The 107,093-nt window shown below is 39.9% G+C and overlaps 14 protein-coding genes, 1 non-coding gene and 1 pseudogene across 19 annotated transcripts; 9 read left to right on the top strand and 7 right to left on the bottom strand.

Annotated features, from left to right (window-relative positions):
- The first annotated feature begins 293 nt into the window (after positions 1–293).
- LOC116259962 (DNA-directed RNA polymerase II subunit RPB1) lies at positions 294–8,969 on the top strand. The gene is made up of 13 exons (XM_031638000.2): positions 294–929; positions 1,780–2,088; positions 2,218–2,376; positions 2,607–2,768; positions 2,845–3,065; positions 3,155–3,296; positions 3,384–3,719; positions 3,831–4,117; positions 4,208–4,466; positions 4,549–7,589; positions 7,680–7,751; positions 8,380–8,433; positions 8,539–8,969. Exons 1-13 carry the CDS (start codon positions 582–584, stop codon positions 8,639–8,641), a joined length of 5,493 nt encoding a protein of 1,830 aa, XP_031493860.1. The 5' UTR covers positions 294–581; the 3' UTR covers positions 8,642–8,969.
- Positions 8,970–16,836: 7,867 nt separating this feature from the next.
- On the top strand, positions 16,837–25,395 carry LOC116259964 (DNA-directed RNA polymerase II subunit RPB1-like). The gene is given in 14 exon segments (XM_031638001.2): positions 16,837–17,494; positions 18,304–18,612; positions 18,747–18,905; positions 19,104–19,265; positions 19,342–19,562; positions 19,643–19,784; positions 19,875–20,210; positions 20,307–20,593; positions 20,693–20,951; positions 21,044–21,317; positions 21,320–24,083; positions 24,166–24,237; positions 24,813–24,866; positions 24,952–25,395. Coding segments are annotated over 14 exon segments (5,490 nt in total). The 5' UTR covers positions 16,837–17,146; the 3' UTR covers positions 25,055–25,395.
- A 535-nt stretch (positions 25,396–25,930) lies between these two features.
- Positions 25,931–27,069, bottom strand: LOC116260237 (uncharacterized protein At4g08330, chloroplastic). The gene is made up of 2 exons (XM_031638407.2): positions 26,877–27,069; positions 25,931–26,725 (listed from the first exon to the last, which is right to left on the bottom strand). The coding sequence occupies exons 1-2, from the start codon at positions 26,891–26,893 to the stop codon at positions 26,350–26,352; spliced, it is 393 nt and encodes a 130-aa protein (XP_031494267.1). The 5' UTR covers positions 26,894–27,069; the 3' UTR covers positions 25,931–26,349.
- Positions 27,070–27,492: 423 nt separating this feature from the next.
- Positions 27,493–30,400, bottom strand: LOC116260233 (pentatricopeptide repeat-containing protein At4g35130, chloroplastic). The gene has a single exon (XM_031638403.2). It carries the CDS (start codon positions 30,257–30,259, stop codon positions 27,908–27,910), a length of 2,352 nt encoding a protein of 783 aa, XP_031494263.1. The 5' UTR covers positions 30,260–30,400; the 3' UTR covers positions 27,493–27,907.
- Positions 30,401–31,679: 1,279 nt separating this feature from the next.
- Positions 31,680–33,545, bottom strand: LOC116260236 (uncharacterized). Its single transcript, XM_031638406.2, has 3 exons — positions 33,256–33,545; positions 32,723–32,841; positions 31,680–32,030 (listed from the first exon to the last, which is right to left on the bottom strand). The coding sequence occupies exons 1-3, from the start codon at positions 33,469–33,471 to the stop codon at positions 31,883–31,885; spliced, it is 483 nt and encodes a 160-aa protein (XP_031494266.1). The 5' UTR covers positions 33,472–33,545; the 3' UTR covers positions 31,680–31,882.
- A 2,178-nt stretch (positions 33,546–35,723) lies between these two features.
- On the top strand, positions 35,724–40,894 carry LOC116260234 (5'-adenylylsulfate reductase-like 5). The gene is made up of 4 exons (XM_031638404.2): positions 35,724–36,214; positions 39,752–39,930; positions 40,036–40,160; positions 40,246–40,894. The coding sequence occupies exons 1-4, from the start codon at positions 36,002–36,004 to the stop codon at positions 40,662–40,664; spliced, it is 936 nt and encodes a 311-aa protein (XP_031494264.1). The 5' UTR covers positions 35,724–36,001; the 3' UTR covers positions 40,665–40,894.
- Positions 40,895–41,983: 1,089 nt separating this feature from the next.
- On the top strand, positions 41,984–45,646 carry LOC116260235 (U11/U12 small nuclear ribonucleoprotein 25 kDa protein). Of its 2 annotated transcripts, XM_050079558.1 has the most exons (5): positions 41,984–42,000; positions 42,234–42,503; positions 42,841–42,946; positions 44,213–44,312; positions 45,301–45,646. In XM_050079558.1, the coding sequence occupies exons 2-5, from the start codon at positions 42,284–42,286 to the stop codon at positions 45,394–45,396; spliced, it is 522 nt and encodes a 173-aa protein (XP_049935515.1). In that variant the 5' UTR covers positions 41,984–42,000; positions 42,234–42,283; the 3' UTR covers positions 45,397–45,646. The 2 variants fall into 2 exon arrangements, with proteins under 2 accessions (XP_049935515.1, XP_031494265.1); XM_031638405.2 differs by lacking the exon at positions 41,984–42,000 and having other exon boundaries at positions 42,191–42,503.
- Positions 45,647–46,084: 438 nt separating this feature from the next.
- Positions 46,085–50,627, bottom strand: LOC116260587 (probable beta-1,3-galactosyltransferase 2; annotated as a pseudogene).
- Positions 50,628–58,446: 7,819 nt separating this feature from the next.
- LOC116260585 (pentatricopeptide repeat-containing protein At2g02980, chloroplastic-like) lies at positions 58,447–61,071 on the bottom strand. Its single transcript, XM_050079557.1, has 2 exons — positions 60,523–61,071; positions 58,447–60,429 (listed from the first exon to the last, which is right to left on the bottom strand). Exons 1-2 carry the CDS (start codon positions 60,995–60,997, stop codon positions 59,372–59,374), a joined length of 1,533 nt encoding a protein of 510 aa, XP_049935514.1. The 5' UTR covers positions 60,998–61,071; the 3' UTR covers positions 58,447–59,371.
- Positions 61,072–63,269: 2,198 nt separating this feature from the next.
- LOC116259910 (thioredoxin-like protein CDSP32, chloroplastic) lies at positions 63,270–64,695 on the bottom strand. The gene has a single exon (XM_031637908.2). It carries the CDS (start codon positions 64,456–64,458, stop codon positions 63,538–63,540), a length of 921 nt encoding a protein of 306 aa, XP_031493768.1. The 5' UTR covers positions 64,459–64,695; the 3' UTR covers positions 63,270–63,537.
- Positions 64,696–67,869: 3,174 nt separating this feature from the next.
- LOC116259802 (24-methylenesterol C-methyltransferase 2-like) lies at positions 67,870–69,389 on the top strand. Its single transcript, XM_031637725.2, has one exon. It carries the CDS (start codon positions 67,943–67,945, stop codon positions 69,011–69,013), a length of 1,071 nt encoding a protein of 356 aa, XP_031493585.1. The 5' UTR covers positions 67,870–67,942; the 3' UTR covers positions 69,014–69,389.
- A 2,999-nt stretch (positions 69,390–72,388) lies between these two features.
- On the top strand, positions 72,389–72,461 carry TRNAK-UUU (transfer RNA lysine (anticodon UUU)). Its single transcript has one exon. It is a non-coding gene; the product is annotated as a tRNA-Lys (tRNA).
- A 2,730-nt stretch (positions 72,462–75,191) lies between these two features.
- Positions 75,192–76,841, top strand: LOC116260897 (uncharacterized). Its single transcript, XM_031639422.2, has one exon. It carries the CDS (start codon positions 75,676–75,678, stop codon positions 76,582–76,584), a length of 909 nt encoding a protein of 302 aa, XP_031495282.1. The 5' UTR covers positions 75,192–75,675; the 3' UTR covers positions 76,585–76,841.
- A 3,278-nt stretch (positions 76,842–80,119) lies between these two features.
- Positions 80,120–85,839, top strand: LOC116260885 (ankyrin repeat domain-containing protein, chloroplastic). Its single transcript, XM_031639409.2, has 8 exons — positions 80,120–80,997; positions 81,379–81,455; positions 82,416–82,514; positions 82,619–82,717; positions 83,454–83,552; positions 83,661–83,759; positions 84,473–84,649; positions 85,469–85,839. Exons 1-7 carry the CDS (start codon positions 80,238–80,240, stop codon positions 84,575–84,577), a joined length of 1,338 nt encoding a protein of 445 aa, XP_031495269.1. The 5' UTR covers positions 80,120–80,237; the 3' UTR covers positions 84,578–84,649; positions 85,469–85,839.
- Positions 85,840–86,624: 785 nt separating this feature from the next.
- Positions 86,625–90,373, top strand: LOC116260882 (pentatricopeptide repeat-containing protein At3g05340). 4 transcript variants are annotated; one of them, XM_050079742.1, is made up of 3 exons: positions 86,625–88,982; positions 89,081–89,211; positions 89,476–90,373. In XM_050079742.1, exon 1 carries the CDS (start codon positions 86,844–86,846, stop codon positions 88,671–88,673), a length of 1,830 nt encoding a protein of 609 aa, XP_049935699.1. In that variant the 5' UTR covers positions 86,625–86,843; the 3' UTR covers positions 88,674–88,982; positions 89,081–89,211; positions 89,476–90,373. The 4 variants fall into 4 exon arrangements, with proteins under 4 accessions (XP_049935699.1, XP_049935698.1, XP_049935700.1 ...); XM_050079741.1 differs by having other exon boundaries at positions 89,443–90,373; XM_050079743.1 differs by having other exon boundaries at positions 89,081–89,665; positions 89,848–90,373.
- A 143-nt stretch (positions 90,374–90,516) lies between these two features.
- Positions 90,517–106,786, bottom strand: LOC116260883 (serine/threonine-protein kinase STY46-like). The gene is made up of 17 exons (XM_031639406.2): positions 106,560–106,786; positions 106,253–106,467; positions 105,650–105,764; positions 104,505–104,602; positions 104,092–104,211; positions 102,032–102,086; positions 99,208–99,318; positions 97,708–97,752; positions 97,340–97,512; positions 97,155–97,262; positions 95,481–95,554; positions 95,206–95,381; positions 92,655–92,750; positions 91,753–91,833; positions 91,609–91,662; positions 90,824–90,958; positions 90,517–90,746 (listed from the first exon to the last, which is right to left on the bottom strand). The coding sequence occupies exons 2-17, from the start codon at positions 106,453–106,455 to the stop codon at positions 90,654–90,656; spliced, it is 1,737 nt and encodes a 578-aa protein (XP_031495266.1). The 5' UTR covers positions 106,456–106,467; positions 106,560–106,786; the 3' UTR covers positions 90,517–90,653.
- Positions 106,787–107,093: the final 307 nt, after the last annotated feature.

Below are 107,093 nucleotides of genomic sequence, written 5' to 3'. Positions count from 1 at the left end.
GATTAACCCAAACTTGGACCATAATAAGGGCAGAAAACAATGACGGAAACGTTCCTTGAGCGCATCTTTTGGGTAGATTCCGGATCCGGTTCCTTTACTTTATTCCAGTCCCGAAACTTATCGAACTAAATACGGGTCAATTTGTGGTCATACCCGAACTGTTTGACCCGTTGACAGCCCGACCGTCGGATCGGGGCGAAGGTCGGCTCCGGATGACGCGACGACGCCTAGAGGACTCCTCGTTCTATAAATAGGTGACCGACGGCATCGTTTTGTCTGCTGTTCCCATTTCATCCGATTTAGCCGTGGTTCCTTCCATCCATCGCCGAGTGGGGGGGTGGCGGCGGCGGGCAGGTGGGGTAAGCGTCAACAAAGAAAGATGGTTTTGGAGGGAAATTAGAAGCAACGATCGTCTCTTCCTTTTGCTCAAGTACAATTGATCGATTGCAGGGTGGTGGGATACTTTGATTCGATGAACTGCGGAATTTGATATTGTAAAAAGGGGCAAGGCGAAAAGAAGTGGAGGGAAAGGGAGAAGAAGACATTGAATTGAGTGGAGGGAAGGAGAAGGACTAGTAGCCATGGATACGCGGTTTCCTTACTCTCCGGCGGAAGTCGCCAAGGTGCGGACGGTTCAGTTCGGCATCCTCAGTCCCGACGAGATCCGGCAGATGTCCGTCGTGCAGATTGAGCACGGCGAGACGATGGACCGCGGAAAGCCCAAGCCCGCGGGGCTTAGTGATCCCCGGCTTGGTACCATCGACCGGAAGTTGAAGTGCGAGACGTGCTCGGCGAACATGGCGGAGTGCCCCGGTCACTTTGGTCACCTGGAGCTCGCCAAGCCGATGTTCCATATCGGGTTCATGAAGACGGTCCTTGCTATACTGCGGTGCGTCTGCTTCAATTGCTCGCACATTCTCGCCGATGAGGTGACTAGCTCATCCATGCTTTTGTAACAGCCCGTTGTCCTTTCTCTCTTGAAACAATTCCCTCAATTTTTCCCGCTATTCGAGACGTTATGCCTTAATTCGGCAGCGTGGAAATCTCTTTTTGGTGCTCCTCCACGAAGGAGACAATAGTCTGGCTTCTGTCTTTTTGGTGCAGACATATGAATACGGGGAGATTGTACTTGTTTTTATAGGGTTGTGATTTTTTAGGCTTAGCACATTTTGGACCGAGCGGAAGTGCAAATTCTTGCAACTTAAAGGTTAAAGTAGCTATTAGTTTTCCTTTTCATAAGGGAATGAATTTGCACGTTTGCGAATACCGTTGTTGTTTGTTGCTTGAGTATGTGGGTTTAACCTTCTTTGCAATCATTATGTCTGGTTGGTGCTTGGTTCCACATGGTTTTTTTTACTAGAGTATTCTGGATAGTTCATTCTTCAATCTTGAGGCGAACAAAATTGCGCTGTGTGACTTCTTAATGTGACAATTTGTATTCTTCTGGTCCGTGCATTACTGGAATACTTCATCCCTCTACGACCTTCTTCTGTCCAATATGTTGTCGTGTTGCGGCTGTATTTATGTCACTGGGGATCGGTGCTTCAACTTTTTGTGTAGCTTGTTTCTTGTTACAGGTGATCATGCTTCTTGATATTTATTACGTTTAGCATTGTTTGGGCTTTAGTTGTGACAAGACCTTAAGAACAATGTTGTAATTTTTTTTTTCGGTTGTAGGAAGTAAAACACCGTTTGATATGGTTTCATATTGTGCATACTTTCTACTGTTATTTTCTTTATATTGACGAAGTATATATCCTTATCAATCTGTTCTTTTAGGAGGATCATCGGTTCAAGCAAGCCTTGAAAATCAGAAATCCAAAAGCTCGACTGAAGAAAGTTTTGGATTGCTGTAAAAGCAAACAAAAATGTGAAGGTGGCGATGACATCGATGAGGATCAAGGACAGGATTTAGAAGATGCCCCAAAGAAGAAAAAACGTGGGGGCTGTGGTGCTATGCAACCAAAAATAACAATTGAAGGTATGAAGATAATTGCCGAATACAAGGTTCCTAGAAAGAAATCTGATGAACAGGAGCAAATGCTGCCTGAACCAGTTGAAAGAAAACAACAGCTATCTGCTGAAAGGGTACTTTTCACAGGCCTTGTTCTATTAACGTGTTATTTTCTGTTCCTTCGTTAAACATAATGATAAAACCTTTTTCTAGCAAGATTTTTCCGATTTTGGGACACTTTCTTCTAATATATTGTGTTGCAGGTTTTGAATGTCCTGAAACGAATTAGCGATGAAGATTGCTTACTTCTGGGGTTGAATCCGCAGTATGCTCGCCCTGATTGGATGATTTTACAGGTCCTTCCCATTCCGCCTCCTCCTGTGAGGCCGTCTGTGATGATGGATACTTCTTCACGCAGTGAGGCAAGTGGTTTTAGACCCAGTATTGTTTGATTTGTCCCTGTTACTGGCACTTCTAATCTGCATAGACTTACGCATTTAGTTGTTGATTTGAGTATCTATTTAGGAACTATAGAGGTATTATATTTGTTTCTATTTTCTGTGTTTCATTTTTTAATATTTCATTTCCATTGCATTTCATGCATGCATCTGTGACTGCTAATGAGAACTTCTTTGATGTATGCTTGCTATAGGATGATTTAACTCATCAGCTGGCAATGATCATAAGGCATAATGAGAATCTCAGGAGGCAGGAAAGAAATGGAGCTCCTGCACATATAATTTCAGAGTTTGCTGAGTTATTGCAGTTTCACGTTGCAACATATTTTGACAATGAGCTACCTGGTCAGCCTAGGGTATGCACAAGGTCCACTAACATTTATAATTTGTGGACAAATTATGAAATCTCTAATTGCTATTCCTGTCATTCAGGCTACACAAAGATCCGGAAGGCCTATTAAATCTATTTGCAGTAGACTTAAGGCTAAGGAGGGCCGGATTAGAGGGAACTTGATGGGGAAGCGTGTAGATTTTTCTGCTCGTACTGTCATCACTCCTGATCCAACTATTAACATTGATGAACTTGGGGTGCCGTGGAGTATTGCTCTTAATATGACATATCCTGAAACTGTTACTCCTTACAACATTGAACGGTATATAACTAAGATCTACATATGCTTGGTTGATATCTTTATATCTATTTGTATCTGAATTGTTAACCCCTATTTGCCTTGAATATTAGGTTGAAAGAACTTGTTGAGAATGGACCTCATCCACCACCTGGAAAAACTGGGGCAAAATACATCATTAGGGAAGATGGACAGCGAGTTGATCTGCGATATTTGAGAAAGAGTAGTGATCACCATCTTGAATTGGGGTATAAGGTTTGTTAGCTCGGTGAATTTGTTACTTTAAAGGTGGAAGGTTTTACTTTTATATTTTTTGATAATATGCCTTGTTATATTTCTTAGGTGGAGCGGCATTTGATAGATGGAGACTTTGTCCTTTTCAATCGGCAACCCAGTCTACACAAAATGTCTATCATGGGACATAGGATAAAAATTATGCCTTACTCTACCTTCCGTCTAAATTTATCAGTGACATCACCATATAATGCTGATTTTGATGGGGATGAAATGAACATGCATGTACCTCAGTCTTTTGAAACTAGAGCAGAAGTCTTGGAGTTGATGATGGTACCAAAGTGTATTGTTTCACCACAATCCAATCGGCCAGTCATGGGTATTGTGCAGGATACACTTCTTGGGTGTAGGAAGATTACAAAGCGTGATACCTTCATAGAAAAGGTAAGTAGTTGATTTGATTTTTTAAACTTTAAGATAATGATTGTGTTAGTTTAGTTAGTGTCCTTAAGAGTCCTTCATGCTATTACATAAGCTCTTTTAATACTTTGGCAGGATGTGTTCATGAACATTTTGATGTGGTGGGAGGATTTTGCTGGAAAGATACCTGCTCCTGCCATTTTGAAGCCTAGACCTTTGTGGACAGGCAAACAAGTATTTAACCTTATAATTCCAAAGCAGATAAATTTGATTAGGTACTCAGCATGGCATTCAGAATCAGAAACGGGATTTATTACCCCTGGAGACACTTGTGTCCGAATAGAGAAGGGAGAACTTCTCTCGGGGACCCTCTGTAAGAAAACCATGGGCACATCATCTGGAAGTCTTATTCATGTTATCTGGTAAGAAAATTGAATCAATCTACTAAATGTTGTTACTTCTTGGTGATTTTTGTTGTACACTATACAATCAATAAATGAAATTGAATATAGGGAAGAGGTGGGTCCAGATGCAGCACGCAAGTTTTTGGGGCATACTCAGTGGCTTGTTAATTATTGGCTTCTGCAAAATGCTTTTAGCATTGGTATTGGGGATACCATTGCCGATGCTTCCACTATGGAAAAGATTAATGAGACGATCTCTAAAGCAAAGAATGAGGTGAAAGAGCTTATCAAGGCAGCACAGGAGAAACAGTTGGAAGCTGAACCTGGGCGAACCATGATGGAGTCATTTGAGAATAGAGTCAATCAGGTTCTTGACTGTTTCTATAGCTTTTTATTTCCTAGTGATCATGTTCCTTCTCACTTGTGCTTTCCTTTCATTTACTTCACAGGTGTTGAACAAAGCTCGTGATGATGCTGGCAGTAGTGCTCAGAGGAGCTTATCTGAAAGTAATAACCTGAAAGCAATGGTCACTGCAGGGTCTAAAGGAAGTTTTATTAATATTTCACAGATGACTGCTTGTGTTGGTCAACAGAATGTGGAGGGAAAGCGAATTCCTTTTGGTTTCATTGATCGCACACTGCCACATTTTACTAAAGATGATTATGGGCCTGAAAGTCGTGGTTTTGTGGAGAACTCCTATCTTCGTGGGCTGACTCCTCAGGAATTCTTTTTCCATGCTATGGGTGGTAGGGAAGGTTTGATTGATACTGCAGTCAAAACTTCAGAGACTGGTTACATACAGAGGCGTCTTGTAAAAGCTATGGAGGACATCATGGTCAAATATGACGGTACAGTCAGGAACTCGTTAGGAGATGTGATTCAGTTTCTTTATGGGGAAGATGGTATGGATGCTGTTTGGATTGAATCACAGAAGCTTGATTCATTAAAAATGAAAAAGGCAGAGTTTGATAAGGTCTTCAGGTTTGAGTTTGATGATGAAAATTGGGATCCAAGTTATTTGCAACCTGATTTTGTGGAAGACTTGAAAACCATTAAAGAGCTTCAGGATGTTTTCCATGCAGAAGTTCAGAAGCTTGAAGCAGATAGGCGGCAGCTCGCCACAGAGATTGCTACCACTGGGGACAACTCATGGCCAATGCCGGTGAATCTCAAAAGACTTATTTGGAATGCACAAAAGACGTTTAAGGTTGACCTAAGAAGACCATCTGATATGCACCCTATGGAGATTGTTGAAGCTGTTGACAAGCTTCAGGAGAGGCTGAAGGTTGTACCTGGTGAGGATGCAATGAGTATGGAGGCTCAAAAGAATGCTACTCTTTTTTTCAATATACTCCTTAGAAGCACATTTGCAAGCAAGCGTGTGTCGAAAGAGTATAGGCTTACACGTGAAGCATTTGACTGGGTGATTGGTGAGATTGAGTCTCGCTTTCTGCAGTCACTTGTTGCACCGGGTGAGATGATTGGCTGCGTAGCAGCACAATCAATAGGTGAACCAGCAACTCAGATGACGTTAAATACATTCCATTATGCTGGTGTGAGTGCAAAAAATGTTACACTTGGTGTGCCTCGCCTCCGAGAAATCATAAATGTTGCCAAGAAAATCAAAACTCCATCCCTGTCTGTGTATCTCAAACCTGAGGTCAGCAAGACCAAGGAGAAGGCCAAAAATGTGCAGTGTGCCTTAGAGTACACTACTCTTCGAAGTGTGACTCAGGCAACAGAAGTATGGTATGATCCGGATCCAATGACCACAATTATTGAAGAGGATATTGATTTTGTGAGGTCATACTATGAAATGCCAGATGAAGAGGTTGCACCAGAAAAGATTTCTCCTTGGTTGCTTAGGATAGAACTGAATAGGGAAATGATGGTGGATAAGAAACTGAGTATGGCAGATATCGCAGAAAAAATAAACCTCGAGTTTGATGACGATTTGACATGCATCTTCAATGATGATAATGCGGAAAAGCTTATCCTCCGTATACGAATTATGAATGACGATGCCCCCAAAGGTGAACTGCAAGATGAGTCTGCAGAAGATGATGTCTTCCTCAAGAAAATTGAAAGCAACATGTTAACAGAAATGGCCCTTCGTGGTATCCCAGACATCAATAAAGTGTTTATCAAGTCTGGCAAGGTAAGTAAGTTCGATGAAAATGAAGGATTTAAACCTGAAGTTGAATGGATGCTGGATACGGAGGGTGTCAATTTATTGGCAGTTATGTGTCATGAGGATGTGGATGCAACAAGAACAACAAGTAACCACTTGATAGAGGTGATTGAAGTCCTTGGAATAGAAGCTGTGAGACGTGCGCTGCTGGATGAGTTGAGAGTTGTTATATCATTTGATGGGTCTTATGTGAATTATAGACATCTTGCTATTCTATGCGATACTATGACTTACCGCGGGCATCTAATGGCCATCACTCGTCATGGTATTAACCGTAATGACACAGGACCTCTGATGAGGTGTTCATTTGAGGAAACTGTGGACATTCTTTTGGATGCAGCAGTGTATGCCGAGTCAGACCATCTAAGAGGTGTTACAGAGAATATCATGCTTGGACAGTTGGCCCCCATTGGAACGGGGGGCTGTGCTTTGTATCTGAATGATCAAATGCTACAGCAAGCTATTGAACTTCAGCTCCCTAGTTACATGGAAGGCATGGACTTTGGCATGACTCCATCCAGATCACCCATCACTGGAACCCCATTCCATGAAGGCATGATGTCCCCAAGCTACTTGTTTAGCCCAAATATCCGCGCATCACCAATTACAGATGCACAGTTCTCTCCATATGTTGGTGGCATGGCTTTCTCACCATCTTCGTCACCAGGATACAGTCCATCATCTCCTGGATACAGTCCATCCTCTCCTGGATATAGTCCTACATCCCCTGGTTATAGTCCAACTTCTCCTGGGTACAGTCCTACTTCCCCTGGCTATAGTCCCACTTCTCCAACATACAGTCCCAGCTCTCCTGGTTATAGTCCAACAAGTCCTGCATATTCACCCACCAGTCCATCATACTCTCCCACCTCACCCAGTTATAGCCCTACATCTCCAAGTTACAGCCCCACTTCGCCAAGCTATAGCCCCACATCCCCAAGTTATAGCCCCACTTCACCAAGTTATAGTCCTACTTCCCCAGCTTATAGTCCTACTTCTCCTGCATATAGTCCAACTTCGCCTTCATATAGTCCAACATCACCTTCTTACAGTCCTACCTCACCTACTTACAGTCCAACATCACCTTCTTATAGCCCTACTTCTCCTGCCTACAGTCCAACCTCACCTGGTTATAGCCCCACTTCACCAAGCTACAGTCCAACATCGCCAAGCTACAGCCCAACTTCTCCAAGCTACAATCCACCTTCAGCTCGTTACAGTCCATCCCTGGCATATTCACCAAGCAGTCCAAGGATATCTCCCTCCAGCCCCTACAGTGCATCATCTCCAAATTACAGGTGCAGAACTTTGGCATTGAGCGTTTATAATATACGATGCTTCAGTATTTGAACTGACCTGTTTGTTTTTTTGCTATTTTGTCGTCACAGCCCTACATCACCATCATATTCACCTACATCTCCATCATACACACCACCAAGTCCTACGTATAGCCCCAGCAGGTAAATGCATTTTGTTTGTCTTTACAGATTGCTTTTGTTTTGCTTTGTTTGTTTGTTTTGTTTTGTTTTTTGTTTTTTTTGTTTTTCTTTCAAGTGTACAAACTGCATTATTTTATGTAGCTATGGATGTATTTGGATGCCATGGTTGAACCATGCAGGGGTCGTAATCTGGTTATGATGACATTGGTTTCAATAGTCAGATGTGCAAAATGAGAATTTGAGATGATTTAAACGATTAGGAGATTTTAGAGGGACTTGATTAGAATTTTGATGGGCTAAATCCTTATCTGGGGGACTGTGAATGGTCTCACCTGAATAGACCTGAGTTTCGGCAGTTTGCTGTTATGCATGCCTTAAATGTCTTTAAATGAGGTGGTCAATGCCACGTGGTTCAAGTTTGACGTCACAAAATGTTTTATTGTCAGTGCTATGTTTAGAGGCCATCAGGTGAAGTTGATGAAGAGCATGTTTTTGCATCTGTTTGTGTGTCGGTCTTAACAATGAATTATCAGTTGCACAATGCTTGCCGGGTAGATTTTCACTAAAAGAGAAAGGGAAGGTGAACGTCGGAAAGCGTGGGTTCTTTTTGTCTTTGCTGATATTTTCTATTTCTTTTCCTTGTTTTCAGCCCTCCTTATTCTGTTGCCAGTCCAGACTACACTCCAAGTTCTCCACCTTACAGGTACAAAGCGCCATTACACGGTTTCCATCTTCTTTGCATGTTTACCAGATTCACAACTTTGCTTCTCTTTTCACTTAAATGAGTCTTCCGTTCTGCTCATTGCAGTCCGAGTGCTGGTTACTCCCCAAGTGCACCTGGATATTCTCCGTCATCGACCAGCCAGTACACACCACAGTTCAGTAATAAGGACAAGGGAAGCACTCGTTGAACCCGTGCTCAATGCATTTCTTGATTGTCCCCATTCATCTCGAGCAATGGCTGCGGTGCATGGTGCAAGTCAAGTTCATATCTTTTTGATGGTTGAGAGGGGAGGCTTTGAAGCTGCGACAGTCAGCAATAGTTGTCGTGTTCTTTTCATCATATAATTCTTGGAGGTATCACTGTAGTATTTGATACCTCGTAGTGTTCTGTTTGTTATGACAGATCAAGACCGAGATATGAGCTGAGAGCATCAAACTTGTTCGTGTTGTAAAATATTGTTAATACTTTAGCGCTTTGGTTGAAGCAATATCTAAAAGCAGCGAAAATCCCCCCTCCCAGATATCTTTAAAATGTTACAAATGAAAAGGGAAAATCGTTAATTTATGAGCGTTACGTTCATGGAGTCGGTCTGGTGGAGTAAAAATCGTCTTCGCCCCAATCTGTTTGGATGGCGTTTCCAACACCGGATTCTCGGTTGCAATGACCTGCAGCCGGTACACACCACTTCCACAGTCCAGTAATAAGGACGGGAAGCAGTCGGCATTTCTTGACGATCCCCATTCATCTGAAGCCAAGGCTGCAGTGCGTGGAGTAAGCCAAGTTGATAGATAGCTCTTGATGGTTGGAGAGGAGACGCTTGGAAGCTGGGATAGCCTGCAACAACTGCTGTTGATCAAGACAGAAGTTATCATATGAGAGGAACACGCTTCTTCATTCTATAAAAAATAGTTTAGTGGTGTATCAATTATCATATGAGAGGAACACGCTTCTTCATTCTAAAAAATATAGTAATAGTAGTGTATCAATCTGGTTGAAGCAGTCTGACCTTTCGTTGACGACTAAGTGTGTCTTTTGCCTCCTTTAAATCGGGTCGTGTGTACTATGTATATATTTCATGTTCGTATTCATAATTTTATCGAATAAATGAAAATTTTGAAGAACAACAGTCAGGTCTGTATTGTTAGGTTCGTGATTCGGATCTACGCCCTTTTTAATGATAAAATTTGATTATTTGACAAATAAATGTTCAAAAATAATATTATGATCCTTTTAGAAAAACTCAAGAATGTTTTTAGCAATATGCAAAAGCTTAAGTGTGCTTTCGATTATTGTCGATTCTAAGTTAGGTTGTGTTTTGGATATTTTCCTTCCAATTATTTACATTTTTTTCCCATTTTTATCAATATTTGGTGACATTTCAATGCTGCAAACATATTCGTGATAAGGGGCTCAACTTTCAGTTTTATTGACCAGGTATTTAAGTGGGTCTTGAATTTTGATTCTATAAATTTCAACCCATCTCCCTCACCTATGATTCGGATCATTTGTCAATTGGCAAAAAATTATAAAGTTATCTTTAAACCGAAATGAAATAGATAATAATAGTAATAATAATAATAAAATTTTAAAATATTTAAAAATAATTAAAAGCTGGCACATGGCATTAACGCGCACTCCATTTGAATCAGCCGACTGAGACCGATTCTAACAACATTGATTTCATGTGCGGCGCATTGCCCGTGTGAAACAAGTTCATCATCAGCAACTTCATCATCGCTGAGTTCATCGTTCCTGAGATCGCGCTCGTCATCACTGTCAACCTCACCATCAATGTTTCAAACAATTATTTATGGCATCTGTGAGAAGCACGGAACGAACATGTGCTTGAAGTCGTAGAACGGTCTTAAGAGGTTCCAATATTTAGAGATTTTCTCTGTGCTTCAAACTTCAAATTTCCCCTTGTATGAACATTGGCAACATTAAATTACGGCGGTGAAATTTACTTTTGTGATATGAAAATTTAATTGTTAAACTTTACCATTTTACTCTGAAAACATGTGTGACTTTATTAATGCGATTAAGATTTTCCCGAAGAACTCTCTAACGTTAATAAAAAAATATCAAACAGTTATTTTAAGTGTTAAAAAAAAAAAGCAACGTTATTTGGAGACAACTAAATAGTGTATTATTATTACTGGGTATAGTTTAAAAAATTAAACACAACACACGAACTTATAATTTGCATTTACTAATATAATACTTGATTTTCAACCTCTATATATATATATATATATATAGAATCGTAAATTTCATAAGATATATTTGGTTGGTATTTAAGGAGATATGCATATATTTGCATCCGCCCATCGTCACTGTATTTTATAATACTTGATTTTCTTTTTTTCTGATAAAGATAAACATCAGATATTTGCAATATAAAATGCCCCTTTGATAATTGACCACAGTATGCACCAAGGTGTGAATACTGGAACGGAAATTGTCCCTACGTTGGGAATAAATCCAAAAAGTTTTAGGCTTGTACTTGACATATATACGGCTTCATTGACTGGTAGTTGCAGACTTTGTACTATTCTCAGGTCTTCTTCTTGTCAATATATATATATATATATATATATATATATATATATATATATATAAACAAGCTTGTTAGCTTATCGATAACTAATCACATTCCGTAATGGCGTCTATTCAAGATCATATTAACTGAGAGTGCCATCCTAAGCCATATCATTAGTTCTATCCAGTGCCGTAAAAACTCTGACCTCCACCAGACGTCTGATTTAGCAAATCGGCGCTGTAATTCAATGAATGAATCAGTTTTGTGATTCATATCTAATCCTGCATCCTATTTATTTGTTGGTAATTGTGTTGTGGAGTATGCATGCATGTTGACCGGATCAAGTTCATCACCTACCAGTCAAAGGAACACAAATCAGTATGAAAAGGTTTCAATAAAAATCCATAAACTTGATCATATGCATAGTTACTTATCGTCGGGAACAAGTAATCAATAACATATTAACAACGGTAAAGTGTGAATTAAACTGCATGATCTTCCCATAATGGATCTACCAATGTTCAATTCCCTAGTTTCCTGCAGCAAATCAAGTAAAAATTTACCATGCATTGTCAATATTTGATTTGCAGATGATATGTTTCCGTTAATAATAACATTAATGGAACCTGAAAAAATAAGGGCCACCAAACCATATAAGATGGAGAATGGAGGCAAGTCAAAAATGCTCTCTCTTAAATGGCAGTCGAGGAAATCTTTTAAGGTGAGTAGGAGCTGAACAAGTCACAACATGGAAAAGCAGCCCAAAAGTCCCTCTATTTTTCATGCTCTTTGAAGTCCTGTGCTGCATCAGGACATGTGTGGTCACGATCTCACCGTTTACAGTCTGGGGGTCTTTGGCTGCATCGGGACTTGTGTGGGGTACAATATGTTCGTCAACTATATAGAGTGTCACGATGTCACCTTTTACAGTTCGGGAAACACCTTCAAGAATCGAATCAGCGACGCACCTTCTAAGCTGCCGACTACTGACCGAGTACGCTATGCCACTTGATGCGAAGACGTCATCATTTAAATGTAAATGGTGATGCCATTTATGTTATGCTGGTCATGAACAACCTCCCAAGCATGGTCACCATGACGGCTTCCTTTGTAAGGAAGCAACCCTTCTTCTGTAGATAACTTGTAACAAATTTTAAAGGTTGTCTCGCCCTACATGAGGCAATCAAACACATGGCCGGTACAAATTAAGTTAATCCCTAAAAGTAAGAAAAGCAAGCCAAAGGAGAGGACAATCTTCGATCAATATCAAACATGGGATACAAGAACTTCAAGAGAAAAACAATTGTATTTTTTGGACTTCTAACTTTTCCAGTCCCTTTTTATCCTAGTAAAAGGCCTTTTTTAAAAAGAAAAACTTTAGTCAAGGGTAATTTGATCATTATACAACTCTCTACATAATTTTTTTGCACCTCTCCATTCATGAACTGATAGCCACCTTTGGGTTGAATCTGTTCATAGTTTTAATGCTTAAGGGAAATTCCTTTCATAAAATCCGATTAAGTTTTTATCCTTTTATTGGTAATTTATAATAATATATACATATATATATATCTATTATATGTTGTTGATTGCCATATATACCTCCCTTAATGCCAAGAACAGCATTAAAGCTAACGAAAAAGTATAGACATCGACAACACACTAAAAAGCAGTTTCGCTATCTAAATGAAAATGAATTAAGCTGCTGAAGCAAACACGAAAGAAAGAAGGCACATAGACCATGTCAACCAGCTGCGTATCTCCTTCTTAGAAGCCCCCACATGAAGCCACAGGTAGATTTTTCAACCTGGAAAATTCTTTAAACTCAAAGCTGGCATGCATGGCTGTGATGCATCAGGTTTGTCGATTTGGATGAATTTTAGAGGTTTCTTGTAGATGTGCGCAATGAAACGTACGTCCAAGTCAATAAACAAAAGAAAAACACATACACACTTAAATGAACGTTTAATCCACACTTTATGAAACTCAAAATCAACGGGCCAAGGCTTTTTAGGTCATGAACCGATGTGCAGATCTAAAGTCAATGATTTACTTGTTCATGTATATGTTTTTGGGCATTTACCACGTTTGCATGATTACATATTCAGATGACATGAAATCACATGTATAATCATCAAGTGTATAAACTAAGTAGATCATATCCATTAAGTTATATATTTAGGATATTGATTATTTGACTAAACAACTTTGAAGTAGGGACACTAATGGCGGCACCAATATGTTTTTGGCTGAAGGATACTCAAGTCGCCGGTCCAGGTCTCGTGTGGACGCCACATCATCTTCATATAATTTGAAGTCCTTTTAAAGAAATATTATATATATATATATATGATAAAATGATAATGAATAACAAAATTTAGGTACAAAAAGTCTCTTAGATATAAGAACAAACTGCAAAAGCAAAACAAAAAAAATGAAATATGAGAGAGAAAGAGAGAGAGAGTTGTCCACATATTCTGCCATTCTTTTGTGGCATACATAGCATTTCATAATAATATTCTGTTCACACGTCTAACCATAGAAATTGCTTTCCAAAACCCAAAGTGTGAGAGCATAAAAATCATGAACTTTCAATAGGCGCGTTTCAGAATTCAACAGACGTATTCCCGATTGGCAAAATCTGTCTCCGATAGTTACAAAGTCATCTGTTCGGTGCTAATTTTTTAAGCAACCGCACAGTTAGCTTTATATTTAGAAAGCAAGACTTGAGAAAATAGATAGCGCGTGGATTCACAACCATTCAAACACTCTTATATATATGTGCCAACAGTTCACATGATTTACCACATACGTATAAATACATTAGCAAAGTGACGAACATAAAATAAACAAGTAAAAACAACTCTAATGTTATACAACAGATTTTTGAAGGTCGAAATATTTTGAAATGGGAAAGCAATAATGGGCCGGACAGAGATCCTGATATGCCCCGGCGCCGGTGCCGGCGCCGGAGATCCGGTCTTCAAGGGGAGAAGAGCCCACACTTTAACGTTAAAGTAATAGACCAAGAAACGTTGGCGATAAGGTGGGTCGTGGGGTTGCCCCCTTTGACCCAAACTCATCCCTTTGATCTTTCTCACCTCCTTCCTCCATTCCCCCGCAGCGGCCGCTATATATGCACTGCATGTGCGCGTATCTCTTCCCCACTTCCCACAACAGCAACAACAGCATCCGAATCCCTAGTTACAGTCCTCTCTTCTTCTGATCATAACTATATCCACAAGCTTTCTCTTTCGTTTTGTACTTCTTGTTGCAGTAGTTAAATCGGTGGTGTTTAATAAGATCCGGCTTCATCCATGCCGAGCATCAGCCTGTCTGGTTTCCTCCGCAAGGCTCGCCGGTTTTGGTTTCCTGGCGAGAAGAGTCTTGACTTGGACGCATCGCCGGCCACCAGCGTAACTTCGGCGAAATCCGGCGAGCTTGCCCAGGATGGGCCGGCTGCCCCAGGCGTTGCTTGCATGGGGATGGTCAGGTGCAAGAGCATGGATAAGAAAAAGCTGGCGCGTGCAAGCAGCTTGGGGAAGCAGGTGAAAAGGCAGCCTTCGCAGAGAAATTCGGCTTATCGAATGCCGCGCGTGATGGGCGGACGGAACAGACTTCTGGCTTTCCCTGCAGCTGAAGCCATGCCGCGGAGCTCTACGGGCACCGAGGCGGCGGTTGGTGCAATAAGGATGAGCGCGGTGGCTGCGCCGCCCCGCCGGAAAACGAATGAGGTGAGCCTGTGGAAGAGGCGGACGCAGGCCGAACTTCCCCGGTTGCTGATCGACTGACGTTCAACAGACGGCATCAACAATTCATTCATTCATTACTTTACTACGTTCCATCGTAATTCTAATTGTTCATTGCTTTGTTACTGTTGGTGTGTGGCACCTTCCGTAAGGCGAAGGCCCATCAAACTTGGCAGGAAGTCCGGCATTTTTTAGATTTGTACCAGTGTTATATGAACAAAGGAACAAAAAACCTACAGATCTCGACAGTTTAATGGTCTATTCAAGAATCTCTTCATCAAAAGGCTGGACCTTACTGTTATGGCTATCATCCATTTCGCTAAATCGCAGAAGAACCACTCTCCGATTCGTGAAACTTACGACTGCGAGACCTGCGTAGATCTTCTTCTTGAGTGCAACTGCAGCAAGAAGGAGGTTAACAATTACTTACACACGAAAAGATCAAACTTAATTTTGAGTTTCTGCAGAATTTTATCCGCATGCATGATCGGTGGTTATATATTTAAACCTAAAATTTCACCATTGCATGGGTTTGTTTGAACGCACAAGATTTTACCGGGGATCAGATTTGTTGGACGTTATAGTTTTTTAAAAATATTAGGCAAATTAATCCTGGTTGTGAAACCAAGGACATTACTTAATATTCCACTTTTATTGACTAAGATTGGCTCATTTTATTATATATGATTGATCATGATTAATTAGCAACGAACAAAATGAACAGATAATTGACAAGGATCATTAGTTTGGGCTCCATTACTTGAGTGGTACGACTAGTAGTTGAGAGTGGGATCTGAGAAGATAGCTGACCAGCTTTTCCAAATATATATATATATATATATATATATATATATATATATATATATATATATATATATATAGTGCCTGATAGATGAACTTTAAAAATTTATGGAAAAAATGATCACTAAATGCAAAAATGTCAAGACAACATGTAATTGCCAACAGTCCGATTTTTCATCTTTCATGCCCATCAAACATGCAAACTTATTTTTCCGCAACCAGATCAACAAAATGCAAACACGACCGGGTTTGGAAAATGACATCTTCATTCTTATTTCATCAATTCTAGAGTCAACATTTTAGAATTGACTATTCGGAATTTTGGTTGTGGGGAAGCAAATGTTACCTTTCTGTAACCCAAATTTCAGTATAAATATAACTCATCTGACCTTACACATGTGATGATTAAAGTACTATCTTTTTCCAATCTAACCTTACACATGTGATTTTAAGAATATGTTGATAAGAAACATACTTAATTATTTTTTATTTTAATAGTCTTTGCACGATAAGCAAAAGTTAACAACTCTTAATCCACATTTTTCATAACAAACAATTTAAATTTAAGACTCTTTTATATCAAATTAGTTTTTATCAACGTACTAGGATGTTGACATTTTCTTTTAGAGTATTTTTTAGCAAAGATATAAAGGCTCTAATTTTTTTGACCTAGCGGCCTCCAATCTACCAAGTCCTGAACACATATGTCGTTACACATACAGACAAAATGAAATGTGTAGTAAATGTGTCAAAAATTTACATATGTCGTGAACGTGCCAAAAAAAAACATTTAAAAAGTTATCTTGGAAGAAAAAACTTTAAAAAATGTATACAGACTAACTGAAATGTAAAAAATACTAAAACACTAATTTGAACTTTAGAACCTTTTAATATGAACCGTCTTGTTACTTTGGTTGAGCTAAGTTAAGTTAAGGAATTAGCTATTATGCTTGTTATTTCTTAAAAGGCAAAAAAAAAAATATTGAGTTTAATGAAAACTTACTTAGGTCATCTTAAGGTAAAGCTTTTAAAAGAATGCCCGATTGCATTGGCTGTATCTTTTCAAATAAGTTCCGAGTTTGATTCCTTTCTTTTATACCAGACCCGAAACTTCTCGGATACAATACGGGTCATATTGTGGATAGTCCGAACTGTTTGACCCGATGAAAACCATGTAACGAGGACCGTCCGATGGTGGGGAAGGTCGGCCCCGGATGATGCGGCGACGCTCGGAGGCCTCCCCGCTCTATAAATAAGTGATCGATGGGAGGATCTTACGTTCGTTCTCTTCTCACCCTGCCCTTGCTAGGGTTTGGTTCCTTCCCTCCATCTCCGAGTGAGGTGGTGGTGGTGGTCCAGCGGGTAAGAATCGAAAAAAGAAACGGGGGGTTTTGGAGGGAAATGAGAAGCAACCATTCGATAATCTTTTTCTTCCCCCAACTGCAATTGATCTAATTCACAGAATTCTTAAGGGGACATCTTTCGTCAGTTAACTGCAGAATTTGACATTGTAAAAAAGGGAAAATCGAAAGGAAGTGGAGGAGGGAAAAGGGGAAGAAGCCGTTGAATTGAGAGGAGGGTAGGAGAAGGAGGAGGAGTAGCCATGGATACGCGGTTTCCTTACTCCCCGGCGGAAGTCGCCAAGGTGCAGACCGTTCAGTTTGGCATCCTCAGTCCTGACGAGATCCGCCAGATGTCCGTCGTGCAGATCGAGCACGGCGAGACGATGGACCGAGGCAAGCCCAAGCCCGCGGGGCTTAGCGATCCCCGACTTGGTACCATCGACCGGAAGGTGAAGTGCGAGACGTGCTCCGCAAACATGGCGGAGTGCCCCGGTCACTTCGGTCACCTGGAGCTTGCCAAGCCGATGTTCCATATCGGGTTCATAAAGACGGTGCTCGCTATACTGCGCTGCGTCTGCTTCAATTGCTCGCACATTCTTGCTGATGAGGTGACTATCTCATTTATGCTTCTGTAACAGTCCGTTGTCCTTTCTCTCTTGAAGCCACTCCCTCCTCCATTTCCCCCCTTCTGTTCGAGGCATTATGCTCTAATTCGGCAGTGGGGAAATTCTCTTCTGGTGCTCCTCCAAGAAGAAGCAAAATTTTGTCTCCTGTATTTTAGCTCCGATATATGAATATGGGAGGGAGCACATGTTATTCCAAGGTCGTGATTTTAGCACATTTAGGATCCAGGGACTGCAACTTCTTGCAAATGAAATTGCTATTAGTTTCCTTTGCACTTTGTGAATGTTGATGTTGTTTGTTGCTTGAGTATGTATGTGGCTTTAACACTCGTCGTAATCATTGTGGCTGGTTGGTGCTTGGTTCACCTGGTTTCCTGCATTATTATTTCCGATAGCTCTTTCTTCCATCTTGAGGCCAAGAAAACTAACCTATTTGCTTCCCGATGTGGCAGTTTCTATATCCGCGCATTACCGGAATATTTCATGCGTCTGTGTTTTGGTCTAATATGTTAGTGTGTTGCATCTGGGATTGTATCGCTGGTAAATTAGTGCTTGATTATTTTTCATAGTTTGGTTCTTGTTACAGGTGATCAATTTATCACGTTTAGCTTTTGTTGGCTTAATTGGCTTTGACAAATTCTTAAATGAAAAATATCATTTCTTGCTTTCTGGACCATTTTTTTGGTCATAGGAAGCAAAACACCCTCTGGATATGGTTTCATATTGTGCACACTTTGCAGTTTTGATTGTTTTATTTTGGCGAAATAAATATCCGTATCTGTTCCTCATTTTAGGACGATCATCGGTTCAAGCAAGCCTTGAAAGTCAGAAATCCAAAATCTCGACTGAAGAAAGTTCTGGATTGTTGTAAAAACAAACAAAAATGTGAAGGCGGCAACGACATAGATGAGGATCAAGGACAGGATCTAGAAGATGCTCCAAAGAAGAAAAAGCGTGGAGGCTGTGGTGCTATGCAACCAAAGATAACAATTGAAGGTATGAAGATGATTGCAGAATATAAGATTACCAGAAAGAAATCTGATGAACAGGAGCAAATGCTTCCTGAACCAGTTGAAAGAAAGCAGCAGCTGTCTGCTGAAAGGGTACTTTTCATAGGCCCTGTTCTGTTAACATGTTATTTTCTGTTCCTTCTGTAACGTAATGACTAATGGTCAACCTTCGCTAACAAGGTTTTTCTGGTTGCATAACAATTACCTTCCAATATGTTGTCTTCCAGGTTTTGAATGTCCTGAAACGGATTAGCGATGAGGATTGCTTACTTCTGGGATTGGACCCGAAGTATGCTCGTCCTGATTGGATGATTTTGCAGGTCCTTCCCATTCCCCCTCCTCCTGTGAGGCCATCTGTGATGATGGATACTTCTTCACGCAGTGAGGCAAGTAGTTTGGATCCCAGAATTGCTTAATATGTTAGAAGCACCTGTAATCTGCATACATATTCCAGCTTACGTGTTGGTATAAGTATCTAGTTAGTATCCCAGCCTTCTTCACTTGTAAATGTTTCATTCCATGGCATTCCTTGCATGCATCTTTGACTGCTGATGACAATTTCTTTGTATGCGTACTTCCTTTAGGATGATTTAACTCATCAGCTGGCAATGATCATTAGACATAATGAGAATCTCAGGAGGCAGGAAAGAAATGGAGCTCCTGCACATATAATTTCGGAGTTTGCTCAGTTATTGCAGTTTCACATTGCAACATATTTTGACAATGAGCTACCTGGTCAACCAAGGGTATGCATAAAGTGCATTGTCATTTATGAGTGATCTACAAAGTGTGAAATCTCTAATTGCCTTTTTTATCATTCAGGCAACACAAAGATCCGGAAGGCCTATTAAATCTATTTGCAGTAGACTTAAGGCAAAAGAGGGCCGGATTAGAGGGAACTTGATGGGGAAGCGTGTAGATTTTTCTGCACGTACTGTTATTACTCCCGATCCAACTATTAATATTGATGAACTTGGGGTGCCGTGGAGTATTGCTCTTAATCTGACATATCCTGAAACTGTTACTCCATACAACATTGAAAGGTATACACTATATAATAAGATCGGCACATGCTTGAGTGTTTGTATTTTAATCATTTGCCCTTTTTTGCTTTGAATAATAGGTTGAAGGAACTTGTTGAGAATGGACCTCATCCACCACCTGGAAAAACTGGGGCAAAGTACATCATTAGGGAAGATGGACAGCGGGTTGATCTGCGATATTTGAGAAAGAGTAGTGATCACCATCTTGAATTGGGGTATAAGGTTGGTTAGCTCATTGAATATGTTACTTCGATGGTTTAAGGTTTTAACTTTTTGTACTTTCTGATAATTGTGTATTATTATATTTCTTAGGTGGAGCGGCATTTGATAGATGGAGACTTTGTCCTTTTCAATCGGCAACCTAGTCTGCACAAAATGTCTATCATGGGTCATAGGATCAAAATTATGCCTTACTCTACCTTCCGTCTAAATTTATCAGTGACATCACCATATAATGCTGATTTTGATGGGGATGAAATGAACATGCATGTACCTCAGTCGTTTGAAACAAGAGCAGAAGTCTTGGAGTTGATGATGGTACCAAAATGTATTGTTTCACCGCAGTCCAATCGCCCAGTCATGGGTATTGTGCAGGATACACTTCTTGGATGTAGAAAGATAACAAAGCGTGACACTTTGATAGAAAAGGTAAGTAGTTATTTAAACTTTAAGATAACGTTTCAGTTAGTTTATTTATTGTCCTTAAGTGTCTTCCATGCATGAAGCATTTTAAATCTTTGGCAGGATGTTTTCATGAATATTTTGATGTGGTGGGAGGATTTCGATGGAAAGATACCTGCTCCTGCCATTTTGAAGCCTAGACCTTTGTGGACAGGCAAGCAAGTATTTAACCTTATAATTCCAAAGCAGATAAATCTAATTAGGTACTCAGCATGGCACTCAGAATCAGAAACAGGATTTATTACCCCTGGAGATACTTGTGTCCGAATAGAGAAGGGAGAACTTCTCTCAGGAACTCTCTGTAAGAAAACCATGGGTACATCATCTGGAAGTCTTATTCATGTGATCTGGTATGAAAATTTAATCCATGTAATAAGCATTTCTGTTCCATCGTGTTTTTGTTGTATGCTATATAAACTGATGCAATTGATAAATGAACTTGAATACAGGGAAGAGGTTGGCCCAGATGCTGCACGCAAGTTTTTGGGGCATACTCAGTGGCTTGTCAATTATTGGCTTCTGCAGAATGCTTTTAGCATTGGTATTGGAGATACCATCGCAGACGCTTCCACTATGGAAAAGATTAATGAGACGATCTCTAAAGCAAAAAATGAGGTGAAAGAGCTTATCAAGGCAGCACAGGAGAAGCAGTTGGAAGCTGAACCTGGGCGAACCATGATGGAGTCATTTGAGAACAGAGTCAATCAGGTCCTTTGACTCTTTCTTGTGATCTTCCTTTTTCCCAGTGGTCCATCTCACTTTCTGACTCGTACTTTTTTTACATTTGATTTGCTTCATAGGTGTTGAACAAAGCTCGTGATGATGCCGGCAGTAGTGCTCAGAGGAGCTTATCTGAAAGTAATAACCTGAAAGCTATGGTCACTGCAGGATCTAAAGGAAGTTTTATTAATATTTCACAGATGACCGCTTGTGTGGGTCAACAGAATGTGGAGGGAAAGCGAATTCCTTTTGGTTTCATTGACCGCACACTGCCACATTTTACTAAAGATGATTATGGGCCTGAAAGTCGTGGTTTTGTGGAGAACTCCTATCTTCGTGGGCTGACTCCTCAGGAATTTTTTTCCATGCTATGGGTGGTAGGGAAGGTTTGATTGATACTGCAGTCAAAACTTCAGAGACTGGTTACATACAGAGGCGTCTTGTAAAAGCTATGGAAGACATCATGGTCAAATATGATGGTACAGTCAGGAACTCGTTAGGAGATGTGATTCAGTTTCTTTATGGGGAAGATGGTATGGATGCTGTATGGATTGAATCCCAGAAGCTAGATTCATTAAAAATGAAAAAGGGAGAGTTTGATAAGGTTTTCAGATACGAGTTTGATGATGAAAATTGGGTTCCAAATTATATGCAACCTGATTTTGTGGAAGACTTGAAAACCATTCGAGAGTTTCAGAATGTGTTCCATGCAGAAGTTCAGAAGCTTGAAGTAGATAGGCGGCAGCTTGCCACAGAGATTGCTACCACTGGGGACAATTCATGGCCGATGCCAGTGAATCTCAAAAGGCTCATCTGGAATGCACAAAAGACGTTTAAGGTTGACCTCAGAAGACCATCTGATATGCACCCTATGGAGATAGTGGAAGCTGTTGACAAGCTTCAGGAGAGGTTGAAGGTCGTACCTGGTGAGGATGCAATGAGTATGGAGGCTCAAAAGAATGCTACTCTTTTTTTCAATATACTCCTTAGAAGCACATTTGCGAGCAAGCGTGTGTTGAAGGAGTATAGGCTTACACGTGAAGCATTTGACTGGGTCATTGGTGAGATTGAGTCTCGCTTTCTGCAGTCACTTGTTGCACCAGGTGAGATGATTGGCTGCGTAGCAGCACAATCTATTGGTGAACCCGCAACTCAGATGACATTAAATACATTCCATTATGCTGGTGTGAGTGCAAAAAATGTTACACTTGGTGTGCCTCGCCTCCGAGAAATCATAAATGTTGCCAAGAAAATCAAAACTCCATCCCTGTCTGTGTATCTCAAACCTGAGGTCAGCAAGACCAAGGAGAAGGCCAAAAATGTGCAGTGTGCCTTAGAGTACACTACTCTTCGAAGTGTGACTCAGGCAACAGAAGTATGGTATGATCCGGATCCAATGACCACAATTATTGAAGAGGATATTGATTTTGTGAGGTCATACTATGAAATGCCAGATGAAGAGGTTGCACCAGAAAAGATTTCTCCTTGGTTGCTTAGGATAGAACTGAATAGGGAAATGATGGTGGATAAGAAACTGAGTATGGCAGATATCGCAGAAAAAATAAACCTTGAGTTTGATGACGATTTGACATGCATCTTCAATGACGATAATGCGGAAAAGCTTATCCTCCGTATACGAATTATGAATGACGATGCCCCCAAAGGTGAACTGCAAGATGAGTCTGCAGAAGATGATGTCTTCCTCAAGAAAATTGAAAGCAACATGTTAACAGAAATGGCCCTTCGTGGTATCCCAGACATCAATAAAGTGTTTATCAAGTCTGGCAAGGTAAATAAGTTCGATGAAAATGAAGGATTTAAACCTGAAGTTGAATGGATGCTGGATACAGAGGGTGTCAATTTATTGGCAGTTATGTGTCATGAGGATGTGGATGCAACAAGAACAACAAGTAACCACTTGATAGAGGTGATTGAAGTCCTTGGAATAGAAGCTGTGAGACGAGCACTGCTGGATGAGTTGAGAGTTGTTATATCATTTGATGGGTCTTATGTGAATTATAGACATCTTGCTATTCTCTGCGATACTATGACTTACCGCGGGCATCTAATGGCCATCACTCGTCATGGTATTAACCGTAATGACACAGGACCTCTGATGAGGTGTTCATTTGAGGAAACTGTGGACATTCTTTTGGATGCAGCAGTGTATGCCGAGTCAGACCATCTAAGAGGTGTTACAGAAAATATCATGCTTGGACAGTTGGCCCCCATCGGCACGGGGGGCTGTGCTTTGTATCTGAATGATCAAATGCTACAGCAAGCTATTGAACTTCAGCTCCCCAGTTACATGGAAGGCATGGACTTTGGCATGACTCCATCCAGATCACCCATCACTGGAACCCCATTCCATGAAGGCATGATGTCCCCAAGCTACTTGTTTAGCCCAAATATCCGTGCATCACCAATTACAGATGCACAGTTCTCTCCATATGTTGGTGGCATGGCTTTCTCACCATCTTCGTCACCAGGATACAGTCCATCATCTCCTGGATACAGTCCATCCTCTCCTGGATATAGTCCTACATCCCCTGGTTATAGTCCAACTTCTCCTGGATACAGTCCTACTTCCCCTGGCTATAGTCCCACTTCTCCAACATACAGTCCCAGTTCTCCTGGATATAGTCCAACAAGTCCTGCATATTCACCCACCAGCCCGTCTTACTCTCCCACTTCACCCAGTTATAGTCCTACATCTCCAAGTTACAGCCCCACTTCGCCAAGCTATAGCCCTACATCCCCAAGTTATAGCCCTACTTCACCAAGTTATAGTCCTACTTCTCCCGCTTATAGTCCTACTTCTCCTGCATATAGTCCAACTTCGCCTTCATATAGTCCAACATCACCTTCTTACAGTCCTACCTCACCTACTTACAGTCCAACATCACCTTCTTATAGCCCTACTTCTCCTGCCTACAGTCCAACCTCGCCTGGTTATAGCCCCACTTCACCAAGCTACAGCCCAACATCACCAAGCTACAGCCCAACTTCTCCAAGCTACAATCCACCTTCAGCTCGTTACAGTCCATCCCTGGCATATTCACCAAGCAGTCCAAGGATATCTCCTTCTAGCCCCTACAGTGCTTCATCTCCAAATTACAGGTTTGATAAATTGTACTGACGTCTAGTGTTTATGCAATACCTTCATGTTTTTGAACTGACATCTTATGTTTTTTCTTATCAGCCCTACATCACCATCATATTCGCCTACATCTCCATCACACACGCCACCAAGTCCTACATATAGTCCAAGCAGGTAAATGCATCTTTTGTGTCTACTTGCATTGCTGTTTTTTCTTTTGTGTAGAGATAGCATTTACTTTTGTAGCTGTGAATGTATTTTGAGACCGCGATTGATCCTTGCCATGTTTGTAGTCAGGATATGGTAACGCTGATCTCAAATATACTCAGATGCCCAAAATGGGAATTTTGATTTGAATTAACGATTAGAAGATTTGGTAGGGACTTGATTTATCATGGCCTAAAACCTTATCTGGCGGAATGTGAATGATCTGACTTGTACTAGCCCGAGTTTCAGGAGTTTGTTTAGGTGCATGCTATAAATGCCTTCAACTAAGGTGGCTGATGCCAGATGATTCAAGTTGAAGTTGCGAAATATTTTTTTGTTGTGAGCGCTATGTTTATGGAGTTGGTCTGGTGAAGTTGATGAAGAGTGTCTTTGTCCCTATCTGTTTGGATGTTTATTCTTAGCACTGAAATCTCGGTTCCAAAGTAACACGCGGTGTAGTTTTTCATTGAAAGAGAGGGAATAGAGGAAGAGATGATTTGTGTCTTTGCTGATGCTTTCCTTTTTCTGTTCCTTGTTTACAGCCCGACCTATTCTGTTGCCAGTCCAGACTACACTCCAAGTTCTCCACCATACAGGTACTCTGCTTCTTCTGTGCATGCTTTCCAGATTCACAACTTTTCTTCTCATTTCGCTTAAACAAGTTCGTTCTGTTCATTGCAGTCCGAGTGCTGGTTACTCCCCCAGTGCGCCTGGATATTCTCCCTCATCGACCAGCCAGTATACACCACAGTTCAGTAATAAGGACGAGGGTAGCACTCGGTGACACAAAGCTAAAGGCGTTTCTTGATTCGTTCATCTGAAGCGAAGGCTGCGGTGCATGGCGCAAGTTGATAGCTTTTGATGGTTGAGAGGAGCCTTCCAATCTCGGATATCCTGCAAAGTAGCCCAGTTCTTTTCATCTCGCGTCCTGGATCATGGATGTGCAAGTGTAGTATTTGAAATTTCCATAGCATTTCGTTTGCTATGACCCAGTTCAAGGCAGGTTATGATTCGACAGGAAGCATCTACTTCCTGTTATAAAATGATATTATAGTGTATCCCTCTGGTTGAAGCAATCTGATAATTCATTGACAACCCATCTACCGTGCGGTTGTTTGATCTTCCTATTTATTCTTCTACTAAATCAGTTTCTGAGCATTTCATAAGTTTGATTCAGTCGAAATCTCGATTGTAAAGAAAATTTGCCCAATCTAACCAATTAGACTGATAAATTATGGGATTTAATGCATCTATAGGTGCTTTCTAGAAAAACCTAAGACAAAGTTGATTGATCTGCGCTCCGTCAAGATGTTCTCGAAAAGCACAAAATTTAGCACCAGGAAATTAAGGTGACTGTCCTCCAACTTCTCTAACCTTTATTTAATTTAACCTTTATATAATTTAGCTTGAACTCCTTCGATCTTCTCTAAACTGTATTGTTTAAAATTGAGAGTTTGGAATGTCCTTGAGGGTGTTGGTGCAATGATTTGGGCGAGAGCTGGTAGGTGCTTAATTTGGTTGTGGGTGCTAACTTTTTTGTGTGTCGTGTATCGTTTGGACTTTCTTCTTAGCAGTAGGATCAGAATATTCCTCTTACTGACGCAATTACTGATGCAAGAATATAATGCAAGGTAACAAATACGTTGTATTAACGCTCAGGTGACGTGCTAAGAAGACAGTGAATTTTATAAGCCTACTACTGCTCATTTCCTTTCCTTTAGAAGACAACGTAACTGGGTCAACCATCAACTCAAGTTTCTCCTCCAATGGTGCAAGATTGCTAGTTTGAAAGAAATAAACCGAGAAAGTCTCAACAATATACAAGCACAATAATTCATGTTCACATGACATGGTAGTCGGTAGAGATAAACACGTACAGGCGCATAGAAAGTAGTAAAAGAGGAAAAAAAAACATTTTGGTAATTTGTTAAAAAAAAATTTCTAGAGTCTTATTTTTTTTTTAATGTTAATTTTTGTCTTAACAAAAAAAAAAATTCAGTGTAAACTAAGCGTATTTTAATCATTAATGATAAAGAGTGGCCCATATAACCAGGTCCGGGCAGCAGACAGCCTGATCTTCTAGGAGGAAAAAGGTCTGGACGGCTGTATGGAAAGGGCCTTGAGTTTGAGCCTGAACCGAGGGAACCTGGGTATGGCCTGGCTTGGGCCCATATGGAACTGGCCCGGGGTCGCCGTCTGGGGAGGACCATCGTCGTAGACGTATCCCAGAAGGCTGCCGCAGCTGACGCACTTCATCTTGATCCTCTTCCTCTGGATCCCCCAGTAGTTGATCGTCTCAAAGAAGGGCATGATCTTGTCCTCCTTTTCGAAATTGAACCTGGAACCATCGACGCATGAGAAGGAGAGGGTGCCCTTGTTCCCGGCGTCGAAGTAAAAGTCGGGAGGGTATTCGTGGCTCTTGCTCAGGTTGAGAGACGCGCCGCACTTGCCGCAACTTTATTTTATCACAGGTCATCAACACAATCAGATGGAGTACATATTACTATTCAATCGATCCAGAGCTTAATATCAAACAACGACATAGATGACTCTGTCTAAAATAAGAAGACAGATGAAAAATGAGAGGAGGGATCAGAGGAGGGAACCTGTAGGTTGGATCCATAGTTGTGTGGATGTTGGTGGTGGCGTTATTGCAGACGAGATGGCAGATGATGGTCCGGCTGCAGATCGGCAATTGAGGAGTGGGGAACCCCTTTGCAGCGGCGTAAGGAACATCTGATCGGCAATATTCTCCTTCTAGTGGTTTTGTCTATTTCATTGCACTCTCCCTTCCGCCAAAGGCCCATATTCTACACGCTTTGACAAACCGCCTCTTTAGAAAATGAGAATCAGATTATTAAGTCTTTGAGAAGCTTGACATTTTCTGATACACGCAAAAGTTGAAAAGCCCTTTTCTAGAATCTCCTTTGATTTTTTCTTTCACCGAGACATGGACCGGGACTCGAAGACATCTATAACAAAGTTCTTCTGATAAACTCCATGACCCGATTTCATAAAATAGAGGTTATGTACATTTTCGCAGTCCAATTTGTTGAACATAAGCAAATACGTATACAAGAAGCATGGCCAACAAATTCTTAACAGCCAACATATGCAGTTGCCAGCAGTAGCATACAAAAAAATCCAGTTGGATTGTCTAAAAAAGGCTGGGAAGACCCAAAGTTGGACAAATAGGAAACTTTATAAAATAAGCAGTTCATTCAGAATGTCTTAACTGTACACGGAAATCAGTATAATATGAGAAGATAATAAGAAGAACGAAAGAATGCTTTAATTACATAATGCGTTCCAAGTCTTCACATTGGACTCTGCTTATTCTATAAACCGCCTTTATATCAAGTTGTTTTCTTCCCTTTGATGACTTCTTTATAGAGGTTTTGATTACATTTTCATAGCAAGAGCACTGCATACTCTGAGCAAACGTCTCTGAGTTCTGATACGTGTCTGCAGCAGAAAGCACCAAACAGCTCTCAACAGAACCATATGTCAAAGATTGATCCGTAGCCAAAAGAGATCGGACCTGAGGTATCTTGTGACCTCGTCGCCTGCTGGTGCATTCTGCATTGCATATTATACGGTATGATATTTCAGCATACCAGATAAGGACATGTACCCGTCACCAGTAATCTCCACAGCAACATCTACCATCTTTGAAGTGGTGAAAGAGCGTCGTGTCTCCCACTACGATTTCTCGTCGGCATGTCTTTGAGATTAATTTAACAGCACTGTGACAACCACCACATAGTCTGACATTCTTTCTGACTAGAATGGGAGTACCAACCGGAGTTGAAATGAGACCAAACGAAATTGCCAGTCTCACACTGTGACCGCTTGGCAAATGTTCCTTCTTCTCCGAGGCTTCTTTGGAGCTAAATTTTCTACGCGTAACAAAAGTGGCTTCACCTATCATTCCTGAAAGAATTTCTGACACAGCGCGAATTCTTCTATAGTCGGGATGGGATCTATCTGCATAAGAGAAGCTGCAGGTGTGATTGATGCAATCAAACACCGAGACCCCTATTGTCTTCTGCAAGCCTTGTTGCCTCATCATTGCTCTCAGTCTTTTGACATCTTCCCATCTACCAACTTCTGCATACATGTTGGACAATAGGATATAGCAGCCAGTGTTATCATGCTCCAGGGCTAATATTTTTTCAGCTGTACTCTCAGCCAAAGTGATGTCACCATTATGTCTGCATGCACACAGAAGCGATCCCCATATTCTTGCTGTTGGTATAAGCGGCATGCTTTCTATAAAACTTTGAGCCAGATCTGTACATCCCATCCGACCAAGTAGGTCAATGATACACCCATAGTGTTCAATCTGAGGACTAATGCCGTACTCTTCCGACATAGACTCAAAAAGTTTCCACCCATCATAAACTAGACCAGACATGCTGCAAGATGACAGTAGAGAAACAAAAGTACTGGCATTTGGTCTCATGCCCGCTTCATTCATCTCACGAAAAAGCTCAAGTGCTTCATGCCCTTGGCCATGAACTCCGTATCCTGAAATAATGGAGTTCCATGAGATGACATCCTTCGTTGGGATACTATCGAATGCTTTCCGTGCTAATTGCAGGTCACCACACTTCGAATACATACAAATTACAGAGTTCATGATGAAAATATTCGTGTCTAATCCTTGTTTTATGATGTACCCGTGTATCTGTTTCCCCTGTTTCAGAGATGCAATCTCTGAGTATGATGGTAGGATGCTTGCGATTGTTGTGGCATCTGGTCTGGAGGGACCATTCGTTACCAGTTCATGGAAAAGTAGCATCGCATCGACATGGCAATCATTCTGCGAGTAACCAGCAAGCATGGCATTCCATGATACCAAGTTTTTCTCATCAATTGCATTGAATGCGACTTTTGCGGACTTCAGGTCCTTGCACTTTGTATACATGTCGACAAGAGCAGTCTCCAGAACAAGGTAGGGGATGAACTTGCATCTGATTGCAATGGCGTGAATTGCCTTGCCCACTAATAGAGCTCTTAATTGAGCCGAAGCAGGGAGTAAGCTAACGCAAGTGACGGGATCAGGCTTGATCAAATCAACTAGCTGCATCCTGATGCAAGAAGCGAATGCATCATGGGGCATGCGATTACGAGTATATCCGGCTATCATTGAGTTCCAAGCAACAACACCTCTTCTTCTTGTCCTGCTGAATAGCTTCTCTGCAACATCCATATTTCCACTTTTGCAGTACATGTCTATAAGGGATGCTTCAACCATGTCATTAGACTCGAAGCCACGCCTAATAACCTGACAATGGATCTCTTTCCTATGTCGCACAGAACTACCGAGCGCACACGCCTGCAGCACCGCAATGAAGCTAAAATCGTCCACCTCCACCTGTGAAAACTGCATTTGTCGAAAGCGCAACAGTGCATTGTGGCGATCTCCATTAGAAACGTACCCGCTCAGCATTGAATTCCAGGAGACGGCGTCCCGCTGCGGCATTTCTTCAAACCATTGGCAGGCGCACTCCACAAACCCACATTTGGCGTACATCGCCAAAAGGGCGTTGCCAACGAATAGGTCAGCATCCAATCCCAACTTAACGACTCGGCAGTGGATCTTCCACCCCTCACGCAACGACGACGAACAGGCGCAAGCCTTCAGAACAAGGGGAAAGGTAAAACGGTCAGGGGCAGAATTACTGCGAAGCATCAGAGCAAAGATCTCGATGGCCTCATCATAGCATCCGTCCTGCACGCGACGGCGTATCATCGCGTTCCACATAAAAGTTTCTCTCTGCCTCTGAGGCATTTCCTCCAATGGGTAGCGGGTTCGTCTCGACTTCTCAACGTCAACCGGCCGGCGCGCGCTCCAGGCGAGAGGAGAACCGCTGCTTGCGACAGCCTCGACGCCAAGCCCATGACGGGTAGCGCTTCGAGGAGGGCGACGGCCAGGAGAAGAGTCGTGGACGAAGAAGCTGCGTGGTGCAGCAGCTGCTGCCATTGAACAACTCGCAGCTCAACTGGCGGGCGGCCGCTTCGTAATCAAATGGAACTGCTACCATTTCGGAAGGCAGTGAACGGATGGGTCCTCACCAGTTTATCCATCGGACCCTCCTTAGCATATCAATCCCTATTTAATAACTGCGCCATTACCTTATTCTGGAAGTCATTATCTCATCATTTCAAAAAGAAGAATGTGAGATCTAAAAAGAGCGTTTGGTAATAGAAACATTATGGTTTTGATGCATGTGTCTCAGAATACACACATATGATTTTAAAATATATAAAAATGCCACGTTTTTATAAAAAAATATATAATGTGATTATAAATATTGTTTCTAAATTCAACAATCAAAAGCTAAACACAATTATATTTTATTCTTTAAAACATGAACATGGAGTTTTAAAACATATGTCATAAGAACATTGTGTTCTTTCTTTTAAGCATCACCAAAAGATAGTTTTTTTAATATTCACATGGTGTTTAAAAAAAAGGTAATAGTGTTTTTAAAACATATGTACTCAAAGCACATGTTTCAAGAACACTAAGTTTTTCGCTTAAGAAATATTGCATCATTTTAAATGTCGTTCTTATATTTAATAATCAAATAGCAGATACTTGTTGTAAACAGAAGGTCAACGACGTGCAAGTTAAAGTGTAATTAGGGTAATATCTTGAGACACTTAGAGCAGACCTTGTACACTAAGAAACAAGGGGTTAGTACGTTTCTCCTCTCACCCGAACAACATATGGTAGTATTAAAACATGTATGGTAGTATCAAAACATGTATTTTAAAAATATATTATTGTTCTTATCAAACATCCTCTTAATTATATAATCATATGAAAAAAAGTTGCTTTTGTTTTTCTGTCTTATACAATGATAAAAGCACATTATATTATGAGGGCCTTAACATAACTGGTTGGACTGGTGTATGTGAAACCCTGCATTGTTGTCTTGATTTTCATGAGTGCTAAGCACATGGACCCATGTGGTAGAGCACAGTACCAAGTTGACTGTATATCCACTCTAGATAGACCCTCGGAGTAGAGAGAGGTTCATCTCTCCTCTAGGGGGTAGGTTACCTTCTCCTTATCCATATCGAAATACATTTTGAGAAAAAACTCAACATGGAAAGAGCCTTTAGTGTCTATGCAGTTTCATTTAGACATATATGAGAAATCTTCAAAATATTATATTTTAAGAGTTCCACTGAACTCTAGCACCTCGAGTGAACTTCTTGGTGCAGTTCGGCCCGTTCCAACCCACCTTCAATCTTTAAACTTCTCTTCTCGGATCTTGGCGCATCGAATAATGATTAATTTGTGGGGAGTAATCAAAGCTATCAACCAATCCGAAATATACAAGATTAACGAGATATGTTGAGCCATATGCATCTTAAGAAATAGATAATAAACATACATAGAAAAATTGGCATGTTATAAATAATTTAAACAAGTACTACACATTCAAATTGCAAGGTTTCTAATCCAATTTGCAGCATCAAATTGAACATAAGAAAAACTTAGGCAGCTGAAGAAGAGGAACCAAGAGACAGAGAGTGTCGGTCGGGTACATTCATTAAATCTCAAAAGCCATTCTCGTATAAATTGTAGAAGCTTCTAGAAGACACCTAAAGCGGTGCTAGGAGAAGGGAGGGGGGTGAAACAGCGTAAGTTGTGGACGATGTAGCTTGACTTGGTGAACCTTGCTCCATCTGCAGACTGCACCGCCGGTTGGTTCAAATAAGCATACCAGCTCCTGGTCCACCTGCACACACCATTAATATTAATCACACTACTTGCTTCACACAAATATATATATATATATTCTTGTTTGCCAGCCTGAAAAGGTTGAAAGAACATAATGCAACTACTTATTGTAAGCAGATGAACGCTTAAGGCACCCACTTGTGTTAATTAAGCAAAAAACTGTTGCAACGGTAGTTTCCTCGGTCAAATATTTAGTATTTCAGGTATGTTTAGGACACCAGCCTAACTTATGGAATTTAATCTTTTCTAAATAACTTTGTGATAGCACAATAGTGAAGGTATCGATAATAAAAAAGTAATTATTTTACGAAGGAAACTATCTTCACCTGGCTAAGAGTCCAACTTAAGCACCTCCAAGTTGAAGATTGGTCAATAGCTCAACAACCAACGCACAAATTCTTGGTATGGTGCGGCCCAGAATTATTAGTTTTGCAATAAAAAGAGACACAGAAACAATGTTGTTAAAATAGGGCCGAATTAATCGATTTCAATCGAACCGGCAGATTCCAAGATGCCATCTCCTCATAAAATCTTTCAATTTTTCTAACTTTGAAAGTCTCTAATTTTTCTATTTCTGTGCGCATAAATAGATGATCGAGCCATAATTAAGGCCAAGAAATAAGCAATTACAGTATCATCACTGGCAGAATGAAGCAAGATTGGAGATCAAAGGAAGGGAGGAGAACGAACCAGTCCTTGATACCCAGTCGGATCTCCTTTGATGAGCATTCACTCCCTCCGTTGGCCTCTCCTCCTTTCTCACCCAGCTTTGATTCCAACGACTCCTCGAACCTCTGGTACTCTTCTTCCTGCTCCATTAATCATTCACCCACCAACCATTTTCAGCCTTCACTTTCAGTGCTTATTGCAATACATATTTGAAGGGAAACTAGCAATAGCGCGCCGCAATAAAGCAGCGACAGCGAGAGGAAGTGTGACGGAGAATTCCATTAGCACAAGATTCAGCCACAGAAGTTTTTGCAAAATAAAGGTCATAAAAAAATTTGCTTCCTCAACATTCGATCTGCCTTGAAGGTATGACGGAGAATCACGACATTCTAAAAAGAATCAGCAGCAATCCGCAGAATGGTGAAGAACTACCAACTACTGCTACCGCTCTTCTTTGCAGAGTCTTCTCGTCTAGTCCCCAAGTACATTGCGCAAAGAAGGATTGAACTTAGAAGAACTCAATCCCTATGATTGTTACTGCAAATTAAACTTACAGTGAGGGTGCGGGATTTGATCCTGGCGGCGGCCTTGACGGCGGAGAAGAGGTGTTCTTCTTCTTCCATCTTCTTCCTCCTCCAGTACTTGGCGATCTCCTCCTTCGTCACGCAGACGCCGCTGCTCCGGCCCTTAATGGCGGCGGTGCCTGCTCCACCGCCGCTACCCTTGTTGGAGTAGTAGCAGCGGTACTCCCCCTTCCCTTTCGTCATCATGGGTGTTGTTGTCTCTTCTCCCTTTCTGCTTTCTTGCTCTCTTAGAGCATTCACTGGTCTGGCTACTTGATATCTGCTAGTTTGTTTTGTTGATATTATGTGAGAGGGGTGGAAGGAGGCACGGGCCATTCAGCGCTACTGATCAAACCTAACGGTCAGCAGTTGGTGAAGCGGCCGTCGGATAAAGGAGAGGGAAGAAGGCCGAGGCACGAGACACATTGTCTCGGGACCGGCGGTCCCGGGTGACCTAAAAAGGTTGGTCACCAGACTTGTTAGTTTGTGTTGAAGCTTCAAGGGAGACACTGGTCCTACCGGATGGACCTATTTAGATTATATTCCTTTATGGGCTGATATTTGAATAAAATAAAATTCATAATTATGTTTAAATTTTTAACTTTAACATCACTAACTGATTTTTAGAATTCTGTTTTTTTTTAGATGAAATTCCTGTTTTATATTTTGGTTGAAAGACTTTGCTGCTTGCCTAATAAAACTTTGGGATTGTTTGGTAGCATAGATACTTGATAAAAGATTAGTATTAATTTGTATTTATAGATTAAAACAGATTCATGAAACACTCAAATAAACTTTTTTATGTAGCCAAACAAGCCCTCAAAAACATTCGTTTGATCTTTGTCTAGGCACTAATATGCTTTAGGCAAAGGGTGAGCAACCCAACCAGGTGTGCCAAATCCCTTAGAAGCTAATATTTATAACATTATTTAAAGCTCAAGCTTTAGGTTGATTTAGGTGAGCTTATATTGCATTTATGAATTGAATAATACTTGTGGCCCCGGTATTTAATATCCATAAGGATCGGTTAATTTAGACGTGTACGCGTTGAAGAAATAAATAAAAATACAAAATTTTAAAAGGATCTTTGAATATTAAATAAAATGTAATCACTTCGTTTTATAAATTGCAGTGCTGACAGCTTTGATGAGCATGGGGTCAGACCAACTCGTTGGATGGTAGGTAGGAGCCCTTAACGATGCGTCAAGAGTTTATAAGGGCACTATCGTGACACCTGAAGAGTAAATTTATGAAGAGTAAATTTATAAGTGAGTTGATTATTAGTATTATATATATATATATATATACAAAGATATGGGTTACATATATAGGGCGACCCACCCTGACTTAGTAAATTTTTTTAATGGAGCCGACCAGGTATGAAAGATCAAGCCAGGTACCCAACTACCCATGGAACCTATGTCACCAGGTTGCGGCAACCCTGGTGATGCACTCGCATCTACGCGATGCAGGTGCTGGTGTGACCCAGATTCGCACCCAACCCACACCCTATTGATTTCAGTTTTTTATTAGTTTTTTTTATCAATTTTGATATTATTAATATATTATAATAATAAATTAATAATAATAATAAATACCCTCACTGTACCGCCGCATCATAATTTTTTGAGATGTATCGCATCGGCATCCGGCATTCTGTGACATAGCATGGAACCCTTATACAAAAAACAACATTTAGAAAATTTAATGGAATAATTTATTAGGCGTTTAGGTTAAAATGATTTTTTTAACTTATTTGGTGATTTCCATTTCAAGGAATTTGTTTTGTGCACTTTTGAAACTTCATCATCTGTAAATAGATGAAGTCTACATTAAGATCATATTTCGTCTATATCGCTTCTTCTTTAGTTTTTTGCTGTTGTTTTTCTTTTGCTCACATTAACCTAGACTTTTCACAAAATCAACAAAATCAAGGTCGCGTTTGGAAAACTCAACAAAGAAACCATGAGTTTTCTGTAGATTTTTTGTCAAATGAAGAATTTTGATATCAAACATTTTTGGGTGGAGAAGTTGTACCAAGGCTCAAAACAAAGCGAGAACTTCTCTCTCTCTCTCTCTTATTTTTCCCTTCTACGTAGAATCCATGTTCTTGTTTTTGGTACAAGAGCATAGTCCCCACAAATCAAATCAATGACACAACCCCTGTCCCCTTGTTTGTGTTATTGAACTTTCATTGTTTATATGATCCTATTCATATGTAAAAATCATTTGTCAACTTTTGGTGGTATTAAGAACAGTTTGAATTTTCTTTGTTTGATTGCTTTGTTAAAGAAAAAAAGCTAACTTGTTAGAAAATGAAGCGTGTTTTGAAGAAGTTGAAGTCTTATTAACTTGCTTCTAAACCATGTAATCAAATTTATATATTCAGATAAAAAAGACTAAATCCGATCAGTGGAGGGCGTTGGCGTACGTGTGTTCTATAAAAGTAGGTCCAGTCGGTCAAAAAAAGGCGGCAGCGTTGCGATTTGGAACCAAAAGGAAAAAAGAAAAAGGAAGAGACAGAGAGAGGAAAAGAAGATCAACGCCGCCATCACCGCCATCTCCAGCATGGTCAGTTTGGTCGCCGTCGTCATGAGAGAGGAGTAAGGACATCTGCAGAGGAGGCGATGGAGGGAGGTGAACTTTTCATGGTTTTTTGCTCTTCCTGGGGCAAAAGATCGGTGGACTAGGGTTTTATGGGGGATGGTGATGTGAATGGGTGTTCTTCTGAGATGAGATGATAGCGAAAATGAAGGGTTTCTGCGAGCAGCATGGCGGTCGGTCGCCGCTTGCCTTTGTCCTCGTCTTGGCTTTTGTCATTTTCTCATGTTTGGGTCGATCGCCGGTGTCAGCGGCGGCGGATGTAGATGTTTGCTCTGCCCGGTCGCTCGCCGATCGCGTCTTGTCCAAGCGCGAATGCCCTCTTCTGTCCCCTCCGATGCCTGTGGAGGTAATCTCTCTCTCTCTCTCTCTCTGAGATTATTTGCTTTTGTTTTCTATAAGAAAGCACGAGTTCTGCTTCCAATTTGTTTCTCTGGGTGAGATTAGGATACTCCCATTTTCCTAGCCGTTGTTGCATCGGAGGTCTGCGAGGGGCGGTTAGGTTTTGACTGATTATGATTAATCGGCATATATGGATTTGGAACAATCTATGCTTGTTCATTTTCGTTTCTAAGGGACTAGGAGATACCATCTCATTCTTTTCGCTTGAGAATATAATTTGAACATCGTGGTTGCAGTTTGTTGGGTAACTGTGACTTTGCGCAATCCTATGCTAGTTGTTGGCGTTTCTATTTCCACCGGTGGATCAGTTGTGCTGTTTCCTTCACCTTGAAACTCTTCTTTTCATTTTTTTGACTCGATTGGTATGGTAAGTTAGCAAGTGATTGTGGTAATATGGTGAATCCGAGAGAGCGTTCTCTGCTTCCTATATCTCGACAGAGAAAACCTTCACCCTCCATCTGTTTTTCTGTTCATGTGAGAATAGAAATCGGATAATTCTTTTGTCTGATGGTAGGTACTTCAGCTTTTCGATACTTTAATGTGGAAATTTAAGAATTCATGGTCCACCTGAACCAACGACTATAACATTGCAAAGAAAGAACATGCCTGGACGGGATTAATAGTGTCTCCTTTGTTTTTGTACACGTTGTACAGGAGCTAGGTAGACGAACCTATCTGACTTAGAAACTATGCGATCGAAATGCCTTTCCATGTAGATAGCGCTTGATGTGATTCCTAGACAACGATAATGCAAAATTCTCCATTTTTGATGTATAACTTGAGCCAGCCAAATGAAAGTGCGAACCTTAATACAGATTGGTTATGTTGTTCTGTTCTTAAAAGAGAGGCTTTTCCAACTCATCATATTAGGCCTGTCTCTTCTTTGAAGAGGCACACTGCAGCATTACACTTCAGTGGTTTTGCTATTTCTCGAAATTCAAACTCTCATTCCATAAGAACTTTTTGAGAATTCTTATGTGGTATGCCTTTTCCTTCCTAGCTCTTCATCAGTCTAGAGAAGTTTGAGGAAGTTGAAGTTAATCTCGGGTAGGGAAAATTCAGAGGTACCACATTTGTACATGGCTTGTCTCCGTAACTAATTTTCAATCAATCTATAAGCTTGTTCTGATGTTATCATCATTAGTCTAGAGAAGTTTGAGGAAGTTGAAGTTAATATCGGGTAGGGAAAATTCAGGGGTACCACATTGGTACGTGGCTTGTCACCATAACTAATTTTCAATCAATCTATAAGCTTGTTCTGATGTTGTCTTTCCTTAGACTTTTTTTTCTTTTTTTTTTTTAACTCTGAACTGACCCTTCTGTACCACATTGACCTGCAACTACTAGAGGAGATTCTGTTACATTCATTCATGTATCATACATGTACAAACTTGTTTTTCAATCAGCCAAAATGATAGTGGGAAACTAACTTGAGTCTCAGTGCTTGCTGCTTCAGTTTTTCATTATGACCATCCAGGATCTTATCAATAAGGTTTCATATGCTTGCAGAATTTGTTTAACATCAAAATAGGGGAAGGAAGTTTGTGGGATACTCATTATTACATGCTTTAGCAGTTTATCACCAGAAAAATGGAAAAAATATTAGCTTGCATTATTAGTATTTGTACTTGCTGCCTCAACATTATTTTACTAGTTAGATTTCAAACAGATTGGATACAGACAAGTTAAAAATATTCAAAGTCAGATTGATCATCCGACTCTTTTGGTACGTCAATATCCCAACATTTTAATAATGCAGTGCTTTGTTATCAACCTAGATGGCTAGTCGGCCAATTAGTTGTCTAGTGTCCCTAATCAGCATTCAACCGACTAGCCTATGACGGGTAGTAGGTTGCACCTGATACCATAGGCAAACTGATTGGGTATTTTGGCTGGCTACCCTACCAGTCTATTAGTAGTTTTTCTAGTCGGTCTGCTGGTTAGTGTCTTTTCTCCCCTTTTCTAACCATAGTTCCTTCCATTTTCAGAAGATTTTCAGGTAAGTTATGTATGTGTGTGTCTGTGTTTGCATGCTTAATGTGTATATGTATGATGTGTGTGTATGTTTTTCTGCATCTGTTCATATGCATGTTTGATTTGTATATCTGCATATGTGTGTCTTTCTTATAACAGTATGTTGAGTTATATATGTGTTTATGCAAATCTGGTTTTGTTTTCATTTTTTTCCCTTGATTTTGTTTTAGCAGACTGACTTGGAGTAACTCAAGCCGGTTAGTCCTGACAAGTCCTTATAGGGCCTTGATGGACTTGTGTCCGAGTCTCTACTTTGACAACTTATGTACAGTTTCTGCTGCCTCGTTTCCTTAATGAGAACCTCCCTCAGCTAGTATAGAAGCACATGAAAGAAACTGTTCTGGAAGGCACAAACCAACAATCAAGCAAATCGATTTCTCATAGTGTTGCGCTAATACAACAAAAATGGCAAAATTCCATGTTGTCTACTGGCCTATCTGCACTATGAGTATAATGAATTTATTCTTCATTTAAGTTTGATATTTTTTGTATTTGCAACCGTATGATCAACATCTGCCATAGTTGTGGTTTTTGAAAAAGTGATCCACTTATCAATGAAAGGGGACAACATTATAAGAGGAATTCTGACTCCTTTTCGATTTTAATTCCAGGTAGACCCTCCTTTCTTAGTGCAGACACAAATCAATTTATCTTGTAAAGGAAGTCAATTCTTTAATATGGAATCCCTATGTTGGGCTGATTTGGTTGGAATACACTGCAGGTGGTTAAGCTAGTTCTGCACAAAACTGGAGGGGAAAAGTTAGTCCTTGTCTTAGAGAATGTGGTTTAGTGGACCCTTGGCTCTGAGATTCGTGTTTATATTTTTTTGACCTTCTATAAAGTTATAAACTTTTGGCAAACATTAGGTATAGCACATTTATTTGCTTCTGCTACCAAAGCTGATTCCAGCAAGCTTGATGCTGGTGTAGGGTACTGTCAGTTTATCACCTTGTGAATGCTTTTGCATGGAAAACATTTTATATCAGTTCAACATCCTTTGGGCGATGAAATTAGTCTGGAGTGTGTTTCTTCCAGGAGATATGGCATGACCTTTTGGTTCGCTGGTTATTTCTTTAAAATTTAAATATTTCTTGCTATCTTGTCATGGCCTTAATTAAGGAAACTTGCTTGGTTTCAAGTCATAATCTTACATGCTTGGTGAGCTTTTTATTTTCTCTTATGTGTACAGAGTAGAGTTTGTTCCTAACAGGAAAACTAACAATGTTTTATTGAATATTGGTAGCTTATTCTCTTTCATTCTTCATCGTGGCAAGATGTTTAATAGTATAACTTGTATGCATGAGGACACACATGAAATAGGAAAGAATTAAAAACGAATCAAAAGAATTAAATGTATCAGTGTTTTGTTTGTAAAATTTAGAGTTACAAATTTATTGCTACTGATTAATGTGTCACAGAGAAAATCTAATCCTTTCTTCTCATATGCAAGGTTGATGGCGACTCTCTTGACAAGGCTTTGAGCTCTATGGGTGAAGGATATACGTCTGTACTCTTTTATGCAACATGGTGTCCTTTCTCTTTAAAAATAAAGGCTGAATTTGATGTGCTAAGTTCCATGTTTCCCCATATTAGACATTTGACGGTTGAAGAATCCTCTGCCTTGCCGAGGTTCTTTCTTCTTCTATACGATGCTCCCGCATTCACTGAGTGTTGCTTTCCCTCTTGGTCTGTGGTGATCTTTTGTCTGACCTGTTTCTTCCATGTTGTTTACAGCGTCTTTTCAAGATATGGAGTTCATAGTTTGCCTTCATTGCTAATTGCAAACCGGACATTTCGAGTACGTTACCATGGGCCTAGAGATATTGGGTCCTTGACACTTTTCTATACGAAAATCACAGGTGATTTTTATTGAACACACCTCTGGTCACCATAAGTAGTTCCTGCTACTAAAAATGATACCCCTTCTTTATGGTCTGCCTGCAGGAGCTGAAGCTGAAGTTTACTCTGGGCAACCTACAGTTGGAGTCGAGAGTGGTGTGAGGTCATGGAACGGAAGCTTAAGGGAAATGCTCATGGGGGAGCGGTACCTTGTTATGTCAGTTTTATTTCTGTGCTTCCGGGCGTTTATCTATGTGTTGCCGGGAGTACTTTCTCGGCTGAGAACTCTTTGGGCTCTGCGTGGTCAGAATGTAAACTTTGGGGCTATCTTTGGGAGCCGAAGTACCCTGCTAGAGCAGGCAGCACATGTATTGAATTTAAAAAGGCTGTGGAGCAAGCTGCGGCAATCTAAGATGAGGAAGTTTCATAAAGGGGCTAATAATGCTAGAGTTTGGGCATCTTCTCTTGCGTCTGTATCATTGGGTGAATCGTCTTCTTCAAGTGGAAGAGCGGACAAACCATGAATGCATGCCAGCTGGTTTTGCGACTGGGATCTCAGAACCTCCTATGGTAAAAAATGAAAGACAATAGAGGGTGTCTAGCTGGGCATGGCATATTTTAGGTTTGGCCTGTCGCTTTGGTTTAGTTCTTTGGTTGACATACAAATGGGTTGATGTAAATTTGAAGATGTTTGTATATTATCAATTGGAGGAACCATTATGACACATGCTCTCTCTATTTCTTTGTTCTGTTATTCCTGTGTTAGCTTATGATTTTTATCCTGTGTCCTAGTCCAATCTTGTAAAGTAGTTTCAATTTTTTTTTTTGTAGTCGGCAAGCTGGGGTTTGGTAGACCCTAATCGGATCATGCTGACAGAAACACAGAAAGTGTGTTGGACTCTTAGCTTTGAACTTAATGGTCTTAACTACATTCCCTTAGCCAGCTTATTTTCACAGTGTGGTGGAGATCTGTAATTGTATGATAAATTTCACAAGACAGGTTTTAGCCGTTCCGCACCAAATTCATCGCAACAAGGCATTTTCAAGGATATAAACGGACGGAAACATTGGCTACTGCTTCTCGTGTCTCTGCAGCCTTCTCGACAGGAGGAGGATTGCTAATTGCGTATATTGCTTCAACAATTGTATCCCCCAATTATGTTAAACCACTTTGAAAGATGTCATTTTTCCATAAAAGGCAAGGCAGGCAACTGTTGACGACATCAGCAGAAGGTCCAAGGTCAACCCTTGGTTGGTTTTTTCTTTCAAGTTGACGGCAATAAATGTAGATTAAATTTACAGGGTCAGTTGGGCTTTGTATGAAGTCTTGTCTATGCCCGATTCAAATTAATATATATCGTCCATAAAGTATTTAGTTTTTTTTTAGTTCTATCCATTCGCAATTCCTAGTTAACATGTTTTGCAGGTCGAACTTCAAATGATTTTCATTATATAGGAGGGAACTGTGAATGGTGTTCATAAAAGAGAACTTTTTCTGTAATAGTTTTTCATAAAATACAACTTTGTAAACGAATAAAACACAAAGAATTATGGGCGCCGAGTTTTGCGATCCGTTCGACCGTCTTACTGATGTTCTGAACAAGCGATATGATTCACGTTCACATGGTTAAATTCTAAGGGGAAAAAAGAAAAGAAAAGAAAACGTAACCCAATGTAGTCCTCTAACCGCGAAATATAACAGTATATTTAATCTCAGATGTGTTTTAACTTCAGTATAATTTTTCTGTTTTGAGTGCACTGGGCAGTAAGGTGGTTCACTTTTTAAGTTCAATCATAAGTTCAGCTCCGTGAACATGATGTGCACAGGGAAGAGGCAAGGCAGATACTTTCTTCGAAACGGTAGAAAACGGCCCTTTACCCTTAAATAAAACAAAATGTCTCCAACACTCAGTTAGTTAGATTCAGTGTATCATATTTTATATGCTAAACCGTTCTCCCAAACTGGATTATTTAGCTTGTTTTTCATTGTTTGGTAAATTGTGAAGTCGGCTAGATTGGTTTATGCAAAATCAGATTTAAGCTTCAGAGTCCCATGAACCGGACCCCATTTCAAGTTCTTCGTTATTTTGCAGATCGCTGATTTTCCTTTCTCTCTCTCTCTCTCTGTCGCACGCGCGCGCCAATGGAGAAGCAGCCAAGCGGACCAGAGGAGGCCGTAGCCTACAACAGCAGCGCGGTCAAGAAAGCGCGGCTACAATCGATTCTCTCCGCACTTCTGGACGATCCTATTCTCTCCGACGTCCCCAAGAAACCCACTCTCGCCGATGTCGATACCCTCATCAACCTGGAGATGGGGAGCGCCATGAAGATCTCCATCCTCAGAATGGATGGCTCCACCTTCGGTTAGTACGTCCTTTCTAGAGTGGGTTTCTCGCAAAAATAGCTTTTAATTTGATTTATCCAAAGCTCGAGGCGTTGATTGTAGACGACAATTGGGGCAGTCGAATTTTTTGGCATTTCCAAAGGAGTTCTTTTACAGGTTTTGGATTCTTTTTGCTTCGCCCTTAGGCAAAACGAAAGTGAAGAGGCGAGTGGATTTTAACTAGTTTTATGCTTCTTTGCTCTTATTTTTCTTCTTTTACGGTTTAAGCATGTCGTTTATTTCATTCTTAGCCCTCTGTGGGAAATGCCGTCGCGTATATATTAATCGACTGAACTGACTGGTGATCGTCATTGAAGAGGTTGCGGTGCTAAATTCCGCCACAGTTAAGGACTTGAAGCTAGCAATCGCAAAGAAAACAAATGAGATGCAGCAAGCTCAAATGGGCCATCGCCATATTTCATGGTAATATATTAAACTTTGGTTGCTCCTACTTTCCCGAACATCATTCAGGTTGCTTCTGCTTTCATGCTTGGTGGATTTTTGCAGTGAATTTATAACTTGCAGTTGTAAAATATGTCAGTGCGATCACCTGTCTGTAACTTCCCCCACTAACTGATAAAATATCCTGCAATTCTACACTTTAGATATTAACTAAGTCTACGTTTGCTTTGATATCCACTTATTTTTCGGGTTTGTCGTGTCCTCTCCGTTTCTCAGAATTCAATGCCTCTAGTTTTCCTTAAGAACGTCATATGCCATCGCAGCGATTCGTTGACCTTTCGGTATGCCACGGTCCGTACACTCAGGATGCTCTCAGGGCTACTTGTACTGCCGGTTCCGGACGTGGATACATTAAGGTGACGGGTGGCCTGATCTCGATTTCGTAGGTAGGGAGCTCTCGAAGGGCAGTCTCCCTGAAATTGGGGAAGAAGGAACTTGACGACAGCGTCACGTCACGATCAAAGCCCTACCCTTTGCGTTTCACGCTCTCTAAGCCTGTGGAGTCGGGAAGAAGCGTGGGGTGGGGGGCCGGTGTTGGTGGGGAGAGAGGAGGAGAAAGGCAAGATGCGACTTCCTTTTCCCTACTGGCTTATGTCTACGGAAGGGACGAAATAAAACGTTACGTTCCATATATTGCAATAAGAATCTAGCTTGTGGTTTGTAAAATTTTGCAATTTTTACCTTCTCTATCGTAGTTTATATTGATTAAAGATAGTCTGGCCTTTTTGATGATCACTTTTCTGTTTTTTCTGGTTTCTTCTGTTAAAACAACCGAAATGAATATGAATAGAACAGAAATAGCAAGGCGAGTCAGAGAACTATCGCTTCCTTTTTTACTTTACTTTTTTCGAGAGAACAATGCAGCTTGTGATAAAGAGGACAAGGAAGCCTTGTATAGGGTGGTAGAAGTTTGCTTTTCTAACTAGATATTTAAGGTCAATTTCATTTTGTATATGTTCTCTATAGTGGCTCCTTGATGACCTTATTAGGAGCCTATGTAGCTCAAGTGCACAAGCTTGGGCTTTCTTTTCATGTACTTACGTTTGGTTCGTAGATCATTTTTGTTTTTCAGTGCGCCGGAACTACTTAATGGTAGTATACTTCATTAAGACTAATACAGAAATCTACTGAAAATCCCCTGTTATGAATTTAATGGTTCTGCCGTCTTGCTTGTGCTGTAAGTGAAGCTTTGAATTCTCATCATGTGGGGTCCTGAAAATGGTACAGGAGGCATGTCTGGACAAATTTTTCTCTTTCTTACCGTAATGAGAAGCTTATCAATGATGGAAGCCTTCTTCAGGATTTTGGAATTCGAAATAATTCTCAGGTGACTCTTGTCTTCAACTTACTGATAATTGATAATGTTTTGTTTCACATTTGAATAACAATAGTAGTATGTGATTTCAAAATTTCGTTGAGAAAGGTTTTATTTATTTACTTTCTCTCTGTCTTTCTGCTTCCTGATGTTTGTCTTTGTATTGAGTTTATGAACTTATTTGTTGCCTGTTTGCCATAGAATGCATTGCTGATAGTTCTTGGTTTGAGATGTGATTGGTGTTTATAATACTGGTAATTGATTTAAACTAATTTTTCTCCAATTTGTGGGGCCTGTCTTCAACTTACTGATAATTGATAATGTTTTGTTTCACATTTGAATAACAATAGTAGTATGTGATTTCAAAATTTCGTTGAGAAAGGTTTTATTTATTTACTTTCTCTCTGTCTTTCTGCTTCCTGATGTTTGTCTTTGTATTGAGTTTATGAACTTATTTGTTGCCTGTTTGCCATAGAATTTTAAACTAATTTTTCTCCAATTTGTGGGTCCTGAAATATATGTCAGTCCTGCTTTTCTGGGTTGTGCGTCTGTCACATTTTCTTTTCCCTTCATTCTCTTGAATACTATCAGGTTCTGTATTTTTTATGTCGATTTTTCTTTTGCCAGTGCTTTGGAGAAAGTGTGACAAAATCGTTAGTTTGTAGCAGTCTTTTTATCTTTTGTCATGTATTTGCTGTTCAACACTGAATTTGGAGTTAAGGCTTCTACCAGCCTTGTGCCAATTATTTATTTCAACGTCCTTTTTTTGATATGGAACACTATGATTTCCTGTCCTGTTCCTTGTCACAAAACATAGTTTAGAATATATGCATGGCCAACATTTTCATGATAGATATCTTATGCTACAGGGTGAGTATATTCCAGTGATGAGGACTGTTAGAGTCTTGGTCACTTATTTAGAAGCTGCAAAATTTGATGAACTACATTATAAAATGCTATCTTCTGCAATGATCTGAATTTTCCATTGGATACACTTCAGGTGAATTTTGTTCCTTGTGTTGCATCAAAGCAATCTCAGAAGCACTCAAAGCGGCGAAAGCACAGGTTTTTCCATGGTCTAAATAAGAGGCTTTAGTTATGAACCGCAGTTCTAACTTGCTTGATAATTTGTCCCTTACATTTATTAAATGATGGGGCATTGGCGCACTTGCTTCTATACGGTGACACCCTTGGATGCCCTTTGTATATGCAATGAAGAAGACCAAGGGTCCGCATGCTATATCTTCTTAGTTAGCTCTGCTGATTGCTCATGAAAATGCCATGACAGAGAAATGCATTGGAGCGTGTTAATTTTGGCTTGTGGAAATGTTTACTTACCATAGTTAGCCCCTTTGTTCGAGTTAAAGCAGAATCAAATAGAACTTGCTTCGCTATCACATGGTTCTTTACAAATATGATGATCAATAAAGTTAGTATTTCATAACAAGGTAGAAGCTGAAGGCATCTTGAAGCTTCAGAAGAAGCTAACTTGCTGTGAATCTCACTTTGGAATCAGGAAGTCATATTATTTCTACCTTTTTAGGGGGAAAAAAGTTGCATATGGTTGAACGTTTTTGCAATTTTCTCGGGAAACTGCTCTAAATTTCGGCCTTCCAGAGGTAGTCTTCATGGTCCATTTAATTCAAAATATAAATAATACCATTATGGAGTCTGACATATTTCCATTATCACCAGAAAGAAGCACTTACCCACTCTCAGCAAGATAATAGCGTGTAGATATAGCTTACGGTATATGATATGCTTTCCTTGGCTACACATTAATGTACAAACTTGAACATTAATTGCATATCTTGGAAGGGAGCAAGAACCATCATAGTTACACGGATGCAAAAATTACACAGCTTCTCGATCATTATTGTGGGCAACTTTCATATCACATGAAGAGGGCTCAGCATCATGCCCGAATTATTTGAAAGAATGAAACCGAACATTTTCTGAGAGGATTTGCTTCTGAGAAAAGAAAAAGGTATCCCAGTCGTATCCTGCATAATGAATCTGGTGATTCGGTAATGCTTTCAAGGCTCAGCTCAGTCCGAGTCTGTTCAGATTCCGGCGGCCTTGTGTGATATGTCACGGTAAATTTTTTATCATCAGTCTACCTGGTTCAGGCAGTGCCCCAAAGTGCTTTATCATCTTCTTTACAACGTCGATGTATTTCAAAAATTCTTTCAGCAGACCTGCAGATGCCACTGCAACTCCAATCAAACGATGCAGCACACGCGTGCCCTGAGCGTGCCTTCCATTCACAATCTGCAAAAAGATGAGATTATAAATGTGTTCTTACAAGTATATAGATTATGAACGTACTTTGTATATTCTGATATAGTTATCACATGCTCTTGTACCTGGTGGTGTACCACAGCACAGAGTTCTGTCATCTATATGCTCAACATCCAGACCAATGAACCAAGCTCCAATGGAGACATCCTCGTTTGCATACTTGTGCAGCACTTTCCTGATAATACAGATTGTGTATCAGGTCGTTCAAGGTTCTTCATAAACAATTTGCGGAAGAGAAAGCAATTTAGAATGCCCTTACTGATTCTGCAAAATGTAGGACGCCAAATCTTTTGAGATGGCATACAGTTGACCTGTTGCATGACGGAAGTACCGGTTTCCTTCCTCACCAAATTTCCAGTATTCTGGTTCATGGTACCTCACTCCCCTGTAGAGTTCATAAGAAAAGTCCATTATCTCAGGTAAACCAGCAAAACACTTTCATATTTGAAGGAATGTTCCTTTGTGCTCCTTACTTTTGTGCAAGGACTGGACCGGACTTCATGCAACCTATGTATACTCTCTTCTTTTTCTGGTGCTTTGCAAGGGTTGCACCAAGAGCTCCTGCAATCCCCATGGCTTTGTCAGAGACAATATAGGCTTGAGATCTACGAGGAAGAAAATGTCATTGACTTTTTTACCTATGTTTACATGCACATCATCATCCACTTTAATGTAGAAGTCTGCGTCCCACATGGCAACGGCAGTAGCAAAATATATCTTTGTTTTAGCTGATAACTCGAGATAACCTTCAACATGGTCCTGTTTTGGCATGAACCATAAAATTCAATTGAGGCAAAGAATTTTCGAATTCTCAAAAATATTGGAACGAAAACGATAGTTGATCCACACCAGCCTCATAAAATCTCCATGCCTCCTATTCTCTGCTTCAATTGCTCTGTCTAGAATACCGCCTGGAGTAGCACTGAGGTGAAATAGAATGTTGGTTAGGAGAATTTGGATAAAAACACGTGGAGTTGAATTTCTAAATTCAAAATGTAAAAGGAAAGAATACTGAAAGGGGTTAGACTTTTTGAAGTAATGATGGAAGTCTTTTTTCATAAAGTTAGATGCATAGCAATGAGCTGTAAATGGATACCTGTGCCCAATAACAAAGCGGATTATAATTCCCTTCTCCTGCTCCAACCGTCTTCTTTTCTCACCTGTTCACGGGTTTTTAGTATTGTAAGTTAATTGGTCATCATTCTGTTGTTTATACAATTATTTCAGAAGAACAAAAGCAAAGAAAACCACCGCACCTTTTGGCATCCATGTTGCGCGCACAGAGTCTCTTCGCTTTCTACTACTAAAAGCAGTGTTGATGCCAACAACCATAAACACTTGCCGTTTAACTGAAGTGGTTTCAGAGACTGGGGCTCGTGATGCAGGGGAATCACTGAGCATGGATTCATGAGCAGCTCTTGCTGCTGCAAGCTCCACTTCAAGATTTGAGATTTTTTATCGAGCGTCCTGGTTGTATTAGATCAGCATCGTGTAGAATTTAAGATGCTTTGGAAGGGAATAAGATTTGACAGCTTCCAGTGAATGAAGAATGAATTCCACCAAGTATAAAAAGACAAATAAGATGCAAGTGAGATCAGCTTACTCCACTGTATACTGGTTGCGTGGCACCTCTCCGATGACGTGCACAGGTTCGTTGTTGACTCGATTCTGAATGGCGATGATTTAGGTTAACAAAAAGAACAAGACTGTGTGGGTGCAAGTTGCAACTTCATGTCCAGTCATAAATAGATCTCTCTCTCTCTCTCTCACAGACACACACACACATGTTTATTTCTACAAATGATATATGGCATGTAAAAGTAGCTATTTTTCAAATTTTGGGATTTTACAAAGCTGAATAAAAAATGCATTTGGCTTGGTTTGAAACCTGAAACTGGCTTTCTAAATCATTAAAGTTAGATAAAGAAATTAGGATGTTGGTAGCCGCAGGAGTTAAAATAAAAGTTTACGCCGTACATTTCTAAAACCATCAGAGAAATTTGGTAATATGTTCGCATCAGATGATGTAGGCGTCGATCTATGAAATTAAAGGGCAAAGGAAAGTTTCAGAAGGGATACAGAAAGTTTACAGGCGACGATCTATGATGTGTTGTGCAAAGATTACTCCGTGACCATAGAACGGAAAAATGGAAATCATACAGAAAAGTGCAAAAGTTTTAGCAGGATAGTACACGCATACTCAAATTTGAAAAATTGTCATTTAACCCGGCCTTTTGTGCCTTAACTCTAGTGCCAAACTGTAAACGCTAAAATATTCAAGAGAGAGAGAGATTCTGCTGAACAAAACAAAATATGGTAAATGAGAAACAGAGCCCGTCAAAAGGTATGGAGCGATGGAGATAAACTTACAGATTTTATATTGCATCCTTCAGAGATAAATTTTAACATTTCGTCCGTTTCTCCACCGACAGCTTCATCTTGGGAATGGGTTACATTTCCGAATCTGCATTTTATTCATCAAAAGAAATAATTCTTCAGAAATGATTCCCCTGAAACATTATTCAGACTCCACATGACAGTGAGAGTGAGCTAAAGAAGACGAGACTCTCTTAGTGGTGCCAAAACAAACACCAACCACTTCATTTAACATAACCAGTTCGGGATCTTATTGAATCTTGCACCATTTGGGGATCCAGAGATCAATTTTGTAAAACAATTACAAAACACAAAGCACTTCGATCAGAAGAGTAGTGCTGCAGCAAAGCAGCCCCCACCACCAGCAGCGCAAACGAAAAATTCCGTCCAAATTTAAAGGTAGTGTAATATATGATGGCAGTTTTAGTACTCAGCAATTTAATAACCCTGTGGATTTTAGTGATCAAATATTAGAGCACTGATAGAGATTTGGGTCGTAAAAGAAGTCACGCTTAGTCCTTGAAGAGGTCGCAGAACAGCTTCAAAGGCCTGAAAGCAACACGAGAAGTACAGAGTTCCTGTGCCTTAATAACTACAATTACAAATCAGGAAAATGTTGCCATTTAGAGGCTTCGCTGAACTATCTAGGGCAGAAGAGCCAACCAAGTTTCTGCAATTACACAAGATCTGCTGCATTTTGAATGTCAATCGCCTAAAGAGAGAACAACTTGATAAAACTAGAAAAGTCGTGGCCAGATAGTCCTTGTCATTTATCCAGTAAAAGCACGCACAGGGAACAAATATTTACCCTCTGGTACAGGTGACTTCTAAAAACTAATCCTCCGGTAGAGCTGACTTCCCACGGAGAATATCCCTACTCAGGACCATTTTTACCTGCAGTGACTTCTCTAAGACCAAATTTCGACAGTAAGACCTACAAAGGGAGAATAATAACGAGATATTTGCTCGGCGACAATTGTTTTTAGACTTTCCTTCCAAGAGAGAGGTTGGGCTTCTCAAGGCTGGCAGTAAGGTGAGAATTTGGCTCTTTGGGATCATCTCGGATAAAATGGTGCTGTTCATCATCTTTCCAGATGTTGGATGACTCCTAAGTCGATAAAGGCTCTACAAGGAAGAAGATGAGTTCAACGTAATTAACAATTCGAAGTAAGAGAAAAAAATGGATAGGCACCTTATTGGGCTAAACGACTAGAAATAGCAAAAAGGCATTGGACTGCTTTTAATGGCAGTTTTCCATGACAGACTGACAACAGAAGAATTGGATCAGAAGTCAAAAAGCCCCGTCTCCAGTAACAACCAGACATTCCCGCGCCGTGAAATTGGCAATCAGATCCTCTACATGCCATTCCTTCTTCATTTTCCTTTTCACGGAAGACACCAAAAGTTACCAACTACGGGTTTTTAGTCATCGAAGGCCAAGGATTGATTGCCAATTGATCAGCTACGATTAGAAGAAAGGAACTCCAATTTGACCAACTACAGGTGGAAATGTGGAAAAGAATAAACAGAATAACAAAGATGAAAGGAAATTCAGGCACACCTGTTAGTGAAGAGCAGTCCAATACAGAAGCTCCCAAGACAAAGAAGCACAGTGAGCCTCCTCGACAAATTCCTTCCAGATGCCTCCATTCCTCTGCTTTTCACCAACATCTCTCTCCCTCCCAACCTCTCGTTCTGCGCAATAAAAGAGCAGCAATCCGGCACGTTTTCTTCAGACAACAACAACCCCAATTTGGTCCTCTCTCTCTCTCTCTCTCTCTCTCTCTCTCTGTCTCTCTGAGTCGAGGTGAAAACACCAATCAGAGGTTGTCTTAAGCATAGACGGACCGAGATGGGCACAGATGCAGAGGCACCGACAGAGAATTATCTTTTCCTCACCACAGGTGCGGAGACAGGATCAAGTAAGAGGCGTGGTGGGGAGTGGGGAAAAGGGAAGAAAGCCAGCCATATGAGGGAGGCAGGGAGAGGGGCCAAAAGAGAGGTGGGGTGTTGTGGGGTGTCAGAAGGGTTCAGGGAGTGGAAGAAGGGAGAGAGATGGCCTTCTCTGCTCACGGAAGGAAGCTGCACTTCCGGACTTGAAGCATACGACAAAATGGGGGACGTTGGTGGTTGCAGTTGTTAACAACGGAGATGGAAAGGCACATGCTTTTGCTGTCTCCCTCTCTCCCTCTCAAGACTCCTACCATCTTACTTCAGATGGGAGAAAAGGAGAGGCCAACAGAGAGAGAGAGAGAGAGAGAGAGAGAATCAGATAGAGATTGCCGAACACACCAACGAGAATCGAAAGAGGTTCAGTTGATGCTTGTGAAAAAGGCTTGGTAGCTAAAGAAAAAGCGAAAGGGGAGGAGAGGAGATTAAAGGGGGAGAAAAAACGGTGGTGTGGGGAGCGCAGAGTTTCACGTGGAATGTGTCCTAATGGCGGAACTACTTCGAAGGCGACAGTAAATCAACTCCCATACTTAGCTTCCAGTTACCCATGGGAGCGGGCAACCATCATCCATCAAAAAAGGGGAGAAAGGGAGAAAAAAACTGCAGTTCTCTCTTTTAACTTCCATCTCTTTCGCATCAGATAAAAAAATGGATGAATCCAGATCTCTCTTTCTCTCTCTCTGATCAGATGGAGGAAGGAATTACGGCTCTCTCTCTCTCCCATCACATGGGCTGTTTGGCGGATCGAAGTGAGTAGTTAGTACAGTGACAGATCCTTCTTCATTTTATAAGGTGGATGACGTCCCACAGAGAGAAGAAGGCCATAAAAAAAGCAAAAGAAGAAGTACCAAATCTCTATATCATCGTCCAATCCATGATTAGTGAGCTAAAGATAGACAGATCAATGGTTGCACGACGCCGCTGGTAGAGATCACTTGATTGCGTATGGCTCACTCGCTGTGCTTCGAGCAAAGAGAAGGGCTGCCGCAGCGCTGCTACCGATCGGCGCCTTAATGTTCATTCCCGACACACTTCGTCATATCTCCAATTTTTAGAGTAATTTTTCCTCTGGAAGCTTTCTTTTCTAAGTGTTGAATATATGTATATATATATATATATTTATATGAGAAATGAATAGCCATAATTTATCTTTTTGTAAAATTAAAAAATCAATCATGCAGATCTGATTTTTCATGTTTAAATTTACCGAGATCAACACATAATAGTACTTTTCCAGGTATACAAGATAAATTTTTTAAGCTGAAGAACTAGTATAGTTGATCATTAAATGATCTAACTACACGTCACAAAAATATGATTTCTTTTTAATGTTAACTTTTTTGAAACCCAATCTAACAATCACACGGTTACTTTTGTTAAGTGTGGCTTCCGGATTGTCTATCAAATTCGGACATTCGCAAGGTTACCTATAAATAATGTTTTGAACTCATGAAGGTAAAAAAGCATATTTCATGTTTTCTTCTTCGCTTTTGGATTAGAAGACCATATTTATGCATGTTATCAACTTATCATGCAAAAAAATAAACATAAAAACTGGGCTGTCAAGAGATGCATGTGTTTATGCAACATCTATTATTTTCCTTTTTATTTCCACATATATATATATATATATATATAATGAAATTAAAGTAAATAAAAAAAAAAGAAAAAGAAAATAGTGTTTGATTTCAGCGGGTCCCACCTAAGAGAAGGCGCCAAACAAGAGTACCTGATTCTTGTCAGTCTCCGAGTGGCCAATAGTTCCGGACTTCGCCGCTTGTCCTCGTCCAGTGGAAGGTGAAAACGCCACATGGTGAAAGTAAGTAGGCGAGTTAGACACTTTCAACTGAAAAAGTTATATGTAAATAAAAAAAAATTAATATAAATAAAAAAAATTTTAAAAAATTATTTCCGCTCTTGTTAAAATTTTAAAACTATAGTTTTCCTACGCACATGCGCTCAAATGATAGGATTTATTATCCGTTTATTTGATAGCCTTGAATGCGGTTAATTGCAGGAAGCAACAAATGTCTCCAAACTTAGAAAATTAAAAATCGGAATAGGACTTAGAAATTCGGCAATAACCAATTGACGGTGCTGTCATTTTGATATTATTTTTCGATGGTTAACAAATTTTCGTATAATAGAAAAAAATTCGGCCAGTTTCTTCTTGGAAGTCAAGTCAGCCATCAAGCCAGCGAAAATCCTAAAAGAAAAAAAATACTTAGCCTTTTGGAAACAAGTTTTTTCTTTTAATCTATAAATACAATTAATTTGCTAAATATATTTTTAAGAATGACCAAGTCAAATTTCTTTTAAAATTTAGGCTCTTTCTATACTTTTAAATTGGTCTTGTGGTCTTTTGAAAATTTTAAAGACCTTTTTTCTTTATGGAGGCCACAAGTTGATGTTCCTTAGGGTGGATGGATTTAGTCGGTCTGCATGGGCCTTAGCTTCACTTCAAATTTTTTTTAAAAATTTACATGTAAATTTTAAAAATATTTATTTTATTTTATATAAAAATTTTAAAAATAATATTTCAACTCGTATCAAAATTTAAAAACTCACTCTTATGAAAATTTGTGACTCCGCCAAGGCCAAAGACATTATTGTTAATAATTCTTACGATTTTTTTTTTTTGAAAATGAGTAATTGTAGGACACTCATTTTTACATTTTCTTTATGACTTTGAACGAGTCATACGGTTATTTGGTTCATTGATTATGGGAAAAGCTGTACATCGGTAAGATCTCCACAATAAATGTGCGGACATTTTGATAACATCCTTTAACTAACTCCATCAATTTTTAGAAACCAACGACGAAGGGACTCTCTCTCTCTCTCCTCTCTCTCCAAAATAATGGCGGACGTAACTAAAGATAGAACCAACTATTGAAACTTGACATCCACTCTGTGTTCAGCTTCTCCTTTTCCCCGCCATCTGTTTCGTTACACACTTTTTGCGAACCGTAAGTATCAAATGTCGCAAATCTTGTAAAAATTGGCTTCTTAGCTTACACCATTTAACTTTATGGAACTATTATATATATATATATAAGTTTATGTTGTTTTGCAATATCTTTTTTATGGATGGCATTGCTTAACAATTTTCTGAGAGAATACAAGTAGAATTATTACAACTTGTATGTAGAAACAGTTATCTAAAGTTGGTCTTTCTCGTTTACTATGTTAAAATCTTAAGAATATGGCTTTATATATACATAATCTCAATCTGGTTCTTGGGGAGATTTGCCTGAGCAGTAAGAGAGAGAGGAAAAAGAAGAGGATCGCTTTAGATAAAAATGCATTGAAATGGGTTGCTTCTTTATTGCTCCACCAGCATAAATAATTTGATGAATAGGAAGCCCACCTTCTTTTTCTTTTCCCTTCTTCTTAAATTCTTCTTTTGGGTAAAGAAGAGTTCCAGTGGCATATATCACAGGAAGTTCATAAATGCCTTTAAAAGAGACAGTGACGCGACCAAGCTTTTTCCACAGAAATAACAAGTAAAAGCAGATGGTTGGGATGCATAATTGGTTGCAGGATGTAACTTACTCGGTCTACCATCAAGATGAACAAGTTACACCAACCAAAGTGAAGAGGACACAGATGATGCATGTGTCAGACTATTATGTGCCACCAATATTACAAACTACTGCAGATGCATCTATCTCTCTATATAATCTCCTGACCCACTGTCAGATTTCAACTTATTCTCGATATCAGATTTCAACTTATTCTCGATAGCTTCGGTTTTAATATCAAAAAGGTTAGAAACCAAGACAATCAATTACTTAAACAATCTTTTTAACAAGTCTCTCAAGACTTCTTATAACATTAGATACACAACTTAATATTTAGAGACTTAGTCTCTATAGCAATCACATACTAACCATTTTTTTAATGATCAATTTTTTAATTTTAATCATCTGACATCCATCCAACAAGCTTGAATCGTCAATATATATATATACATATACTGAATTGGTTTATCTTTTTTCTCATAAAAATCAATTAAAAAAGGTGCACTTGGTCACCCCTTTGAGTAGTAAACCATAAATGGTAGGTCAAGTTTTGGCCCACCAAGATGGGCATGTGACCCCAGACTTTATGTACGTGGTCTTCAACTTGCGGAGTCTTCAAGGCAATAATAAAGGTTCTACATAGAGGACTCTGTCAAAGATCGGATATCCATAACATCAGATCCAAAGAGAAATTAATGAGAGGTAAGGATGAAACTGAGCCCGATACAAGTAATATTCCCCACTAGCTACTTTTCAGAATTTTCAAACATTTAAGAAGGCGTTGGCTGATCTGGATCTGGACCCGGTAACAGCTTAGTGGTGGTCTATCATCCGATAGGGACATAAAAGCAAAGTGGGTTCTCTGATTGATGTCCCACTTCGCAGCTGGATGTGTTGGGTGTTGTCCAGGTCTTCCGTGAGATGCTTGTTACTTCTCAAATATATTGAATTATGTGGCTGTATTTCTAGAGCTTCACAATGAATTGAGCCAACTCAAGCTTGACTCTCGACTCATTTATAAATGAGTTGAGTTCGAACTTACAAAGATACTAGAAACGACGAGTTTTAAGAACTTGACTCGTTTATACTCTACTCGACTCGCAAACTGGAATTCTATATAATATTGTCAAAACTGGTTCACCGAATCACTGGTTTTAACTTTTAAAGTAAAAACAAGTTTTCACAAGTTACATGAGTTAACGCTTATACGGGTTAATGCTTACAAGAGTTAACGCTAAACAAGTTAACGCATAAATGAGTGAAATGGGTTAAATGAGTCGAGTTCGAGCTCAAACTTGCTATAAGGAGCTCCACTCGAGTTTTTTGAGCCGAGTCGAGCTGCTCTAGATCGGGCTCGACTCGACTCATGTGCAGCCCTATGACAGTATTTCCAAGTTCATATACATATGCAAAGAGACATGATATTTCTATTGCTTATACTGAAAATGGTGCAAATTTCAGAGCTCAAATATTTGGAGCTAAGACGTCTACTTTGAAGGATAATGGAGGTCGAAAATTTCAATGATCTCTTGACTTAAAACTGCCATTGACATGACCTCCACATACCTACTCATCTTGCGTATACGCAGACAGAGGCACGCACTCGCACGCACGAAAGGAAGTTGAGTAGCTTTTGTAAATGGTTGGCCAAAAGAAAGAGTTCTTTGAAAGAGCAAAACTTGCGTGGCTAGATTCTTGAAGATCAAGGTCTTTAGCAAAGGTATTATTCCTTTTCTTTAACTACTTAAAGGCACCGTGACTACCCCACCACCAACCATATTCGGGGTGAAAATGCTCTGGATCTAAGACAGCTAAATACACTGAAATCCGGGTGGAATCACAGCACAATCAGAAATGATAAAACTCTCAAATCAGATGAGACCCATTTGCTGGCAAAGGGAAAAGCTCGAGGCTTCGTCTACCAGATGGATAGGGATGTGAAATGTGTTGGAATCTGATAGGATGCAGCTATTACCTGATTTTCTTGATAGATTTCTGTTTTTTTTTTTAATTGTTGTTTACTTAGGAGAAATCACCTTCAGTGTTAAACCCCCAAGGTCATAATGCTTTTCGGATTTTAACTTGTGTAGAAGCCTGGGTGGACCTATAGTACGTCCTTCAACTTGGGTATAGCACTTGTTACTGTCTGCAGCGCAAAGAAATAACACATCGAAGCATGACAACGATTAAAAGATTCGAACCTCGTACCCCTTGAATACGAACCGCCTTGCTGATTTCTGGTTTTAGATTAACAAAATGGAATCTACTCTATAGGTTGTGCAATTGGAAGATTGAATTCAAACTTTTACTGCTAGTTGGATTTTGGCATCAACTGGGACTGGATAACCATTAAATTCAGATATATGACCATATATGAATTTGAGTTTGATTGTTCAACTGTCTTATTAATTCAAGTAATTAGAGATGTTGACATCCCTATTAGATCTTACACCTGACTTCAAGTTCGGAGAAAGCAAAGTCTGTGGGATTTAAACTGATGACATCTTGTTGACTTGGTAACGTTCTCAAATGCTTAAGTTTTATTACAAGTAGAGCTTGGTAACAATATGACAGTAATTTCCTTTTTCTCAATTGACAAGCTTGGGTTGAACAAGATCTAGCCAGATTTAAGCCAAGAGATGCAGCCCAGATAGTTCACTTTCTTCAAGTTGCAGGTAAGTACTCCAACCCTGTTGCCAGCCAGATAGATGGAACTCTTGTTTGCTATTAGGTGGCTGCTTCACGGACGTGATATCAACATATCTAGCATGTGGACCATATCAAGACAGAAGAGACACATTTGGGCATCAGGGTATGAATTTCTCGTTTATGTGACACTGCAGTAAGTTGAAACGGAACATGTCTCTATTAGGCGAGAAGGTCATCTCCCGTGGTTCTACTGCCACGGCGTTTTCCTTCCTGTTGTCAGTACAGACAGGCCTACTCTAAGCAAGCATAAACAGACAGAAAAGAAAAAAAAAAAAGGAAAAAGAAGAAAGGAGAAAACCCGACGCTTTCCATCTAATTGGTACTCATGATCTATACCATTGTACCTTAAAAATCTCCATCACCTGTACTTTTTGTCCCTTACTGTTTGATCTAAGATTTGAACCCTAGGTTGAAGCAGAAAAGAGCATGTGGCACTAGGATATCATGGTCTGATGTGATTTCTCTTTTTCTTATTTCATGTTAAAGATGATTACCTCTTTGGGTATTTTCCGTTAGGCCCCTTGATGATTTCCACATCAGTCCTTTACTACTTTGTACAAACACTAGATCTGTGAAATGTTTCCTGTTTTCTTTACAGAAGCCCTTGTGTTGGGTGAAATGTCAACCAAGCTTGAAGGTGGGATGTCATTCGTCTTTCAAGTAATAATTTACTCCATTAGTTGACAATCTAGGCAGCATATCAGAATATATAGCCTTTTGGGGAATTATTTCGTTTTTGAAAATCTAGCTCTATAGATGGATAAAAAAGCTGTTCTATACACTTGAATAGGGGGTTCCACTTACGGCTTCAAATTGAAGAAGGTCAAGTGTTCAACGCCCCAGGTGCACCTTTATTGGCATGGTCTGTTAGCACCTATCTATCCCCAGTTTACTTGTCCAACAAAACAAATAACCTTATGCATTGTTGTGCTAACCTTATCACTGAGCATTGATCCGAAATCAACTGGGAGTTCAGCTTTCAGGAGGCAGTTCCATAAAGTGGCCTTGCTCCTAGCCGTCGGACTAGGTGGATGGATACCTTTAGGCTTTAAGTTTAAGAAGACCAACAATAGGATACTAGGGAATGTGTCTTCGATGAATCAGATAAAACTGCTCCAACTCAGGTTGCCAATCAAAAGAAGAAAAGAGCTGGGCCTCTTGTTATTACCTTCTAAGTTCTAAGAGTGTTTTTGAACTTTGTTGCCCATTCAAAGCAAAGCATCATTCAGCTCTCTCAGCCACATTTAAGACATAAAGTTACCATTTCAATCAATTCGATGCAGAAAATTACCGACAAGAAGAAACCTGAACTTTTTCTAATCCAAATTTGCTCTATTTCTTATTTGTACAAGCCATTTAGTTTCCGTGTTCTTCACTTCTAACGAGTTTACATCATCCCGAAAAGCCATCAGCTACAAAAAGATATTGTGGTTGCCGGACTGAAAACACATGATATCACAGAGGATAAACACCTTTGTGGTACATCATATCCATTTCTCATTTTGCAGTCCTCGCACGACGAATGCCGAAGATCTTCTGAATTCAAAAAAGGATGAGGGCTTCCAGTTTGCGCACGAGTAGGATCACCAACAATAATTATGGGTGTAAGATGCTTGTGAATGAAAAAAAGGGAAAATTACAATTCACCACATCTCCTGAAAGCTGCCATCATCTCCATGAACAGTATAACCCGTGATACATAGCTGAATTACAGCTTGCCGTACTAATTATATGTGACATGGGCACTGAATCTACTAATGTTTCACCAATGGACGTGGTCTCTGATTTAGAACTGGAATTGCCTAAGGGGCTTGAAACAGAGAGACGTCATCTCAAAGGAGGACAGTATGAACGAACAAGGTACTCATTTAAAGGATGTGCACATCCTCTTGGCATATGCTTCTCAATAACTTTCCATTGACTTCATGTCGTATTGCAACTCACTGCCTCTCATTCTATATTACCGTGTACTAGCCAGTTATTCTTATGCTATCGTCCGAACAGATTCTTACTTGCACACCCCATATAACTGAAAATATGGTTTCCATACTCAAGTTAACCGTCAAGTTTTTGACTAAGGCATTTCAATTTAAGCTATTCACTGTAACCAAGCGACTGAAGCATTAGAGTTGATCACTCGAAAAAGGTTGCTCATAGAGTTACTGTTAGTTCAATAACCAACGTCTGATATAGCCATCTGTACGTGCTGCATTAATGATTTACAACAACCGCAAACGACACATGACCGGCTAGTTTTAACTCTTGAGAGATCCCATGTAGCAGAGAATATATTTCCAGGGTTAGCTCGTGTGTATCATCCCCCACCAAGAAAGTATTAACACTACCATTTACCTCTATCATGCTGTAACCTGCAACTTTGTTAGCCTTACTATCGACCATCATATCTCTCATTTTTGTTACCTGCTTCCAGTTCCCTAATTTAGCATACATATTTGACAAAAGAACATAGTATGCACCATCCGTAACCTCTCTACCTGTTTGCACTTGGTATGCTATTCGTTCTGCTAGCTCAAAATCTCCATGAATTGCACAAGAACTAAGAATGGTGTACCAGATGGCAGCATTTGGTTCATATGGCATAGACCTTATAACTTTTAGGGCCTCCAGTAGCAGCCCGGATCTGCCCAACAGATCAACTATGCAACAGTAATGCTGAATTCCTGGTTTGATTCCATAAACATCAACCATGAGATTGAAGAAGCGAAGTCCTTCACCTACCAAGCCTGAATGGCTGCAAGCATGGAGGAGACTGGTGAAGGTTACTGCGTCTGGCTTAACGTCGGAATAAACCATGCGATCAAACACAGCAATGGCCTCGCTACCACGACCTTGCAATGCGAGACCTCCAATAGCAGCAGTCCAAGCGGGAACGTCCTTCACGACCATGCTGCGAAATACAAGTAGCGCACTACAGATATCCCCACATTTCATATACATATGAATAAGGCTTGTGCCCAAATCAACGTTCGCCATCCACATATACTTCCTCTGAACGTAAGCATGAAGGCATTTCCCATACCTTCTCGCCCCAGTGGCAGCACAAGCCATGAGTACATTTACCAACGTAGCCTCGTTTGGCTCCACTCTCGAAACCAGCATCTTGTTGAACAGCACCAAACCTTGCACCTCACATTTACATTTAACGTGGCACGAAGTCATGGCATTCCAAGTTACAGTACTTCTCTCAGGCATTTCATCGAACAACCGACGGGCAGCGGACAACCACTCAGAACCACCCTCATCCGAAGCTGCAAAAGAAGAGTACATATGCAGCAAAGAGGTCTTGACAAACAAGTCCTGTTCTAACCCATGCTTAACGAGAAGAGCATGAAGAGATCTACCTTGGGCAGAGAAGGCAGCAGCTGAGCAGGCCCTTAACACAAAAGGAAAGGTGTACTTATCAGGGTAAACGCCGCTAAGAAGCATCCTGATGAAGAGAAAGAAGCATTCCTGATGGTGGAGAGGATGGACAGAGTAGGCTCTGATGATGGTGTTCCACGAAAAGGCATTGGGTGTCTCCGTGTGTTCGAAGAGAAGGCGGGCGTAGCGGAGGTCGGAGGAGGGCGAGAGAGAACAGAGGGAGGAGAGGGCACGGGCGAGAGTGAAGGGGTCGCCGGAGAGGCCATAGGTGAACACCTGCGCCAGTACTTGGTTGAAGGCGTCGAGGCACGAGCAAGATTGCAGAAGAGAGAAAAGGTGGGGAGGCCTGGAGAGAAGATGACCTGAACCGAAGGCGGTAGTTGGCACACCGGAGACTGTCGACAAGCAGCGCAGAAGCCGCGACGGCCACGCCGACCGCCGGACCGTCGGCTGCATCGCACATCGCCATCACATCAGCCAAAAAGCCGGGATGATCGCGGCGAGGGCGGGAAAAACCTCCGGTGTTCCAAAAGTCCTCGAAATTCGATGGAGAAAATTTCATTGAAGTCCTTGCCTTTTGACCATAACTCGAATATATAACTTAAATTTCAGATTATTAATATAGTTCGCTTTGCAGACGGTAGCAACCGAAAAATGGCCTAAGCTTAACCTGGAGAACTGTGTTTTCTAGCTGTTATTCTTATTTACTCTTTCCAACCTTTTATCTAATAAGAAAAATCATTGAATCTTTGATTTCTTTAATCAATCGCTAGAAATTTAATTGATGGGAAACTGCAATATATAATATGTTTAAAATCATCTAAGATGGTTCTCATTGGATGGAAAACAACAATGTATAATTGATGAAAGCATAAAAAATATCTAGATATTTGTCCTGGTATTCATGGACACCCAAGAGAAAGCTGCATTTGAATTCACAAGCACCCGTCAGCCTAAAAAGTAGATGCACAAGCCACCACAATATATTACAAGCACTTGGTAATATCTTCATGTATCAAAACGTGGCGCATGCGAGTGAAGGGAAGGGTACCCATCAATGGCTATGTCTGGTAGGTTTCCATTTGGCAGAGTTCTTTGATGTCTCTCTCCTGCCATTCGAAAAAAGCGAGCTCATTGAAAGATTACCTCTCTATGTCTTCCATCTCTTGATATCTTGACAACTTAGTGCTGTTCACAAGTAGTCGTCACAGAAGACTGGAGCTGTTTCCTACCGGCAGAGGTCAAAGAGAGCAAGTGGTTGGTTGTTCTACATCCATAAGAGGGTTTAGAACCTGATTTTTTCGATATCTCAGTCTTGCTAAGTATGCATCCACTGAAACCACTAAAACGATTTCAAATTGATGAAAAACATGAAGTGAGATTCCTTTCTGCCTTCTGCTTGTAGCTACTGAAAATATCCAGGAATGTTTACAAAACTATGATCTGCATTCCTAAAATTTTTCTGCGGTTAAGAACCAACTAGTCGATTGCTCACCCATTACCTTTTCCACTTGACTCTTCAATCCAAATCTAAGCAGCTTTGATCAATCAAGTCAGCAATTTTAGGATCATTGTGCATTAGACTTGAACCATATCCAATCATTTTTCATTTTAGAGAAAATTTGAGAGAAAGACATGCAGACTTATCCTGGTTCTGAACATCGTAAAATCAAATAATGCAATTTAGACCAACTTTGCAGGAGCAGATCACATATGATCATGCTGCTCTTTTGGACCCCCGAGTCCCGACAGGTGGATGCTAAGCGGCTGGACATGTTCAACCAAGGACTCAAGGGGTTGGCAACAAGGAGGAGCTGGGTCATGGCCAGCAGGCGGCTTGTTATCAGTTCAAACTTGATTCTAAGCTCTTGTGATACATGAAGGCCTTTGAGTTGAACGAGCCTTCACGTTGAAGTTCAATACTGTTAGAGCTAGGTAAGACAGGTTAAGCTTCAAGACGGTAAAATATTTCATCATTTATGAACCTCAAAACATGAAAAATCTCAACCAGAGGCCATAGGATCCGTCCACCTGATCAGCCTCTTTCCGGCAGAGACATTACACGTGAGCCAAGTCTGAGTCCGTTTAAGATGCTACAATAGTTTCTTACTCTTAAGGAACCATTTTGAAACTGTATTATGCTGTTATTCTCTAGTGAATCTACCCAAAAAAATAATGCAGATTTATGACATGAGGTAACAAGCGTTTCTTCGTTTTGTTTTGTTTTTGTTTTTGTTTGTTCTGTTTCTTTTTTTTTTGTTTTTTGAGGGACAGATTCATCGTCGAACGGTAGCAAATCGTTATGTTACCAAAGAGCTCCTAAGGATCCTTGCTAATTATGATTCTTCTTCCTCCTGCGATGACTTTTTCGCTTTTACATGTCCTCGAATCCAAGTGCTATTTCCTTGAAAATTGCTCCTTCCCAGACAGTTGAAGCTGCTGCCAAGTCCAGCACTGCCGCAAGTTCCGTTTAAACCTGTCATAGTTAATTAATCACTGTAAACTCTCGAGCTGGGTTATCTTCTCACTAAGAAATCCCTTCGTTACTTAAAGCCTTTATGGTAGAAGACATAAATTCACAAGATTGAGCCCCTGGCCTCATTCAACCAGTTGCAGCTCTGTAGTAATATTTTTGCAGGACTTGGTAACAATTGTAGAACAGAATGTATGAGTGCTAGTTGAGCCAAAGGAATAGAACATAGTCCTCTAGGTTCACTTGCAGCAGACGAGAAGCCAAACCTTGCATTATTCACTTAATTATAAATTAAACTTACAATAGTAAATGCCACAGGGACAAGCAAAAGGACCTCTGCAATGAGTGTTAAAACAGCACATCCCCTGTATCTTTCATTAGTACTTGGGATCAATACCCACTACCATTTCAGATAGACACACAATCTCAGATCGAATTTGCAGAAAATTAAAACATTCGGTCGGCTTGCTAACTGATCGATATAAGATCGAATAGTATCTCCTCCTCTTAAACTTGTAGTTTTTTAAGTAACTCTAACACCCTGGTATCTAAGAATCTCCCCAATGAGCTCGCCTTTCCCTGAGCCGACGTACCTACCAAGAAGCACGCCGTCTCTGACGAACACGAAGGTAGGCACCTGGATGACCTCCATCTCCTTGAGGAACTGCATGCAGCTCTCGTTCTCGTCGCCGTTCATCCTAGCGAAGACGACGTTGTCCATCTGCTTGGAGAGCTTGACGACGGTGGGGTAGACCTTGACGCAAGGGCCGCAGTGCTTGAGCCCGACGTCCAGGACGATGAGCTTGCCGTCGGCCTTGTGCTGCCGGATGAGGCTCTCGACGTCCTCCCGGGAGTGCAGCTGGTGGATGGGGGCATCGTTGTCGCCGTAGTAGAGGACGTCGCCGACGAGCTCATCAGGGCCTATGGCATCCTCCTCGTGGATCTTCTCCATGTTCTTGTAGAAGGTGAAGTGGGGGACGCGATCCACCTTCTCCCTGGCGCAGAGGGCCTTGAGCTCCTCCGACTCGTCGCCCATCACCAAGAGGAAGTTGACGTCGGAACAGGCCTTGCTGAGCCCCACCATGAAAGGGTAAATGCGCTTGCTCTGGTCGCTGTTGCTGGCCGCGTATTCCACCACCACCAGCCGGCTTTTCGCCTGCTTCAGCGCCTCATCAAACTCCACGATGCTGTGCACCTTCTGTACCCGTTCGTCCATGTCCACCGCCGGCCGCTCCTGCGCGACGCTGTTGGTGACGGTGGCCGCCCGCCGCCGCCTGCCATGTCCGCTTTGCTTCAGCGCCGTAGCAGGACGACGATTTAGGAAGAGTAGGGCGGGAGGCGGGGAGAGAGACAGAGAGAATGGCTTGATTTGAGGGGATTGTGAAAGGTGGGAGGAGATGGTAGAGCCAATTTTGAGGAAGGACGAAGATGCTGCGGCAGCCATGATGAACCCGATTTGTCTCCCTTCCTCTCCCACAGTTTCTATGTAACAACAATCATAACACAGAGAGAGAGAAAGAGAGACAGATGGATGGACGCACAGAAAGAGGGGAAAGGAGAAAGAGAGATGAGATTTGGTTTGGGCAGATGGATTATGTGCCAATGGATGACGAGGAGAGAAGACAGGTGGTGGGGGGAAGATGATGAAAAAATGGCGTCTGTGAGTCTTTTGTGGGGGGATCTCTCACTGGAAGATCCACTTGCGCTTTGAGTGGCTGTGATTAGTCGCGGGAGAGGCTTTCTTGGAGATATTTTGTCGATCGAAGATGAAATCAGGAGGACCATGTTTGATTGCTCCGACAACAATTGTTCCGCGGGCCTTCATAAACGGCTGCCTTACATATGGAGAGGCTACCCAAGATATTGTACAAAGCAAAACATATTTTCTCAGATGAGTTATCAAGGCAATGCAAGTCTATGCCAACTTTCGTCCAGTAACATCTTTACTTATGTGATAACCACTGTATATTTCCTTTTTGATGCTTGCCCATGAATTTAAACTGCTTCATTATGTTGTGGTGGTGCATTTTTGTTTATGTAGTTATGGTGTTCTATCATTTTAAGATGAAGGTGCTCATTATAGCTAACTACTTTGAATAGGCAAAGATGAGTTGTTTGATATATTATATTTACATTGCCCTTTTAAAAATCAACCTTAAGTTAAAGTACCTTCACCAAAAAATTGATATATTATATTTATATGCACAGTAAATAGTATAACTCGTACATGACCTTTGTAGGGCTGCATTTACAAAAAATGAAAACTAGAATGATTTGTATATAGATTCTATTGTAATTCCTCACTTGTTCATATTTGTTTAAATGGTTCATATTTAAGTGGTGCGGTAGAGTCGAAAGTCATTTTCTAGGGTCTAGAACTGTTTCGAGACCTAAGTGGTCATATGGTATACTATTCAACGTCATTGTCACCTATGTCATCGATTGCAATCCAATAAATTAGCACTCAATATGAAAAACAAATTAAGGACTTGTCGCCTGCACAACTGTCAGATAGACCAACTACGTTATATCCCTTCAAGCAACATCACATTAATTTGAATCCCTGGTTCGTAAAAGAGTAGATCAAATTACTGTTGCTTCCATTTTGACGTGCCAGCATTAATAAACTTTCACTAGGTGTTTTAGAACAAATCTCAGTATTAATTCAGTGACTCGAGTTCAATGGTTGTTCGTCTCTTCGAAAGGTGGAGCTCTATGAGGAATCTGACATTGAATCCGACAATGGTTGTCATCTTGTTTTGGATTGTCATGAACTACATGAGCAAAAATTGGTAAAGAGGTTCTTATAATCGACCCCATCACCTACCAAGGGGTTCGCACCAAGAGGCTGCAACAGTGCATCATCTTAATCGGCGCCTGCGGATATCGACGCTTTGACGTCGCCGGAAAATTTATGAGCTCACCTGAAAGCTGCAGTTGTGCCATTAAAGAACATTCTTCTGCTTGTTTCCATGAGATGAATGAGCCTAGACCACCAAGCCTTGTGGAGATAACAGTATGGAGGGCTTTTGATAAACTCTATGAATGGTGTTTGAGTATCTCTCATTAGTTTGATGTTAAATTCTTTGGGTTTGATATATATATATATATATATATAGATTTATGATGAGACTCTTTCTCCTCTGATCTTAGATCCGAATTTGAAAAAATACCATAATCTCATGTGTGAATTTTTTTTTTTTGCTACATCAAAGGCAAACAAGTGCTTCTTATGAGAAAAACTCTGGCATCAAAGAAATCAAGTAAGATTAGGTCGGTGGGTTGTTTGCCATCAAGAACGCTGTATGAATATTTTGTGAATAATATATCACCAATTGTTTCATAAACACATACCTCAATCTTGAATCAGCTTAAAATCAAATAAAATTCAAACTCACATGAAACAAAAATTGCAGGCAGGCAGGAAACTCATGGATCGGATCCTATTGTTCCATCCCAGCTTGCATTGAGATCGGGAAACTCAAGGTAGAGATTGGTTCTTTGACCGTACGCTGCCGGTAGTATACCAAAACCATGGGAGGAAACGCGCAGATTTGCTTCCTCAATTATTTGCATTCATTCGCCAAGTAAGAGTTGTATTTTCGGGATCTGAAACGCACATGGGCACGCGCTTCGTCTCCCAAAATTGTAGACACAGCAGCAAATAATATAAAAGGGGCCGAACCGTCCTGGCAAATTAAAACTTAACAAATAAAGATCGATTCTCACACGAGAATGTCGACGCCAACAAGAGTCCTAGCGGCCCCATTTTTTAGTTTCTTCCATTATTTTTTTCCCCCATCAATGAAGGTTGTTTAATATAATGATGAGAGAGGCCTTATGCGTCCACGTGACCATATATATATAACATCATAATCAGAGTAATTGAAGAAACTTTCTCCGTTCAATCTGCTTATAGTATCTCTATAGATACCATCTTTACCTTACCACATGATAGAGAATAAGATGCCAACGGGCAACATCTGAGGTAAAATGCGGTTACTTTTTAAATTACCGTTTGATCTAGAGACCTAGTAATTTGACCGGACAATGTGCATCCAAATTTTGCAACATGAGTACTTACTAGGTTTGGGCATCAAGTTGGGTTGCAGCTTGTAACTATAGATTCGAAACCTAAGTTTGTGTTTAATTTGTTTGATTCTCTTTAAAATAAAAGATATATATTTTAAATATAAATATAATTAATCGTAACAAATATTGTAATTATATGTAAAAATTCAATAAAAATAATACAAAAAATATGTTATTAAACCAAATCAAACTTAATCAAGGATCACCTGACCTGGTTTTTTCATTGTTTTAAGACCCAAGCTCGAGATCGAGTCCGGCAGTAGTATCAAGTACACTGCCGTATCAATGCTCAAGAGTTAGAGAGCACATTCTTAGAGTTTGCGAGTTGGAAGACAAGGACGTAACACTGTTCGTACATTTTAGTCCGTTCAACACTTTGGACGGAATCCGGTCGGTTTCTGTGGACGGGTGACCGGAGGGCGTTAGGCCTTAGTTGGCACGAAGAAGCCGGAGAGCGTGGCCAACGGAATTTTGGGCTCTTCCAGCTACCGATGATGGGGCGGACCACAATTTCCGCGCCGCAAAAAAGTTTTCCGGCCGTAACCGGCTGCCGTTAGGCATGGCGAAAATGGGGTTTGACTCCCGGAGAAGATGGGACTACAGGAGTGAATCGAATCCACGAGAACGTAATTGCAAAAAATGATGTTTGTAAAAGCAGAAGAAGTTATTGAGTTAAGGCACTTTTGTAAAATACCCTATAATTTGTGTTGCCTTTTGTAAATTATGGTAAATGCCCCAATTTATATGGGGGGCATCGGCGCCAAAGGCCGAACTCCCTTTCCGCTGTCGAGTGTCGACGCTCTTACTGACAGAGAGTCTCGTGCCTCTCTGCCGCCATGGATGCTCTGGCGTTGCTCTGCACCACAGGGCTGGTGTTTGCCGGCCTGTACTGGTTCCTGTGCGTGTTGGGAGCGGCGGAGCAGAAGGGGAAGCGGGCGGTGGATCTGGGCGGAGGCTCCATCTCGCGGGAGAAGGTGGAGGACAGGTACCGGCAGTACTGGGCCTTCTTCCGGAAGCCCAAGGAGATCGATCGCGCTGAGAAGGTGCCGCACTTCGTCGACACCTTCTACAACCTCGTCACCGATATCTACGAGTGGGGTTGGGGACAGAGCTTCCACTTCTCCCCTTCCATCAAGTCCAAGAGCCACAAAGAGGCCACCCGCCTCCACGAGGTTCGCGCTGTCGACCTCCTCGCCGTCCGAGCCGGAGACCGAGTTCTTGACGTGGGCTGCGGCGTCGGCGGACCGATGCGCGCCATCGCCGCCCACTCCGGCGCCCGCGTCGTCGGGATCACCATCAACGAATACCAGGTGGATCGGGCCAGGAGCCACAACAGGAAGGCCGGGCTGGATTCCCAGTGCGAGGTCGTCTGCGGCAACTTCCTGCAGATGCCCTTCGAGGACGGCAGCTTCGACGGCGCGTACTCGATCGAGGCGACCTGCCACGCACCCAAGCTCGAGGAAGCCTACGCCGAGGTGTACAGGGTGCTGAAACCCGGAGCGCTCTACGTGTCGTACGAGTGGGTGACCACGCCCGACTACCGGCCGGAGAACCCGGAGCACGTCGAGATCATCCACGGCATCGAACAGGGGAACGCGCTCCCGGGGCTGAGGAGCTACGCGGACGTGCCGGAGATTGCGAGGCAGGTGGGGTTCGAGGTGGTGAAGGAGGAGGACCTGGCGCTGCCACCGGCGCTGCCGTGGTGGAGCAGGCTCAAGATGGGGAGGGTCGCCTATTGGCGCAACAGCGTGGTCGTGATGGTGCTGACCTTCCTGGGGATCGCCCCCAAGGGCGTCGACGACGTGCACGAGATGCTTTTCAAGACCGCTGCTTACCTGACCAGAGGCGGCGAGACGGGCATCTTCACTCCAATGCACATGATCCTTCTGAGGAAACCAATCTCTTAGAAACAGAAATGCTGAAGAAAATGGGGAAGAAGAAAAGAGATGGAGAGGAAAGAAGAGAATGGTAGGAGATAGAATGCATTAAATGGTCAAATGATTTTCCTCCTCCTTCCGGAAAGCTCTGCTTCCTCTCTCTCCCTCGCTTTCTCTGTTTCTACACGCGAGCACGGTCTCTGTTCTTGTTTTTCTGCTTTGTCTTTCATCTTAATGTATCCCTCGTTTGTTTTATTCGACTTGCTTTATGCTCGTTTGCTGTTCTTCATCTCTTTGTTCCCCTATCCTTCTGAGAATCTGAGTTGGTGAGAGACGAGTTTATTTTATTGTAGATGGGGAGGTGTCACAGAGAAGAAAGAAAGTTGATTTCAATGAGTTTCCTTTTTCCTGCTTTGTTGTGGGCATACGGTTTAAGAGTTGCTGGTTTTCTGGCAGAGAGGAAGAGGGAAAACCTTGGAGCTAATTTGATTTATTATCTGTTGAGTTTCCTCATCGCGGCAAATTATTTTGCACCTGATGCGTGTAAAAGTGATCTATGACTTCCTTTTTGTTATTTACTTGGCGTCCTGCCTAAAAATTGGGAGAACCGGTGCATATGATCCGATAGTCCGTGCATCTTGCATTCTCTCTCTTATTAATTTCATGTGCACAACGTGGCGCTGTTATCCGTGTTGTATCTTTTGTACTATATTTGCATGTGAGTTTGGCTTTCCAATGTGCTCGGCTCTCCATTGTTCAGTAGCAGTAAATAGCGTAAGAGAAAATGAAGGCAAGGTGATGCTTAATTATTCTTTTCTGGCTATGAACGTCAAACAATCTGTTCCCATTTTCCAAAGGAGAAAAGAAGAGAAAAAAATGGAACAAGAAGAAGACGAAGAGGATAAATCCCAAAGTAGCAGCTGTGGTTCTTTCCATTGCAGACTTCCAACGGAACCTCTCAACTGTTGGGATGTTAACCCCAAAATCCCTTTACAAACATCGCAGGAAAATTTTTCCTCCCCCTCCTCCTCTGTTTTTCCTTTAGGCCGTCGACTGCGCATTGCTCATGGCCTTCGCAAACATTTTTCTCTGTTTGTCCCCTCGTCTTCTTTTATCTTCCTGTTGCTTTCTCTCTTCTTGCTTTGCCTGCGCTCCTTTGCTTCAATTTTCCGGGTCGTTGCTCTTAGGTCATGCATTATGCAAATCCTTTTCTAGAAATAGTCGTCTGTATTTATAGTTCAGTTTAGATGTCGCCATTTTTAGATGTGTTCAACTTTTTTAACCTGTGAGGAATCTTTTCAAAGAGCAGACTACTGAAGGGGCAGGTTCTTGAAGAAGTAAGTTAATCTCTGACTAGCCCATCTCGGAAAGAAAACACGCTCGAGAAGCTGATGATGCAATGTGGCAGACTCTATACCCCTCACTGTGACCCTTTTTGAAGGTTCTCTTTGCTTGGGAACTTGGATAAACTTACGGTACATCGTGTGATTTCTATTATTTGTAGTTTAACAGAGTAACAAATAAAGTTATTATAGGATTCGAACCTTGAACCTTTTCAGCGTGAGCTGCCCAAGGGTGCGAAACTAGATCATGTTCTTTTGTCAAATTAATCTCTTTTAATTGATAGACTTTCAATTCATTTACAGCTACTTAAGTTAGCGCAGATGTTTTTGTCAAATTAATCTCTTTTAATTGGTAGACTTACAATCCATTTACAGCTACTTAAGTTAGCGTGGATGTCTAACTCTTGTTGACACATTGACAATGAAATATTGTGATTCAAACGCCAATGCTCAAGTGCATCATATCTGTTAAAACTGTTTTTTTGTGAAAGAAAGAAAAGTTCTTCTAGCGCGTATGCCAAGTAACTCTGAGCTGTACTTGCATGGTTCATGTATTCAAAGTATGACAGTGACCCCCTTGAGGCCAGTTCAATTGTCAAAGAACTATTTGTTCCATGTTCCAAACAAATTCCTTAGGGGACAAAGCTTCAAACAGTTCTTCCACCTTTCCGCATTTTCATCCCCGAATGTTGTAGGAACCGGTCTGGATCCAAAGAGGCTGTTTGGTAGGAAGAATACCTTTAGTGTTTCATGAATCTTCCCAAATACTTAGAACAGTCGTAGTATTCTTACTGCCGAGCGATCCCAAAGGGACTGATTGTCCCGAATCGACTCTTTGTTCAATATTATTATTGTAAACATAAATGGTTGAGAGCCATTTATCAAATATGAACCTTATTAGCTTGGAGAAATTTTTTTCAAATATCAAGCTGGATCAACTTCCAAATCAAGCTTTTGATGCAGATGCATGTGGGAGCATCTTGCTCCATTTTTTTATCATGACACCGCAAGCGGTAAAAAGCACGGCATGGCATGAACCAGATCACAAGCTTGGCCACTTGGGAATGAAAATGGTATCTTCAATTTATATCCAAATCTGACAAAAAATATGAACCCAGTCACCTCCAAGGTGAGAGTCGGGGTTTAATATGAGAAGTTATGTCCAAACCCTCAATCGGACTACATAAGATCTGATCAAGCCGGATTTGGTAATGCATATATCTGATCTCGGTCTGAGTATCTCCAACTTCAAAGAAGATAGGCGTCTACAAGTTAGGAAGATGTGTAGTTGGTCTTTCATCTTGTTCGCAAAGAAGCATACTTGATATTCAACCGTTTAAGTCTTTCATTTTTTTTTCTGAATTCACCCAGGTTTCGAATCGAGTTGCCATAAATTCACCTAGATCACGAAGCAGCACTAAACCCCTTGGGCGAAGAAGCTTCATACTCTTAGGGGTATGTCTCCCCCTTCTCTGATCTTTTTCTTGAATTCATAGATGTCTCTCTTTTCCCTGCTTTCCTGTGCTGTAGAGTCGTGTTCCTGATTTCGCAACCGATACAAGAGTTTCATGAGCAACCTTCCTGATTCACTGCACCACTCAGCCTCATACTTTCCATGAAACTAACACCACAGCTATCAAGTCATATCCGGAATCCTCTTAACTCATCTTCCGGAGATGATCAGCACTTGTTGGTGGGGGCAATCACATGTGAGCTACGTTCCACCAGATAGGAGGCATCTATGATCTGTCAGGGGCCCTTGGTCACGATACGTATCTAGATCAGTACATGATGATGAATCATCACAATGTTAAGGCTTGCTAAGGCCAAAATTAGCTTCAGTTATTCATCTCTGAGGTTTTGGTTTTCTTTCACAGCAGGAAGTTTTGCAATGGACTGCTAGAAAATAGAAGGAAGAATGCAATTACGCAACCAGTGTACGTGAGTGAATTTTCGACCGTCAATTCAATTAACGACTGCAAGTTGAAAAGTCACGACTCTTTCCCTTCGATTAGAATGAGCGCAAGAGTCTACTTGCGAACGACCAGTAAATGAACACCAAGCCGTCTTAGCTCAGCCGGTAGAGCGCGTGGCTTTTAACCACGTGGTCGTGGGTTCGATTCCCACAGACGGCGTTTTGCCAATGGTATGCCATGTTATTTTTGTTATTGTGTTTCCCATCCAATTTACGAACGGCCTCCTTAATAAAAGACTATATCAACTCATGCTGGGCCCGTAACAGGCTGTTCGGGCCAGCTGGGAGGGGGAGGGCAAGGTGCCCACACAAATTATGTCGGCCACATGCCTTGCTTCCAAGGTCGAGCGTCGCTTATTTAGCCAACTGATGACACGTTTGGAGTCAAGGTGCCCAAGCGCTAATCAGCTTCCAAACAAATAACAAAGTTAGGTCTTCAAACACCCCACTTATTTTGCAGAGTTCATTTAATTTAATTAAATTTGAAAGACTCCAAATTGTGGGTTTTCTTTTTTTTTTTTATTTAAAAAAAAAAAAAAAAACGGGCCACCAAGAAGTTGAGTTGGCAGAATGAAGGTCAGCAGTCCAATTCATTGGAGAACAGTTAAACCAACCGGCGACTTCGGCGGCTCCCCCTTTGATTTTTTCTCTTCCCGCCGTGTTTGTTTGAAGATCAAAGGGATGACTTTCGAATTCCTGGCTTGCTTGACCTTAAGCAAATTTGAATTTTGTCCATCTGATTAGCTTAATTAGTTAAATATCTTCATGTCAAATATAGTTTTCATATAAGTTAAACTATTAGTTTCCATCTCATTTTTCCTGAAAACGTATTTTCAACATAAACCATTCAATTGGCTGCCACGAGCTTTCACACTATTAATTTTTTTCATGTTTAGAGGTTTACCCATTCTACCAATATTGTTAATATCGACGTTCTATCAACAAATTGTTACTGTTCAATGAGTCTGCCCAAAAAACATTCCGTAACGAAAGTGGGGTCGATTCATAGAACATATAGAACGTTAACCATTTGTATCTTGCTCTACTTGAATAGCTAGCTTTCTAGCATTGATGAAGGAAGAAATATTAACCAAAAGTAACTAATTTTGATAGTCTGGCATGTATTGATGTCTTTATTAAATAGGTTAAAAGCTAACAAATTTGAAATTTGTCTTAGCTTGAGAGTATTTTAGTATTTTTATCAGATATGACCTACGTTAAGATAGTAATAACTAGTATATTATTGTGATTAATGGTGCAAAGCTTAGGTATCTTTTAATTACATTTTTGTGTGTCTTCCCTTGTAATTAATGCTTTAAAATGTTTCCATTTTTCAATACCAACTATGTCAATTCGAAATTTTCCCATGGAAAGTTCAAATCCTCATATGGTAAAAGATTAAAAATCTGTCCTTCTAAAAAACTATATCATCCAAGCATAGCTGTGAGTTTCTCCATTTGCGCTTATTTTTCACAAGTATGAATATATATATATATATGTAAATTTTTTAAAAATTTATATATCTCATATAAAAATTTTGAAAAATTATATTTCAGCCCTATTAAAATTTTGAAACTATAATTCGACCCCTTTCATCAAAAAAGCCTATGCTCTTAAAGTGCATATAATTAAAAAAGTGCTGTCACCAATTCTTGCTTATATTTGGCAAGACATATTAGATATTGAAATTTAATGTTAGAAAATCTCTAATTGTCGATGATTTTAAATACGAACACCAAGATAGTAAGGATCTTAAATTAATGAACTTGATGCGGTAAAGCTTGACTAACATGGAAGCGAATCTGCACCACATAATCAAGTTAAATATATTGTGTTAAATCCATAGATTTCAAGAAGAGAGGAATCCAATGTTAAATGTCCCTTAAGTGAGTTTGTAAAACTTTATTCTTGCCTTATTTATGGTTCTCATTTTTCATGTATTAAAAATTCCAGCTTCAAATTTTTGTTTTTATTTTATATTTAAAAGCACGGATCTGCCCAAGTTAGTTGACTTTGGCTTGGTCAAAAAAACGAGGTTGGAAAAAGATTATTAGATGACATAAAACGAGGCTTTCAACTCCAAAATTAAGAAAAAAAAAAGTATTAAAAATTTGTAACTGACGTGTGTAGTAGAAGGCATGCACATCCGTATGGATGTTAAATATAATAATTGAATCCACTTTATGAATATCTTAAGAATTGGACGGCCTTGTGCTAAAATAACCCCAGGTGAACTTCAACGGAAAGCAACAATTAGTAATGAAAAACTGCACGTAGATTTTCATTCTAGGTCCGAGATTCCTTCATAATATCAAAAGATGCCCTGAATTTCTCATTCTTCTGATGTAGGTCTACCGACTAGCAGCTTGGGTTTAGTCTTTGAAGCAAAATTTTTGTTATAATTTGGTAAAGGAGAAAGGTATATGATAGTTACTTTCATTTACCATGTTTCAACCGAGATCTTAACCTCTGGATAAGTATTCTTAGTTGATTCAGAATTTTCAACTTGAACTCATCACATTGCTCTTATATATCTTAATTGACATTTTTTTTTTTTTGCTTTTTTCAATTGAACTTAATTATAGATGAGTTGGTTCACCAATTAAAGCTGATTAACTCAGTAATCGGATCAGTTTTGAGCTAAGTTGTTACAATTTCATGTTCAAAAGTAAAAAATTTTAACCCCAAGTGATCTTTGTACAAGAGGCATCAGCCAATATGTTCATTGCATCAAAATACTAAAGTATGTATTCCTGTTCTAAATTACATGTAAAAACAAAGCCTAAAAACTGAAGAGTACCATAAATAATTCGAGGGTTCTGCGCTTGCTTGTGGCAGCGTCAGTCGCGTAAAATGCGAGGGTCTGCTCTGTTTCTGTTCTTGCTTTTTTTTTTTTTTTTTTTACAGTGGCTTCCTTTTTTCACAATTCCCATCTGGGATTTCTGTGGGTTCGGCGTTCGGTGGTTTTGAATTGAACGAGTAAAACCCCACCAAGAACTTGGCAGAGCAGAACAAAACTGACGCCACCACCGCCATTCTCACACGCATTGCATTCTTCATTCCTCCTCTTTTGTCCTCCTCTTCCCTCTTCTCCGTCAGAGACCCTGATCTCCGCCACCCAAGTTGGAATCTTGCTTCCCATAAGAAGAAAGCTTTGTGGGTGTAGTGCAGGGGATAGAGAGAGACCGTCCATCACGTGGTTCCTGATAGTGGTACTTGTGTTTTCTTAGTTTGAAGGGGAATCTTCAGGCGAGGTCGCCATCTGACAGAAAATTTCTCTGTTTAGTTTTCTGAGTCTCGTTCTTCTGTAAAATTTCCGAGAAGCTTTGCCACCACAATCTTTTTTTTCCCGGAATTGACAAGGGGGACTGAGGATGAAAGATTTCCCTTCTTGTTTCGGCGAAAATGGGGTTCAAGTTGCAGACTTCTCGTCGTCTTCTTCGTCGTCCTCATCGTCCGGGGGGAGGCAGACGGCGCAAAATTCCGTTACATGCTTGTATCAGAGTTTGATCCACGGCCGTCCTTGCTTGATCACGGTTACATGGAGCAAGAGCCTGATGGGGCAGAGCATGACCATGGTGATAGATGACGCTACATTCTGCAAGGTTGAGGTCAAGCCTTGGCTCTTCGCCAAGAGGAAGGGCTGCAGGGCCATCGACATCAATGGGTGCGACAAGGTAGAGGTATATTGGGACCTGTTCTCTGCGAGGTACGGTTCCGGGCCCGAGCCTCTGGATGGCTACTACATCGCTCTGGTCGTGGATCGCGAGATGGTTCTCCTGCTCGGAGATTTGCGCAAGGAGGCATTCAGGAAGACGAACTCGAGCTCGCTTGGTTCGAGCTCCGTGTTCTTAGCGAAGAGGGAGCACATTTTGAGCAGGAGCGTCTACTGCACCAAGGCTCGATTCCGCGACAATGGAAGGATTCATGATATAGCCATCGAATGCGAGACGGCGGGGCTCGTGGAGCCGCGCTTGTCAGTCCGAATCGATGAGAAGATGGTTCTGCAGGTGAAAAGGCTGGCTTGGAAGTTCCGGGGGAATCAGACTGTGTTGGTCGATGGACTGCCTGTTGAGATCTTCTGGGATGTCCACAATTGGCTCTTTGGGCATGTGATCGGCAGTGCAGTCTTCATGTTTCGGACCGCCATGTCCGTGGAGTTGTCTTCTAACGATAGCTTCTCTGATCTTTCTCCTGTGTCCCGATGGCAGACATTGAAAGAAAGAAAGCCGCAGGCCTCCTTAGGATTCTCGCTTATTCTGTATGCTTGGAAGAATGAGTAAGCTTCCTATCGATGGAGGGATGATCTATTACATGTCTTACTCAGCCCATTCCATCATCTTCTGATATGATGCTTACGGGATCTTTCAGTGAGCGTTTGTTAGTTGATTCATTTTCCTGCTCTGGTTAATTGTACATTCTTTGTAGGCAACTGCCATTCGGTTGACTCGTGAAGATCGATGAATTGTTCGCGAGTCGACCCAGTAAGATATAGGCAACAGATTTTCTCTGACAAATTTATTGAGATTCTTCTTTTGTTTGTTTGGTGCAAGGTTGATGTGCTTGAGATAGGCGTTCTTCTAAAACATGTATCACTTTTTCTAAGAATTTTCTCTCTTGAAGTAGACTTGGATGGGCCACTGAAGTAGTCCTTTCTCAACAGTCATCAGAATGAGAAACTATTTTTGGAGAGAATGAGTGACTTACTGCTGATGAACACAAAGTAGCGCTAGTTTGGGCCTAGCAAATACTAGGTGCAATGAAAGTGCTGTCAAACCTCTAGTTGAATAAGCCCTTCTGAGGAAAACTCTGTACCATGTTACTGTAACATAACATTGAAAAGGTGCCGCCTCTAAGATACAACAGGCATGAAAGCAGCAGAATAGAGTGGTTGTGTGATCTCTAAAATGGTTTTCCAGACAACACATCCAGGTAAAACATATACGTACATGTTGATCAGCTTGAACTTCATATTATAGACAAAATTAAAAGAGGATCAATTTGTTTATGCATCTATGATGCAATCTTTTGTAGTCTCTGAAGCGTGTAGCTTTCTTTATTAGATGAAAATGAACTAGAACGGCCATCAGATCTTTCTGATTTTCTCTCCTGTTGGGTCGACTGTGTATAGAGTCTATCTGCGCACCTCAGTGAGTTGCTTCCCTAAAGAACTCTATCCAATTGCATCATAATCATCTTTTCTTTACTGACTTACGTGTGGCAGAATCCATCATTTGTTTTATTGAGCTGCAGTCTTAATCGGTTTTCTGCTACATCCAGCGGTTGCTATATTTACTTGGTGTGGAAGCGCATACAGTAGTTTAAGCAGTTTTTGTATCATAAATGTCTTTTTGCAAGCCATGAGAGGCTCAGCTGGATTATGAATAATGAAGCATGCCGTCTCTCTGACGTCTAATAAGAGTATATAGCAGCAGAATCAGTAATCTAAATCTGCTTCCAGATGGCATGTAATCAACTGATAAATTCCTGCACTTGAGAAGAGTTTTCCATTTGATCATCACCAATACGTTGTTAAGCCATTATTTCATTGTTGGTAATGGTATTTTCCTCGAGCGGCTTGGTTGATTCCCATTTAACCATGTGATGTCTATGATACCGGGTCTATGAGAAGCTCGTGACAGCTAGGTTCTTGAAGGTGCATGTTTTAATCTATGGACCTTCTAAATGAATGGAGAATAGATACATTTAAATTGATGGTGTTGCTTGGCCGACTCTTTCTGAGACTGAACAGCTTCTAGAAGGGAAACTGTATTTCCTCCCAAGGTAATTTTGCCTATTAGCATGATTAGTTTGTCTTATAGTGTTTCCTAAATGTATGTCAAATCGTTTGATGTGCACATGTTCATTGGGATCACCAGACTTGACAATCTTTTCCTTGTTGCTGGTACTTCATAATTTTGAAGTGGTCATGACCGATTTAGATGCTTATCAATTCCTTTGTTCCAAAAGCAATTTTTTTGCAAACAAGATGTTGCTTCTGAAGCTTCTTCAGCTTCATCTTTAAATTCACTATTTGTAAGTGATCAATTAAATTATCCACGCCTTTTTTTTATGATAACATGCATGATATTTGCTGGTATCTCTGAACTGTAGTTTGCTTCGATGCAAACTGCAAAACCGATATTCAGATTGAGAAACGTCATCAACTCTATATCCCTGGAACATGTTCCTTCCTCATGACAGGCAGACTTATCTATTTACTGGCATCCCCATATCACGGTAACCTTTTCTAGCTCCTTAAGCGGAAAATATTTTCAATTTGTGAAGAACTTTACACCAAGAATGTAAATATGATGTTTTTTTTTTTTCTAAATGTGTCTTTAACAGTTAACACCAAAGTGAACTTTAACAGGATAACAAGAGGGGTGCCAACCGTCGCTCTTGCTTGGAAAGATAAAGAGCATAGATGCTTCAACTTCTGAGTTTCCACATAGACAACAGAGATTGGCCTCCTCACACATTTTCCGGTTCCTTCATCGTAGTTCAATTGATTTTATGAGATTTTATCATGGTTTATAATGCGAATCTTGAAGGTTTCGACTTCAAGGTGAATCCTTAGATGAAATGGGATGCTTAATTTGGAGAAACGCAAATCTATGATTAACAAATCTGATAGATAAATGCTACTACCTGCCATTGTTAATCAAATTAAAAACTTGGGGTAAGCAGAGTTCATCAAACTTCATAATTGGCATGCAGTTCGCCGGCAAAACCTCCTGCAAACCACCATTGTTGTCCAAGTAAAACCTGCAGCAATCAAGCTACTCAAAACATCCAACTGCCGAAGCATTTGCACTCTAAAAAGCAAGTTCATACATTTATTACTTCAACTACAGCTAGCAGCTTATCATACTCATATTATATTTATGTAACATTTGGATGCCATTTCCATGACTTTGACAAGAATCAGATTTTGTCAAATCTTGGTTTTTATTCAGTTTTTGAAACTTGGTTGGTGTATTTAGGTGACTCACCCAAACAGCGTTTTGAAAAACCAAGGAGGGGCCAAAGTTGTTTATTCCCTTCTGTAAACACATTTTTTGTCAAAATTGGGTTTCCACAAAAACCAGTTTTGACCATCACCTAAATCCACTTTAAACGGTGTTTTGAAAAGAAAACAATGTTTTCCATTCAAACCAACCTTTTTCGAGTGTTTGGGTGTCATAAAACCTAAGTTTTTTTTGAAAAATGAGCTTTGTTAAAGCCTGGGTTTTCAAAAGGAATTGATTAACCTGATCCCCCATGTTAGTCATCCAAACACATAAACCAATATTTAGAAAATGATTAAAAAACCATTTTTTCACAAAATTGATTTTTTTTTAAGCGTCACCCAATGCCCCACATCTTGAATTAAATTATTAAAGGCCTTATGAATTTAATCTTAATAGTAAATAACAAAAAACATCTATTGAGTCATTTGTTTTTCTTATGTAAATATGTTTTTCTAATTGTCAAGAAATTAATAGCTTTTATAGCATCGTAATTTTGACAGTAAAAAACTCAATTTCTTTACTGAAAAGAATTGAAATTTAAAGCAAGCTTTATACTTATTTACTATTGATATGCATGTTGATATGTTCGTTTAAAAACTTTTTTTATGAAAATGTCACCTTACTTAAGTGGTTTGAGATATACTGTTTCACATATTGTAAATCTTTATATATACAACGAACGAGTTCAACACTTCTATCTTGAATATCTGATCCGGTCATATACCAGTTTATTCTTTGCTTTGGGTCCCGGTAGCAACATTTTCCTAGGAAAAACGAACCTTTAACTTCAAAATTATTAGGCAGATTTTGCCGCGAGAGAGATTTGTGAAAATCCACTCCACCGGACAGCCTCTGGCTCTGGTCTCACACTGTAGTCACTGCAGAGAGCGAGAAAAGAGAGAGAGAGAGAGAGAGAGAGAGAGATGCACGCGCTGTCGTCCCCCGCCTGGGTACTCAATTCCCCACCTTCTGTGCTTCCCCGCTCAGTCCATTCTCGCTTCCCTTGCCTTCTCAATCACCTGCACGTTTCCACCACTAAGAACCACGTCCTTTTCTACCCCTGCCAAGTTCCCGGGACGCGCTTCGCGCGATTCTCTCCCGCCGCTACCTCAGATTCCTTCATCGAAGACGCGGAAGACGTTGTCGTCGGCGACTGTGTCGTTTTCGAGGAAGGCATCTTCGACGATCCTTTTCTTGAGGAAAACCACTATCAGCGGCCTCGAGCGCTCGAGACAAAGCCCCGAAGGCGGCAGAAGAAAACCACCGTTGTGGAGGAGACATTAGTTCCCGAGAAATGGAAGGACATCCAGGCCGAAATCAACATGACCAAGAAGGACAAGCGAAGAATTGCTCGGGAATTAGAGTTCGCTAGCCGTTTGGAGAAGAAGAAGAAGAGGGAGTTCGACGTTGATCAGTACTCGGCTTATCGATCGCTCAAGCTATCTCAGTTGAAGCCACTCGTCCTCGACAACCCAGATTACCCTGTAAGGGAAAATGATTCCGATGGAGATGACGAGCAGCAAGCGGCGGAGATCGATGGTTATGCGCAGGTCGAGGATTTTTCTCCTTCGAGTGGGAGGGTTGTGCCGAGGAACCCTAGATTGGATGTTGATGGTGCCTCGTTTCTTGACATAAAAAGGTCACTGGAAAATAGCCCCGAAGATGGCAGCAAGGAGTCTAAAGGTATTATTCTCAATTACGCACTACTAGAGGCCGTTTCATTTTAGTTCGGTTCGTGAAATTCTATCATGATAGGTTGTATAGTGTAACTGGTTGAAATTGCATATATGCCGTCTCGGGTTATTGCTTTTAGATTAATAGTTTTATTTTTCACGTTTGCTTTTTGGTGGGTTCATGTATATCAGTGGCTCTAGCTACAATTCTTGTGCTCTTGTGGTTTATCTTGGAGCATCTGACTGATTTAGGTATATTGGTGCCTCTAGTTTCGGTTTGGCCTTGACTTTCTGATTGATTTAAGATGGTCATTTTATATCTTGCTAAAGCATAAGAACCTTTAGACTACAAGTACAATATCCTCTTTTGTTACTGATTCAATTTCTATAGGCTCTCGCAAGCTATTTACGAAGGAGGAGAAGCTTTTGCTAAATAGACGGATACCTGATCTAGCAGATGCATCTTCAGTAAGTCCCCATTGTAAAGTTATAATTTGCTATGCTAAGTTTTTACCTGAAGCATGTTATTTATAGATATGTTAAAAATTTTAAGTTTTAAGCTTATGATGTGAGCCTAGTCTTTTAGACTTGTTTGCTCATCAATAAATTCAAAAAATTGTTACATAAACAAAATAATCCTATCGTATGTCTGCATGCAATTGTCTTTTCTAATATTTTGTTTATGTTGTTATAATTCCATATAGGGCCAACTGTGCCATTTTCATTATGAAACGTTTTCATTGGCGTAGCCCACAACATGATTTACATGGCTTGTCCAGTAAGCAACATTTCCTGTTCATGAAGCTTGTTAAGTAAACAGGCTTTTAAAAGATAAAAATTTGATAGCCCACAGTGTGCCAAAGTTGTTATGAACAGTTAGTTTCATGTGTATTTCATACTAGACTATACTTGCTCAATGTAGCTTTCAATTCAATTGCAGAAATGTCATTTTTCTTATGAAATTTTCAACTTAATGGCATGGTAAACATGATTTTAGATACATTCAAACAGATGCAAAGATAGAAATGTTGCAAACTTCCCAAAGTTACTGTAAATTTGAAATTCTTTTGTTTAGAAAGGCCAGAAGTGGAACACCTTTATAGGGTTTCTTATAACGTTTCTTTGAAATCTTTCTAACATTTTAGAATTAAGAAATCCAAAATGAATTAATCGTGTGGGTAAAGATGAATGACAGGATTGGCAGATACCAAGTACTGTTAAAGGCCACTAACTAAATGCTAGAGAAAAATATTCTTGCACAGGTTAGTTATGCTGGTGAACATCATAGAATTTGTCTTACGGTATTTAGATACATGTTCTTATACTATCTTGCATGCTTGTCTTTTCTGGTGATGATCAATGCCATTAATTTCATCATGAACTTTATAGAAATTCCATTAATTACTTCTAACTGGAGTGGTTTTCTAGAGTAAATGGATACCAGTACACACTCTTGCTGCATCTGGACAATTCTACCTTCTTGATATGTTGCTGAAACATAATGTTGATATCAATGCCATTGACAAGGTACTTCTTTAGTAATAGCAGCTTGGCATAGAAATTTAAGATATACCAAGAGGTTAATTCTTGGTTGCATTATTAACTTCTGCTGTTTGTTAACTTTTCTGTAGGATGGTCTCACTGCACTACACAAAGCCATACTTTGCAAGAAGCAGGCTGTTACCAACTACCTGTTGAGAGAATCTGCAAATCCTTTTGTTAGAGACAGAGTGAGTATCCGTGACTATTATACTCTTAAAACCCTTGTTCTTTTTTGCATCTTATAACACCTGCCAGCCTTTTAGTTATGTGCTCATGGGAGGATATGAAACCCTTTTTAGTAGAGAACACATGGATCATGCTGCAGGATGGATTTGTATTTGTTCCCTGAAGTGGTTTTCGTCTCTGCTAATATGGCCATGCCACCCATGTGATTTTATTGAACATAGGCCATATCTCTTTATACTTCTATTTGCTTCTCTTAAAAAGTTGATTTTTGGATTATGAATTACTTCTTCTGTACAATCCTTTTGCTTGTTATGATTTGTTACTTTATCCAGTTTAATTTGATAATCTCTGAAGAAATAAAAGCGCGTCATATGACCATCTTTCTTTCCAGTCTCCAATTCATCTTTTCCCTTTCCATTTGCGTTTCATTTTATTCCCAAATTTATCAATCAGGTTTGGTCCCAAGAGTTTCTTAAAACATCAGATATTAGACAATTGCTTTGGAAGTTAATTGACCCAATATTCCACCATCTAATGTTATTGAGTATCCTGAAATACTACACTCATACTGAAATGAAGATATGGACTAATTCATAGTTTGGTTCTGTACTTGATGCAAATATTTCATATTTTAAGATCAACAACTAGTACGATATCATGTTGGATATTTATCCTTCCTAATTTTGAGAATATTATGGACTAACCGGCAATTTGTTTGTTATATGCCTCTTTGTACAGGATGGTGCTACTTTGATACATTATGCGGTACTGGTTGCATCTGTTCATGCTATTAAGATTCTAATACTATACAATGTGGACATTAATCTTTCTGACAATGTGAGTCTCATTCTGTGTTGCAATTTGCATGCCATTGTTCATATTTTCTCTATTGTTAGTTTATATTAATTCCAAATTACAAAGTAAAAATATTGTGTCCTTGTGTAGTATGGATGGACTCCGCTGCATCTTGCTGTACAAACACGACGAACAGATGTGGTACGACTCCTGTTAATTAAAGGAGCTGACAAGTCCTTGAAAAACAAGGTAACATTTGAATATATGACTGTATAGTGATCATATGTATGCATAATAAGTTAAGTACAATAGAATTGATCCAGTTAGTTACATACTTAATACCATTGTTTCAAATGTCATTCGCAGATTTCTGTTGCCGTAGTTTTCTTGGATACTATTTGGAAAATCTGTATTCTTGTGAAAATTTAAAGATTCCAAAAAAATAAAAATTATAAAAACATAATGAAACCTATGAAGTCATGGGTTTTCCCACTAATTCTCTTACATGAACTATGATAAAAATTTAAAATGGGCAGCATGTTAAAGAAAAAAATAATAGATATTCTTTTCTCGTAAAGAACTTGTGTAATATTTTCATTGAAATATTTTCAAAATATTGCAACGAAGTTCCGTCTTCTTTGTGTAAGTCTTCTTTTGGAATTCTATCACAATGCACTATGCCAAGATGTTCTTCATAGTGTATCATAATCAACTGTTTTTCTGAAGGATTACTTTTGGTATCCGTTCATTGTTATTAGAATTTGTCAACTATGAGAAGCTATTAAAGTCTTCAAACCATCGGTTGCATTTGCTGCTAAGCACCAGATACTGTTGCATGAGTCCTGAAACTGCTTTTACTTTTCCCTCTTTTTCTTTTTCCAAGGAGAGGATGTGGCATTGGGGTTGTTGAATGTTTTTTTTCCTGTCTGGATGGTGAATTCACTTGTTGATTCATGTTCCAGGATGGATTGACCCCACTAGAGATGTGTCTTTATGGTGGTAGAGACCTACGCACTTATGAGCTTATTAAGCTGCTGAAGCTGTTCCCTAAGCCTCGACTCTCTTAAATCCAAAATTTGGAAGCTTTGGAGCTTATGTCTTTGTTGACTTTTTGAGCAGAATTTGGCGTACACCTTCTTGTAAGTGTTCTGGAATTGTTCCCTTCTTGTAAGTGCTCTGGAACTGTTAAAGAAATTCAGGTGCTTGCTGAATGAGAAGAGCTTGGAGATTTTCAAGATATGGAGTTCTAACATCAGAGATTTTCCAGATGTGGAGTTGTAACATCTTAGAACACTTTATGATGGCTTGGTTCGCTGTTTAGACTGAAAATTTTTGCGTTGAGAGTTGGAAATACGAGTGTCTTAAACTAGTACTAAGAAATGCGTTAATGACCAAAGCTTGAGATTTTTTAGATATGGAGTTGTTCTAACTGGTAAGGATATTGTATGATAACTCATTATTTGCTGTTTAGACTGAAAATGTTTCCATCCAAAGTTAGGACTATGAGTTCTGATTAAAGTGTTCCTCATGCACTATAGTGGTGGCCTCTTGCATGTGCAATGTGAAGCTAGGGTTCTACTGTTGTTAGTTAATAAAGTTTAAGAATACAGTGCAGTTTCTATGATTTTTGGGGAAGTTTGTCATGCTGTTGATTTCCTGTCTAAAGTTGGCATATGCCAACGTCATGAGCACAATGAAATATATCGGTGAACTTGTTGTCAGCACAAATGTCACAGCCGACTGAAACCAGGAAGATTATTTGGTGGAAGTGAAAACTAGTTGCTCGTTTATCATTGGTTACTTCAGATTTAGCATATCTTTTTATGCAGTAATTACAACTCGTATATGGCAAAATGACACCAGAAGATTGTGGATGGCAAAACCATATATACACATTTGCTTGTCATGCTTATTATCTTGTTTAAGATGACTGTTCTAATAATCTGCCTTATTTTCAGATGATCGCGTCGCTGTGTCACTTCGTGCAAGAATGCTAACATATATGTGAAAATAATATCCACGCATTGATTCAATGTGGGTGCATTAGGGGATCTGCAAAGAGCTGCTCAACAATCAGAAGCGGAGAGGAGAATCCAATTTTTTGTCTATATTGTAGGTTGAGAAGCCAAGCCTCCTGGTAAACTCATTGTGAACGGGATCGTTCTTGAAACAGGTTAAAATGGATATTATTTGACCCCACAAAATGGAATATACATCTATGCTTTTCCTCTCATATCCGGTAGATGAGCGTCAATCCTTGTGTCTGCAGAGTCGTGAACAGAGAGAACGAAGTGGGCTAATTAATCTTTACTTTGATATTGAAAGCGCACACGCTTCTTGGTTGGTTATAATTCATGTCTGCCTTACTCGATGTGTATTTCTCTTTCTTCATATCAAGTGGGACCGATTTGGAAATGGCCACCCCAAGCATCCTAGTTTTCTGGTTGTGGCTTCTTTCACTCGAAATGCACACTGGGAAAATGAGGCAGCGAATCACTGGATTCATCCCCTACAGTTTCACCTTAGTGATTAGCAAGTAGGGCTGGTAAACGACCCGAATGAACCGAGCTTGCTTTGTTTGCCCTGTCATGACAGCTGCGATTGCTTGTTGCTCAGTCATTAAAGCTCATTACAAGTTAGCTCATTTAAGTGATTTCGTTTTGATACCATCAAGATTTGTTCTTTTAAAATCTGATAACCATGATATGTATGTAGTCAATGGGTAACTGATATTTTTTGTTAGGAAATGTTGTTCAAGAGAGCGACTGTTCTTTGGCCATAACTTTCATATCACGCTTTTACTTTGATGGGGTCCTGTTTTCTTGTTAATTGTAAATAGGACCTTCTTTTTTTTATCCTCAGGCTAAAAAAACAAGCTGTCACGTTGAACAAATTGACTTCTTTCTAATTGTTGGATTAAGAAACTTTGAAGCTGAGAAAACAACGTGGTGGAGAGGCTCAAAGTTTTATATTTTGCAAAGTAATAGCCTGATGCCCTGACCCTCTCGTTTGACAACAGTTACCGATCTCATGCTCTTGTCTGACTATGTTAGCAGAAACATAGCACGTTGCAGTGATGAGTCGGCCCTGAACCAAACTTCCTTTCACCGAGCGTCGAGTGGAGTTTTGGGAACTGGAGCTCTGCCCGGACAATTACAACAATACATGTTTCCACAAGTCCACACTCCATGTCAACTGAAAATGCGTGCTTCGTGAGACTGCAGAGAGCAAGGTCTGGGCAGACTGGGCTTACCTACCGTGGTCTAAAGCCTGGACCCAAATCTAATCCGACCTTGACTAACTTGGCTCCAAAAGTTCTCCCCTTCTCGGTGCATGCATCCTGTTCCTCCTCCTCCTCCTCCTCCTCCTTCTCCTCCTTCCTGGACGGCTCTGATACAGGATCAAGCTTGGGATGGCGACGTCTTCGGCGCCTTCCGTGCCTTTTCTCAGATGCGTCGCTTCGGCGTCCGTCCAAATCACGTTGTCTTCGCGACCCTTCTTGGCATTTGTGGCAGACGCCGCATTCTTTCCTTGGGGGCCTCCATCCATTCTCTGCTTCTCAAATCGCTGTCCACCCTCAAACCCGACGTTGGTATCTCGAATTCCCTCGTCTCCATGTATTGCAAGTGCGGCCGGCTACCGGAGGCCCTTCGAATCTTCCAATCCATCCGCGTTCGAGACACAGTTTCTTGGAATGCCATCATCTCTGGTTGTATGACGAACGATTGTATTGACGAAGGTTGGAAATTCTTCAAGAGGATGAAATCTGGTTTGCCGTCGGCCGTCCGGGTTGATTCTGCCACTCTGACGACTATCCTTGCTTCTTGCACGGACCACCACCACGTTCCTCAGCTGAGGATGATCCACGGTGTTGTTATCGTTAATGGCTTTGGCGGAGAAGTGGCGGTTTGCAATGCTCTGCTCACGGGATGTTTTAATTGTGGCGAGGTCGAGTATGCCATCAAACTGTTCGACGAGATGTCTGCGAGAAATGTTGTATCTTGGACTGCTGCAATCTCCGGCCTTGCGCAGGAGAACATGGCAGTTGAGAGTATCGAATTGTTCCGGAAAATGCGTGGTTCAAGTGACGGTGTTCAACCAAATGCACACACAATCAGTGCCTCATTGATGGCATGTTCTTGCTTGGGTGACCTGAAGCTAGGCCGTCAGATTCATGGTGTTTTTCTTAAGATGGGATTACGAATAGATGCTTATGTTGAGAGTTCATTGGTGGACATGTATACGAAATGCGCGCTAGTCGACGATGCTTGGAAGGTTTTTGAGACGAGTGAGCACAAGGATACAGTATCCATGACTGCGATGCTTGTTGGTTTCTCTCTGAATGGGTATGAGGAAGTAGCTCTTCAGCTGTTCCGGCAGATGATGACGGAGAAAACAACAGAAGTTCAACAAGATCAGACCTTGATTTCAGCTGTTCTTGGAGTATGTTCCTCACTTTCCCTAGGAAAGCAAATACATTCAACTATAATAAAGACGTGCTTATTCAAGAACGTCTTTGTCGCCAACAGCTTGATTTCCATGTATTTCGACTCTGGTGCACTTGAAGATGCTGTAAAAGTGTTTGGTGAGATGGGTGAAGGAAAAAATTCGGTTTCATGGAACACCATGATTGATGGTTTTGCCAATCACGGCCATTTTTTGAGGGCTTTGCAACTCTACGATGAAATGAGGCTCAACGGTCACCATCCGAGTGATGTCACATTCCTCTCTCTTCTGCACGCTTGCAGTCATGGAGGACTGATTGATAAGGGGTTGCAGTTCTTCTCTTCCATGATTGAGTACAAAATGAAGCCCAGAATGGAGCACTATGCTTGTGTTGTTGACATGTTAGGAAGAGCTGGACTGCTAAGTAAAGCACAGGCCATCATTCATAATATGCCGATGCTGCCTGGTGCTGTTATTTGGCAAGCTCTTCTTGGTGCTTGTGGAATCCATGGGGACGAAGAAACTGCAAGTTATGCTGCATCTCGGCTGATGCTTTTAGAGTCAGAAAAGTCAGAAACTTATGCCTTATTATCCAATGTCTACTCCATGGCTGGAAGGTGGGATGAGAAATCAAGAGTTTACAGGAAAATGAAAAGACTCGGGATAAGAAAGGAAGCAGGCCTGAGCTGGATTGAGGTTCAAAACCATATACCATGAAGCAAGCTTTCACAGGCATCGTCTGTATGTCTGCAGAGAATCTAGAATTTTTGTTTCATCGGCTGTGGCACATCAGAATTGCCATATAACAAACACCCTCTTACCGAACGCGACTATGCCAATTGTCTCCGTAGAGAACTGTCTACCTCCACAGAGATTGTTGCTAGATCATGGACGGAATTCGGTCCATTACACTAGTCATTTTTTCCTCAACGAACTATGAAATCCTCTACTTAACAAGGAGCCACACTCTATCTCCAAGGAATGTGCTGGTCCACCAATCTCGCGGCAGGATTCGTAATATTACAGGTTTTTTAAATCTCTAAATCCTGATAGCAGATACTCTGATCATTTTCATGGCCCGAATCAAATTTCACAACCAACACTGTCGAAATGTCATGTTTCAGGATACAAAGAGCACATCACCACGTCTACTGATTCTCTGAGATGTTGCAGACCCTTGACATTCCCGCACGCAAATTATCTCCAAGGAAGCTGCTGCTTCACCAATCTGGTGGCAGGATTCGAAATATTACAGGTTTGCTTTCTTTATTAGTCCTAATAGGAGAACACTGATTGGTTTGATGGCCACAATAAAATTTTACAAGTAAATCGGTCTCGAAATATCATGTTACAGCATATAAAGAACAGATCACCATGTTCACTATTCCTCTGAAATGTTGGCAGACCCGAGACTTTTGTCCACACAAATTTTCTCGATGATGCATTGCATGCTTACAGAGCCTTCTTTTGGTTTTTCTTTTATCAGATAATTGATAAAGAATTGGAAAATTAAATGTAGACACCGCATGATGACGTCAAATATCGTAAATAGCTAAAATGATGATTCAGCATCAAGTATGAGCGGTCTTAAGCATTGGAAGTTCGTTGTTAATACGAAATATTAGAGAATTCAGCTGCCGGACGCAAGGCTTCATGTCATTGTGCTGATCAATTGTCGCCGAAGGAAACCTTAACTGATGATGGTAATGGTAAGGATGCCAGCCGACTCCCGTATTATTTTTCTTGAGAAATGAGCTATTATCTAGTGAGGCTTCGTCGTTCAGTTAGACTTTACATCAGTGTGACTTTTAACATATGGGTTCTGCAGCACTGCATCCCGCTGGATTTCTCAAAATGTCTTCTGATCATGTAGTATCTGATACCTGTGCAGGTTGCTTGCCTTTCCAGCAAATATGATGAACAGTGATGTCCGGCATAGAGCATACAGAAACACCCGGCGTTTAAATGACACTTTATATCCATTGTATACAGAAGTAAATATAAATATACTTAGATAACTTAGTTAGTGACATAGACGAACATCCTTAGTTAGTGACATAGACGAAGTGACATTCATTAGTTTATACCAAAATTGACAGAAAAAATGATGGGACGTTAGACATAAGTACCTAGCGTAGCTCATCATAAATCTAACGTAAATGGTGAGCATTAACTTAGGAAGACTCCTCATAGCTAAGAAAAGGCAGTAGAGAAAACTTATCTCTGCCATTGTTGAAGCTAATAATCTGTTCCTGAGTTAAATAGCTGTTTTTTTCAAGACTGAAGTGCATCTACTGAGATTCAAACTGGAAAATCAGCACAAAAAACTTGGTATCCATGGTAAAATGAAAAGCTACTCAATAGTCCAAGAGACGGGATAGAACGCTGACACGTTGCACCATAACTACAGCTGCCTCATCCATTTTCCTTTTGCTATTTTTCTTTAACTCATTATTTAACTAGTAACTACAAAAATAATCCGAAATTTAGTAGCTTGTGAGAGTGCATTAGGTCACAGACTATTTTTACATCAAGGGGAATATAGCTAATAACATGAGAATAAAACAAAACCTCAAAATAGAACACTAAGAAATGAGAATCACTCTACAGCTCCAATAAAATAGCTAATCAGAAAGACATATACAACACATGAGACGTTAGACATTACATTAATCAAAAGATATCATGCATAACTTATCAGTGTCCACTACCAGCAGCCCACCAAAGAGCAGAAAGAAACCAACCTTCTGTGGGCTTTTCATTGGGCTGATCACCTCCTTCATTGTCAGCCTATTAAAAAAACAATCCTCATATTAGTGCTAAACTACAAGATAGTGAAAATGGGACCAAAGCTGCAGTTCCCAAACCTCTTTGGCTATTTTCTGCAGTATCTCGATTATTTCAGAGAAGTCAGGTCTCAATGTTGGGTCCTGCTGCCAGCATCTTTCAAGGAGATCCACAAGCTTTGGATGAGTATTCTTTGGAATAGTTGGCCTTAGTCCCTACAAGTCATCCATTTCTGAATCATTATATTTTGGACCAACTATATGGTAATATGAAGTAAATACCACATTAGCGCGAAAAGAAATAGCATCAATTTTATCTACATGCATCATATGTGAACACGCTCTCAGAGATAAGACAACAGAAGCTCAGCAAGGTTGTACCTGGCTTTTTTGTAGTAACCATCAATATTGTGACTAGAATAGGTACAGAAAGAAGGATAAGAGAAAAAGATTATCAGTGTGCCACGACACACTAGATCCCCATATACTTTTACTTTAATCGATGCCTCTGTACAATTGGAAGAACGGATATCTGATGAAATCATAAACATTGAGCCACCATAGAAAGGTAAGCAGGGGGACACCTCTTCTATAGAAGGCATACACGACTCCTTAATTTCTAAAATACTTGCTATATGCATTGATAACAAATTCAAAATTACAGGGATGGCACACAAACATCGATTCCAGGCACAAACCAGCACTGGAATGAGAAACATAAGAGGAAATAAAGAAAATTCTGCCCATTGTACAAGAAAACATATGCAAAATGTCCCAACTATGGAAATTGAAAAGATTATGTTTATGTATTCAACTGATATGCAAAAAATAGCAAATGTGTTAGATTAATCATTTTGCGAACATACCTTCTGAACCACACCTACAGCCGCTTGCAGGGGTGTTAGATACTCGTACGGAAGCTGAAGCCATATGAAGATTGATAAGCAATATAGTATTCAAAATATTCACATTTACTTCTCATAATATATAACAAATTTCAGTGATTTTACCTTTCCTGTCAGTAGCTCCCATAGTACAATCCCAAAACTGAAAACATCAGCCTTTGGCCCGTAAGGTTTATGTTCAATAACCTTAACAAAACCAACATATAAAGAAAGATGATTAGATGTAAACCCCACAATTTAATCTTCTTTAGGGGAAAAAGGCATCCAAGAAAGAAAAGCTAAAGTGGCCATTCATAATAACATATAGGAGAATCCAAGAAACAGAAGTGTAACTTGTGTATGTGTAATCTGTTCAACTAGGGTCCCTTTCCAATATGTTATTCTGAACTTTACTCCATCAGAATAGGACTTGCCTTCTTTTATTTGATTCTCCCAGCTAAGGAGGAGTAGCATATATATTCACTGCATCTGGATCAATATCATTGATGTAAATCTTGGTCATGGTTCCTAGTCATTAGAAGTAGTGAACAGTTATAGCCGTCGCTTATACTTTATTGTGTTGACACAAACATTATGTAATATCTACCAATAACCCATTGAAAAAATGGCATATCGATAAATGTCTCGAGACAGGATTATCACAGGGGGAAGCAGAACCCTAATCATACAGTTGAATGCCTCTTAGCCTCTTAGCGTACTGTATCTTTGTACTGCATCTATTTTATCTACTATTGCAGCATAGGGATTAAGGTATATTTTGGATGGAACACCAAATATATAAACCACATGAGCAGAGGCAGGATTCCACAAAAAGCCACTAAGAGTTGTGCCAGAAAGGAAGCTGCACAGCTAGAAAAGACAAACAAGAAACTAACGGCCTTGGAGAAAACTGAAAACATTTGTACAACATATTTTAGTACCACAAAATCATACATAAACAAGCAACTATAGACATTATAGCCTAAAATACTTTTTTTCAGTCAATAAATAAAATGAAAGATTCTTACTTCAGGTGCCATCCACCGATATGTTCCAGTCTCTGCAGTCATCACTCCAGATTGAGTTTGTATCCTGGCAACCCCAAAGTCAGCAACCTTGACTACCTGAAAATGAAATTTTAACCCTTTTGGATACATAAGCTAACATCTAACAGACACAAAATACAAAAATAATGGCAAAGAAACTCTGCAAAATTAGTTTGTCCTTGTTACTTGTAGTAAAATCTGGGATAGTTGCTAGAAAAAAAATATATCATGATTAAACATCTAAGAATTAACGAACATGTTCTTTTCCTTGAACTCCTAGCTTGTTTATTCATTATTTATAAAGTACAATCCCTTAGATCCAAATTCTATAGCCACTGAAATACAAAGGCCCGTCTGATCCTGTCAGTATATACAATGGGGAATAGTAAATTGTGTGGCAACAAAATTGACCTAAAAGCAAGATTGAAATTGCAAGCACTGTGTTTAACTAGAATTTCATTTTTCTTTTTAGTTAAGGATAGGGATCCACTGATATTCCTCTCAAGATGGTTATTATTTTCATGGTTTCACCACATCCTTCTCGCTGCTACTGGTAAGCTGAGTTCTTAGGCCTTATACGTGTTTCAGCCGTATTGCAACCTTAGATACGGTCTAATTTAAAAAAATCTGCCCCTTTTGGTTTTTTTTTTTTTTTCAAAATCTGCCTCTTCCTCTGCTTTTCTAATACTTCTAAGAGTCTAGGAGAGAGAGTTTTTGCTGGTTTTGGAAAGAAATTGTTAAATAAATCATCAATTTGAGGGAGAAATCGCTGGTTTGAAGGGAGATTTGCTCGTGGGAAGCCCATTTGTGTTAGGAAAAAGAGGGCATTTTTGTGTTTTTTTCTTCCGTAACAGATATACAACGTCTCAATTTCAAGTTTTATGCACATTTCTATGGTTTTCTAAAGTTGATCATAGGTTTTTTATTTATTTTATGAGGATATTTGTTTTATTTTCTTAATGTGTTGCTAACATATTTTGGCATAAGAACGATGAATCGTGAATGTTTATTACGTGTGTGAAGATTTTTTTTATATAGAACACGTTTTCATAAATTTTCATGATTTCTTATGAATTTTTTATATTTTCTTAGTTTTTTATGAATTAAAAATTTACGATACATTATGGTATGTTATGATACAACATATAGGTAAACCATACGCATTACGATACGCCTTATACAACATTGATTGAAGCCATTACCTCTCTTCCATGACCCTCATGATTCGAGTTGCTAAAAATAGCAAAGTATGTACCATGATTTTCTGCTAGTTACACCTTTTTTTTTTAAAACAAACATTGTTATTTATCTAACAGGGACTATAATATAATAAATAAAAAAATGAGATGTAGACATGATGCAAAACACATTCTCTAAGTCACATCCTTTTCTAAATCCTTTCAATTCACAATGTACTTGTGTTTCAAAACTGGTTTTCAGACAATTGCTTATGAGAAAAAATGTATTTAATCTTGTTTCTTTCTTTAAGCTCAATAATTCTTTGGTTAGATTCATCATATTAGCTTTTGACAAAATACAAAACAAAAGACTAAGAAAACTTAAAATGAGTTTATTGACCACTTTATTTTTATAAATTTCCCAATAACATCCTGCCGTGTCTCCAAAACGTTTCTCCTTTCTGATGTTAGCATATGTCATGAAATAGAACTTAATTGACAAGATCAAGAAATCCACGAGGTAATGCACACAAGGAGAATAACTAGCAAACAAGACTTAAAGCTCAATGATGACCTGTTTAACAGAACTTAACATGAAAAAATATTTCTGTCACAACATGACTGCATACAAAGAGTTTTAACGTGTACAAGAGGAAATTGTATGAAAGAATAGAGACTAGCTTTGGCTAGTCTACTGGCTGGTTGCATCATTCAAAAGAAGGAAAAAAAGAAGCAGAAAAAAAAATTGAAAAAAGGAGTGTGTATGCTTATGTGCGCACCATCCTTCTTTGACAGGGATACTCCTTGTGGATTCTGAACACCCCTTAGTCGATGCACTACTTTTTATGGACTTCTTAATGGAACTTTGTTTCAATGGGAATCCTTCATCGACTCTGGAAAAAAACTTGTATACCAATGCTTGAAGTCCTGAATGGACAAGATATTTCTAAAAGCCATTCTCACCTTCACTCATCCCGACATATTATATATATAAATAGAAAGTGAAACCTTAAAAAAAATATCCTGATAAAAGCTGAAGAAAAACAAATATTTTATGGGATTTCATGTTTGGGTAATCAAGAAAATTTTTGTGAGACACTGTTTTTAAGAGCATCTGTCAAGACTGAGTCATGATATGCTCAGTCTCATTTAGAAGCAATGGCACCTTCTAAGTTGGGGTATTACAAAACTTCCTTATGCGGTTCTCAAACATGCGATTAGGTCAGGTTAGAATTTACATGCTTTACTTTCCACTATCAAGACAAAACTAAGCTGCATTAATAGTAACAACAACATAAATTACCAATGCAGTGTAGACCGTGAATGTAGTCATAAATCACTGAATGTAATCTGACCTCATTGTTATCCATCAGAAGGTTGGCAGCCTTCAGGTCTCTGTGGATTATATTATTCTGGTGCAAGTAATTCATTCCCTTGGAAACATCGATTGCCACTTTAAGCAATGAAGGCAATTTAAAAACACCTTTTCGCTTATGCAGGAAATCGTAGATACTCCCACCATACATAAACTCTGAAGAAGAAGAAATGCAGAGACAAATACTAAAATTATGATGAAGATTTTTAAATAAGAGAGCGACTAAGTTAGGCCCTAAATTTATGGCCTTGCTACCTGTCACAATGCACAAGCTTGGAGGCTTCGTGCAAGCACCAATGAACCTCACAACATTTTCATGTTGAACTTTTCTGAAACATCAAAAGTGACAAAAAACGTAAAAATACAACAAAGAAATATTTATGCCCAGATAGTCTGAAAAATTCATAAAATCTGTCATCTCTATTTTGTAAAAACTCTGAGGCACAGCGCCAAGTCATTTCATCAGTGTTGGCATGACTCAGCCATCAAGAAATGAATAAGAATGGTAATCATCCTTGGACTACTAATGTAGTTGGGAATTAAGCACATGATTGTAGAACCCGTTGCAGCCAAGATAATACCATATTCACCAGATTCCTGGTCATGTTTTGATATCTGATTCATGCCTCATCAAAGCAGACACTCAACCACCAACCAATTCCTCCAACTTGCCCCAACCAAAGATATGCATTTCAGAAAACATTAACAAGGGTAATGTGTTCACCAAGGGAAGACATAGGCTTCGAAGCAGATCCCAAGTCTCAGGACCAAGAAGGAATTTCATTCAAGAACATTAAATAGTTAAACAAAGTATATCATGGGATACATATACTAGAAGTCTAGAACTGCAAACCAGATGGAACCCTAGAAATTTTTTGCAATTTTTGCCTGTACTACATCATATCCAGATTTGATTCCTAGTGTATTTAGCTCTCAAGTATACGGACTAGGCAAGCAACGAGCCAGTATATAAGTAACCACAGTTGCTATCTCTTGTATAGGACAAACCAACACAATTGGAAAACAGTGGCTTATAAGCCATTGACTCCTATTAGTCATATGAATTTGATATAGCAACAGCCCAACAGTTTTACTCCTGCAAAAACATGTTATTATATTATTTTCATATCACCCCACTGTCCTATCAATTCTCAACTTGTGAATATCTTCTGTTTTTTGCGCCATATATAGGGCATATGGTCGTTCTGTTCCCAGTAGAGCATACTGGCTTGGTTGTCCCCAGAAGCCTAACATTAGCTAATGCAGCAGCATCATAAACTACTTTATTTGAATCATGAAATAGTATGTGCACGTGTAAATAGTTTGTAACTTAATGTATTAGTAATGAACATTCTCTTGTTATGAAAAAGCTTCATGTAGTTCCCTTTGCAATCCTGTGTCTTTATTTTTGACAGAAGATCTCCAATAGTGGCTATTAGCACCATTCTACATTGTGGTTGACCTATGTCGGATAATCTTTATTGAACCAAAGAAGGCAAGCTGGAATTTTCTTGTTTAGTCATGCCTAAAAATCATTCTGTCGTTTCTTCAAGCTTCGTTTAAATCTACTTCATTTCAATCTGGTAATCATACTGACAACCGGTAAAAGACAACACCTATAAGTGCACAAAGATATGCCTATAATCTAAGAAGCATGAAGGTCATTCTGCACTAAGCAGTTCAAATGAAGGGGTACTATACTGCTCTCTTTGTAAAAGTAAAATATCAAGTGAATAATGCAAGCATATTGTCGCAGTCTTTCTAAGAAAACACAGTATTTAGAGAAAGTATCAACCTATGTGGACAGAATTAAATTTTCTCAAACACAACTTACATTTTTTTATTCAAATCCCCCCCGCCCCCTCCCCCAACCCACAAAAAAAAAAAAAGAAAAAATTGCCCTCCTAATAAAGAAAAGTCTGAAGGTACCTCATGATAAAGACCTCCTGTGCAAACTCTCGTTCCATTTGTGCATTAACATGCTCAGACTTCAGGACCTTAATGGCAACGTCCTGACCATGATAGCTTCCCTTGTAGCTGAACAACAATCAAGATAAGATGTCAGACAACAAACAATTACCATGAGCAGAAAGACTAAAATAAAGTTAACTCACAGATCACCATATGATCCAGAAGCCACTTTGCTCTCAAATTTCAGCAGTTCTGGGTCAATTTCCCAGTTGTCATTCCCATCAACTGGTATTTTTATATGACTAGGTATAGCCTCCGCATCAGATTTAATTGGCAGGTTTAATGATGTTACTTGAGGCTTTGTATGGGCTTTCTTCTGCAGTAACATCATAAAGAAACAGCTAAGATTATCTTAAGCATGTAAATTTGTCACATCATGGAGGTGAAATATGAACAAAAGTGAGGAAAAAAACAGCACAGAAAATACCAACGAAAATATTATTTCAATTATTTAAACTAACCATTACAGAAGAAATAAAATAAAGGTTTCGGTATGAAAAATCAACTCAACCTTTGCGATTTCATTCTCGATTGCATCTCTTAGTTGTTCAGTTTCCTGAGAATTTCAATAAAAGCCCAACAAGGTAAGAACGGCAACAAAAGAACAATAATGATAAAACTGGGAAATTTGACAATGGCATAAAGCTTTATGCCATAGAAGCTCTTTATTGTGATATTCTACGCAAATTGATGAATAGTGATATGCAATTGAATGAATAATGGCTTTAATAGCTTGCTGTGAATGCACTTTATTCTGTTGATCTAATGTGAACAAATGAATGAAAGTCACTAAAAGCACTCTAAGATTATATGATTTTTCAACCTATATTCTTCTTCATGATTAGTGGGAAATTAAATATTTTGACCACATTTTCCTTCCTAAAGTCAAAGATTTCAACCTAAACTTACTATGTTGCATTTACTCACCGCTGCTGTTTTCTCCTGTGCTGTTTCCTATTACTTTTGTTTCATTTTAGCAATCTTATTGTGTAAATTCTGGCAATATTATGTGACATTGTAAAAATGGATGCTGCTCCGTTTGTTAGCAGACTCAGCACAGCTGGACAGGGATGTGGGTACTGGGCATGGCTGGGACACTACAACAATGCTGCTGGATGCCGGATAGTTGCCGGACAGCTAAACCTAAAAAACTTATCACTAAAAGGACTATAAATCATCGTTGACGCCACCATAAACTATAGTCGCACCATAAACCATCACTAATGCTAATGTAGTGACTATTTTCCAACGACAAAACTTAAATTTTAGCTGTCCAGCAACATCTGACATCCACCAGGATTGGATTGTCCTATATATATAACTGGATGGATACCTCTCTCTCTCTCTCTCTCTCTCTTTCTCAGGGTCCCCCCTCTTTAGTGAGACTGAGACAAAGGTTGCTGCCGTGGAGGGTGAAGAAGAAAGGGAGGAGGAGGAGCACCAGCCCCACCACCAGCTACAGGGAGAAGGTCATGCTGGGCAGCAGTTTTTGTTGCCAATGCATTGGAGAGAGAGAGAGAGAGGAGAGAAGAGAGCAATAACAGTCTTGGGAGCACCTATACCCACTCACAAAACGTTTGTTTTTTCACAATAACATGTTTAATCCAACAATCTAAATATGATCCACATATGAAACAAGTGCCAGACCAAGTAATTCAAGTATAAACATGAGTATCTTAATATCTTGAAAATCAATAATATGCCAAATTTTTAAGACTTGAAAGTTCATACTTTCATGCATAAAAGACATGAAAACGGCATTTTTATTGAACAAATTATGTTAATGTAATATGTATATACAAGGTCTGATTGCAATATGCAGCCTCCAGCTTCTAGCTGTGGTTTTCACAACATGGACACATACTCCAAGAAGACTGCTGCATTAATATGTATATATATATATATATATATATATGTATCTGTGTGTGTGTGTAAAGAGAAAGGGGAAAGCAAGGCAGATACAGATTGGCAACCGGATATCACAATGATGCCTTCAATGGAAAAGCATTACCTCATATGGCCATCCCTCGACAACAAACACGTCCAGGGAAAAACCATCTGAAGTGGAGAAAGCATGGGCCTCCTGAATGTTGAGTCCAACCTCAGCAAGCAAAGCAGTTAACTGAGGCAAAACAAAAGCAAAATTGCTCTCACAGTCACTGGTCATTCAAAAGATATTACAAAAATCAGATAGGAATCTAAAATTTCAAATTGTTCTACTACATTCTGCAATAAGCACCAATGATTAAGTGCCAAAAAAGAAAAGTTTCCATCTATTAGCACATATAAACATTCATGACAAGGACCCATACAAAAAGTGTGACCAGGTGGCATATCTCAAAATGGAGTGATAACCCGTTCCCTAGCAGTTGACCCAGAAAAGGCTAGGAACCAGGACAATCATCTCATTAATAGCCCCCCTTTATAAGTTCTTGAAGATCTATCACAATATTCAATATTCATAATCTTCAATATGGAACTAAACATTTGGGGTGTTACAGTACAACTTTTAGATATACCACAGGTATACAGGAAAACCAAAAGAATCTGGTTGTCCAATGTCTTAGAATAATTCATCAATCAAATGATACCCCCAATATGACCATGCTAGGCTCTGAGATCTTCTAGATCCTCGATAAAGAGAATGATCTTATCTGGTCCCACTACTGTTTAGGTGATTACATATAAGGAGAGTCATATCATACCTAATAAACTTAATGCAACAACAACATTAATATGTGTCCCTTAGCCATGAGTAAAAGGCAAACAAGACACTAGGTTTCACTATATGTTCCTTAATGAATTGTAGCAATCATGACATTTAGGTGACATACCAAGTCATATTGGTACGGTGATTTTTCCCAAGTACCAGTACCGGTATGGTGGTACTGGTACATGGGTACAAACAGTGGTATGTTTGGATCAGTTTTGGGTTGTAACCGATCCAAACCACAAAATTTCCTTTTGTTTTTAAGTTTTAAGCATTGTCTTTGTGATGTATTGAGTATGAATCTTGTTTTAATTTTGTGTTTTTGTGGAATTTTGTATATGTATGTATATACACACTCATACCTTCTTTTTTTTTTTTTTTGCCATACCCGCTTCCCTGTACCTATGTGACTAGGTGACATACATTGGATTTAAAATATGACTGATGTGTCCATGTTGCAAAAAGTGGAAGTTAACCGCTGCTACACATTCCTCCAAGAAAGAAAATTTGGTCTGCTAAAATATGAATCATGAGGTACTACAACTTTAAATCCTTGCTGAAATCAATGGTGTGCACTACAATACTACATTTCCTATCATATGCAGAACCAGTATTTTCAACAAGAGATGGTTTTCACTTTTCACTCTCCATTCTCAGTGCCCAACAGAGAAGTCTGCAGGATGTGAATGGAATAAGTATGTGGTAACCGATCTGATTGCTGGCCTTGTTGAGCAGCAACCTGGCCTGGCCTACATCATTTATAAGTTACCATAAAATTCAAGGGTAAAAATCGTCTCTGCCACACACCTCTTTGAATGTCTGTCAGTGCATGTGCACTGCTGGACTATAGAGAGAATTGTCTTTGCTACCGCCACATATAGATTTGTGGTAGTGTTTTCCTCAAAAATCTCATGATTTTGTTTTCCATTTTAGCCGTCACAACCCTCTCTGCTTTATGTAATGTTAATTTGAGGTAACATGACTCACACACACAATCTCCACTCAATTTTTCTGTTCAATTATTTTAAATCCAACCCCACAAATGTGATAGGTAGGTTCTTGGAGATCAGTCTTTGAATGGCTAGCATCAAACATGCAACTAGGTTAGTCTGGTGCCCTGACAATTAACTGCATATAATGCATCTAGTACACAGGCTCAAAAAATTTTGGTTAAAGAAAGCACAAATAAATAAGTAATTTGGAGGTTTTGGACCGTACTGGATATATCTACGAAACCAGATCAAGTCAAAACAATTCAGACATTTAAATTAGAATGAATATATAGCAACACACACACATATTTCCAAAGCTGTTAAGAGCATCTACACTACACTTTCACAGAGTGCCTCATCAAAAAATGGTCATGAACTATAACTTATTTGTTTATAAACATAAAAAATATAGTTGAGATTGAAGAAAATTTCTCAAAATAACAACTAATAGATAATCACTGAACAAACAAGAAGATATCACAATTTCTTTTTTCACAGGCAAGAAACTTTATTGTTGGCTATAAGCAGAAACAGAAAATGTTGGTTTCTTCTGTATTAATGTGTATGGGACTTTGTCTAGAAAAAATGCATGATAACCTATCGATGCATGTGACTTTGTAGTTTGTAAGACTCATTTCATATAGTTCTTTATGACCTAAGAAGCTTGTCAGAAGCCGCTATAGACACTCAACTTTCTCTATTGGAGAAATAGAACAACTTGCTAAAATAATAGTCATCAAAGAGCTCTTTGGGCCCACTTGTTTCAGAGGACACCTTGTTTGTATGGAGATCAGTTCTTTAGTCAACATGGCTGAAACAAATAGTCGGGGCTTGTCCATGCTGGCAGACCCATATTGTCCCAGGCTTCATACACAAATATCTTCATCCCTCTTCCCTGGGTGGTTTTTAATCAAATCCCATGCTTAAAGGATTACCTAAAAGGAACATTCTAAGGAACAAGCAGGCTATTAATGCTCTATCCAGGTTTCTCCAAACAACTGCATGAGAACATAATTCACCAAAAAGGGAAGTGTGGAAACTGGGTCGTCCATCTCCCAAATAAACCTGAAAAGAAGAAATCCAACTAACCAGGACAAAGATATGTTTTTGGATTGTTTGAATCATGGCAGTACCTGACTAAGCAGCTTCGGCTTGTCATCAGTTGAAAAGGTAATCTCATGCATCGGCCTACAAGAGTATCCATGAATATTATGCACCCAAAAGATGCAAACTTACTAATTAGCTGTATGATGAAGATAACAGGATAATAAATAGATAGATCCACATTCAGAACAACTTGAGCTTCATCATTTTCTTCCAACATGACAATAAAAGGAGCCAAAATGTTCAACAATGCAAAGCAATACATGAGCAGATTCACAAAACATAGCTAAGAAACTTGATTCATTTTAATCTATGAACTGTCTCTGATAACTACCATTTGGACCTGTGATGGATGGAATACTGGTCAAACATGATATCGTTTCAAGCTAATTCCTTCTCAAGGATTAAGCTTATACCCTATAATCTCATGGGCCAACCATGACCCTCGTTATTTTGTTTGATAGGAGCAGAGAGACACAAACTGGATATGGGCTGCAGCTAAAAAGTTAATGCCAGAATACCTCATGATTAGCACCATTCTCTTAGAATTGACGTGCCACAATCCTAAAAGTTGTTGAAAAGCATTCATCCATGTCAAAACCTTACACATATTGCATCATGAGTCCGGACCAATATGCACATATCAATGTAATGTGAAACAAAATAAATGTTGCTAACCTGCAGCACCAGAATACTCTATAAGCCTCATATTTGTTCCAGTGCCATAATGTGGTCAATCCATTGAGTGAATTTAAATAACATATCATCATGTCGGACTAGCGACATCTCAGTTTGACTACGCAGCTGCAGCACCATATTCCCATGTAAAATGAAAGAAGTTGGCAACTACATTGTCCAAGGAAGGACCCAGAGAAAAAGGTACCTTACCCAATCCATATGGTTGCAAACTTGACATAAGTTGTAACACCCTATACATGTGAAAGGACTTGGCTATAGTCTTATATTGTTCATTTGAGAAAAGCTGGGGGTTTTAAAACCCATGGGCCCTACAACTAGCTGTCATGAAAAAAAAGCTGACAGTATAACTGTTTGAGATCCATTAAAAGGTCAGTTTTGGGTCAAGTCATTATAGTTGGCAACAAAGCCAAGTTTCATACTGGGGTCCACACATGCAGACACATTTGCCTCAAAGAGGGTGGACTGTAACACTGTGTGTTACAAAGATCTCAAAATAGTTGTCTATTCATCATTTTGAGAAAAGATGAGGGATTTAAAAACCTGGGTGTGCTATTACCAGCTGTCGTAGTTCATAACCTTTTTCGGGTACAAAAAGAATCTAACTGCAAGGCGGGTTCGAATTTGCCACATCAGGGATTTGGATTAGTTTTAGATCATTATATAAGTAGCAGACAATTAACTAAGCAGTAGCAAATCTGGTGACTTTTGCCAATACTGTAACTTCGTCTCTAGCAAAGTTGCCCAACAAGTATTTCAACAAAAGTGAATTTTGCACTTGTTATCACAAGTATGCGGGTAAAGAGGACAGAACTTGTTAAGGAGTTCCACTTTGAGAATTGACTGCCTAGACTGCATCTGTAATTTCGGTGTCCTTGTCAGAAGCCATGCAAGCTACAAATCACTGAATGATGCATCTACTCCTCAGGACAGCTCGAGTACATAAAAAGTGCAGTGAGCAGGTCAAGTAGTGGTGAATGGTCTGCACAACATGCCACCTTCAAACTTTGGGATCAAGTAGTAGCCAATAATATTTATATTTATATAAGAGAAAAACATATCAAAAAGTGGATTTTATCATCAGTATTTAGTCAAATACATCAAACCAGTGCCAGTCCAGTCAGCTAGAAAGACTACTGAAAACTAGAAATTGATGACTTATACGTAAAATTCCTGATGCTAAGAAGCAAAAACTGGAAAGAGAGTGAGAGAGAAGATGAAAGCAGGTAAAACAAGGAATTACACATGTCAACCAATGAGGTGACGAGAAACATGAACTTGAAAATGTCAAAAAACAAACATATTGCCAATCATGATAGAGAAGATTCCTGAGTAATACCCCGGAAACTTTTGTATTCCAAAAAAACATCAACTAATACACTTGAAAAAGTACCTAGATGTTTGACGGTGACCATTCACAGTAGCATCAACATCACAGGTGGAGGACTTGTTGGCTTCCAGAGCTAGGGCTTCAAGGTTAGGGGATGAACCAAAAGTAGGTGGCGGATGGATGCTGAAACACACACCCAAGAGAAAAATGAATCGACTTATTGGAACAGATAAATCAACAAGGAAAAAAAAGAAAAGCAAGATTAACGTAGCACCAACATTTCTAGTGGATAGAAAGGCAGTCTAATGTCATAAAAAGTCTAAATTCCATACGCCAGCTCAGAGAGAAGGAGTTTAATATGGTCCCAAATTTTCCATGAAAACTGTTTCCTTCTATACGGGGAATGATGAAAGCTTACACCACAAGTAGATAAGGAAATAAAATGCTAAACTAAACTGCTTTAAAACTTATTAGACCTCTGTCTACCAGTGTAACTCACGGGGCCTTGACCATCTTCTTCCTTCGGAGATTTTGGTGATAAAGAGTCAGCTCCTCCATCATTGACAGGTGGAACCTGTACCACAAAATCATGGACGCATGACCTCTATGATTTACTCTGAAGTGCAAATGTGACCTATATGGTTTATCTTGTGTTTGGATTGCTCATTAAAATGCATAGGCAGAGGAGGTCCTTTGTTAGTTGACCAAGCAGACACCATATAAAGGATGCATTGTTTTGATTTTTCAAAAAAAGTTTTCTAGAATATGCAACAGTATGCAATATTATTGAACATTCCTGGAATGAATAAGACTACGTTTTACCACCTTGGATACACAGTGCAGTTATTTCCGAAAACGAGGTGCAGTGTAATGATTCATATGCACTACCATAGAAAGGCACGTAACTGAGCTTCATACGGACACATGGCACATATACAAGCACGTACAAGGTACATTATTTGTACACCTCTAAGTATTTTTACTAGATCTAGAATGACTTGTGTTTTGTTTAGCGAAAAATGTGTACTGAAGAGCCATCAGTGAGAAGAGACCCATCAAAAATAGAAAGAGAGAGAGAGAGAGTAAAAAGTGGGTGTCAGACCCTTATGCGCTAGACCCATCAGGAATAATCTAGGCTTTTGATTTAATTCAGATCAACAGTTAGAAAAAAAAAGAGGTTAGGGCATTTTAGTCATCTAGTATAAATTCACAACATTTTCTCCTTTTTTTTATGAGATATCAATGCGGAATAAATCAAAGGCTTAAATTATTTGCAACGAGTCTAGCACCTAAGAGTTTAGTATCTCTCTCTCTCTCTCTCTCTCTCTCTCTCGATATATATATATATGTATATATATATATATATATATATATATATATATATATATCACATATTTTAGAAGAAAAAATGCATATCTTTCGTTAAAAAACATGGTTCAGATGTCCATAAATGGGTAATAACAAATGCATGATGTTAGTCTTGTGGAAAAGTTAAGAATTATAAATTTCAGTAAGCATGTCAGTTAGTTGCCTATAGAGGAAACAAGGTAAGTGGACGAATATTTTGTCGCGTACAGTTTATATATATCAGTTATTTATAGATAATGAGACTGTAGTTTACCTGAACAACGCGGATATCAATCACTGGCCTCTTATCAGGATCCTTTGCCAAATGGAGCAACCTTTTGTGGGTTAGAACATCTTCTGCCCTCTCTACATTGACATCGAACGCGTAGCTGCAATTACACACAAGATCGACCCATGACCTTCCATTTCTTGGCATCTAGGCATTCACAGCATTCCTGTACAACTAGTTTTCTAAAATAAGGCCATCAAGTAACAAAGACAACTTTCGAACAGGGTAAAGCAACATTCCACTAGATGAACCTCCCAGATGTAAAGGATCGAATGGAGAACTGTAAACCTGAATGCAGTTTAGAGAATTAGGCCCTTTCTCAACGGGTCACCAAAGACGACTATCCAAACACCAAAACGAGGGTGAATTCATCCACAATAATTCCAGCAGAAATAACAAAAAACAGAAAGAAAAAGGAGAAAGCTCTGATCTTGCACTCGGATCATTCAAACCCTAAACTGTAAAAAACAATCCAAGGGCGAGTGCCAATTGTAGATACAGTGGACGACAACAAAATCAACGAATATATCAACCAGAGTTTTCAAGAGAAGACCGTCAAATCAAGCGACGAAAAAGATCAGAGGTTACCGAGAAGGTAGCCGATGGAAATGGTTCCAGAGCTCGTCCTCGAACCCGGGGCGACCGGCCTCCTCGTTGCCAGACTCCTTAAGCCGCTGGAGCACCTCATTGAACACCTCGAGCTTGTAGCGTTGCTGCCTGGACTGACACGACGACGACGTCGATGACTCCACCGTTCTGCTGCTGCAACTCTCCGTGTCATCTACGGCCATTGACGATTCCTTCTTCTCGTAAAGAAAAAAAAAAGAAAGCCAACAACACAGGATACGGTTCACTGTAAAACCGAGGTCAGGTGTTTAAATCAAAGGATCCTCGCATCTCCGCCAGAATTCTCCCCAGAAGTGCCCTGCACACACTAGAATCCGCTACTAAGCACAGGCGCAGACAGAAATCAAGAAGGATCTAGCTTTTCCTACTGCCGTCGATGTCTTCCTTCATCAGGAGGATAAAGTATTAAGGATGCACGTCTCCTCTCGATCCGGGGGGTGGCCGAGAGAGAGAGAGAGACCCACACAGACACACACCCGGTCGGCCGGTCTGGATCAGGTAAAACCGGGGCTTCGCCAGGAGGAGACGCTTGGCTTGCGCTTCCCTGGACGCGGGCCCCACTTCACGGGCAACAAACACATCCATTAATTGCATTAAAAACGCGCAAAACCGTTTCGAAGTTTCTGGCTTCACCGGACTCTAAATAAGAAGCTTCTTCTTCTTTTCTTTTTTTTCCTTATTACAATTTTTCTAGTAAAAATAGTAAATTTGAGAAAAAAAATTCTATGAGGTTTCAGTAATTTTAAAATTAACAAAAATAATGTCCGTACACAAAAAAGTTAAAAAAAAAAAAAAAAACGTC

The sequence above is a fragment of the Nymphaea colorata genome, chromosome 9, assembly GCF_008831285.2.
Source record: "Nymphaea colorata isolate Beijing-Zhang1983 chromosome 9, ASM883128v2, whole genome shotgun sequence".
Lineage (NCBI taxonomy): Eukaryota > Viridiplantae > Streptophyta > Magnoliopsida > Nymphaeales > Nymphaeaceae > Nymphaea > Nymphaea colorata.
This window is presented reverse-complemented; position numbering and strand designations above follow the sequence as displayed.

Bases quoted from the DNA above. Each gene is read 5' to 3' on its own strand.
- LOC116260236 (XM_031638406.2), bottom strand. From the start codon at position 33,471: ATGATGACGAAAGGGAAGGGGGAGTACCGCTGCTACTACTCCAACAAG. The intron at 32,842-33,255 runs GTAAGTTTAATT...TTAATGGAGCAG, and splicing joins TCAAATCCCGCACCCTCACT to GAAGAAGAGTACCAGAGGTT. The intron at 32,031-32,722 runs GTTCGTTCTCCT...TGGTGTGTGCAG, and splicing joins CGACTGGGTATCAAGGACTG to GTGGACCAGGAGCTGGTATG.
- LOC116259962 (XM_031638000.2), top strand. From the start codon at position 582: ATGGATACGCGGTTTCCTTACTCTCCGGCGGAAGTCGCCAAGGTGCGG. The intron at 3,297-3,383 runs GTTTGTTAGCTC...TATATTTCTTAG, and splicing joins ATCTTGAATTGGGGTATAAG to GTGGAGCGGCATTTGATAGA. The intron at 7,752-8,379 runs GTAAATGCATTT...CCTTGTTTTCAG, and splicing joins CCTACGTATAGCCCCAGCAG to CCCTCCTTATTCTGTTGCCA.
- LOC116259910 (XM_031637908.2), bottom strand. From the start codon at position 64,458: ATGGCTGCCGCAGCATCTTCGTCCTTCCTCAAAATTGGCTCTACCATC.
- LOC116260882 (XM_050079742.1), top strand. From the start codon at position 86,844: ATGCATCCTGTTCCTCCTCCTCCTCCTCCTCCTCCTTCTCCTCCTTCC.
- LOC116260234 (XM_031638404.2), top strand. From the start codon at position 36,002: ATGATAGCGAAAATGAAGGGTTTCTGCGAGCAGCATGGCGGTCGGTCG. The intron at 36,215-39,751 runs GTAATCTCTCTC...CTCATATGCAAG, and splicing joins CCCCTCCGATGCCTGTGGAG to GTTGATGGCGACTCTCTTGA. The intron at 39,931-40,035 runs GTTCTTTCTTCT...TGTTGTTTACAG, and splicing joins GAATCCTCTGCCTTGCCGAG to CGTCTTTTCAAGATATGGAG.
- LOC116259802 (XM_031637725.2), top strand. From the start codon at position 67,943: ATGGATGCTCTGGCGTTGCTCTGCACCACAGGGCTGGTGTTTGCCGGC.
- LOC116260585 (XM_050079557.1), bottom strand. From the start codon at position 60,997: ATGCAGCCGACGGTCCGGCGGTCGGCGTGGCCGTCGCGGCTTCTGCGC. The intron at 60,430-60,522 runs GTAGATCTCTTC...CTTCTTTTGCAG, and splicing joins TGCTGCCTTCTCTGCCCAAG to CTTCGGATGAGGGTGGTTCT.
- LOC116260885 (XM_031639409.2), top strand. From the start codon at position 80,238: ATGCACGCGCTGTCGTCCCCCGCCTGGGTACTCAATTCCCCACCTTCT. The intron at 80,998-81,378 runs GTATTATTCTCA...CAATTTCTATAG, and splicing joins TGGCAGCAAGGAGTCTAAAG to GCTCTCGCAAGCTATTTACG. The intron at 82,515-82,618 runs GTACTTCTTTAG...ACTTTTCTGTAG, and splicing joins ATATCAATGCCATTGACAAG to GATGGTCTCACTGCACTACA.
- LOC116260897 (XM_031639422.2), top strand. From the start codon at position 75,676: ATGAAAGATTTCCCTTCTTGTTTCGGCGAAAATGGGGTTCAAGTTGCA.
- LOC116260883 (XM_031639406.2), bottom strand. From the start codon at position 106,455: ATGGCCGTAGATGACACGGAGAGTTGCAGCAGCAGAACGGTGGAGTCA. The intron at 105,765-106,252 runs GTAACCTCTGAT...GTGTAATTGCAG, and splicing joins TTCCATCGGCTACCTTCTCG to CTACGCGTTCGATGTCAATG. The intron at 102,087-104,091 runs GTACTTTTTCAA...ATACTCTTGTAG, and splicing joins GGTCACCGTCAAACATCTAG to GCCGATGCATGAGATTACCT.
- LOC116260235 (XM_050079558.1), top strand. From the start codon at position 42,284: ATGGAGAAGCAGCCAAGCGGACCAGAGGAGGCCGTAGCCTACAACAGC. The intron at 42,504-42,840 runs GTTAGTACGTCC...TCGTCATTGAAG, and splicing joins AATGGATGGCTCCACCTTCG to AGGTTGCGGTGCTAAATTCC. The intron at 44,313-45,300 runs GTGACTCTTGTC...GATACACTTCAG, and splicing joins GAATTCGAAATAATTCTCAG to GTGAATTTTGTTCCTTGTGT.
- LOC116260233 (XM_031638403.2), bottom strand. From the start codon at position 30,259: ATGGCAGCAGCTGCTGCACCACGCAGCTTCTTCGTCCACGACTCTTCT.